This window comes from Lithobates pipiens, unplaced genomic scaffold, assembly GCF_037356315.1.
Source record: "Lithobates pipiens isolate NorthernLeopardFrog02 unplaced genomic scaffold, aLitPip1_a1.2 Scaffold_1, whole genome shotgun sequence".
In the NCBI taxonomy this organism is placed as follows: domain Eukaryota; kingdom Metazoa; phylum Chordata; class Amphibia; order Anura; family Ranidae; genus Lithobates; species Lithobates pipiens.
Genome location: NW_027507685.1, coordinates 219325807 through 219469142, shown reverse-complemented (window position 1 = coordinate 219469142; position 143336 = coordinate 219325807). Strand labels below are relative to the sequence as shown.

The window sequence follows — 143336 nt, the reverse complement described above, 5'->3', positions numbered from 1 at the left end:
GCTGGGTGGGCCCCACAAAGTGCCGTCCTTTGGGCCTACGGCTGGGTGGGTCAAAAAGGACGGCACTCTGTGGGGCCCACCCAGACGTAGACCCAAAAGGACGGCACTCTGGGGGGCCCACCCAGCCATAGGCCCAATAGGACGGCACTTTGTGGGGCCCAGGTAGCCGTAGGCCCCATGTACGGCACTCTGTGGGGCCCACCCATCCGGCTGAGTGGGCCCCACAGAGTGCTGTCCTTTTTGGCCTACGGCTGGGTGGGCCCCACAGAGTGCCATCCTTTTTTGGCCTACGGCTGGGTGGGCCCCAGAGTGCTGTCCTTTTTGGCCTACGGCTGGGTGGGCCTCACAGAGTGCCGTCCTTTTTTGGCCTACGGCTGGGTGGGCCCCATAGAGTGCCGTCCTTTGGGCCTACGGCTGGGTGGGCCCCACAGAGTGTCGTCCTTTGGGCCTAAGGCAGGGTGGGCCCCACAGAGTGCCGTCCTTTGGGCCTACAGCTGGGTGGGCCCCACAGAGTGCCATCCTTTTTTGGCCTACGGCTGGGTGGGCCCCAGAGTGCTGTCCTTTTTGGCCTACGGCTGGGTGGGCCTCACAGAGTGCCGTCCTTTTTTGGCCTACGGCTGGGTGGGCCCCATAGAGTGCCGTCCTTTGGGCCTACGGCTGGGTGGGCCCCACAGAGTGTCGTCCTTTGGGCCTAAGGCAGGGTGGGCCCCACAGAGTGCCGTCCTTTGGGCCTACAGCTGGGTGGGCCCCACAGAGTGCCGTCCATTTGGCCTACGGCTGGGTGGGCCCCACAGAGTGCCGTCCTTTGGGCCTATGGCTGGGTGGGCCCCACAGAGTGCCGTCCTTTGGGCCTATGGCTGGGTGGGCCCCACAGAGTGCCGTCCTTTTTTGGCCTACAGCTGGGTGGGCCCCATAGCACGTCGTCCTTTGGGCCTATGGTTGGGTGGGCCCCACAGAGTGCCGTCCTTTGGCCCTACAGCTGGGTGGGCCCCACAGAGTGCCGTCCTTTTTTGGCCTACGGCTGAGTGGGCCCCACAGAGTGCCGTCCTTTTTTGGCCTACGGCAGGGTGGGCCACACAGAGTGCCATCCATTTGGCCTACGGCTGGGTGGGCCCCACAAAGTGCCGTCCTTTGGGCCTACAGCTGGGTGGGCCAATAAGGACGGCACTCTGTGGGGCCCACCCAGCCGTAGGCCCAAAAGGACGGCACTCTGGGGGGCCCACCCAGCCGTAGGCCCAATAGGACGGAATTTTGTGGGGCACAGGTAGCCGTAGGCCCCATGTACGGCACTCTGTGGGGCCCACCCATCCGGCTGAGTGGGCCCCACAGAGTGCTGTCCTTTTTGGCCTACGGCTGGGTGGGCCCCACAGAGTGCCATCCTTTTTGGCCTACGGCTGGGTGGGTCCCACAGAGTGCCGTCCCTTTTTGGCTCATGGCTGGGTGGGCCCCACAGAGTGCCGTCCTTTTTTGGCCTACGGCTGGGTGGACCCCAGAGAGGGCCGTCCTTTTTTGGCCTACGGCTGGGTGGGCCCAACAGAGTGCCGTCCTTTTTTGGCCTAAGGCTGGGTGGGCCCCACAGAGTGCCGTCCTTTGGGCCTACAGCTGGTTGGGCCAAAAAGGACGGCACTCTGTGGGGCCCACCCAGCCGTAGGCCCAAATGGACGGCACTCTGTGGGGCCCACCCAGCCGTAGGCCCAATAGGACGGCACTATGTGGGGCCAAGGTAGCCGTAGGCCCCATGTACGGCACTCTGTGGGGCCCACCCATCCGGTTGGGTGAGCCCCACAGAGTGCCGTCCTTTTTGGCCTACGGCTGGGTGGGCCCCACAGAGTGCCATCCTTTTTTGGCCCAACCAGCTGTAGGCCCAAAGGACGGCACTCTGTGGGGCCCACCCAGCCGTAGGCCCAATAGGACGGCACTTTGTGGGGCCAAGGTAGCCGTAGGCCCCATGTACGGCACTCTGTGGGGCCCACCCATCCGGCTGGGTGGGCCCCACAAAGTGCCGTCCATTTGGCCTACGGCTGGGTGGGCCCCACAGAGTGCCGTCCTTTGGGCCTACGGCTGGATGGGCCCCACAGAGTGCCGTCCTTTGGGCCTACGGCTGGGTGGGCCCCACAGAGTGCCGTCCTTTGGGCCTACGGCTGGGTGGGCCCCACAGAGTGCCGTCCTTTTTTGGCCTACGGCTGGGTGGGCCCCATAGCGCGCCGTCCTTTGGGCCTATGGCTGGGTGGGCCTCACAGAGTGCCGTCCTTTGGGCCTACAGCTGGGTGGGCCCCACAGAGTGCCGTCCTTTTTTGGCCTACGGCTGGGTGGGCCCCACAGAGTGCCGTCCTTTGGGCCTACGGCTGGGTGGGCCCCACAGAGTGCCGTCCATTTGGTCTACGGCTGGGTGGGCTCCACAGAGTGCCGTCCTTTGGGCCTACAGCTGGTTGGGCCAAAAAGGACGGCACTCTGTGGGGCCCACCCAGCCGTAGGCCCAAATGGACGGCACTCTGTGGGGCCCACCCAGCCGTAGGCCCAATAGGATGGCACTCTGTGGGGCCCACCCAGCCGTAGGCCCCATGTACGGCACTCTGTGGGGCCCACCCATCCGGCTGGGTGGGCCCCACAAAGTGCCGTCCTATTGGGCCTACGGCTGGGTGGGCCCCATAGAGTGCTGTCCTTTGGGCCTACGGCTGGGTGGGCCCAACAGTGTGCCGTCCTTTGGGCCTACGGCTGGGTGGGCCCCACAGAGTGCCGTCCTTTGGGCCTACAGCTGGGTGGGCCCCACAGAGTGCCGTCCTTTTTTGGCCTACGGCTGGGTGGACCCCACAGAGGGAGGTCCTTTTTTGTCCTACGGCTGGGTGGGCCCCACAGAGTGCCGTCCTTTTTTGGCCTACGGCTGGGTGGGCCCCCCAGAGTGCCGTCCTTTTTTGGCCTACGGCTGGGTGGGCCCCCCAGAGTGCCGTCCTTTTTTGGCCTACGGCTGGGTGGGCCCCACAGAGTGCCGTCCTTTTTTGGCCTACGGCTGGGTGGGCCCCACAGAGTGCCGTCCTTTGGGCCTACAGCTGGGTGGGCCCCACAGAGTGCTGTCCTTTGGGCCTACAGCTGGGTGGGCCCCACAGAGTGCCGTCCTTTGGGCCTACAGCTGGGTGGGCCCCACAGAGTACCGTCCTTTGGGCCTACAGCTGGGTGGGCCCCACAGAGTGCCGTCCTTTGGGCCTACAGCTGGGTGGGCCCCACAGAGTGCCGTCCTTTGGGCCTACAGCTGGGTGGGCCCCACAGAGTGCCGTCCATTTGGCCTACGGCTGGGTGGGCCCCACAGAGTGGCGTCCATTTGGCCTACGGCTGGGTGGGCCAAAAAGGACGGCACTCTGTGGGGACCACCCAGCCGTAGGCCCAAAAGGACGGCACTCTGTTGGGCCCACCCAGCCGTAGGCCCAATAGGACGGCACTTTGTGGGGCCCAGGTAGCCGTAGGCCCCATGTACGGCACTCTGTGGGGCCCACCCATCCGGCTGGGTGGGCCCCACAGAGTGCTGTCCTTTTTGGCCTACGGCTGGGTGGGCCCCACAGAGTGCCATCCTTTTTTGGCCTACGGCTGGGTGGGCCCCACAGAGTGCCATCCTTTTTGGCCTACGGCTGGGTGGGCCCCACAGAGTGCCGTTCTTTTTTGGCCTACGGCTGGGTGGACCCCACAGAGTGCCATCCTTTTTGGCCTACGGCTGGGTGGGCCCCACAGAGTGCCATCCTTTTTTGGCCTACGGCTGGGTGGGCCCCAGAGTGCCGTCCTTTTTGGCCTACGGCTGGGTGGGCCTCACAGAGTGCCGTCCTTTTTGGCCTACGGCTGGGTGGGCCTCACAGAGTGCCATCCTTTTTTGGCCTACGGCTGGGTGAGCCCCATGGAGTGCCGTCCTTTGGGCCTACGGCTGCGTGGGCCCCACAGAGTGCCGTCCTTTGGGCCTACAGCTGGGTGGGCCCCACGGAGTGCCGTCTTTTTTTGGCCTACGGCTGGGTGGGCCCCACAGAGTGCCGTCCTTTGGGCCTACAGCTGGGTGGGCCCCACAGAGAGCCGTCCTTTGGGCCTACGGCTGGGTGGGCCCAAAAGGACGGCACTTTGTGGGGCCCACCCAGCCGTAGGCCCAAAAGGACGGCACTCTGTGGGGCAAACCCAGCCGTAGGCCCAATAGGACGGCACTCTATGGGGCCCACTCATCCGGCTGGGTGGGCCCCACAGAGTGCTGTCCTTTTTGGCCTACGGCTGGGTGGGCCCCACAGAGTGCCATCCTTTTTGGCCTACGGCTGGGTGGGCCCCAGAGTGCCGTGCTTTTTGGCCTACGGCTGGGTGGGCCCCACAGAGAGCCGTCCTTTTTTGGCCTACGGCTGGGTGGACCCCACAGAGGGAGGTCCTTTTTTGTCCTACGGCTGGGTGGGCCCCACAGAGTGCCGTCCTTTGGGCCTACGGCTGGGTGGGCCCCACAGAGTGCCGTCCTTTGGGCCTACGGCTGGGTGGGCCCACAGAGTGCCGTCCTTTGGGCCTACGGCTGGGTGGGCCCCACAGAGTGCCGTCCTTTGGGCCTACGGCTGGGTGGGCCCCACAGAGTGCCGTCCTTTGGGCCTACGGCTGGGTGGGCCCCACAGAGTGCCGTCCTTTGGGCCTACGGCTGGGTGGGCCCCACAGAGTGCCGTCCTTTGGGCCTACGGCTGGGTGGGCCCCACAGAGTGCCGTCCTTTCGGCCTACGGCTGGGTGGGCCCCACAGAGTGCCGTCCTTTCGGCCTACGGCTGGGTGGGCCCCACAGAGTGCCGTCCTTTGGGCCTATGGCTGGGTGGGCCCCACAGTGTGCCATCCTTTTTTGGCCTACGGCTGGGTGGGCCCCACAGAGTGCCATCCTTTGGGCCTACAGCTGGGTGGGCCCCACAGAGTGCCGTCCTTTGGGCCTACAGCTGGGTGGGCCCCACAGAGTGCCGTCCTTTGGGCCTACAGCTGGGTGGGCCCCACAGAGTGCCGTCCTTTGGGCCTACAGCTGGGTGGGCCCCACAGAGTGCCGTCCTTTGTGGGGCCCACCCAGCTGTAGGCCCAGAGTGACGTCCTTTGGGCCTACAGCTGGGTAGGCCCCACAGAGTACCGTCCTTTGGGCCTACAGCTGGGTGGGCCCCACAGAGTGACGTCCTTTGGGCCTACGGCTGGGTGGGCCAAAAGGACGGCACTCTGTGGGGCCCACCCAGCCATAGGCCCAAAAGGACGGCACTCTGTGGGGCCCACCCAGCCGTAGGCCCAATAGGACGGCACTTTGTGGGGCCCAGGTAGCCGTAGGCCCCATGTACGGCACTCTGTGGGGCCCACCCATCCGGCTGGGTGGGCCCCACAGAGTGCTGTCCTTTTTGGCCTACGGCTGGGTGGGCCCCACAGAGTGCCATCCATTTTTGGCCTACGGCTGGGTGGGCCCCAGAGTGCGGTCCTTTTTGGCCTACGGCTGGGTGGGCCCCACAGAGTGCAGTCCTTTCTTGGCCTACGGCTGGGTGGACCCCACAGAGGGACGTCCTTTTTTGGCCTACGGCGGGTACCCCAGAGTGCCGTCCTTTTTGGCCTACGGCTGGGTGGGTCCCACAGAGTGCCATCCTTTTTTGGCCTACGGTTGGGTGGGCCGAATAGAGTGCCGTCCTTTGGGTCTAAGGCTGGGTGGGCCCCACAGAGTGCCGTCCTTAGGGCCTACGGATGGGTGGGCCCCACAGAGTGCCGTCCTTTGGGCCTACGGATGGGTGGGCAACAGAGTGCCGTCCTTTGGGCCTATGGCTGGGTAGGCCCCACAGAGTGCCATCCTTTTTTGGCCTACGGCTGGGTGGACCCCACAGAGGGACGTCCTTTTTGGCCTACGGCTGGGTGGGCCCCACAGAGTGCCATCCTTTTTTGGCCTACGGCTGGGTGGGCCCCACAGAGTGCCATCCTTTTTGGCCTACGGCTGGGTGGGCCTCACAGAGTGCCGTCCTTTTTTGGCCTACGGCTGGGTGGGCCCCATAGGGTGCCGTCCTTTGCGCCTACGGCGGGGTGGGCCCCACAGAGTGCCGTCCTTTGGCCCAACAGCTGGGTGGGCCCCACAGAGTGCCGTCCTTTTTTGGCCTACGGCTGGGTGGGCCCCACAGAGTGCCGTCCTTTGGGCCTACGGCTGGGTGGGCCCCACAGAGTGCCGTCCATTTGGCCTACGGCTGGGTGGGCCCCACAGAGTGCCGTCCATTTGGCCTACGGCTGGGTGGGCCAAAAAGGACGGCACTCTGTGGGGACCGCCCAGCCGTAGGCCCAAAAGGACGGCACTCTGTTGGGCCCACCCAGCCGTAGGCCCAATAGGACGGCACTTTGTGGGGCCCAGGTCGCCGTAGGCCCCATGTACGGCACTCTGTGGGGCCCACCCATCCGGCTGGGTGGGCCCCACAGAGTGCTGTCCTTTTTGGCCTACGGCTGGGTGGGCCCCAGAGTGCCATCCTTTTTGGCCTACGGCTGGGTGGGCCCCACAGAGTGCCGTTCTTTTTTGGCCTACGGCTGGGTGGACCCCACAGAGGGACGTCCTTTTTGGCCTACGGCTGGGTGGGCCCCACAGAGTGCCATCCTTTTTTGGCCTACGGCTGGGTGGGCCCCAGAGTGCCGTCCTTTTTGGCCTACGGCTGGGTGGGCCTCACAGAGTGCCATCCTTTTTTGGCCTACGGCTGCGTGGGCCCCACAGAGTGCAGTCCTTTGGGCCTACAGCTGGGTGGGCCCCACGGAGTGCCGTCTTTTTTTGGCCTACGGCTGGGTGGGCCCCACAGAGTGCCGTCCTTTGGGCCTACAGCTGGGTGGGCCCCACAGAGTGCCGTCCTTTGGGCCTACGGCTGGGTGGGCCAAAAAGGACGGCACTTTGTGGGGCCCACCCAGCCGTAGGCCCAAAAGGACGGCACTCTGTGGGGCCCACCCAGCCGTAGGCCCAATAGGACGGCACTCTATGGGGCCCACTCATCCGGCTGGGTGGGCCCCACAGAGTGCTGTCCTTTTTGGCCTACGGCTGGGTGGGCCCCACAGAGTGCCATCCTTTTTGGCCTACGGCTGGGTGGGCCCCAGAGTGCCGTGCTTTTTGGCCTACGGCTGGGTGGGCCCCACAGAGTGCCGTCCTTTCGGCCTACGGCTGGGTGGGCCCCACAGAGTGCCGTCCTTTCGGCCTACGGCTGGGTGGGCCAAAAAGGACTGCACTTTGTGGGGCCCACCCAGCCGTAGGCCCAAAAGGACGGCACTCTGTGGGGCCCTCCCAGCCGTAGGCCCAATAGGACGGCACTTTGTGGGGCCCAGGTAGCCGTAGGCCCCATGTACGGCACTCTGTGGGGCCCACCCATCCGGCTGGGTGGGCCCCACAGAGTGCTGTCCTTTTTGGCCTACGGCTGGGTGGGCCCCACAGAGTGCAGTCCTTTCTTGGCCTACGGCTGGGTGGACCCCACAGAGGGACGTCCTTTTTTGGCCTACGGCTGGGTGGGCCCCACAGAGTGCCATCCTTTTTTGGCCTACGGCTGGTACCCCAGAGTGCCGTCCTTTTTGGCCTACGGCTGGGTGGGTCCCACAGAGTGCCATCCTTTTTTGGCCTACGGTTGGGTGGGCCGAATAGAGTGCCGTCCTTTGGGCCTAAGGCTGGGTGGGCCCCACAGAGTGCCGTCCTTTGGGCCTACGGATGGGTGGGCAACAGAGTGCGGTCCTTTGGGCCTATGGCTGGGTAGGCCCCACAGAGTGCCATCCTTTTTTGGCCTACGGCTGGGTGGACCCCACAGAGGGACGTCCTTTTTGGCCTACGGCTGGGTGGGCCCCACAGAGTGCCATCCTTTTTTGGCCTACGGCTGGGTGGGCCCCACAGAGTGCCATCCTTTTTGGCCTACGGCTGGGTGGGCCTCACAGAGTGCCGTCCTTTTTTGGCCTACGGCTGGGTGGGCCCCATAGGGTGCCGTCCTTTGTGCCTACGGCGGGGTGGGCCCCACAGAGTGCCGTCCTTTGGCCCAACAGCTGGGTGGGCCCCACAGAGTGCCGTCCTTTTTTGGCCTACGGCTGGGTGGGCCCCACAGAGTGCCGTCCATTTGGCCTACGGCTGGGTGGGTCCCACAGAGTGCCGTCCTTTTTTGGCCTACGGCTGGGTGGGCCCCATGGAGTGCCGTCCTTTGGGCCTACGGCTGGGTGGGCCCCACAGAGTGCCGTCCTTTGGGCCTACGGCTGGGTGGGCCCCACAGAGTGCCGTCCATTTGGCCTACGGCTGGGTGGGCCCCACAGAGTGCCGTCCATTTGGCCTACGGCTGGGTGGGCCCCACAGAGTGCCGTCCATTTGGCCTACGGCTGGGTGGGCCCCACAGAGTGCCGTCCTTTGGGCCTACGGCTGGGTGGGCCAAAAAGGACGGCACTCTGTGGGGCCCACCCAGCCGTAGGCCCAAAAGGACGGCACTTTGTGGGGCCCACCCAGCCGTAGGCCCCATGTACGGCACTCTGTGGGGCCCACCCATCCGGCTGGGTGGGCCCTACAGAGTGCTGTCCTTTTTGGCCTACGGGTGGGTGGGCCCCACAGAGCGCCGTCCTTAGGGCCTACGGCTGGGTGGGCCCCACAGAGTGCCGTCCTTTTTTGGCCTTACGGCTGGGTGGGCCCCACAGAGTGCCGTCCTTTTTTGGCCTTACGGCTGGGTGGGCCCCATAGCGCGCCGTCCTTTGGGCCTATGGCTGGGTGGGCCCCACAGAGTGCCGTCCTTTGGGCCTACAGCTGGATGGACCCCACAGAGTGCTGTCTTTTTTGGCCTACGGCTGGGTGGGCCTCACAGAGTGCCGTCCTTTTTTGGCCTGCGGCTGGGTGGGCCCCATAGAGTGCCGTACTTTGGGCCTACGGCTGGGAGGGCCCCACAGAGTGCCGTCCTTTGGGCCTACAGCTGGGTGGGCCCCACAGAGTGCCGTTCTTTTTTGGCCTACGGCTGGGTGAGCCCCACAGAGTGCCGTCCTATGGGCCTACAGCTGGGTGGGCCCCACAGAGTGCCGTCCATTGGGCCTACGGCTGGGTGGGCCCCACAGAGTGCCGTCCATTTGGCCTATGGCTGGGTGGGCCCCACAGAGTGCCATACTTTTTTTGGCCTACGGATGGGTGGGCCCCAGAGTGCTGTCCTTTTTGGCCTACGGCTGGGTAGGTCCCACAGAGTGCCGTCCCTTTTTGGCTTATGGCTGGGTGGGCCCCACAGAGTGCCGTCCTTTTTTGGCCTACGGCTGGGTGGACCCCACAGAGGGCCGTCCTTTTTTGGCCTACGGCTGGGTGGGCCCCACAGAGTGCCGTCCTGTTTTGGCCTAAGGCTGGGTGGACCCCACAGAGGGCCGTCCCATTTTGGCCTAAGGCTAGGTGGACCCCACAGAGGGCCGTCCTTTTTTGGCCTACGGCTGGGTGGGCCCCACAGAGTGCCGTCCTTTTTTGGCCTAAGGCTGGGTGGACCCCACAGAGGGCCGTCCTTTTTTGGCCTACGGCTGGGTGGGCCCCACAGAGTGCCGTCCTGTTTTGGCCTAAGGCTGGGTGGACCCCACAGAGGGCCGTCCTGTTTTGGCCTACGGCTGGGTGGGCCCCACAGAGTGCCGTCCTTTTTTGGCCTAAGGCTGGGTGGACCCCACAGAGGGCCGTCCTTTCGGCCTACGGCTGGGTGGACCCCACAGAGGGCCGTCCTGTTTTGGCCTAAGGCTGGGTGGACCCCACAGAGGGCCGTCCTGTTTTGGCCTACGGCTGGGTGGACCCCACAGAGGGTCGTCCTTTTTTGGCCTACGGCTGGGTGGGCCCCACAGAGTGCTGTCCTTTTTGGCCTACGGCTGGGTGGGCCCCACAGAGTGCTGTCCTTTTTGGCCTACGGCTGGGTGGGCCCCACAGAGTGCCATCCTTTTTTGGCCTACGGCTGGGTGGGCCCCACAGAGTGCCGCCCTTAGGACCTACGGATGGGTGGGCCCCACAGAGTGCCGTCCTTTGGGTCTACGGATGGGTGGGCCCAACAGAGTGCCGTACTTTGGGCCTACGGCTGCGTGGGCCCATCAGAGTGGCGTCCTTTGGGCCTATGGCTGGGTAGGCCCCACAGAGTGTTGTCCTTTTTGGCCTACGGCTGGGTGGGCCCCAAAGAGTGCCGTCCTTTTTGGCCTACAGCTGGGTGGGCCCCAAAGAGTGCCGTCCTTTTTGGCCTACAGCTGGGTGGGCCCCAAAGAGTGCCGTCCTTTTTGGCCTACGGCTGGGTGGGCCCCAAAGAGTGCCGTCCTTTTTGGCCTACGGCTGGGTGGGCCCCAAAGAGTGCCGTCCTTTTTGGCCTACAACTGGGTGGGCCAAAGAGTGCCGTCCTTTTTGGCCTACGGCTGGGTGGGTCCCACAGAGTGCCGTCCCTTTTTGGCTTATTGCTGGGTGGGCCCCACAGAGTCCCATCCTTTTTTGGCCTACGGCTGGGTGGGCACCACAGAGTGCCATCCTTTTTTGGCCTACGGCTGGGTGGGTCCCACAGAGTGCCGTCCCTTTTTGGCCTACGGCTGGGTGGACCCCACAGAGGGCCGTCCTTTTTTGGCCTACGGCTGGGTGGACCCCACAGAGGGCCGTCCTTTTTTGGCCTACGGCTGGGTGGACCCCACATAGTATCATCAAATCAGTGCAATAAGTTTCAAAAACCAAAAAATTATGTGACACGTAGCGCTTAATAGGTGAATGCTTAACCTTACCCTAACTAAAAAAAAAATACCAGTAACATTCACATGTATACCATTAAATATATATGTAATCGGTCTTAAACATATAAATAAATATAAATATATATATATAATCAGTACTAAATGTATAAAAATATATAAGAATAAATATTCCAATATCTCCCAGTTCAATTAAATCACATAAATATTCAAAATTAATAGAAATAAATAAAAATCATAAAGAAAAAAAAAAAAAATGTAAAATATATATATCAATCCAAATAAATAAAATCCAATAAGTGAAGTCCACGTGAAAAATAATAATATGTCCACAAAATTTTTAATTGCTTCTTCACCACACCAGGTGTGATCGTGAACACCCCCGTTGTGGGTGCACTCACCGGCTCATAAGCCTCACACTCACGTGTTCGGCAAGACAAGCTTTATATCCTCTAAATAGATGCCAACTGTATACCACCAAACGTGCCGTCCTTGTTTGGCCTATGGCTGGGTGGACCCCACAGAGGGCCGTCCTGTTTTGGCCTACGGCTGGGTGGGCCCCACAGAGGGCCGTCCTTTTTTGGCCTACGGCTGGGTGGGCCCCACAGAGGGCCGTCCTTTTTTGGCCTACGGCTGGGTGGGCCCCACAGAGGGCCGTCCTTTCGGCCTACGGCTGGGTGGGCCCCACAGAGTGCCGTCCTTTCGGCCTACGGCTGGGTGGGCCCCACAGAGTGCCGTCCTTTCGGCCTACGGCTGGGTGGGCCCCACAGAGTGCCGTCCTTTCGGCCTACGGCTGGGTGGGCCCCACAGAGTGCCGTCCTTTCGGCCTACGGCTGGGTGGGCCCCACAGAGTGCCGTCCTTTCGGCCTACAGCTGCATGGGCCCAACAGAGTGCCGTCCTTTGGGCCTACGGCTGGGTGGGCCCCAAAGAGTGCCATCATTTTTGGCCTACGGCTGAGTGGGCCCCAGAGTGCCGTCCTTTTTGGCCTACGGCTGGGTGGGCCCCACAGAGTGCCGTCCTTTTTTGGCCTACGACTGGGTGGGCCCCACATAGTATCATCAAATCAGTGCAATAAGTTTCAAAAACCAAAAAATTATGTGACACGTAGCGCTTAATAGGTGAATGCTTAACCTTACCCTAACAAAAAAAAAATTACCAGTAACATTCACATGTATACCATTAAATATATATGTAATCGGTCTTAAACATATAAATAAATATATATATATATATATATATATATATATAATCAGTACTAAATGTATAAAAATATATATATAAATAAATATTCCAATATCTCCCAGTTCAATTAAATCACATAAATATTCAAAATTAATAGAAATAAATAAAAATCATAAAGAAAAAAAAAAAATGTAAAATATATATATCAATCCAAATAAATAAAATCCAATAAGTGAAGTCCACGTGAAAAATAATAATATGTCCACAAAATTTTTAATTGCTTCTTCACCACACCAGGTGTGATTGTGAACACCCCCGTTGTGGGTGCACTCACCGGCTCATAAGCCTCACACTCACGTGTTCGGCAAGACAAGCTTTATATCCTCTAAATAGATGCCAACTGTATACCACCAAACGTGCCGTCCTTGTTTGGCCTATGGCTGGGTGGACCCCACAGAGTGCCGTCCTGTTTTGGCCTACGGCTGGGTGGACCCCACAGAGTGCCGTCCTGTTTTGGCCTAAGGCTGGGTGGACCCCACAGAGGGCCGTCCTGTTTTGGCCTAAGGCTGGGTGGACCCCACAGAGGGCCATCCTGTTTTGGCCTAAGGCTGGGTGGACCCCACAGAGGGCCGTCCTTTTTTGGCCTACGGCTGGGTGGGCCCCACAGAGTGCCGTCCTTTTTTGGCCTACGGCTGGGTGGGCCCCACAGAGTGCCGTCCTTTTTTGGCCTACGGCTGGGTGGGCCCCACAGAGTGCTGTCCTTTGTGGCCTACGGCTGGGTGGGCCCCACAGAGTGCCATCCTTTTTTGGCCTACGGCTGGGTGGGCCCCATAGAGTGCCTTCCTTTGGGCCTAAGGCTGGGTGGGCCCCACAGAGTGCCGTCCTTTGGGCCTACGGCTGGGTGGGCCCCACAGAGGCGTAATGGGGGTGTAATTTGACTTATGCCCATAGCATGTGTGAGCAATATATCATTTAGTGACAACTTTGTGCCAAAAAAAAAATTGTAATCTTCCTGCAACTTGTGGCAAAATATAAAATATTTCATGGAGTCAACATGCCTCTCAGTAAATAGCTTGGGGTGTCTACTTTCCAAAATGGGGTCATTTGGGGTGGTTTTGTGCTATTTTGGCATTTTATGGCCTTCGAAACTGTGATAGGTAGTGAGGAGTGAAATCAAAAATTTGCACCCTTAGAAACCCTTAAGGCAGCGATTGGTTTTCTGGGTGCCGTACGCAGCTAGACTCCCAAAAAGTCCCACATATGTGGTATCCCCGTACTCAGGAGAAGCAGCAGACTATATTTTGGGGTGCAATTCCACATATAACTATGGCATGTGTGAGCAATATATCATTTAGTGACAACTTTTTGTAAACTTTTTTTTTTGTGTCATTATTAGGGATGAGCCGAACACCCCCCGGTTCGGTTCGCACCAGAACTTTCGAACGGACCCCACGTTCGTTACGAACGTTAGAACCCCATTGAAGTCTATGGGACTCGAACGTTCGAAATGGAAAGTGCTAATTTTAACGGCTAATATGCAAGATATTGTCCTAAAAAGGGTTTGGGGACCTGACTCCTGCCTCAATGCGTGTGGCCCCCAGGCCCTATATACTCAGAACAGCAGTATACAGGCGGTGCAAACAAGACAGGGACTGTGTAGGTTTGTTGTGTTAAGTTGAATCTGTTTGTAATTTTCAACTGGTACATTTTTAAAGTGTAGCTCCAGTCAAAAAAACTATTTGTAAGCTTTTTGGAAAACATAGGGAAGGGTCATCACCCCTGTATAATTTGTTTTGTCGTCCATCTTTTTTCATCTCACTTGCTGCTGTCTCCTTGCGTTTGCAAGTAGGAGATGTTTGTAAGTTGGATGTTTGAAAGTAGGGGCCTGCCCTATATGCTCTGCAGAAATGGCAGAACAAGGTGTTGGTTTTGCCACAACATTGTAAGCCCTCAAAGTGACTCTTGGTGGGCGCTGGAGCGCCCTGCTGTGAACGATTATATCAAGAATTGTAATTACATGCCATTGTTGAACAGTGGTAGAAAAATTGACCTTTGGTGGTTGTGGTGCTGGTGCCACAACACTATAAGTCCTCACCGTTACTCTGGGTGGGCACAGGAAGGGGCCCTCCTGTGAAATATTATATCAAGAATTGTAATTACATGTCCCTGTTACACAGGGGCAGAAAAATTTGGCCTTAGGCACTGGTGCTGGTGCTGGTGCCACCACACTGCAACCTCTGCCATATACTCTAGTTTTATTGCAGGAATTAGCCCTGCTGCAAAGCATTGCATCAAAAATTGTAATAGGCAGTCTTGAAGGGATGTGGTATTTCAAAAAAAATTATTCGGTTACATCAGCTTCAGGTGCTTGGTAGCTGTGGGTGATCCAAGACTGATTCATCTTGATGAAGGTCAGTCGATCAACTGATTCGATGGACAGGCGCACCCTGTGATCGGTAACAAAGCCACCAGCAGCACTGAAGGTCCGTTCCGAAAGAACGCTGGATGCAGGACAGGCCAGTAGCTCAATTGCATACTGTGCAAGCTCTGGCCAGTGATCCATCCTCAAGACCCAGTAAGCCAGAGGATTTTCGGTGGGAAAGGTGTCCAAGTCTGACCTTGCCCCTAGGTATTCCTGCACCATGTAAATCAGACGCTGGCGATGGGTGCTGGAACCAATCATACCTTGGGGCTGCGGACTAAAAAATTGTCTTAAAGCATCAGTCAGATGGCCACCTTCTCCACCGCTCCTTCTGACCGATGCCTCAGCAACACGTTGTCCAGGACCAGGAGTTTGTAACCTCCCAGTCTCTGGGAACGCGTTGCACAGAGCTTTCTGCAAGGCCTCCCGGAGATGTCTCATTCTCTGCTCCCTCTGCGATGGCAAGATAAGGTCGGCAACCTTACCCTTGTACCGTGGATCAAGGAGAGTGGCCAGCCAGTAATGGTCCCTCTCCTTGATCCGAAGAATACGAGGATCCTTCCGCAGGCTTTGCAGGATCAGGGAGGCCATGCAGCGTAGGTTAGCTGAGGCATTCGGTCCGGAGTCCTCTGGGTCACTAAGGACAACATGATCCGCAGCTACCTCCTCCCAGCCACGTACAAGTCCACGTGTTTCTTGGGACTGTAAATCATCCCTATAAGACTGCTGCTGCTGCTGCTGAGTGCCAGCCTCCACCTCCATGCTGACACAATCATCCTCCTCCTCCTCTTCCTGTGTGATGGGTGGCACAGCAGGAACACTGTCTGGATAAAGGGGGCCTTGAGAGGCAAGGAAGTCCTCCTCTTCCTGCCTCTGTTCTGCCTCAAGTGCCCTGTCCATTATTCCACACAGCGTATGCTCCAAGAGGTGGACAAGAGGTACAGTGTCACTGATGCATGCACTGTCACTGCTCACCATCCTTGTGGCCTCCTCAAACGGTGACAGGACAGTGCATGCATCCCTGATCATGCCCCACTGGCGTGGTGAGAAAAAACCAAGCTCCCCTGACCCTGTCCTGGTGCCGTAGTCGCACAGGTACTCATTGATGGCCCTCTGCTGCGTGTGCAGCCGCTGCAGCATGGCCAATGTTGAGTTCCATCTGGTGGGCATGTCACATATAAGGCGGTTCTTGGACAGGTTCAACTCCTTTTGGAGCTCAGCCAGCCGAGCACAGGCATTAAATGATCGGCGGAAATGCACACAGACTTTCCTGGCCTGCTTCAGGACATCATGTAAGCCGGGGTACCTGCCCAAGAACCGCTGCACCACCAGGTTAAGGACGTGAGCTACACAGGGCACATGGGTCAGTTGTCCCTGTCGGAGGGCGGAGAGGAGGTTGGTGCCATTGTCGCAAACCACCATTCCTGGCTTAAGCTGGCGTGGCGTCAACCACCTCTCGGCCTGCCCCTGCAGAGCTGACAAAACATCCGCCCCAGTGTGGCTCCTGTCCCCCAAACAAACCGGCGCAAGCACGGCATGGCATCGTTTTGCCTGCGTACTTGCGTAGCCCCTGGAACGCCTACGGAGCTCCGCTGGTTCTGAGGACAGAGCACTGGAAGAGGCCATGGAGGAAGAAGAAGAGGAGGGGGTGGAGGAGAGAGGTGTGTCACAACCAATAGTAGCATTTTGGAGGCGTGGTGGCGGAACAACCTCCAACACTACTGCACCTTGTCCTGCATCCTTCCCAGCAGCCAGAAGAGTGACCCAATGGGCCGTGAAAGACAGGTAACGTCCCTGTCCATGCCTGCTGGACCATGAGTCAGCGGTAATATGCACCTTACCGCTGACCGCCCTGTCCAGCGAGGCAAGGACATTGCCTTCCACATGCCGGTAGAGAGCCGGAATCGCCTTCCGTGAGAAAAAGTGGCGTTTGGGGACCTGCCACTGAGGAACCGCACATTGTACAAACTCACGGAAGGGGGCCGAGTCTACCAACTGAAAAGGCAGCAGTTGAAGTGCTAGCAATTTAGCCAAGCTAGCATTCAACCGCTGGGCATGTGGATGGCTGGGAGTAAACTTCTTCCGCCGGTCCAGCAGCTGGGGCAGGGACATTTGCCTGCTATAATCGGACATGGGTGTACCACTAGCAGAGTTCCCGGAAGCACTTGGCTGCGACACACCTAATTCTACACCTTCATTCCTCTCAGAGCAGGTTTCAGAGAGGACTGAAGGTCTAGTGGGGTTGGAGATGCCATCTGATGAGGAGCAAGGAGAGGTCCGCTTTGTTCTTTGGTGTGGGTCTTTGAGGTACGCTTGCCAACGAGCTGCATGGCAGGTCAACATATGTCTGGTCAAGCATGTGGTGCCCAAGCGGCTGATGTTTTGGCCACGTGAGATACGCTTGAGACATATGTTGCAAATAGCAGCGGTGCGATCTGATGCACTCGTCTCAAAAAAGGCCCACACCAAAGAACTTTTAGAATAACGCGCAGAGGAAGCGCTCTGTGCAGGCGGATCTCTGCGGTGTGATTCAGTCGGTGTGCTGCCCCTAAGCTGGCCCCCGGAGGGCATCCTGCCTCGTTGGACATGTGCCGCCTCCGTCTCCTAGGCACCCACGTGGAGTCAGTGCCCTCATCATCCCCTCCCTCTTCATCACTGTAGCAAACCTGGCAGTATGCTGCAGCTTGTGGAACATGACTGCCAGATTGCTGTCCTTCTTGAGCATCCCCTCTCTCTGCGCTCACGCTACTGCCTTCCTCTAGCTGAGTGTCATCATCAGAGCCCACCAAACACTGGGCATCCTCCTGGAGCATGTACCCAACACTGTGCTCAAAAAGTTCAGGAGACTCCTCAGGGCGACGTGGTGGGTCTAGGGAAGGAGTCACTGATGATGACATTGAGAGGAGGGAAGACGATGCGTTGGCAGCTGCTTTGCTACTACCCATGTGACTGGGTGAGAGAGGATGAGGAGGATGAAGAGGGCTTGGTCATCCACTCTACCAAGTCGTTGGCATGTTGCGGTTCAACATGTCCAGCTGCAGAAAAGAAGGACAAGCATGTCCCATGGCCACGTGCTGATGACAATACACCGCGTCCACGACCAGCACTGTTGTCTCTAGACACAGAGCCTGCTTGCCCTCTTTTATCGGCTCGCGCCTGTCTGCCTCTCCTTGCTGGCCTTCCAGACATGGTAATGGCCTGAAGGGAGTTGGGTAAAACAGTAGTTGGGTAGTTTATATTGTGCTGGAGGCACACAACACCCACTAACTCCTGCAGATGCCTTTTTTATAGAACAGCAGAGATAAAGGGGTATATACAGATGTATACTGTGCTGTGCTGGAGGCACACACAACTTCCAATAACTCCTGCAGATGGCAATTGGGCTCAAATAGAGAACAGCTATGTAGGTGGATTATAGCGGTATGTACTGGGTACAGAGCACGCAGACAGCACCTCTCCTAACTCCCACCTCCTCTATCTCCTAACACTACTGACTGCAAACTCTATTATTAAAGATGGATCACTAGCTATATAGGTGAGGTGAATATAGTGGTGTATACTGCGGTCAGGGCACAGACAATAACCACTACACAAGAGCAAGATAGGAAATCAGCCAAAAACGATCGGTGTGTAACTGTGTTGAAGGTACACAGAACACCAACTGCTTCAGATGCCAACACACTACACGAGGCCGCCTCAATGGCGGCCTTATATAGTGTGGGGCGTGCACTACACAGCCTGAGCTATGATTGGCCACAGGCATCCTGCCTGTGGCCAATCATGGCTCTCCTCGCTGCTGGCGCTGCGATTGGCCAAGCATGCGGGGTCACAGTGCATGCTTGGCCAATCATGAGCCAGCAATGCACTGCGCCATCGCAGTGCATTGTGGGCCGTGCGCGCCACACGAATTTTGACGCGAACGGACCAAGAGTTCGGATTTCGCCGAACGGACAAACAGCCAATGTTCGAGTCGAACGAACGCCCGGCCCCAGCATTTGATCATACAGATTAACGGCGCCAATCTGGCTAGGAAGCCAGGATCGTTTTTTTTTTTTTTATTATTCTTCCCAGCCTAGAGGTGAGATATGGGGTCTTATTGACCCCATATTTCACTGTAAATAGGTCAGATCGTGCCATATTCCTATTACAAGGGAATAAATAAAAATTAACAATAATAAAAAAAAAAATTTTAAGCGCCCCTGTCCCCGTGAGCTCGCACACAGAAGCGAATGCATACGTAAGTCCCGCCCACATATGAAAACGGTGTTCAAACCACACATGTGAGGTATCGCCGCGAACGTTAGAGCGAGAGCAATAATTCTAGCCCTAGACCTCCTCTGTAACCCAAAACATGTAATCAGTAAAAAAAATTTAAAGCGTCACCTATGGGGATTTTTAAATACCAAAGTTTGTCGCCATTCCACGAGCGCGTGCAATTTTGAAGCATGACACGTTGGGTATCTATTTACTCGGCGTATCCTCCTCTTTCACACTATGCAAAAAAATTGGGCTAACTTTACTGTTTTTTTTTTTTTTTAGCATGAAACTGTTTTTTTCTGAAAAAAACGCATTCGAAAAATTGCTGCGCAAATACCGTGCGAGATAAAAAGTTGCAATGACCGCCATTGTATTCTCTAGGGTCTTTGCTAAAAAAACATATATAATGTTTGGGGGTTCTATGTAATTTTCTAGCAAAAAAATTAGGAATTTTACATGTAGGAGAGAAATGTCAGAATTGGCCTGGGTCTCAAGTGGTTAAAAAAAAAAAAAAAAAAAAAAAAGATTCCAGCGGTGGTAATCCACTGTTGCTATCCAGCGACGGATGATCATCTCTCCGGGGTCCAGCGATGGCTCATCTGATCCAGCAACGGGGGATCCCAGTCCAGCGCTGTCCATACATGCATCCATCTTCTGTCTCCACTACGGGGATCCCAGCACTGACGTTTCTTATATTGGGAAGGCGGGGCCTCCCGTCACCTGACCCCGACGGGGGTGGCAGCAGTGGTGAGGAGGGAGGGGAAATCAGTGGCAGTGTTGTCATTAAGGGATGGGTGAATGTGAGCAATGTATACAATACAAGTGTATACAATACATACATATAGAGAAATAGATCACACAGGCGCTTCAGCGCCCCTACCCTTTTGTTTGTGCGCGTATTGCAGACTTCCCTTCCTAGGTGATCAGAGTGCAGTCCTTTCTTGGCCTACGGCTGGGTGGACCCCACAGAGGGACGTCCTTTTTTGGCCTACGGCTGGGTGGGCCCCACAGAGTGCCATCCTTTTTTGGCCTACGGCGGGTACCCCAGAGTGCCGTCCTTTTTGGCCTACAGCTGGGTGGGTCCCACAGAGTGCCATCCTTTTTTGGCCTACGGTTGGGTGGGCCGAATAGAGTGCCGTCCTTTGGGTCTAAGGCTGGGTGGGCCCCACAGAGTGCCGTCCTTAGGGCCTACGGATGGGTGGGCCCCACAGAGTGCCGTCCTTTGGGCCTACGGCTGGGTGGGCCCCACAGAGTGCCGTCCTTTGGGCCTACGGCTGGGTGGGCCCCACAGAGTGCCGTCCATTTGGCCTACGGCTGGGTGGACCCCACAGAGTGCCGTCCATTTGGCCTACGGCTGGGTGGGCCAAAAAGGACGGCACTCTGTGGGGACCACCCAGCCGTAGGCCCAAAAGGACGGCACTCTGTTGGGCCCACCCAGCCGTAGGCCCAATAGGACGGCACTTTGTGGGGCCCAGGTCGCCGTAGGCCCCATGTACGGCACTCTGTGGGGCCCACCCATCCGGCTGGGTGGGCCCCACAGAGTGCTGTCCTTTTTGGCCTACGGCTGGGTGGGCCCCACAGAGTGCCATCCTTTTTTGGCCTACGGCTGGGTGGGCCCCACAGAGTGCCATCCTTTTTTGGCCAAGGCTGGGTGGGCCCCAGAGTGCCGTCCTTTAGCCCTACGGCTGGGTGGGCCCCACAGAGTGCCGTCCTTTGGCCCTACGGCTGGGTGGGCCCCATAGAGTGCCGTCGGTTGGGCCTACGGCTGGTTGGGCCCCACAGAGTGCCATCCTTTTTTGGCCTACGGCTGGGTGGGCCCCACAGTGTGCCATACTTTTTTGGCCTACGGCTGGGTGGGCCCCATAGCGCGCCGTCCTTTGGGCCTACGGCTGGGTGGGCCCCACAGAGTGCCGTCCTTTGGGCCTACGGCTGGGTGGGCCCCACAGAGTGCCGTCCTTTGGGCCTACGGCTGGGTGGGCCCCACAGAGTGCCATCCTTTTTTGGCCTACGGCTGGGTGGGCCCCAGAGTGCCGTCCCTTTTTGGCTTATGGCTGGGTGGGCCCCACAGAGTGCCGTCCTTTTTTGGCCTACGGCTGGGTGGACCCCACAGAGGGCCGTCCTTTTTTGGCCTACGGCTGGGTGGGCCCCACAGAGTGCCATCCTTTTTTGGCCTAAGGCTGGGTGGGCCCCACAGAGTGCCGTCCTTTGGGGCTACGGATGGGTGGGCCCAACAGAGTGCCGTCCTTTGGGCCTACGGCTGCGTGGGCCCAACAGAGTGCCGTCCTTTGGGCCTACGGCTGGGTGGGCCCCACAGAGTGCCGTCCATTTGGCCTACGGCTGGGTGGACCCCACAGAGTGCCGTCCATTTGGCCTACGGCTGGGTGGGCCAAAAAGGACGGCACTCTGTGGGGACCACCCAGCCGTAGGCCCAAAAGGACGGCACTCTGTTGGGCCCACCCAGCCGTAGGCCCAATAGGACGGCACTTTGTGGGGCCCAGGTCGCCGTAGGCCCCATGTACGGCACTCTGTGGGGCCCACCCATCCGGCTGGGTGGGCCCCACAGAGTGCTGTCCTTTTTGGCCTACGGCTGGGTGGGCCCCACAGAGTGCCATCCTTTTTTGGCCTACGGCTGGGTGGGCCCCACAGAGTGCCATCCTTTTTTGGCCAAGGCTGGGTGGGCCCCAGAGTGCCATCCTTTTTGGCCTACGGCTGGGTGGGCCTCACAGGGTGCCTTCCTCTTTTGGCCTGCGGCTGGGTGGGCCCCATAGAGTGCCGTCCTTTGGGCCTACGGCTGGGTGGGCCCCACAGAGTGCCGTCCTTTGTGCCTACGGCTGGGTGGGCCCCACAGAGTGCCGTCCTTTGTGCCTACGGCTGGGTGGGCCCCACAGAGTGCCGTCCTTTAGCCCTACGGCTGGGTGGGCCCCACAGAGTGCCGTCCTTTGGCCCTACGGCTGGGTGGGCCCCATAGAGTGCCGTCGGTTGGGCCTACGGCTGGGTGGGCCCCACAGTGTGCCATACTTTTTTGGCCTACGGCTGGGTGGGCCCCATAGCGCGCCGTCCTTTGGGCCTACGGCTGGGTGGGCCCCACAGAGTGCCGTCCTTTGGGCCTACGGCTGGTTGGGCCCCACAGAGTGCCGTCCTTTGGGCCTACGGCTGGTTGGGCCCCACAGAGTGCCATCCTTTTTTGGCCTACGGCTGGGTGGGCCCCAGAGTGCCGTCCCTTTTTGGCTTATGGCTGGGTGGGCCCCACAGAGTGCCGTCCTTTTTTGGCCTACGGCTGGGTGGACCCCACAGAGGGCCGTCCTTTTTTGGCCTACGGCTGGGTGGGCCCCACAGAGTGCCATCCTTTTTTGGCCTAAGGCTGGGTGGGCCCCACAGAGTGCCGTCCTTTGGGGCTACGGATGGGTGGGCCCAACAGAGTGCCGTCCTTTGGGCCTACGGCTGCGTGGGCCCAACAGAGTGCCGTCCTTTGGGCCTATGGCTGGGTAGGCCCCACAGAGTGCCGTCCTTTGGGCCTATGGCTGGGTAGGCCCCACAGAGTGCCGTCCTTTTTGGCCTACGGCTGGGTGAGCCCCAGAGTGCCGTCCTTTTTGGCCTACGGCTGGGTGGGCCCCACAGAGTGCCATCCTTTTTTGGCCTACGGCTGGGTGGGCCCCACAGAGTGCCGTCCTTTGGGCCTACGGCTGGGTGGGCCCCACAGAGTGCCGTCCTTTGGGCCTACGGCTGGGTGGGCCAAAAAGGACGGCACTCTGTGGGGCCCACCCAGCCGTAGGCCCAAAAGGACGGCACTCTGTGGGGCCCACCCGGCCGTAGGCCCAATAGGACGGCACTTTGTGGGGCCCAGGTAGCCGTAGGCCCCATATACGGCACTTTGTGGGGCCCACCCATCCGGCTGGGTGGGCCCCACAGAGTGCTGTCTTTTTGGCCTACGGCTGGGTGGGCCCCACAGAGTGCCATCCTTTTTTGGCCTACGGCTGGGTGGGCCCCAGAGCGCCATCCTTTTTGGCCTACGGCTGGGTGGGCCCCACAGAGTGCCGTCCTTTTTTGGCCTACGGCTGGGTGGACCCCACAGAGGGACGTCCTTTTTTGGCCTACGGCTGGGTGGGCCCCACAGAGTGCCATCCTTTTTTGGCCTACGGCTGGGTGGGCCTCACAGAGTGCCGTCCTTTTTGGCCTACGGCTGTGGGCCTCACAGAATGCCGTCCTTTTTTGGCCTACGGCTGGGTGGGCCCCATAGAGTGCCGTCCTTTAGGCCTACGGCTGGGTGGGCCCCACAGAGTGCCGTCCTTTGGGCCTACGGCTGGGTGGGCCCCACAGAGTGCCGTCCATTTGGCCTACGGCTGGGTGGGCCCCACAGAGTGCCGTCCATTTGGCCTACGGCTGGGTGGGCCCCACAGAGTGCCGTCCATTTGGCCTACGGCTGGGTGGGCCAAAAAGGACGGCACTTTGTGGGGCCCACCCAGCCGTAGGCCCAAAATGACGGCACTCTGTGGGGCCCACCCAGCCGTAGGCCCAATAGGACGGCACTTTGTGGGGCCCAGGTAGCCGTAGGCCCCATGTACGGCACTCTGTGGGGCCCACCAATCCGGCTGGGTGGGCCCCACAGAGTGCCATCCTTTTTTGGCCTACGGCTGGGTGGGCCCCAGAGTGCGGTCCTTTTTGGCCTACGGCTGGGTGGGCCCCACAGAGTGCAGTCCTTTCTTGGCCTACGGCTGGGTGGGCCCCACAGAGTGCCATCCTTTTTTGGCCTACGGTTGGGTGGGTCGAATAGAGTGCCGTCCTTTGGGCCTAAGGCTGGGTGGGCCCCACAGAGTGCCGTCCTTAGGGCCTACGGATGGGTGGGCCCCACAGAGTGCCGTCCTTAGGGCCTACGGATGGGTGGGCCCCACAGAGTGCCGTCCTTTGGGCCTACGGATGGGTGGGCAACAGAGTGCCGTCCTTTGGGCCTACGGATGGGTGGGCCCCACAGAGTGCCGTCCTTTGGGCCTACAGCTGGGTGGGCCCCACAGAGTGCCGTCCTTTGGGCCTACAGCTGGGTGGGCCCCACAGAGTGCCGTCCTTTGGGCCTACAGCTGGGTGGGCCCCACAGAGTGCCGTCCTTTGGGCCTACAGCTGGGTGGGCCCCACAGAGTGCCGTCCTTTGGGCCTACAGCTGGGTGGGCCCCACAGAGTGCCGTCCTTTGGGCCTACAGCTGGGTGGGCCCCACAGAGTGCCGTCCTTTGGGCCTACGGCTGGGTGGGCCAAAAAGGACGGCACTCTGTGGGGCCCACCCAGCCGTAGGCCCAAAAGGACGGCACTCTGTGGGGCCCACCCAGCCGTAGGCCCAATAGGACGGCACTCTATGGGGCCCACTCATCCGGCTGGGTGGGCCCCACAGAGTGCTGTCCCTTTTGGCCTACGGCTGGGTGGGCCCCACAGAGTGCCATCCTTTTTGTCCTACGGCTGGGTGGGCCCCACAGAGTGCCGTCCTTTTTTGGCCTACGGCTGGGTGGGCCCCCCAGAGTGCCGTCCTTTTTTGGCCTACGGCTGGGTGGGCCCCACAGAGTGCCGTCCTTTTTTGGCCTACGGCTGGGTGGGCCCCACAGAGTGCCGTCCTTTGGGCCTACAGCTGGGTGGGCCCCACAGAGTGCTGTCCTTTGGGCCTACAGCTGGGTGGGCCCCACAGAGTGCCGTCCTTTGGGCCTACAGCTGGGTGGGCCCCACAGAGTACCGTCCTTTGGGCCTACAGCTGGGTGGGCCCCACAGAGTGCCGTCCTTTGGGCCTACAGCTGGGTGGGCCCCACAGAGTGCCGTCCTTTGGGCCTACAGCTGGGTGGGCCCCACAGAGTGCCGTCCATTTGGCCTACGGCTGGGTGGGCCCCACAGAGTGCCGTCCATTTGGCCTACGGCTGGGTGGGCCAAAAAGGACGGCACTCTGTGGGGACCACCCAGCCGTAGGCCCAAAAGGACGGCACTCTGTTGGGCCCACCCAGCCGTAGGCCCAATAGGACGGCACTTTGTGGGGCCCAGGTAGCCGTAGGCCCCATGTACGGCACTCTGTGGGGCCCACCCATCCGGCTGGGTGGGCCCCACAGAGTGCTGTCCTTTTTGGCCTACGGCTGGGTGGGCCCCACAGAGTGCCATCCTTTTTTGGCCTACGGCTGGGTGGGCCCCACAGAGTGCCATCCTTTTTGGCCTACGGCTGGGTGGGCCCCACAGAGTGCCGTTCTTTTTTGGCCTACGGCTGGGTGGACCCCACAGAGTGCCATCCTTTTTGGCCTACGGCTGGGTGGGCCCCACAGAGTGCCGTTCTTTTTTGGCCTACGGCTGGGTGGGCCCCACAGAGTGCCATCCTTTTTTGGCCTACGGCTGGGTGGGCCCCAGAGTGCCGTCCTTTTTGGCCTACGGCTGGGTGGGCCTCACAGAGTGCTGTCCTTTTTGGCCTACGGCTGGGTGGGCCTCACAGAGTGCTGTCCTTTTTGGCTTACGGCTGGGTGAGCCCCATGGAGTGCCGTCCTTTGGGCCTACGGCTGCGTGGGCCCCACAGAGTGCCGTCCTTTGGGCCTACAGCTGGGTGGGCCCCACGGAGTGCCGTCTTTTTTTGGCCTACGGCTGGGTGGGCCCCACAGAGTGCCGTCCTTTGGGCCTACAGCTGGGTGGGCCCCACAGAGTGCCGTCCTTTGGGCCTACGGCTGGGTGGGCCAAAAAGGACGGCACTTTGTGGGGCCCACCCAGCCGTAGGCCCAAAGGACGGCACTCTGTGGGGCAAACCCAGCCGTAGGCCCAATAGGACGGCACTCTATGGGGCCCACTCATCCGGCTGGGTGGGCCCCACAGAGTGCTGTCCTTTTTGGCCTACGGCTGGGTGGGCCCCACAGAGTGCCATCCTTTTTGGCTTACGGCTGGGTGGGCCCCAGAGTGCCGTGCTTTTTGGCCTACGGCTGGGTGGGCCCCACAGAGTGCCGTCCTTTGGGCCTACGGCTGGGTGGGCCCCACAGAGTGCCGTCCTTTGGGCCTACAGCTGGGTGGGCCCCACAGAGTGCCGTCCTTTGGGCCTATGGCTGGGTGGGCCCCACAGTGTGCCATCCTTTTTTGGCCTACGGCTGGGTGGGCCCCACAGAGTGCCGTCCTTTGGGCCTACAGCTGGGTGGGCCCCACAGAGTGCCGTCCTTTGGGCCTACAGCTGGGTGGGCCCCACAGAGTGCCGTCCTTTGGGCCTACAGCTGGGTGGGCCCCACAGAGTGCCGTCCTTTGGGCCTACAGCTGGGTGGGCCCCACAGAGTGCCGTCCTTTGGGCCTACAGCTGGGTAGGCCCCACAGAGTACCGTCCTTTGGGCCTACAGCTGGGTGGGCCCCACAGAGTGCCGTCCTTTGGGCCTACGGCTGGGTGGGCCCCACAGAGTGCCGTCCTTTGGGCCTACGGCTGCGTGGGCCAAAGGACGGCACTCTGTGGGGCCCACCCAGCTGTAGGCCCAAAAGGACGGCACTCTGTGGGGCCCACCCAGCCATAGGCCCAAAAGGACGGCACTCTGTGGGGCCCACCCAGCCGTAGGCCCAATAGGACGGCACTTTGTGGGGCCCAGGTAGCCGTAGGCCCCATGTACGGCACTCTGTGGGGCCCACCCATCCGGCTGGGTGGGCCCCACAGAGTGCTGTCTTTTGGCCTACGGCTGGGTGGGCCCCATAGAGTGCCGTCCTTTGGGCCTACGGCTGGGTGGGCCCCACAGAGTGCCGTCCTTTTGGGCCTACAGCTGGGTGGGCCCCACAGAGTGCCGTCCTTTGGCCCACGCAGCCGTAGGCCCAAAGGACGGCACTCTGTGGGGCCCACCCAGCCGTAGGCCAAATGGACGGCACTCTGTGGGGCCCACCCAGCCGTAGGCCCAAATGACGGCACTCTGTGGGGCCCACCCAGCCATAGGCCCAAAGGACGGCGCGCTATGGGGCCCACCCAGCCGTAGGCCAAAAAAGGACGGCACTCTGTGGGGCCCACCCAGCCGTAGGCCCTAAGGACGGCACTCTGTGGGGCCCACCCACCCGTAGGCCAAAAAGGACAGCACTCTGTAGGGCCCACCCAGCCGGATGGGTGGGCCCCACAGAGTGCCGTACATGGGGCCTACGGCTACCTGGGCCCCACAAAGTGCCGTCCTATTGGGCCTACGGCTGGGTGGGCCCCACAGAGTGCCGTCCTTTTGGGCCTACAGCTGGGAGGGCCTCACAGAGTGCCGTCCTTTTTTGGCCTACGGCTGGGTGGGCCCCATAAAGTGCCGTCCATTTGGCCTACGGCAGGGTGGGCCCCACAGAGTGCCGTCCTTTGGGCCTACGGCTGGGTGGGCCAAAAAGGACGGCACTCTGTGGGGCCCACCCAGGCGCAGGCCCAAAAGGACGGCACTCTGTGGGGCCCACCCAGCCGTAGGCCCAATAGGACGGCACTTTGTGGGGCCCAGGTAGCCGTAGGCCCCATGTACGGCACTCTGTGGGGCCCACCCATCCGGCTGGGTGGGCCCCCCAGAGTGCCGTCCTTTTGGGCCTACGGCTGGATGGGCCCCACAGAGTGCCGTCCTTTTTGGCCCACCCAGCCGTAGGCCCAAAGGACGGCACTCTGGGGGGCCCACCCAGCCGTAGGCCCAATAGGACGGCACTTTGTGGGGCCCAGGTAGCCGTAGGCCCCATGTACGGCACTCTGTGGGGCCCACCCATCCAGCTGGGTGGGCCCCACAGAGTGCCATCCTTTTTTGGCCTACGGCTGGGTGGGCCCCATAGGGTGCCGTCCATTGGGCCTACGGCTGGGTGGGCCCCACAGAGTGCCGTCCGTTGGCCCTATGGCTGGGTGGGCCCAACAGAGTGCCGTCCTTTTTTGGCCTAAGGCTGGGTGGACCCCACAGAGGTCCGTCCTTTTTTGGCCTAAGGCTGGGTGGGCCCCACAGAGTGCCGTCCTTTGGGCCTACGGCTGGGTGGGCCCCACAGAGTGCCGTCCTTTGGGCCTACGGCTGGGTGGGCCCCACAGAGTGCCGCCCTTTTTTGGCCTATGGCTGGGTGGACCCCACAGAGTGCCGTCCTTTGGGCCTACTGCTGGGTGGACCCCACAGAGTGCCGTCCTTTGGGCCTACGGCTGGGTGGGCCCCACAGAGTGCCGTCCTTTGGGCCTACGGCTGGGTGGGCCCCACAGAGTGCCGTCCTTTGGGCCTACGGCTGGGTGGGCCCCACAGAGTGCCGTCCTTTGGGCCTACGGCTGGGTGGGCCCCACAGAGTGCCGTCCTTTGGGCCTACGGCTGGGTGGGCCCCACAGAGTGCCGTCCTTTGGGCCTACGGCTGGGTGGGCCCCACAGAGTGCCGTCCTTTGGGACTACGGCTGGGTGGGCCAAAAAGGACTGCACTTTGTGGGGCCCACCCAGCCGTAGGCCCAAAAGGACGGCACTCTGTGGGGCCCAGGTAGCCGTAGGCCCCATGTACGGCACTCTGTGGGGCCCACCCATCCGGCTGGGTGGGCCCCACAGAGTGCTGTCCTTTTTGGCCTACGGCTGGGTGGGCCCCACAGAGTGCCATCCATTTTTGGCCTACGGCTGGGTGGGCCCCAGAGTGCGGTCCTTTTTGGCCTACGGCTGGGTGGGCCCCACAGAGTGCAGTCCTTTCTTGGCCTACGGCTGGGTGGACCCCACAGATGGACGTCCTTTTTTGGCCTACGGCTGGGTGGGCCCCACAGAGTGCCATCCTTTTTTGGCCTACGGCTGGTACCCCAGAGTGCCGTCCTTTTTGGCCTACGGCTGGGTGGGTCCCACAGAGTGCCATCCTTTTTTGGCCTACGGTTGGGTGGGCCGAATAGAGTGCCGTCCTTTGGGTCTAAGGCTGGGTGGGCCCCACAGAGTGCCGTCCTTAGGGCCTACGGATGGGTGGGCCCCACAGAGTGCCGTCCTTTGGGCCTACGGATGGGTGGGCAACAGAGTGCCGTCCTTTGGGCCTATGGCTGGGTAGGCCCCACAGAGTGCCATCCTTTTTTGGCCTACGGCTGGGTGGACCCCACAGAGGGATGTCCTTTTTGGCCTACGGCTGGGTGGGCCCCACAGAGTGCCATCCTTTTTTGGCCTACGGCTGGGTGGGCACCACAGAGTGCCATCCTTTTTGGCCTACGGCTGGGTGGGCCTCACAGAGTGCCATCCTTTTTTGGCCTACGGCTGGGTGGGCCCCATAGGGTGCCGTCCTTTGCGCCTACGGCGGGGTGGGCCCCACAGAGTGCCGTCCTTTGGCCCAACAGCTGGGTGGGCCCCACAGAGTGCCGTCCTTTTTTGGCCTACGGCTGGGTGGGCCCCACAGAGTGCCGTCCTTTGGGCCTACGGCTGGGTGGGCCCCACAGAGTGCCGTCCATTTGGCCTACGGCTGGGTGGGCCAAAAAGGACGGCACTCTGTGGGGACCACCCAGCCGTAGGCCCAAAAGGACGGCACTTTGTGGGGCCCAGGTCGCCGTAGGCCCCATGTACGGCACTCTGTGGGGCCCACCCATCCGGCTGGGTGGGCCCCACAGAGTGCTGTCCTTTTTGGCCTACGGCTGGGTGGGCCCCACAGAGTGCCATCCTTTTTTGGCCTACGGCTGGGTGGGCCCCAGAGTGCCATCCTTTTTGGCCTACGGCTGGGTGGGCCCCACAGAGTGCCGTTCTTTTTTGGCCTACGGCTGGGTGGACCCCACAGAGGGACGTCCTTTTTGGCCTACGGCTGGGTGGGCCCCACAGAGTGCCATCCTTTTTTGGCCTACGGCTGGGTGGGCCCCAGAGTGCCGTCCTTTTTGGCCTATGGCTGGGTGGGCCTCACAGAGTGCCGTCCTTTTTGGCCTACGGTTGGGTGGGCCTCACAGAGTGCCATCCTTTTTTGGCCTACGGCTGGGTGAGCCCCATGGAGTGCCGTCCTTTGGGCCTACGGCTGCGTGGGCCCCACAGAGTGCCGTCCATTTGGCCTACGGCTGGGTGGGCCAAAAAGGACGGCACTCTGTGGGGACCACCCAGCCGTAGGCCCAAAAGGACGGCACTTTGTGGGGCCCAGGTCGCCGTAGGCCCCATGTACGGCACTCTGTGGGGCCCACCCATCCGGCTGGGTGGGCCCCACAGAGTGCTGTCCTTTTTGGCCTACGGCTGGGTGGGCCCCACAGAGTGCCATCCTTTTTTGGCCTACGGCTGGGTGGGCCCCAGAGTGCCATCCTTTTTGGCCTACGGCTGGGTGGGCCCCACAGAGTGCCGTTCTTTTTTGGCCTACGGCTGGGTGGACCCCACAGAGGGACGTCCTTTTTGGCCTACAGCTGGGTGGGCCCCACAGAGTGCCATCCTTTTTTGGCCTACGGCTGGGTGGGCCCCAGAGTGCCGTCCTTTTTGGCCTATGGCTGGGTGGGCCTCACAGAGTGCCGTCCTTTTTGGCCTACGGCTGGGTGGGCCTCACAGAGTGCCATCCTTTTTTGGCCTACGGCTGGGTGAGCCCCATGGAGTGCCGTCCTTTGGGCCTACGGCTGCGTGGGCCCCACAGAGTGCAGTCCTTTGGGCCTACAGCTGGGTGGGCCCCACGGAGTGCCGTCTTTTTTTGGCCTACGGCTGGGTGGGCCCCACAGAGTGCTGTCCTTTTTGGCCTACGGCTGGGTGGGCCCCACAGAGTGCCATCGTTTTTGGCCTACGGCTGGGTGGGCCCCAGAGTGCCATCCTTTTTGGCCTACGGCTGGGTGGGCCTCACAGAGTGCCGTCCTTTTTTGACCTACGGCTGGGTGGGCCCCATAGGGTGCCGTCCTTTGGCCCAACAGCTGGGTGGGCCCCACAGAGTGCCGTCCTTTTTTGGCCTACGGCTGGGTGGGCCCCACAGAGTGCCGTCCTTTGGGCCTACGGCTGGGTGGGCCCCACAGAGTGCCGTCCATTTGGCCTACGGCTGGGTGGACCCCACAGAGTGCCGTCCATTTGGCCTACGGCTGGGTGGGCCAAAAAGGACGGCACTCTGTGGGGACCACCCAGCCGTAGGCCCAAAAGAACGGCACTCTGTTGGGCCCACCCAGCCGTAGGCCCAATAGGACGGCACTTTGTGGGGCCCAGGTCGCTGTAGGCCCCATGTCCGGCACTCTGTGGGGCCCACCCAGCCGGATGAGTGGGCCCCATAGAGTGCCGTCCATTGGGCCTACGTCTGGGTGGGCCCCAAAGAGTGCCGTCCTTTTTTGGCCTACGGCTGGGTGGACCCCACAGAGGGACGTCCTTTTTTGGCCTACGGCTGGGTGGGCCTCACAGAGTGCCGTCCTTTTTTGGCCTACGGCTGGGTGGGCCCCATGGAGTGCCGTCCTTTGTGGGGCCCACCCAGCCGTAGGCCCAGAGTGCCGTCCTTTGGGCCTACGGCTGGGTGGGCCCCACAGAGTGCCGTCCATTTGGCCTACGGCTGGGTGGGCCCCACAGAGTGCCGTCCATTTGGCCTACGGCTGGGTGGGCCCCACAGAGTGCCGTCCATTTGGCCTACGGCTGGGTGGGCCCCACAGAGTGCCGTCCTTTGGGCCTACGGCTGGGTGGGCCCCACAGAGTGCCGTCCTTTGGGCCTACGGCTGGGTGGGCCCCACAGAGTGCCGTCCTTTGGGCCTACGGCTGGGTGGGCCAAAAAGGACGGCACTCTGTGGGGCCCACCCAGCCGTAGGCCCAAAAGGACGGCACTCTGTGGGGCCCACCCAGCCGTAGGCCCAAAAGGACGGCACTCTGTGGGGCCCACCCATCCGGCTGGGTGGGCCCTACAGAGTGCTGTCCTTTTTGGCCTACGGGTGGGTGGGCCCCACAGAGTGCCGTCCTTAGGGCCTACGGCTGGGTGGGCCCCACAGAGTGCCGTCCTTTTTTGGCCTTGCGGCTGGGTGGGCCCCACAGAGTGCCGTCCTTTTTTGGCCTACGGCTGGGTGGGCCCCATAGCGCGCCGTCCTTTGGGCCTATGGCTGGGTGGGCCCCACAGAGTGCCGTCCTTTTTTGGCCTACGGCTGGGTGGGCCCCACAGAGAGCCGTCCTTTTTTGGCCTACGGCTGGGTGGGCCCCACAGAGAGCCGTCCTTTGGGCCTACGGCTGGATGGGCCCCACAGAGTGTCGTCCTTTGGGCCTACGGCTGGGTGGGCCCCACAGAGTGCCGTCCATTTGGCCTACGGCTGGGTGGGCCCCACAGAGTGCCGTCCTTTGGGCCTACGGCTGGGTGGGCCAAAAAGGACGGCACTCTGTGGGGCCCACCCAGCCGTAGGCCCAAAAGGACGGCACTCTGTGGGGCCCACCCAGCCGTAGGCCCAATAGGATGGCACTTTGTGGGGCCCAGGTAGCCGTAGGCTCCATGTACGGCACTCTGTGGGGCCCACCCATCCGGCTGGGTGGGCCCCACAGAGTGCTGTCCTTTTTGGCCTACGGCTGGGTGGGCCCCATAGAGTGCCGTACTTTGGGCCTACGGCTGGGAGGGCCCCACAGAGTGCCGTACTTTGGGCCTACGGCTGGGAGGGCCCCACAGAGTGCCGTCCTTTGGGCCTACAGCTGGGTGGGCCCCACAGAGTGCCGTTCTTTTTTGGCCTACGGCTGGGTGAGCCCCACAGAGTGCCGTCCTATGGGCCTACAGCTGGGTGGGCCCCACAGAGTGCCGTCCATTGGGCCTACGGCTGGGTGGGCCCCACAGAGTGCCGTCCATTTGGCCTATGGCTGGGTGGGCCCCACAGAGTGCCGTCCTTTGGGCCTACGGCTGGGTGGGCCCCACAGAGTGCCATACTTTTTTTGGCCTACGGATGGGTGGGCCCCAGAGTGCCGTCCTTTTTGGCCTACGGCTGGGTGGGTCCCACAGAGTGCCGTCCCTTTTTGGCTTATGGCTGGGTGGGCCCCACAGAGGGCCGTCCTTTTTTGGCCTACGGCTGGGTGGGCCCCACAGAGTGCCGTCCTGTTTTGGCCTAAGGCTGGGTGGACCCCACAGAGGGCCGTCCCATTTTGGCCTAAGGCTAGGTGGACCCCACAGAGGGCCGTCCTTTTTTGGCCTACGGCTGGGTGGGCCCCACAGAGTGCCGTCCTTTTTTGGCCTAAGGCTGGGTGGACCCCACAGAGGGCCGTCCTTTTTTGGCCTACGGCTGGGTGGGCCCCACAGAGTGCCGTCCTGTTTTGGCCTAAGGCTGGGTGGACCCCACAGAGGGCCGTCCTTTTTTGGCCTAAGGCTGGGTTGGCCCCACAGAGTGCCGTCCTTTTTTGGCCTAAGGCTGGGTTGGCCCCACAGAGTGCCGTCCTTTCGGCCTACGGCTGGGTGGACCCCACAGAGGGCCGTCCTGTTTTGACCTAAGGCTGGGTGGACCCCACAGAGGGCCGTCCTGTTTTGGCCTACGGCTGGGTGGACCCCACAGAGGGTCGTCCTTTTTTGGCCTACGGCTGGGTGGGCCCCACAGAGTGCTGTCCTTTTTGGCCTACGGCTGGGTGGGCCCCACAGAGTGCCATCCTTTTTTGGCCTACGGCTGGGTGGGCCCCACAGAGTGCCGTCCTTTGGGTCTACGGATGGGTGGGCCCAACAGAGTGCCGTACTTTGGGCCTACGGCTGCGTGGGCCCATCAGAGTGGCGTCCTTTGGGCCTATGGCTGGGTAGGCCCCACAGAGTGTTGTCCTTTTTGGCCTGCGGCTGGGTGGGCCCCAAAGAGTGCCGTCCTTTTTGGCCTACGGCTGGGTGGGCCCCAAAGAGTGCCGTCCTTTTTGGCCTACAGCTGGGTGGGCCCCAAAGAGTGCCGTCCTTTTTGGCCTACGGCTGGGTGGGCCCCAAAGAGTGCCGTCCTTTTTGGCCTACAACTGGGTGGGCCAAAGAGTGCCGTCCTTTTTGGCCTACGGCTGGGTGGGTCCCACAGAGTGCCGTCCCTTTTTGGCTTATTGCTGGGTGGGCCCCACAGAGTCCCATCCTTTTTTGGCCTACGGCTGGGTGGGCACCACAGAGTGCCATCCTTTTTTGGCCTAAGGCTGGGTGGACCCCACAGAGTGCCGTCCTTTTTTGGCCTACGGCTGGGTGGGTCCCACAGAGTGCTGTCCCTTTTTGGCCTACAGCTGGGTGGACCCCACAGAGGGCCGTCCTTTTTTGGCCTACGACTGGGTGGACCCCACAGAGTGCCGTCCTTTTTTGGCCTACGACTGGGTGGGCCCCACATAGTATCATCAAATCAGTGCAATAAGTTTCAAAAACCAAAAAATTATGTGACACGTAGCGCTTAATAGGTGAATGCTTAACCTTACCCTAACTAAAAAAAAAATACCAGTAACATTCACATGTATACCATTAAATATATATGTAATCGGTCTTAAACATATAAATAAATAAATATATATATATATATAATCAGTACTAAATGTATAAAAATATATATAAATAAATATTCCAATATCTCCCAGTTCAATTAAATCACATAAATATTCAAAATTAATAGAAATAAATAAAAATCATAAAGAAAAAAAAAAAAATGTAAAATATATATATCAATCCAAATAAATAAAATCCAATAAGTGAAGTCCACGTGAAAAATAATAATATGTCCACAAAATTTTTAATTGCTTCTTCACCACACCAGGTGTGATCGTGAACACCCCCGTTGTGGGTGCACTCACCGGCTCATAAGCCTCACACTCACGTGTTCGGCAAGACAAGCTTTATATCCTCTAAATAGATGCCAACTGTATACCACCAAACGTGCCGTCCTTGTTTGGCCTATGGCTGGGTGGACCCCACAGAGTGCCGTCCTGTTTTGGCCTACGGCTGGGTGGACCCCACAGAGGGCCGTCCTGTTTTGGCCTAAGGCTGGGTGGGCCCCACAGAGTGCCGTCCTTTGGGCCTACGGCTGGGTGGGCCCCACAGAGGCGTAATGGGGGTGTAATTTGACTTATGCCCATAGCATGTGTGAGCAATATATCATTTAGTGACAACTTTGTGCCAAAAAAAAAAAAATTTGTAATCTTCCTGCAACTTGTGGCAAAATATAAAATATTTCATGGACTCAACATGCCTCTCAGTAAATAGCTTGGGGTGTCTACTTTCCAAAATGGGGTCATTTGGGGTGGTTTTGTGCTATTTTGGCATTTTATGGCCTTCGAAACTGTGATAGGTAGTGAGGAGTGAAATCAAAAATTTGCACCCTTAGAAACCCTTAAGGCAGCGATTGGTTTTCTGGGTGCCGTACGCAGCTAGACTCCCAAAAAGTCCCACATATGTGGTATCCCCGTACTCAGGAGAAGCAGCAGACTATATTTTGGGGTGCAATTCCACATATAACTATGGCATGTGTGAGCAATATATCATTTAGTGACAACTTTTTGTAAACTTTTTTTTTTTTGTGTCATTATTAGGGATGAGCCGAACACCCCCCGGTTCGGTTCGCACCAGAACTTTCGAACGGACCCCACGTTCGTTACGAACGTTAGAACCCCATTGAAGTCTATGGGACTCGAACGTTCGAAATGGAAAGTGCTAATTTTAACGGCTAATATGCAAGATATTGTCCTAAAAAGGGTTTGGGGACCTGACTCCTGCCTCAATGCGTGTGGCCCCCAGGCCCTATATACTCAGAACAGCAGTATACAGGCGGTGCAAACAAGACAGGGACTGTGTAGGTTTGTTGTGTTAAGTTGAATCTGTTTGTAATTTTCAACTGGTACATTTTTAAAGTGTAGCTCCAGTCAAAAAAACTATTTGTAAGCTTTTTGGAAAACATAGGGAAGGGTCATCACCCCTGTATAATTTGTTTTGTCGTCCATCTTTTTTCATCTCACTTGCTGCTGTCTCCTTGCGTTTGCAAGTAGGAGATGTTTGTAAGTTGGATGTTTGAAAGTAGGGGCCTGCCCTATATGCTCTGCAGAAATGGCAGAACAAGGTGTTGGTTTTGCCACAACATTGTAAGCCCTCAAAGTGACTCTTGGTGGGCGCTGGAGCGCCCTGCTGTGAACGATTATATCAAGAATTGTAATTACATGCCATTGTTGAACAGTGGTAGAAAAATTGACCTTTGGTGGTTGTGGTGCTGGTGCCACAACACTATAAGTCCTCACCGTTACTCTGGGTGGGCACAGGAAGGGGCCCTCCTGTGAAATATTATATCAAGAATTGTAATTACATGTCCCTGTTACACAGGGGCAGAAAAATTTGGCCTTAGGCACTGGTGCTGGTGCCACCACACTGCAACCTCTGCCATATACTCTAGTTTTATTGCAGGAATTAGCCCTGCTGCAAAGCATTGCATCAAAAATTGTAATAGGCAGTCTTGAAGGGATGTGGTATTTCAAAAAAAATTATTCGGTTACATCAGCTTCAGGTGCTTGGTAGCTGTGGGTGATCCAAGACTGATTCATCTTGATGAAGGTCAGTCGATCAACTGATTCGATGGACAGGCGCACCCTGTGATCGATAACAAAGCCACCAGCAGCACTGAAGGTCCGTTCCGAAAGAACGCTGGATGCAGGACAGGCCAGTAGCTCAATTGCATACTGTGCAAGCTCTGGCCAGTGATCCATCCTCAAGAGCCAGTAAGCCAGAGGATTTTCGGTGGGAAAGGTGTCCAAGTCTGACCTTGCCCCTAGGTATTCCTGCACCATGTAAATCAGACGCTGGCGATGGGTGCTGGAACCAATCATACCTTGGGGCTGCGGACTAAAAAATTGTCTTAAAGCATCAGTCAGACGGCCACCTTCTCCACCGCTCCTTCTGACCGATGCCTCAGCAACACGTTGTCCAGGACCAGGAGTTTGTAACCTCCCAGTCTCTGGGAACGCGTTGCACAGAGCTTTCTGCAAGGCCTCCCGGAGATGTCTCATTCTCTGCTCCCTCTGCGATGGCAAGATAAGGTCGGCAACCTTACCCTTGTACCGTGGATCAAGGAGAGTGGCCAGCCAGTAATGGTCCCTCTCCTTGATCCGAAGAATACGAGGATCCTTCCGCAGGCTTTGCAGGATCAGGGAGGCCATGCAGCGTAGGTTAGCTGAGGCATTCGGTCCGGAGTCCTCTGGGTCACTAAGGACAACATGATCCGCAGCTACCTCCTCCCAGCCACGTACAAGTCCACGTGTTTCTTGGGACTGTAAATCATCCCTATAAGACTGCTGCTGCTGAGTGCCAGCCTCCACCTCCATGCTGACACAATCATCCTCCTCCTCCTCCTCCTCTTCCTGTGTGATGGGTGGCACAGCAGGAACACTGTCTGGATAAAGGGGGCCTTGAGAGGCAAGGAAGTCCTCCTCTTCCTGCCTCTGTTCTGCCTCAAGTGCCCTGTCCATTATTCCACACAGCGTATGCTCCAAGAGGTGGACAAGAGGTACAGTGTCACTGATGCATGCACTGTCACTGCTCACCATCCTTGTGGCCTCCTCAAACGGTGACAGGACAGTGCATGCATCCCTGATCATGCCCCACTGGCGTGGTGAGAAAAAACCAAGCTCCCCTGACCCTGTCCTGGTGCCGTAGTCGCACAGGTACTCATTGATGGCCCTCTGCTGCGTGTGCAGCCGCTGCAGCATGGCCAATGTTGAGTTCCATCTGGTGGGCATGTCACATATAAGGCGGTTCTTGGACAGGTTCAACTCCTTTTGGAGCTCAGCCAGCCGAGCACAGGCATTAAATGATCGGCGGAAATGCACACAGACTTTCCTGGCCTGCTTCAGGACATCACGTAAGCCGGGGTACCTGCCCAAGAACCGCTGCACCACCAGGTTAAGGACGTGAGCTACACAGGGCACATGGGTCAGTTGTCCCTGTCGGAGGGCGGAGAGGAGGTTGGTGCCATTGTCGCAAACCACCATTCCTGGCTTAAGCTGGCGTGGCGTCAACCACCTCTCGGCCTGCCCCTGCAGAGCTGACAAAACATCCGCCCCAGTGTGGCTCCTGTCCCCCAAACAAACCGGCGCAAGCACGGCATGGCATCGTTTTGCCTGCGTACTTGCGTAGCCCCTGGAACGCCTACGGAGCTCCGCTGGTTCTGAGGACAGAGCACTGGAAGAGGCCATGGAGGAAGAAGAAGAGGAGGGGGTGGAGGAGAGAGGTGTGTCACAACCAATAGTAGCATTTTGGAGGCGTGGTGGCGGAACAACCTCCAACACTACTGCACCTTGTCCTGCATCCTTCCCAGCAGCCAGAAGAGTGACCCAATGGGCCGTGAAAGACAGGTAACGTCCCTGTCCATGCCTGCTGGACCATGAGTCAGCGGTAATATGCACCTTACCGCTGACCGCCCTGTCCAGCGAGGCAAGGACATTGCCTTCCACATGCCGGTAGAGAGCCGGAATCGCCTTCCGTGAGAAAAAGTGGCGTTTGGGGACCTGCCACTGAGGAACCGCACATTGTACAAACTCACGGAAGGGGGCCGAGTCTACCAACTGAAAAGGCAGCAGTTGAAGTGCTAGCAATTTAGCCAAGCTAGCATTCAACCGCTGGGCATGTGGATGGCTGGGAGTAAACTTCTTCCGCCGGTCCAGCAGCTGGGGCAGGGACATTTGCCTGCTATAATCGGACGTGGGTGTACCACTAGCAGAGTTCCCGGAAGCACTTGGCTGCGACACACCTAATTCTACACCTTCATTCCTCTCAGAGCAGGTTTCAGAGAGGACTGAAGGTCTAGTGGGGTTGGAGATGCCATCTGATGAGGAGCAAGGAGAGGTCCGCTTTGTTCTTTGGTGTGGGTCTTTGAGGTACGCTTGCCAACGAGCTGCATGGCAGGTCAACATATGTCTGGTCAAGCATGTGGTGCCCAAGCGGCTGATGTTTTGGCCACGTGAGATACGCTTGAGACATATGTTGCAAATAGCAGCGGTGCGATCTGATGCACTCGTCTCAAAAAAGGCCCACACCAAAGAACTTTTAGAATAACGCGCAGAGGAAGCGCTCTGTGCAGGCGGATCTCTGCGGTGTGCTGCCCCTAAGCTGGCCCCCGGGGGGCATCCTGCCTCGTTGGACATGTGCCGCCTCCTCCTCCTAGGCACCCACGTGGAGTCAGTGCCCTCATCATCCCCTCCCTCTTCATCAAACCTGGCAGTATGCTGCAGCTTGTGGAACATGACTGCCAGATTGCTGTCCTCCTTGAGCATCCCCTCTCTCTGCGCTCACGCTACTGCCTTCCTCTAGCTGAGTGTCATCATCAGAGCCCACCAAACACTGGGCATCCTCCTGGAGCATGTACCCAACACTGTGCTCAAAAAGTTCAGGAGACTCCTCAGGGCGACGTGGTGGGTCTAGGGAAGGAGTCACTGATGATGACATTGAGAGGAGGGAAGACGATGCGTTGGCAGCTGCTTTGCTACTACCCATGTGACTGGGTGAGAGAGGATGAGGAGGATGAAGAGGGCTTGGTCATCCACTCTACCAAGTCGTTGGCATGTTGCGGTTCAACATGTCCAGCTGCAGAAAAGAAGGACAAGCATGTCCCATGGCCACGTGCTGATGACAATACACCGCGTCCACGACCAGCACTGTTGTCTCTAGACACAGAGCCTGCTTGCCCTCTTTTATCGGCTCGCGCCTGTCTGCCTCTCCTTGCTGGCCTTCCAGACATGGTAATGGCCTGAAGGGAGTTGGGTAAAACAGTAGTTGGGTAGTTTATATTGTGCTGGAGGCACACAACACCCACTAACTCCTGCAGATGCCTTTTTTATAGAACAGCAGAGATAAAGGGGTATTATACAGATGTATACTGTGCTGTGCTGGAGGCACACACAACTTCCAATAACTCCTGCAGATGGCAATTGGGCTCAAATAGAGAACAGCTATGTAGGTGGATTATAGCGGTATGTACTGGGTACAGAGCACGCAGACAGCACCTCTCCTAACTCCCACCTCCTCTATCTCCTAACACTACTGACTGCAAACTCTATTAAAGATGGATCACTAGCTATATAGGTGAGGTGAATATAGTGGTGTATACTGCGGTCAGGGCACAGACAATAACCACTACACAAGAGCAAGATAGGAAATCAGCCAAAAACGATCGGTGTGTAACTGTGTTGAAGGTACACAGAACACCAACTGCTTCAGATGCCAACACACTACACGAGGCCGCCTCAATGGCGGCCTTATATAGTGTGGGGCGTGCACTACACAGCCTGAGCTATGATTGGCCACAGGCATCCTGCCTGTGGCCAATCATGGCTCTCCTCGCTGCTGGCGCTGCGATTGGCCAAGCATGCGGGGTCACAGTGCATGCTTGGCCAATCATGAGCCAGCAATGCACTGCGCCATCGCAGTGGATTGTGGGCCGTGCGCGCCACACGAATTTTGACGCGAACGGACCAAGAGTTCGGATTTCGCCGAACGGACAAACAGCCAATGTTCGAGTCGAACGAACGCCCGGCCCCAGCATTTGATCATAGAGATTTCCGGCGGACTAGATTGTCCCCGGAGTCTCTATGATTGTTCGGAGGCCGGGCGTGATGTTATGACGTCACGCCCGGCCTAGGTATTCAAATTAACGGCGCCAATCTGGCTAGGAAGCCAGGATCGTTTTTTTTTTTATTATTATTATTCTTCCCAGCCTAGAGGTGAGATATGGGGTCTTATTGACCCCATATTTCACTGTAAATAGGTCCGATCGTGCCATATTCCTATTACAAGGGAATAAATAAAAATTAACAATAATAAAAAAAAAAATTTTTAGCGCCCCTGTCCCCGTGAGCTCGCACACAGAAGCGAATGCATACATAAGTCCCGCCCACATATGAAAACGGTGTTCAAACCACACATGTGAGGTATCGCCGCGAACGTTAGAGCGAGAGCAATAATTCTAGCCCTAGACCTCCTCTGTAACCCAAAACATGTAATCAGTAAAAAAAATTTAAAGCGTCACCTATGGGGATTTTTAAATACCAAAGTTTGTCGCCATTCCACGAGCGCGTGCAATTTTGAAGCATGACATGTTGGGTATCTATTTACTCGGCGTATCCTCCTCTTTCACACTATGCAAAAAAATTGGACTAACTTTACTGTTTTTTTTTTTTTTTTAGCATGAAACTGTTTTTTTCTGAAAAAAACGCATTCGAAAAATTGCTGCGCAAATACCGTGCGAGATAAAAAGTTGCAATGACCGCCATTGTATTCTCTAGGGTCTTTGCTAAAAAAACATATATAATGTTTGGGGGTTCTATGTAATTTTCTAGCAAAAAAATTAGGAATTTTACATGTAGGAGAGAAATGTCAGAATTGGCCTGGGTCTCAAGTGGTTAAAAAAAAAAAAAAAAAAAAAAAAAAGGATTCCAGCGGTGGTAATCCACTGTTGCTATCCAGCGACGGATGATCATCTCTCCGGGGTCCAGCGATGGCTCATCTGATCCAGCAACGGGGGATCCCAGTCCAGCGCTGTCCATACATGCATCCATCTTCTGTCTCCACTACGGGGATCCCAGCACTGATGTTTCTTATATTGGGAAGGCGGGGCCTCCCGTCACCTGACCCCGACGGGGGTGGCAGCAGTGGTGAGGAGGGAGGGGAAATCAGTGGCAGTGTTGTCATTAAGGGATGGGTGAATGTGAGCAATGTATACAATACAAGTGTATACAATACATACATATAGAGAAATAGATCACACAGGCGCTTCAGCGCCCCTACCCTTTTGTTTGTGCGCGTATTGCAGACTTCCCTTCCTAGGTGATCAGGACTAACGGCCGGGGAGAACGGAGCTAGAAAAGAGAGATGCTCACCGTGCAAGAGCCCGGTACAGACCGGGCTCGCAGCGCGCTGCTCCTCTATTTATATCTCTACAGCCCGTGTGACGTCACGGCTAACGGTCAGCTGGTAGAAGCTGGTCACGTGTCTGTAGCTAATCCGCCACGTGACCACAGCTCATCAGGCACCTTGGATGTAGCTCATCAGTCACGTGCCCTATTTCATTGATTTACTTCCCGCTTTTATACCTATTTATTTTATAATCTAAATTTTGTGTTTTTTATTCCTAATTAATAAATATTAATAAAGTATTACTATTTAATATATATAATATTGTCTCAAGATTTTGTTGCCTCCGTCTACGATAAAATGTCTCCTCTAATGCAGACTGGACGGATCAGCTGTTGAAATCCCTGCAGTGTGTTTGAGCTGCTTCCCCCCCCCCCCTCCCCCGGAGTTACCATGGCGATGATGCTGGCTGAACGTGAGTGCAGGGTGATCTGTGTCCATTGGGTTGTGTGTGTGATGGATGAAGGGACTGCTCTGTATTGTAGATATTATGATGGAGAGAATGAGCTGTCCCTGTGCGGAGCGCTCTGATCTGTGTCCCTGGAAACATGGAGAGACTGCTTGTGTGTTCTTATATCTCATATTCTATCAGTTCTCTCACTATATATATATATATATATATATATATATATATATATATATATATATATATATACACATACACACACACATACACTCTGTTTTCCTATGAGGTCCCCCGCCTTATAGATATATATGTGTGGATATATTATAATATATACACACATAACACCATGGTGTCCCTCCCCCGGTATATATTATGTTTTTTTAACCACTTCAGCCCTGGAACGTTTTACCCCCCTTCCTGACCAGCGCACTTTGTACAATTTGGCACTGCGTCTATGTAAATGATAATTGCGTGGTCATGCAATGCTGTACCCAAAAACAATTTGCGTCCCTTTTCCCCAACAAATAGAGCTTCTTTTGATGGTAATTGATCACCTCTGCGGTTTTTATTTTTTGCGCTATAAACGTAAAAAAAACCCAAAGTTTGAAGAAAAAATTATATTTTCTAAATTTGTTCTAAAAAAATTCCAATGAACTCAATTTTAGTCATACATTTAGGCCAAAATGTATTCGGCCGCTTGTCTTTGGTAAAAAAAAAAAAAATGTCAATAAGCGTATATTTATTGGTTTGCGGTTATAGCGTCTACAAACTAAGGCCGATTTTCTGGAATTTACGCAGCTTTTAGTTTATGACGGCCTATCTCATTTCTTGAGGTGCTAAATTGGCAGGGCAGTAAAACCCCCCCCCATGACCCCATTTTGGAAAGTAGACACCCCAGGGAAAGTGCCGTCTTTTGGGCCTACAGCTGGGTGGGCCAGACAAAGTGCCGTCATTTTTTGGCCTACGGCTGGGTGGGCCATACAGAGTGCCGTCCTTTGGGCCTACGGCTGGGTGGGCCCCACAGAGTGCTGTCCTTTGGGCCTACGGCTGGGTGGGCCCCACAGAGTGCTGTCCTTTTTGGCCTACGGCTGGGTGGGCCCCACAGAGTGCCATCCATTTTTGGCCTAAGGCTGGGTGGACCCCACAGAGGGCCGTCCTTTTTTGGCCTACGGCTGGGTGGGCCCCACAGAGTGCAGTCCTTTCTTGGCCTACGGCTGGGTGGACCCCACAGAGGGACGTCCTTTTTTGGCCTACGGCTGGGTGGGCCCCACAGAGTGCCATCCTTTTTTGGCCTACGGCTGGTACCCCAGAGTGCCGTCCTTTTTGGCCTACGGCTGGGTGGGCCGAATAGAGTGCCGTCCTTTGGGTCTAAGGCTGGGTGGGCCCCACAGAGTGCCGTCCTTAGGGCCTACGGATGGGTGGGCCCCACAGAGTGCCGTCCTTTGGGCCTACGGATGGGTGGGCCCCACAGAGTGCCGTCCTTTGGGCCTACGGCTGGGTGGGCCCCACAGAGTGCCGTCCTTAGGGCCTACGGATGGGTGGGCCCCACAGAGTACCGTCCTTTGGGCCTACGGATGGGTGGGCAACAGAGTGCCGTCCTTTGGGCCTACGGCTGGGTGGGCCCCACAGAGTGCTGTCCTTTGGGCCTATGGCTGGGTGGGCCCCACAGAGTGCCGTCCTGTTTTGGCCTACGGCTGGGTGGGCCCCACAGAGTGCCGTCCTTTGGCCCTATGGCTGGATGGGCCCCACAGAGTGCCGTCCTTTTTTGGCCTACGGCTGGGTGGGCCCCATAGCACGTCGTCCTTTGAACCTATGGTTGGGTGGGCCCCACAGAGTGCCGTCCTTTGGGCCTACGGCTGAGTGGGCCCCACAGAGTGCCATCCTTTTTTGGCCTACGGCAGGGTGGGCCACACAGAGTGCCATCCATTTGGCCTACGGCTGGGTGGGCCCCACAAAGTGCCGTCCTTTGGGCCTACAGCTGGGTGGGCCAATAAGGACGGCACTCTGTGGGGCCCACCCAGCCGTAGGCCCAAAAGGACGGCACTCTGGGGGGCCCACCCAGCCGTAGGCCCAATAGGACGGCACTTTGTGGGGCCCAGGTAGCCGTAGGCCCCATGTACGGCACTCTGTGGGGCCCACCCATCCGGCTGAGTGGGCCCCACAGAGTGCTGTCCTTTTTGGCCTACGGCTGGGTGGGCCCCACAGAGTGCCATCCTTTTTTGGCCTACGGCTGGGTGGGCCCCAGAGTGCTGTCGTTTTTGGCCTACGGCTGGGTGGGCCTCACAGAGTGCCGTCCTTTTTTAGCCTACGGCTGGGTGGGCCCCATAGAGTGCCGTCCTTTGGGCCTACAGCTGGGTGGGCCTCACAGAGTGCCGTCCTTTTTTGGCCTACGGCTGGGTGGGCCCCACAGAGTGCCGTCCTTTGGGCCTACGGCTGGGTGGGCCCCACAGAGTGCCGTCCATTGGGCCTACGGCTCAGTGGGCCCAAGAGAGTGCCGTCCTTTGGGCCTACGGCTGGGTGGGCCAAAAAGGACGGCACTCTGTGGGGCCCACCCAGCCGTAGGCCCAATAGGACGGCACTTTGTGGGGCCCAGGTAGCCGTAGGCACCATGTACGGCACTCTGTGGGGCCCACCCATCCGGCTGGGTGGGCCCCACAGAGTGCTGTCCTTTTTGGCCTACGGCTGGGTGGGCCCCACAGAGTGCCATCCTTTTTTGGCCTACGGCTGGGTGGGCCCCAGAGTGCCGTCCTTTTTGGACTACGGTTGGGTGGGTCCCACAGAGTGCCGTCCCTTTTTGGCTCATGGCTGGGTGGGCCCCACAGAGTGCCGTCCTTTTTTGGCCTACGGCTGGGTGGACCCCACAGAGGGCCGTCCTTTTTTGGCCTACGGCTGGGTGGGCCCAACAGAGTGCCGTCCTTTTTTGGCCTAAGGCTGGGTGGGCCCCACAGAGTGCCGTCCTTTGGGCCTACAGCTGGTTGGGCCAAAAAGGACAGCACTCTGTGGGGCCCACCCAGCCGTAGGCCCAAATGGACGGCACTCTGTGGGGCCCACCCAGCCGTAGGCCCAATAGGACGGCACTTTGTGGGGCCAAGGTAGCCGTAGGCCCCATGTACGGCACTCTGTGGGGCCCACCCATCCGGTTGGGTGAGCCCCACAGAGTGCTGTCCTTTTTGGCCTACGGCTGGGTGGACCCCACAGAGGGCCGTCCTTTTTTGGGTTACGGCTGGGTGGGCCCAACAGAGTGCCGTCCTTTTTTGGCCTAAGCCTGGGTGGACCCCACAGAGGGCCGTCCTTTTTTGGGTTACAGCTGGGTGGGCCCAACAGAGTGCCGTCCTTTTTTGGCCTAAGGCTGGGTGGACCCCACAGAGGGCGGTCCTTTTTTGGCCTACGGCTGGGTGGGCCCCACAGAGTGCCATCCTTTTTTGGCCTAAGGCTGGGTGGGCCCCACAGAGTGCCGTCCTTTGGGGCTACGGATGGGTGGGCCCAACAGAGTGCCGTCCTTTGGGCCTATGGCTGGGTAGGCCCCACAGAGTGCCGTCCTTTTTGGCCTACGGCTGGGTGAGCCCCAGAGTGCTGTCCTTTTTGGCCTACGGCTGGGTGGGCCCCACAGAGTGCCATCCTTTTTTGGCCTACGGCTGGGTGGGCCCCACAGAGTGCCATCCTTTGGGCCTACAGCTGGGTGGGCCCCACAGAGTGCCGTCCTTTGGGCCTACGGCTGGGTGGGCCCCACAGAGTGCCGTCCTTTGGGCCTACGGCTGGGTGGGCCCCACAGAGTGCCGTCCTTTGGGCCTACGGCTGGGTGGGCCCCACAGAGTGCCGTCCATTTGGTCTACGGCTGGGTGGGCCAAAAAGGAAGGCACTCTGTGGGGCCCACCCAGCCGTAGGCCCAAAAGGACGGCACTCTGTGGGGCCCACCCAGCCGTAGGCCCAATAGGACGGCACTTTGTGGGGCCCAGGTAGCCGTAGGCCCCATATACGGCACTTTGTGGGGCCCACCCATCCGGCTGGGTGGGCCCCACAGAGTGCTGTCTTTTTGGCCTACGGCTGGGTGGGCCCCACAGAGTGCCATCCTTTTTTGGCCTACGGCTGGGTGGGCCCCAGAGCGCCATCCTTTTTGGCCTACGGCTGGGTGGGCCCCACAGAGTGCCGTCCTTTTTTGGCCTACGGCTGGGTGGACCCCACAGAGGGACGTCCTTTTTTGGCCTACGGCTGGGTGGGCCCCACAGAGTGCCATCCTTTTTTGGCCTACGGCTGGGTGGGCCTCACAGAGTGCCGTCCTTTTTGGCCTACGGCTGTGGGCCTCACAGAATGCCGTCCTTTTTTGGCCTACGGCTGGGTGGGCCCCATAGAGTGCCGTCCTTTAGGCCTACGGCTGGGTGGGCCCCACAGAGTGCCGTCCTTTGGGCCTACGGCTGGGTGGGCCCCACAGAGTGCCGTCCTTTGGGCCTACTGCTGGGTGGGCCCCACAGAGTGCCGTCCTTTTTTGGCGTACGGCTGGGTGGACCCCACTGAGTGTCGTCCTTTGGGCCTACGGCTGGGTGGGCCCCACAGAGTGCCGTCCATTTGGCCTACGGCTGGGTGGGCCCCACAGAGTGCCGTCCATTTGGCCTACGGCTGGGTGGGCCCCACAGAGTGCCGTCCATTTGGCCTACGGCTGGGTGGGCCCCACAGAGTGCCGTCCTTTGGGCCTACGGCTGGGTGGGCCAAAAAGGACGGCACTTTGTGGGGCCCACCCAGCCGTAGGCCCAAAATGACGGCACTTTGTGGGGCCCAGGTAGCCGTAGGCCCCATGTACGGCACTCTGTGGGGCCCACCAATCCGGCTGGGTGGGCCCCACAGAGTGCTGTCCTTTTTGGCCTACGGCTGGGTGGGCCCCAGAGTGCGGTCCTTTTTGGCCTACGGCTGGGTGGGCCCCACAGAGTGCAGTCCTTTCTTGGCCTACGGCTGGGTGGACCCCACAGAGGGACGTCCTTTTTTGGCCTACGGCTGGGTGGGCCCCACAGAGTGCCATCCTTTTTTGGCCTACGGCTGGTACCCCAGAGTGCCGTCCTTTTTGGCCTACGGCTGGGTGGGTCCCACAGAGTGCCATCCTTTTTTGGCCTACGGTTGGGTGGGCCGAATAGAGTGCCGTCCTTTGGGCCTAAGGCTGGGTGGGCCCCACAGAGTGCCGTCCTTAGGGCCTACGGATGGGTGGGCCCCACAGAGTGCCGTCCTTTGGGCCTACGGATGGGTGGGCAACAGAGTGCCGTCCTTTGGGCCTATGGCTGGGTAGGCCCCACAGAGTGCCATCCTTTTTTGGCCTACGGCTGGGTGGACCCCACAGAGGGACGTCCTTTTTGGCCTACGGCTGGGTGGGCCCCACAGAGTGCCATCCTTTTTTGGCCTACGGCTGGGTGGGCCCCACAGAGTGCCATCCTTTTTGGCCTACGGCTGGGTGGGCCTCACAGAGTGCCGTCCTTTTTTGGCCTACGGCTGGGTGGGCCCCATAGGGTGCCGTCCTTTGCGCCTACGGCGGGGTGGGCCCCACAGAGTGCCGTCCTTTGGCCCAACAGCTGGGTGGGCCCCACAGAGTGCCGTCCTTTTTTGGCCTACGGCTGGGTGGGCCCCACAGAGTGCCGTCCTTTGGGCCTACGGCTGGGTGGGCCCCACAGAGTGCCGTCCATTTGGCCTACGGCTGGGTGGACCCCACAGAGTGCCGTCCATTTGGCCTACGGCTGGGTGGGCCAAAAAGGACGGCACTCTGTGGGGACCACCCAGCCGTAGGCCCAAAAGGACGGCACTCTGTTGGGCCCACCCAGCCGTAGGCCCAATAGGACGGCACTTTGTGGGGCCCAGGTCGCCGTAGGCCCCATGTCCGGCACTCTGTGGGGCCCACCCAGCCGGATGAGTGGGCTCCATAGAGTGCCGTCCATTGGGCCTACGTCTGGGTGGGCCCCAAAGAGTGCCGTCCTTTTTTGGACTACGGCTGGGTGGACCCCACAGAGGGACGTCCTTTTTTGGCCTACGGCTGGGTGGGCCTCACAGAGTGCCGTCCTTTTTTGGCCTACGGCTGGGTGGGCCCCATGGAGTGCCGTCCTTTGGGCCTACGGCTGGGTGGGCCCCACAGAGTGCCGTCCTTTGGGCCTACGGCTGGGTGGGCCCCACAGAGTGCCGTCCTTTGGGCCTACGGCTGGGTGGGCCCCACAGAGTGCCGTCCATTTGGCCTACGGCTGGGTGGGCCCCACAGAGTGCCGTCCTTTGGGCCTACGGCTGGGTGGGCCAAAAAGGACGGCACTCTGTGGGGCCCACCCAGCCGTAGGCCCAAAAGGACGGCACTCTGTGGGGCCCACCCAGCCGTAGGCCCTATAGGACGGCACTTTGTGGGGCCCAGGTAGCCGTAGGCCCCATGTACGGCACTCTGTGGGGCCCACCCATCCGGCTGGGTGGGCCCTACAGAGTGCTGTCCTTTTTGGCCTACGGATGGGTGGGCCCCACAGAGTGCCGTCCTTAGGGCCTACGGCTGGGTGGGCCCCACAGAGTGCCGTCCTTAGGGCCTACGGCTGGGTGGGCCCCACAGAGTGCCGTCCTTAGGGCCTACGGCTGGGTGGGCCCCACAGAGTGCCGTCCTTTTTTGGCCTTACGGCTGGGTGGGCCCCACAGAGTGCCGTCCTTTTTTGGCCTACGGCTGGGTGGGCCCCATAGCGCGCCGTCCTTTGGGCCTATGGCTGGGTGGGCCCCACAGAGTGCCGTCCTTTGGGCCTACAGCTGGATGGACCCCACAGAGTGCCGTCCTTTGGGCCTACGGCTGGGTGGGCCCCACAGAGTGCCGTCCATTTGGCCTACGGCTGGGTGGGCCCCACAGAGTGCCGTCCTTTGGGCCTACGGCTGGGTGGGCCAAAAAGGACGGCACTCTGTGGGGCCCACCCAGCCGTAGGCCCAAAAGGACGGCACTCTGTGGGGCCCACCCAGCCGTAGGCCCAATAGGATGGCACTTTGTGGGGCCCAGGTAGCCGTAGGCTCCATGTACGGCACTCTGTGGGGCCCACCCATCCGGCTGGGTGGGCCCCACAGAGTGCTGTCCTTTTTGGCCTACGGCTGGGTGGGCCTCACAGAGTGCCGTCCTTTTTTGGCCTGCGGCTGGGTGGGCCCCATAGAGTGCCGTACTTTGGGCCTACGGCTGGGAGGGCCCCACAGAGTGCCGTCCTTTGGGCCTACAGCTGGGTGGGCCCCACAGAGTGCCGTTCTTTTTTGGCCTACGGCTGGGTGAGCCCCACAGAGTGCCGTCCTATGGGCCTACAGCTGGGTGGGCCCCACAGAGTGCCGTCCATTGGGCCTACGGCTGGGTGGGCCCCACAGAGTGCCGTCCATTTGGCCTATGGCTGGGTGGGCCCCACAGAGTGCCGTCCTTTGGGCCTACGGCTGGGTGGGCCCCACAGAGTGCCATACTTTTTTTGGCCTACGGATGGGTGGGCCCCAGAGTGCCGTCCTTTTTGGCCTACGGCTGGGTGGGTCCCACAGAGTGCCGTCCCTTTTTGGCTTATGGCTGGGTGGGCCCCACAGAGTGCCGTCCTTTTTTGGCCTACGGCTGGGTGGACCCCACAGAGGGCCGTCCTTTTTTGGCCTACGGCTGGGTGGGCCCCACAGAGTGCCGTCCTGTTTTGGCCTAAGGCTGGGTGGACCCCACAGAGGGCCGTCCCATTTTGGCCTAAGGCTAGGTGGACCCCACAGAGGGCCGTCCCATTTTGGCCTAAGGCTAGGTGGACCCCACAGAGGGCCGTCCCATTTTGGCCTAAGGCTAGGTGGACCCCACAGAGTGCCGTCCTTTTTTGGCCTAAGGCTGGGTGGACCCCACAGAGGGCCGTCCTTTTTTGGCCTAAGGCTGGGTTGGCCCCACAGAGTGCTGTCCTTTTTTGGCCTACGGCTGGGTGGACCCCACAGAGGGCCGTCCTGTTTTGGCCTAAGGCTGGGTGGACCCCACAGAGGGCCGTCCTGTTTTGGCCTACGGCTGGGTGGACCCCACAGAGGGTCGTCCTTTTTTGGCCTACGGCTGGGTGGGCCCCACAGAGTGCTGTCCTTTTTGGCCTACGGCTGGGTGGGCCCCACAGAGTGCCATCCTTTGGGCCTACAGCTGGGTGGGCCCCACAGAGTGCCGTCCTTTGGGCCTACGGCTGGGTGGGCCCCACAGAGTGCCGTCCTTTGGGCCTACGGCTGGGTGGGCCCCACAGAGTGCCGTCCTTTGGGCCTACGGCTGGGTGGGCCCCACAGAGTGCCGTCCTTTGGGCCTACGGCTGGGTGGGCCCCACAGAGTGCCGTCCATTTGGTCTACGGCTGGGTGGGCCAAAAAGGAAGGCACTCTGTGGGGCCCACCCAGCCGTAGGCCCAAAAGGACGGCACTCTGTGGGGCCCACCCAGCCGTAGGCCCAATAGGACGGCACTTTGTGGGGCCCAGGTAGCCGTAGGCCCCATATACGGCACTTTGTGGGGCCCACCCATCCGGCTGGGTGGGCCCCACAGAGTGCTGTCTTTTTGGCCTACGGCTGGGTGGGCCCCACAGAGTGCCATCCTTTTTTGGCCTACGGCTGGGTGGGCCCCAGAGCGCCATCCTTTTTGGCCTACGGCTGGGTGGGCCCCACAGAGTGCCGTCCTTTTTTGGCCTACGGCTGGGTGGACCCCACAGAGGGACGTCCTTTTTTGGCCTACGGCTGGGTGGGCCCCACAGAGTGCCATCCTTTTTTGGCCTACGGCTGGGTGGGCCTCACAGAGTGCCGTCCTTTTTGGCCTACGGCTGTGGGCCTCACAGAATGCCGTCCTTTTTTGGCCTACGGCTGGGTGGGCCCCATAGAGTGCCGTCCTTTAGGCCTACGGCTGGGTGGGCCCCACAGAGTGCCGTCCTTTGGGCCTACGGCTGGGTGGGCCCCACAGAGTGCCGTCCTTTGGGCCTACTGCTGGGTGGGCCCCACAGAGTGCCGTCCTTTTTTGGCGTACGGCTGGGTGGACCCCACTGAGTGTCGTCCTTTGGGCCTACGGCTGGGTGGGCCCCACAGAGTGCCGTCCATTTGGCCTACGGCTGGGTGGGCCCCACAGAGTGCCGTCCATTTGGCCTACGGCTGGGTGGGCCCCACAGAGTGCCGTCCATTTGGCCTACGGCTGGGTGGGCCCCACAGAGTGCCGTCCTTTGGGCCTACGGCTGGGTGGGCCAAAAAGGACGGCACTTTGTGGGGCCCACCCAGCCGTAGGCCCAAAATGACGGCACTTTGTGGGGCCCAGGTAGCCGTAGGCCCCATGTACGGCACTCTGTGGGGCCCACCAATCCGGCTGGGTGGGCCCCACAGAGTGCTGTCCTTTTTGGCCTACGGCTGGGTGGGCCCCAGAGTGCGGTCCTTTTTGGCCTACGGCTGGGTGGGCCCCACAGAGTGCAGTCCTTTCTTGGCCTACGGCTGGGTGGACCCCACAGAGGGACGTCCTTTTTTGGCCTACGGCTGGGTGGGCCCCACAGAGTGCCATCCTTTTTTGGCCTACGGCTGGTACCCCAGAGTGCCGTCCTTTTTGGCCTACGGCTGGGTGGGTCCCACAGAGTGCCATCCTTTTTTGGCCTACGGTTGGGTGGGCCGAATAGAGTGCCGTCCTTTGGGCCTAAGGCTGGGTGGGCCCCACAGAGTGCCGTCCTTAGGGCCTACGGATGGGTGGGCCCCACAGAGTGCCGTCCTTTGGGCCTACGGATGGGTGGGCAACAGAGTGCCGTCCTTTGGGCCTATGGCTGGGTAGGCCCCACAGAGTGCCATCCTTTTTTGGCCTACGGCTGGGTGGACCCCACAGAGGGACGTCCTTTTTGGCCTACGGCTGGGTGGGCCCCACAGAGTGCCATCCTTTTTTGGCCTACGGCTGGGTGGGCCCCACAGAGTGCCATCCTTTTTGGCCTACGGCTGGGTGGGCCTCACAGAGTGCCGTCCTTTTTTGGCCTACGGCTGGGTGGGCCCCATAGGGTGCCGTCCTTTGCGCCTACGGCGGGGTGGGCCCCACAGAGTGCCGTCCTTTGGCCCAACAGCTGGGTGGGCCCCACAGAGTGCCGTCCTTTTTTGGCCTACGGCTGGGTGGGCCCCACAGAGTGCCGTCCTTTGGGCCTACGGCTGGGTGGGCCCCACAGAGTGCCGTCCATTTGGCCTACGGCTGGGTGGACCCCACAGAGTGCCGTCCATTTGGCCTACGGCTGGGTGGGCCAAAAAGGACGGCACTCTGTGGGGACCACCCAGCCGTAGGCCCAAAAGGACGGCACTCTGTTGGGCCCACCCAGCCGTAGGCCCAATAGGACGGCACTTTGTGGGGCCCAGGTCGCCGTAGGCCCCATGTCCGGCACTCTGTGGGGCCCACCCAGCCGGATGAGTGGGCTCCATAGAGTGCCGTCCATTGGGCCTACGTCTGGGTGGGCCCCAAAGAGTGCCGTCCTTTTTTGGACTACGGCTGGGTGGACCCCACAGAGGGACGTCCTTTTTTGGCCTACGGCTGGGTGGGCCTCACAGAGTGCCGTCCTTTTTTGGCCTACGGCTGGGTGGGCCCCATGGAGTGCCGTCCTTTGGGCCTACGGCTGGGTGGGCCCCACAGAGTGCCGTCCTTTGGGCCTACGGCTGGGTGGGCCCCACAGAGTGCCGTCCTTTGGGCCTACGGCTGGGTGGGCCCCACAGAGTGCCGTCCATTTGGCCTACGGCTGGGTGGGCCCCACAGAGTGCCGTCCTTTGGGCCTACGGCTGGGTGGGCCAAAAAGGACGGCACTCTGTGGGGCCCACCCAGCCGTAGGCCCAAAAGGACGGCACTCTGTGGGGCCCACCCAGCCGTAGGCCCTATAGGACGGCACTTTGTGGGGCCCAGGTAGCCGTAGGCCCCATGTACGGCACTCTGTGGGGCCCACCCATCCGGCTGGGTGGGCCCTACAGAGTGCTGTCCTTTTTGGCCTACGGCTGGGTGGGCCCCACAGAGTGCCGTCCTTAGGGCCTACGGCTGGGTGGGCCCCACAGAGTGCCGTCCTTAGGGCCTACGGCTGGGTGGGCCCCACAGAGTGCCGTCCTTAGGGCCTACGGCTGGGTGGGCCCCACAGAGTGCCGTCCTTTTTTGGCCTTACGGCTGGGTGGGCCCCACAGAGTGCCGTCCTTTTTTGGCCTACGGCTGGGTGGGCCCCATAGCGCGCCGTCCTTTGGGCCTATGGCTGGGTGGGCCCCACAGAGTGCCGTCCTTTGGGCCTACAGCTGGATGGACCCCACAGAGTGCCGTCCTTTGGGCCTACGGCTGGGTGGGCCCCACAGAGTGCCGTCCATTTGGCCTACGGCTGGGTGGGCCCCACAGAGTGCCGTCCTTTGGGCCTACGGCTGGGTGGGCCAAAAAGGACGGCACTCTGTGGGGCCCACCCAGCCGTAGGCCCAAAAGGACGGCACTCTGTGGGGCCCACCCAGCCGTAGGCCCAATAGGATGGCACTTTGTGGGGCCCAGGTAGCCGTAGGCTCCATGTACGGCACTCTGTGGGGCCCACCCATCCGGCTGGGTGGGCCCCACAGAGTGCTGTCCTTTTTGGCCTACGGCTGGGTGGGCCTCACAGAGTGCCGTCCTTTTTTGGCCTGCGGCTGGGTGGGCCCCATAGAGTGCCGTACTTTGGGCCTACGGCTGGGAGGGCCCCACAGAGTGCCGTCCTTTGGGCCTACAGCTGGGTGGGCCCCACAGAGTGCCGTTCTTTTTTGGCCTACGGCTGGGTGAGCCCCACAGAGTGCCGTCCTATGGGCCTACAGCTGGGTGGGCCCCACAGAGTGCCGTCCATTGGGCCTACGGCTGGGTGGGCCCCACAGAGTGCCGTCCATTTGGCCTATGGCTGGGTGGGCCCCACAGAGTGCCGTCCTTTGGGCCTACGGCTGGGTGGGCCCCACAGAGTGCCATACTTTTTTTGGCCTACGGATGGGTGGGCCCCAGAGTGCCGTCCTTTTTGGCCTACGGCTGGGTGGGTCCCACAGAGTGCCGTCCCTTTTTGGCTTATGGCTGGGTGGGCCCCACAGAGTGCCGTCCTTTTTTGGCCTACGGCTGGGTGGACCCCACAGAGGGCCGTCCTTTTTTGGCCTACGGCTGGGTGGGCCCCACAGAGTGCCGTCCTGTTTTGGCCTAAGGCTGGGTGGACCCCACAGAGGGCCGTCCCATTTTGGCCTAAGGCTAGGTGGACCCCACAGAGGGCCGTCCCATTTTGGCCTAAGGCTAGGTGGACCCCACAGAGGGCCGTCCCATTTTGGCCTAAGGCTAGGTGGACCCCACAGAGTGCCGTCCTTTTTTGGCCTAAGGCTGGGTGGACCCCACAGAGGGCCGTCCTTTTTTGGCCTAAGGCTGGGTTGGCCCCACAGAGTGCTGTCCTTTTTTGGCCTACGGCTGGGTGGACCCCACAGAGGGCCGTCCTGTTTTGGCCTAAGGCTGGGTGGACCCCACAGAGGGCCGTCCTGTTTTGGCCTACGGCTGGGTGGACCCCACAGAGGGTCGTCCTTTTTTGGCCTACGGCTGGGTGGGCCCCACAGAGTGCTGTCCTTTTTGGCCTACGGATGGGTGGGCCCCACAGAGTGCCGTCCTTAGGGCCTACGGCTGGGTGGGCCCCACAGAGTGCCGTCCTTAGGGCCTACGGCTGGGTGGGCCCCACAGAGTGCCGTCCTTAGGGCCTACGGCTGGGTGGGCCCCACAGAGTGCCGTCCTTTTTTGGCCTTACGGCTGGGTGGGCCCCACAGAGTGCCGTCCTTTTTTGGCCTACGGCTGGGTGGGCCCCATAGCGCGCCGTCCTTTGGGCCTATGGCTGGGTGGGCCCCACAGAGTGCCGTCCTTTGGGCCTACAGCTGGATGGACCCCACAGAGTGCCGTCCTTTGGGCCTACGGCTGGGTGGGCCCCACAGAGTGCCGTCCATTTGGCCTACGGCTGGGTGGGCCCCACAGAGTGCCGTCCTTTGGGCCTACGGCTGGGTGGGCCAAAAAGGACGGCACTCTGTGGGGCCCACCCAGCCGTAGGCCCAAAAGGACGGCACTCTGTGGGGCCCACCCAGCCGTAGGCCCAATAGGATGGCACTTTGTGGGGCCCAGGTAGCCGTAGGCTCCATGTACGGCACTCTGTGGGGCCCACCCATCCGGCTGGGTGGGCCCCACAGAGTGCTGTCCTTTTTGGCCTACGGCTGGGTGGGCCTCACAGAGTGCCGTCCTTTTTTGGCCTGCGGCTGGGTGGGCCCCATAGAGTGCCGTACTTTGGGCCTACGGCTGGGAGGGCCCCACAGAGTGCCGTCCTTTGGGCCTACAGCTGGGTGGGCCCCACAGAGTGCCGTTCTTTTTTGGCCTACGGCTGGGTGAGCCCCACAGAGTGCCGTCCTATGGGCCTACAGCTGGGTGGGCCCCACAGAGTGCCGTCCATTGGGCCTACGGCTGGGTGGGCCCCACAGAGTGCCGTCCATTTGGCCTATGGCTGGGTGGGCCCCACAGAGTGCCGTCCTTTGGGCCTACGGCTGGGTGGGCCCCACAGAGTGCCATACTTTTTTTGGCCTACGGATGGGTGGGCCCCAGAGTGCCGTCCTTTTTGGCCTACGGCTGGGTGGGTCCCACAGAGTGCCGTCCCTTTTTGGCTTATGGCTGGGTGGGCCCCACAGAGTGCCGTCCTTTTTTGGCCTACGGCTGGGTGGACCCCACAGAGGGCCGTCCTTTTTTGGCCTACGGCTGGGTGGGCCCCACAGAGTGCCGTCCTGTTTTGGCCTAAGGCTGGGTGGACCCCACAGAGGGCCGTCCCATTTTGGCCTAAGGCTAGGTGGACCCCACAGAGGGCCGTCCCATTTTGGCCTAAGGCTAGGTGGACCCCACAGAGGGCCGTCCCATTTTGGCCTAAGGCTAGGTGGACCCCACAGAGTGCCGTCCTTTTTTGGCCTAAGGCTGGGTGGACCCCACAGAGGGCCGTCCTTTTTTGGCCTAAGGCTGGGTTGGCCCCACAGAGTGCTGTCCTTTTTTGGCCTACGGCTGGGTGGACCCCACAGAGGGCCGTCCTGTTTTGGCCTAAGGCTGGGTGGACCCCACAGAGGGCCGTCCTGTTTTGGCCTACGGCTGGGTGGACCCCACAGAGGGTCGTCCTTTTTTGGCCTACGGCTGGGTGGGCCCCACAGAGTGCTGTCCTTTTTGGCCTACGGCTGGGTGGGCCCCACAGAGTGCTGTCCTTTTTGGCCTACGGCTGGGTGGGCCCCACAGAGTGCCATCCTTTTTTGGCCTACGGCTGGGTGGGCCCCACAGAGTGCCGTCCTTTTTTGGCCTACGGCTGGGTGGGCCCCACAGAGTGCCGTCCTTTGAGTCTACGGATGGGTGGGCCCAACAGAGTGCCGTACTTTGGGCCTACGGCTGCGTGGGCCCATCAGAGTGGCGTCCTTTGGGCCTATGGCTGGGTAGGCCCCACAGAGTGTTGTCCTTTTTGGCCTACGGCTGGGTGGGCCCCAAAGAGTGCCGTCCTTTTTGGCCTACGGCTGGGTGGGCCCCAAAGAGTGCCGTCCTTTTTGGCCTACGGCTGGGTGGGCCCCAAAGAGTGCCATCCTTTTTGGCCTACAACTGGGTGGGCCAAAGAGTGCCGTCCTTTTTGGCCTACGGCTGGGTGGGTCCCACAGAGTGCCGTCCCTTTTTGGCTTATTGCTGGGTGGGTCCCACAGAGTGCCGTCCCTTTTTGGCTTATTGCTGGGTGGGCCCCACAGAGTCCCATCCTTTTTTGGCCTACGGCTGGGTGGGCACCACAGAGTGCCATCCTTTTTTGGCCTAAGGCTGGGTGGACCCCACAGAGTGCCGTCCTTTTTTGGCCTACGGCTGGGTGGGTCCCACAGAGTGCCGTCCCTTTTTGGCCTACGGCTGGGTGGACCCCACAGAGGGCCGTCCTTTTTTGGCCTACGGCTGGGTGGACCCCACAGAGTGCCGTCCTTTTTTGGCCTACGACTGGGTGGGCCCCACATAGTATCATCAAATCAGTGCAATAAGTTTCAAAAACCAAAAAATTATGTGACACGTAGCGCTTAATAGGTGAATGCTTAACCTTACCCTAACTAAAAAAAAAATACCAGTAACATTCACATGTATACCATTAAATATATATGTAATCGGTCTTAAACATATAAATATATATATATATATATATATATATATATATATATATATATATATATATATAAATCAGTACTAAATGTATAAAAATATATATATAAATAAATATTTCAATATCTCCCAGTTCAATTAAATCACATAAATATTCAAAATTAATAGAAATAAATAAAAATCATAAAGAAAAAAAAAAATGTAAAATATATATATCAATCCAAATAAATAAACTCCAATAAGTGAAGTCCACGTGAAAAATAATAATATGTCCACAAAATTTTTAATTGCTTCTTCACCACACCAGGTGTGATCGTGAACACCCCCGTTGTGGGTGCACTCACCGGCTCATAAGCCTCACACTCACGTGTTCGGCAAGACAAGCTTTATATCCTCTAAATAGATGCCAACTGTATACCACCAAACGTGCCGTCCTTGTTTGGCCTATGGCTGGGTGGACCCCACAGAGGGCCGTCCTGTTTTGGCCTACGGCTGGGTGGACCCCACAGAGGGCCGTCCTGTTTTGGCCTAAGGCTGGGTGGACCCCACAGAGGGCCGTCCTGCTTTGGCCTAAGGCTGGGTGGACCCCACAGAGGGCCGTCCTGTTTTGGCCTAAGGCTGGGTGGACCCCACAGAGGGCCGTCCTGTTTTGGCCTAAGGCTGGGTGGACCCCACAGAGGGCCGTCCTGTTTTGGCCTACGGCTGGGTGGGCCCCACAGAGGGCCGTCCTTTTTTTGGCCTACGGCTGGGTGGGCCCCACAGAGGGCCGTCCTTTTTTGGCCTACGGCTGGGTGGGCCCCACAGAGGGCCGTCCTTTCGGCCTACGGCTGGGTGGGCCCCACAGAGTGCCGTCCTTAGGGCCTACGGCTGCATGGGCCCAACAGAGTGCCGTCCTTTGGGCCTACGGCTGGGTGGGCCCCAAAGAGTGCCATCATTTTTGGCCTACGGCTGAGTGGGCCCCAGAGTGCCGTCCTTTTTGGCCTACGGCTGGGTGGGCCCCACAGAGGGCCGTCCTTTTTTGGCCTACGGCTGGGTGGGCCCCACAGAGGGCCGTCCTTTTTTGGCCTACGGCTGGGTGGGCCCCACAGAGTGCTGTCCTTTTTGGCCTACGGCTGGGTGGGCCCCACAGAGTGCCATCCTTTTTTGGCCTACGGCTGGGTGGGCCCCATAGAGTGCCTTCCTTTGGGCCTAAGGCTGGGTGGGCCCCACAGAGTGCCGTCCTTTGGGCCTACGGCTGGGTGGGCCCCACAGAGGCGTAATGGGGGTGTAATTTGACTTATGCCCATAGCATGTGTGAGCAATATATCATTTAGTGACAACTTTGTGCCAAAAAAAAAAAAAAAAAAATTTGTAATCTTCCTGCAACTTGTGGCAAAATATAAAATATTTCATGGACTCAACATGCCTCTCAGTAAATAGCTTGGGGTGTCTACTTTCCAAAATGGGGTCATTTGGGGTGGTTTTGTGCTATTTTGGCATTTTATGGCCTTCGAAACTGTGATAGGTAGTGAGGAGTGAAATCAAAAATTTGCACCCTTAGAAACCCTTAAGGCAGCGATTGGTTTTCTGGGTGCCGTACGCAGCTAGACTCCCAAAAAGTCCCACATATGTGGTATCCCCGTACTCAGGAGAAGCAGCAGACTATATTTTGGGGTGCAATTCCACATATAACTATGGCATGTGTGAGCAATATATCATTTAGTGACAACTTTTTGTAAACTTTTTTTTTTTTTTGTGTCATTATTAGGGATGAGCCGAACACCCCCCGGTTCGGTTCGCACCAGAACTTTCGAACGGACCCCACGTTCGTTACGAACGTTAGAACCCCATTGAAGTCTATGGGACTCGAACGTTCGAAATGGAAAGTGCTAATTTTAACGGCTAATATGCAAGATATTGTCCTAAAAAGGGTTTGGGGACCTGACTCCTGCCTCAATGCGTGTGGCCCCCAGGCCCTATATACTCAGAACAGCAGTATACAGGCGGTGCAAACAAGACAGGGACTGTGTAGGTTTGTTGTGTTAAGTTGAATCTGTTTGTAATTTTCAACTGGTACATTTTTAAAGTGTAGCTCCAGTCAAAAAAACTATTTGTAAGCTTTTTGGAAAACATAGGGAAGGGTCATCACCCCTGTATAATTTGTTTTGTCGTCCATCTTTTTTCATCTCACTTGCTGCTGTCTCCTTGCGTTTGCAAGTAGGAGATGTTTGTAAGTTGGATGTTTGAAAGTAGGGGCCTGCCCTATATGCTCTGCAGAAATGGCAGAACAAGGTGTTGGTTTTGCCACAACATTGTAAGCCCTCAAAGTGACTCTTGGTGGGCGCTGGAGCGCCCTGCTGTGAACGATTATATCAAGAATTGTAATTACATGCCATTGTTGAACAGTGGTAGAAAAATTGACCTTTGGTGGTTGTGGTGCTGGTGCCACAACACTATAAGTCCTCACCGTTACTCTGGGTGGGCACAGGAAGGGGCCCTCCTGTGAAATATTATATCAAGAATTGTAATTACATGTCCCTGTTACACAGGGGCAGAAAAATTTGGCCTTAGGCACTGGTGCTGGTGCCACCACACTGCAACCTCTGCCATATACTCTAGTTTTATTGCAGGAATTAGCCCTGCTGCAAAGCATTGCATCAAAAATTGTAATAGGCAGTCTTGAAGGGATGTGGTATTTCAAAAAAAATTATTCGGTTACATCAGCTTCAGGTGCTTGGTAGCTGTGGGTGATCCAAGACTGATTCATCTTGATGAAGGTCAGTCGATCAACTGATTCGATGGACAGGCGCACCCTGTGATCGGTAACAAAGCCACCAGCAGCACTGAAGGTCCGTTCCGAAAGAACGCTGGATGCAGGACAGGCCAGTAGCTCAATTGCATACTGTGCAAGCTCTGGCCAGTGATCCATCCTCAAGAGCCAGTAAGCCAGAGGATTTTCGGTGGGAAAGGTGTCCAAGTCTGACCTTGCCCCTAGGTATTCCTGCACCATGTAAATCAGACGCTGGCGATGGGTGCTGGAACCAATCATACCTTGGGGCTGCGGACTAAAAAATTGTCTTAAAGCATCAGTCAGACGGCCACCTTCTCCACCGCTCCTTCTGACCGATGCCTCAGCAACACGTTGTCCAGGACCAGGAGTTTGTAACCTCCCAGTCTCTGGGAACGCGTTGCACAGAGCTTTCTGCAAGGCCTCCCGGAGATGTCTCATTCTCTGCTCCCTCTGCGATGGCAAGATAAGGTCGGCAACCTTACCCTTGTACCGTGGATCAAGGAGAGTGGCCAGCCAGTAATGGTCCCTCTCCTTGATCCGAAGAATACGAGGATCCTTCCGCAGGCTTTGCAGGATCAGGGAGGCCATGCAGCGTAGGTTAGCTGAGGCATTCGGTCCGGAGTCCTCTGGGTCACTAAGGACAACATGATCCGCAGCTACCTCCTCCCAGCCACGTACAAGTCCACGTGTTTCTTGGGACTGTAAATCATCCCTATAAGACTGCTGCTACTGAGTGCCAGCCTCCACCTCCATGCTGACACAATCATCCTCCTCCTCCTCCTCCTCCTCCTCCTCTTCCTGTGTGATGGGTGGCACAGCAGGAACACTGTCTGGATAAAGGGGGCCTTGAGAGGCAAGGAAGTCCTCCTCTTCCTGCCTCTGTTCTGCCTCAAGTGCCCTGTCCATTATTCCACACAGCGTATGCTCCAAGAGGTGGACAAGAGGTACAGTGTCACTGATGCATGCACTGTCACTGCTCACCATCCTTGTGGCCTCCTCAAACGGTGACAGGACAGTGCATGCATCCCTGATCATGCCCCACTGGCGTGGTGAGAAAAAACCAAGCTCCCCTGACCCTGTCCTGGTGCCGTAGTCGCACAGGTACTCATTGATGGCCCTCTGCTGCGTGTGCAGCCGCTGCAGCATGGCCAATGTTGAGTTCCATCTGGTGGGCATGTCACATATAAGGCGGTTCTTGGACAGGTTCAACTCCTTTTGGAGCTCAGCCAGCCGAGCACAGGCATTAAATGATCGGCGGAAATGCACACAGACTTTCCTGGCCTGCTTCAGGACATCATGTAAGCCGGGGTACCTGCCCAAGAACCGCTGCACCACCAGGTTAAGGACGTGAGCTACACAGGGCACATGGGTCAGTTGTCCCTGTCGGAGGGCGGAGAGGAGGTTGGTGCCATTGTCGCAAACCACCATTCCTGGCTTAAGCTGGCGTGGCGTCAACCACCTCTCGGCCTGCCCCTGCAGAGCTGACAAAACATCCGCCCCAGTGTGGCTCCTGTCCCCCAAACAAACCGGCGCAAGCACGGCATGGCATCGTTTTGCCTGCGTACTTGCGTAGCCCCTGGAACGCCTACGGAGCTCCGCTGGTTCTGAGGACAGAGCACTGGAAGAGGCCATGGAGGAAGAAGAAGAGGAGGGGGTGGAGGAGAGAGGTGTGTCACAACCAATAGTAGCATTTTGGAGGCGTGGTGGCGGAACAACCTCCAACACTACTGCACCTTGTCCTGCATCCTTCCCAGCAGCCAGAAGAGTGACCCAATGGGCCGTGAAAGACAGGTAACGTCCCTGTCCATGCCTGCTGGACCATGAGTCAGCGGTAATATGCACCTTACCGCTGACCGCCCTGTCCAGCGAGGCAAGGACATTGCCTTCCACATGCCGGTAGAGAGCCGGAATCGCCTTCCGTGAGAAAAAGTGGCGTTTGGGGACCTGCCACTGAGGAACCGCACATTGTACAAACTCACGGAAGGGGGCCGAGTCTACCAACTGAAAAGGCAGCAGTTGAAGTGCTAGCAATTTAGCCAAGCTAGCATTCAACCGCTGGGCATGTGGATGGCTGGGAGTAAACTTCTTCCGCCGGTCCAGCAGCTGGGGCAGGGACATTTGCCTGCTATAATCGGACGTGGGTGTACCACTAGCAGAGTTCCCGGAAGCACTTGGCTGCGACACACCTAATTCTACACCTTCATTCCTCTCAGAGCAGGTTTCAGAGAGGACTGAAGGTCTAGTGGGGTTGGAGATGCCATCTGATGAGGAGCAAGGAGAGGTCCGCTTTGTTCTTTGGTGTGGGTCTTTGAGGTACGCTTGCCAACGAGCTGCATGGCAGGTCAACATATGTCTGGTCAAGCATGTGGTGCCCAAGCGGCTGATGTTTTGGCCACGTGAGATACGCTTGAGACATATGTTGCAAATAGCAGCGGTGCGATCTGATGCACTCGTCTCAAAAAAGGCCCACACCAAAGAACTTTTAGAATAACGCGCAGAGGAAGCGCTCTGTGCAGGCGGATCTCTGCGGTGTGATTCAGTCGGTGTGCTGCCCCTAAGCTGGCCCCCGGGGGGCATCCTGCCTCGTTGGACATGTGCCGCCTCCTCCTCCTAGGCACCCACGTGGAGTCAGTGCCCTCATCATCCCCTCCCTCTTCATCACTGTAGCAAACCTGGCAGTATGCTGCAGCTTGTGGAACATGACTGCCAGATTGCTGTCCTTCTTGAGCATCCCCTCTCTCTGCGCTCACGCTACTGCCTTCCTCTAGCTGAGTGTCATCATCAGAGCCCACCAAACACTGGGCATCCTCCTGGAGCATGTACCCAACACTGTGCTCAAAAAGTTCAGGAGACTCCTCAGGGCGACGTGGTGGGTCTAGGGAAGGAGTCACTGATGATGACATTGAGAGGAGGGAAGACGATGCGTTGGCAGCTGCTTTGCTACTACCCATGTGACTGGGTGAGAGAGGATGAGGAGGATGAAGAGGGCTTGGTCATCCACTCTACCAAGTCGTTGGCATGTTGCGGTTCAACATGTCCAGCTGCAGAAAAGAAGGACAAGCATGTCCCATGGCCACGTGCTGATGACAATACACCGCGTCCACGACCAGCACTGTTGTCTCTAGACACAGAGCCTGCTTGCCCTCTTTTATCGGCTCGCGCCTGTCTGCCTCTCCTTGCTGGCCTTCCAGACATGGTAATGGCCTGAAGGGAGTTGGGTAAAACAGTAGTTGGGTAGTTTATATTGTGCTGGAGGCACACAACACCCACTAACTCCTGCAGATGCCTTTTTTATAGAACAGCAGAGATAAAGGGGTATTATACAGATGTATACTGTGCTGGAGGCACACACAACTTCCAATAACTCCTGCAGATGGCAATTGGGCTCAAATAGAGAACAGCTATGTAGGTGGATTATAGCGGTATGTACTGGGTACAGAGCACGCAGACAGCACCTCTCCTAACTCCCACCTCCTCTATCTCCTAACACTACTGACTGCAAACTCTATTATTAAAGATGGATCACTAGCTATATAGGTGAGGTGAATATAGTGGTGTATACTGCGGTCAGGGCACAGACAATAACCACTACACAAGAGCAAGATAGGAAATCAGCCAAAAACGATCGGTGTGTAACTGTGTTGAAGGTACACAGAACACCAACTGCTTCAGATGCCAACACACTACACGAGGCCGCCTCAATGGCGGCCTTATATAGTGTGGGGCGTGCACTACACAGCCTGAGCTATGATTGGCCACAGGCATCCTGCCTGTGGCCAATCATGGCTCTCCTCGCTGCTGGCGCTGCGATTGGCCAAGCATGCGGGGTCACAGTGCATGCTTGGCCAATCATGAGCCAGCAATGCACTGCGCCATCGCAGTGGATTGTGGGCCGTGCGCGCCACACGAATTTTGACGCGAACGGACCAAGAGTTCGGATTTCGCCGAACGGACAAACAGCCAATGTTCGAGTCGAACGAACGCCCGGCCCCAGCATTTGATCATAGAGATTTCCGGCGGACTAGATTGTCCCCGGAGTCTCTATGATTGTTCGGAGGCCGGGCGCGATGTTATGACGTCACGCCCGGCCTAGGTATTCAAATTAACGGCGCCAATCTGGCTAGGAAGCCAGGATCGTTTTTTTTTTTTTTATTATTATTCTTCCCAGCCTAGAGGTGAGATATGGGGTCTTATTGACCCCATATTTCACTGTAAATAGGTCCGATCGTGCCATATTCCTATTACAAGGGAATAAATAAAAATTAACAATAATAAAAAAAAAAATTTTAAGCGCCCCTGTCCCCGTGAGCTCGCACACAGAAGCGAATGCATACATAAGTCCCGCCCACATATGAAAACGGTGTTCAAACCACACATGTGAGGTATCGCCGCGAACGTTAGAGCGAGAGCAATAATTCTAGCCCTAGACCTCCTCTGTAACCCAAAACATGTAATCAGTAAAAAAAATTTAAAGCGTCACCTATGGGGATTTTTAAATACCAAAGTTTGTCGCCATTCCACGAGCGCGTGCAATTTTGAAGCATGACATGTTGGGTATCTATTTACTCGGCGTATCCTCCTCTTTCACACTATGCAAAAAAATTGGGCTAACTTTACTGTTTTTTTTTTTTTAGCATGAAACTGTTTTTTTCTGAAAAAAACGCATTCGAAAAATTGCTGCGCAAATACCGTGCGAGATAAAAAGTTGCAATGACCGCCATTGTATTCTCTAGGGCCTTTGCTAAAAAAACATATATAATGTTTGGGGGTTCTATGTAATTTTCTAGCAAAAAAATTAGGAATTTTACATGTAGGAGAGAAATGTCAGAATTGGCCTGGGTCTCAAGTGGTTAAAAAAAATAAAATAAAAAAAAAAAGATTCCAGCGGTGGTAATCCACTGTTGCTATCCAGCGACGGATGATCATCTCTCCGGGGTCCAGCGATGGCTCATCTGATCCAGCAACGGGGGATCCCAGTCCAGCGCTGTCCATACATGCATCCATCTTCTGTCTCCACTACGGGGATCCCAGCACTGACGTTTCTTATATTGGGAAGGCGGGGCCTCCCGTCACCTGACCCCGACGGGGGTGGCAGCAGTGGTGAGGAGGGAGGGGAAATCAGTGGCAGTGTTGTCATTAAGGGATGGGTGAATGTGAGCACTGTATACAATACAAGTGTATACAATACATACATATAGAGAAATAGATCACACAGGCGCTTCAGCGCCCCTACCCTTTTGTTTGTGCGCGTATTGCAGACTTCCCTTCCTAGGTGATCAGGACTAACGGCCGGGGAGAACGGAGCTAGAAAAGAGAGATGTTCACCGTGCAAGAGCCCGGTACAGACCGGGCTCGCAGCGCGCTGCTCCTCTATTTATATCTCTACAGCCCGTGTGACGTCACGGCTAACGGTCAGCTGGTAGAAGCTGGTCACGTGTCTGTAGCTAATCCGCCACGTGACCACAGCTCATCAGGCACCTTGGATGTAGCTCATCAGTCACGTGCCCTATTTCATTGATTTACTTCCCGCTTTTATACCTATTTATTTTATAATCTAAATTTTGTGTTTTTTATTCCTAATTAATAAATATTAATAAAGTATTACTATTTAATATATATAATATTGTCTCAAGATTTTGTTGCCTCCGTCTACGATAAAATGTCTCCTCTAATGCAGACTGGACGGATCAGCTGTTGAAATCCCTGCAGTGTGTTTGAGCTGCTTCCCCCCCCCCCCTCCCCCGGAGTCACCATGGCGATGATGCTGGCTGAACGTGAGTGCGGGGTGATCTGTGTCCATTGGGTTGTGTGTGTGATGGATGAAGGGACTGCTCTGTATTGTAGATATTATGATGGAGAGAATGAGCTGTCCCTGTGCGGAGCGCTCTGATCTGTGTCCCTGGAAACATGGAGAGACTACTTGTGTGTTCTTATATCTCATATTCTATCAGTTCTCTCACACTATATATATATATATATATATATATATATATATATATATATATATATATATACACACACATACACACACTCTGTTTTCCTATGAGGTCCCCCGCCTTATAGATATATATGTGTGTATATATTATAATATATACACACATAACACCATGGTGTCCCTCCCCCGGTATATATTATGTTTTTTTTAACCACTTCAGCCCTGGAACGTTTTACCCCCCTTCCTGACCAGCGCACTTTGTACAATTTGGCACTGCGTCTATGTAAATGATAATTGCGTGGTCATGCAATGCTGTACCCAAAAACAATTTGCGTCCCTTTTCCCCAACAAATAGAGCTTCTTTTGATGGTAATTGATCACCTCTGCGGTTTTTATTTTTTGCGCTATAAACGTAAAAATACCCAAAAGTTTGAAGAAAAAATGATATTTTCTAAATTTGTTATAAAAAAATTCCAATGAACTCAATTTTAGTCATACATTTAGGCCAAAATGTATTCGGCCGCTTGTCTTTGGTAAAAAAAAAAAAAATGTCAATAAGCGTATATTTATTGGTTTGCGGTTATAGCGTCTACAAACTAAGGCCGATTTTCTGGAATTTACGCAGCTTTTAGTTTATGACGGCCTATCTCATTTCTTGAGGTGCTAAATTGGCAGGGCAGTACAACCCCCCCCCCCCCATGACCCCATTTTGGAAAGTAGACACCCCAGGGAAAGTGCCGTCTTTTGGGCGTACAGCTGGGTGGGCCAGACAAAGTGCCGTCATTTTTTGGCCTACGGCTGGGTGGGCCATACAGAGTGCCGTCCTTTGGGCCTACGGCTGGGTGGGCCCCACAGAGTGCTGTCCTTTGGGCCTACGGCTGGGTGGGCCCCACAGAGTGCTGTCCTTTGGGCCTATGGCTGGGTGGGCCCCACAGAGTGCCGTCCTGTTTTGGCCTAAGGCTGGGTGGACCCCACAGAGGGCCGTCCTTTTTTGGCCCACCCAGCCGTAGGCCAAAAAAGGATGGCCCTCTGTGGGGTCCACCCAGCCTTAGGCCAAAACAGGACGGCACTCTGTGGGGCCCACCCAGCGGTAGGCCAAAAAAGGACGGCCCTCTGTGGGGTCCACCCAGCCTTAGGCCAAAAAAGGATGGAACTCTGTGGGGCCCACCCAGCTGTAGGCCAAAAAAGGACGGCCCTCTGTGGGGTCCACCCAGCCTTAGGCCAAAACAGGACGGCACTCTGTGGGGCCCACCCAGCCGTAGGCCAAAAAAGGACGGCCCTCTGTGGGGTCCACCCAGCCTTAGGCCAAAACAGGACGGCACTCTATGGGGCCCACCCAGCCGGAGGCCCAAAGGACGGCACTCTATGGGGCCCACCCAGCCGTAGGCCCAAAGGATGGCACTCTGTGGGGCCCACCCAGCCGTATGCCAAAAAGGACAGCACTCTGTGGGGCCCACCCAGCCGGATGGGTGGGCCCCACAGAGTGCCGTATATGGGGCCTACGGCTACCAGGGCCCCACAAAGTGCCGTCCTATTGGGCCTACGGCTGGGTGGGTCCCACAGAGTGCCGTCCTTTTGGGCCTATGGCTGGGTGGGCCCCACAGAGTGCCGTCCTTTTTGGCCCACCCAGCCGTAGGCCCAAAGGACGGCACTCTGTGGGGCCCACCCAGCTGTAGGCCCAAAGGACGGCACTCTGTGGGGCCCACCCAGCCGTAGGCCAAAAAAGGACGGCACTCTGTGGGGCCCACCCAGCTGTAGGCCCAAAGGACGGCACTCTGTGGGGCCCACCCAGCCGTAGGCCAAAAAGGACGGCACACTTTTTAGGGCCCACCCAGCCGTAGGCCAAAAAGGACGGCACACTTTTTGGGGCCCACCCAGCCGTAGGCCAAAAAGGACGGCACTCTGTGGGGCCTACCCAGCCATAGGCCCAAAGGACGGCACTCTGTTGGGCCCACCCATCCGTAGGCCCAAAGGACGGCACTCTGTGGGACCCACCCATCCATAGGCCCTAAGGACGGCACTCTGTGGGGCCCACCCAGCCGTAGGCCGAAAGGACGGCACTCTGTGGGGCCCACCCAGCCTTAGGCCCAAAGGACGGCACTCTATGGGGCCCACCCACAGAGGGCCGTACATGGGGCCTACGGCTACCTGGGCCCCACAAAGTGCCGTCCTATTGGGCCTACGGCTGGGTGGGCCCCACAGAGTGCCGTCCTTTTGGGCATACGGCTGGGTGGGCCCCACAGAATGCCATCCTTTTTGGCCCACCCAGCCGTAGGCCCAAAGGACGGCACTCTGTGGGTCCCACCCAGCCGTAGGCCAAATGGACGGCACTCTGTGGGGCCCACCCAGCTGTAGGCCCAAAGGACGGCACTCTGTGGGGCCCACCCAGCCGTAAGCCAAAAAAGGACGGCACTCTGTGGGGCCCACCCAGCTGTAGGCCCAAAGGACGGCACTCTGTGGGGCCCACCCAGCCATAGGCCCAAAGGACGGCGCGCTATGGGGCCCACCCAGCCGTAGGCCAAAAAAGGACGGCACTCTGTGGGGCCCACCCAGCCGTAGGGCCAAAGGACGGCACTCTGTGGGGCCCACCCAGCCGTAGGCCCAAAGGACGGCACTCTGTGTTGCCCACCCAGCCGTAGGCCAAAAAAGGACGGCACTCCTTGGGGCCCACCCAGCCGTAGGCCAAAAAGGACGGCACTCTTTGGGGCCCACCCAGCCGTAGGCCAAAAAGGACGGCACTCTGTGGGGCCTACCCAGCCATAGGCCCAAAGGACGGCACTCTGTGGGGCCCACGCAGCCGTAGGCCCAAAGTACGGCACTCTGTTGGGCCCACCCATCCGTAGGCCCAAAGGACGGCACTCTGTGGGGCCCACCCAGCCGTAGGCCCAAAGGACGGCACTCTATGGGTCCCACCCAGCCGTAGGCCAAAAAAGGACGGCACTCTGTGAGGCCCACCCAGCCGTAGGCCAAAAAGGACGGCACTCTGGGGCCCACCCAGCCGTAGGCCAAAAAAGGATGGCACTCTGTGGGGCCCACCCAGCAGTAGGCCAAAAAAGGACGGCACTCTGTGGGGCCCACCCAGCCATAGGCCCAAAGGACGGCGCGCTATGGGGCCCACCCAGCCGTTGGCCAAAAAAGGACGGCACTCTGTGGGGCCCACCCAGCCGTAGGGCCAAAGGACGGCACTCTGTGGGGCCCACCCAGCCGTAGGCCCAAAGGACGGCACACTGTGGGGCCCACCCAGCCGTAGGCCCAAAGGACGACACTCTATGGGGCCCACCCAGCCGTAGGCCAAAAAAGGACGGCACTCTGGGGGGCCCACCCAGCCGTAGGCCAAAAAAGGATGGCACACTGTGGGGCCCACCCAGCCTTAGGCCCAAAGGATGGCACTCTATGGGGCCCACCCAGCCGTAGGCCCAAAGGATGGCACTCTGTGGGGCCCACCCAGCCGTATGCCAAAAAGGACAGCACTCTGTGGGGCCCACCCAGCCGGATGGGTGGGCCCCACAGAGTGCCGTACATGGGGCCTACGGCTACCAGGGCCCCACAAAGTGCCGTCCTATTGGGCCTACGGCTGGGTGGGCCCCACAGAGTGCCGTCCTTTTGGGCCTACGGCTGGGTGGGCCCCACAGAGTGCCGTCCTTTTTGGCCCACCCAGCCGTAGGCCCAAAGGACGGCACTCTGTGGGGCCCACCCAGCTGTAGGCCCAAAGGACGGCACTCTGTGGGGCCCACCTAGCCGTAGGCCAAAAAAGGACGGCACTCTGTGGGGCCCACCCAGCTGTAGTCCCAAAGGACGGCACTCTGTGGGGCCCACCCAGCCGTAGGCCAAAAAGGACGGCACACTTTTTAGGGCCCACCCAGCCGAAAGCCAAAAAGGACGGCACACTTTTTGGGGCCCACCCAGCCGTAGGCCAAAAAGGACGGCACTCTGTGGGGCCCACCCAGCCATAGGCCCAAAGGACGGCACTCTGTTGGGCCCACCCATCCGTAGGCCCAAAGGACGGCACTCTGTGGGGCCCACCCATCCATAGGCCCTAAGGACGGCACTCTGCGGGGCCCACCCAGCCGAAGGCCCAAAGGACGGCACTCTGTGGGGCCCACCCAGCCGTAGGCCCAAAGGACGGCACTCTATGGGGCCCACCCACAGAGTGCCGTACATTGGGCCTACGGCTACCTGGGCCCCACAAAGTGCCGTCCTATTGGGCCTACGGCTGGGTGGGCCCCACAGAGTGCCGTCCTTTTGGGCCTACGGCTGGGTGGGCCCCACAGAATGCCGTCCTTTTTGGCCCACCCAGCCGTAGGCCCAAAGGACGGCACTCTGTGGGTCCCACCCAGCCGTAGGCCAAATGGACGGCACTCTGTGGGGCCCACCCAGCTGTAGGCCCAAAGGACGGCACTCTGTGGGGCCCACCCAGCCGTAAGCCAAAAAAGGACGGCACTCTGTGGGGCCCACCCAGCTGTAGGCCCAAAGGACGGCACTCTGTGGGGCCCACCCAGCCATAGGCCCAAAGGACGGCGCGCTATGGGGCCCACCCAGCCGTAGGCCAAAAAAGGACGGCACTCTGTGGGGCCCACCCAGCCGTAGGGCCAAAGGACGGCACTCTGTGGGGCCCACCCAGCCGTAGGCCCAAAGGACGGCACTCTGTGGGGCCCACCCAGCCGTAGGCCCAAAGGACGGCACTCTGTGGGGCCCACCCAGCCGTAGGCCAAAAAAGGACGGCACCCTGTGAGGCCCACCCAGCCGTAGGCCAAAAAGGACGGCACTCTTTGGGGCCCACCCAGCCGTAGGCCAAAAAGGACGGCACTCTGTGGGGCCTACCCAGCCATAGGCCCAAAGGACGGCACTCTGTGGGGCCCACGCAGCCGTAGGCCCAAAGTACGGCACTCTGTTGGGCCCACCCATCCGTAGGCCCAAAGGACGGCACTCTGTGGGGCCCACCCATCCGTAGGCCCAAAGGACGGCACTCTGTGGGGCCCACCCATCCGTAGGCCCTAAGGACGGCCCTCTGTGGGGTCCACCCAGCCGTAGGCCAAAAAAGGACGGCACTCTGTGGGTCCCACCCAGCCGTAAGGCCCAAAGGACGGCACTCTGTGGGGCCCACCCAGCCGTATGCCCAATGGACGGCACCCTGTGTTGCCCACCCAGACGTAGGCCCAAAGGGCGGCACTCTCTGGGGCCAACCCAGCCGTAGGCCCAAAGGACGGGACCCTGTGGGGCCCAAGCAGCCATAGGCCAAAAAAGTGCCGTCCTATTGGGCCTACGGCTGGGTGGGCCCCACAGAGTGCCGTCCTTTTGGGCCTACGGCTGGGTGGGCCCCACAGAATGCCATCCTTTTTGGCCCACCCAGCCGTAGGCCCAAAGGACGGCACTCTGTGGGTCCCACCCAGCCGTAGGCCAAATGGACGGCACTCTGTGGGGCCCACCCAGCTGTAGGCCCAAAGGACGGCACTCTGTGGGGCCCACCCAGCCGTAAGCCAAAAAAGGACGGCACTCTGTGGGGCCCACCCAGCCGTAAGCCAAAAAAGGACGGCACTCTGTGGGGCCCACCCAGCTGTAGGCCCAAAGGACGGCACTCTGTGGGGCCCACCCAGTCGGAGACGCCTCGCCGCGGCTCGCTGTGTGAACCGGCCCTTATAGTATGTTTTACTTTTTCACACAGGGCCATGATGGTTTGGATTTTTTTTTCACCTTTAATAATAAAAACCTTCATTTACAAATTGCATTTTGTGTTTACTTGTGTTGTCCTTGACTATTGTTTAAATTGGTTTGATGTTCCGAAACACTTAAGTGTGACAAACATGCAAAGGAACAGGAAATTAGGAAGGGGGCAAACACTTTTTCACACCACTGTATATATATATATATACATACATACACTCTGTTTTCCTATGAGGTCCCCCACCCTTATAGATATATATGTGTGTATATATTATAATATATACACACATAACACCATGGTGTCCCTCCCCCCGGTATATATTATGTTTTTTTTAACCACTTCAGCCCTGGAACGTTTTACCCCCCTTCCTGACCAGCGCACTTTGTACAATTTGGCACTGCGTCTATGTAAATGATAATTGCGCGGTCATGCAATGCTGTACCCAAAAAAAATTGCATCCCTTTTCCCCAACAAATAGAGCTTCTTTTGATGGTAATTGATCACCTCTGCGGTTTTTATTTTTTGCGCTATAAACGTAAAAAGACCCAAAAGTTTGAAGAAAAAAATGATATTTTCTAATTTTGTTATAAAAAAAATTCCAATGAACTCAATTTTAGTCATACATTTAGGCCAAAATGTATTCGGCCGCTTGTCTTTGGTAAAAAAAAAAAATGTCAATAAGCGTATATTTATTGGTTTGCGGTTATAGCGTCTACAAACTAGGGCCGATTTTCTGTAATTTACGCAGCTTTTAGTTTATGACGGCCTATCTCATTTCTTGAGGTGCTAAATTGGCAGGGCAGTACAACCCCCCCCCCCCCCCCCATGACCCCATTTTGGAAAGTAGACACCCCAGGGAAATTGCTGAGAGGAATGTTGAACCCATTGAATATTTTATTTTTTTGGCCCAAGTGATTGAATAATGACAAACATTTTTTTACAAAAAGTTGTCTCTAAATGATATATTGCTCACACATGGCATTGTTATATGTGGAATTACCCCAAAATACATTCTGCGGCTTCTCCTGAGCAAAAAAAATAAAATAATAATTTGTCTTTCTCCATCAACTTGTGTCACAATATAAAATATTCCATGGACTCGACATGCCTCTCAGCAAATAGCTTGGGGTGTCTCCTTTTTAAAATAGGGTCATTTGGGGGGGGGGGGTTTGAACTGTCCTGGCATTTTATACACAACATTTAGACGCTCATGTCACACATCACCCACTCTTCTAACCACTTGAAGACAAAACCCTTTCTGACACTTTTTGTTTATATAAAAAAAAAAAATTTTTTTTTGCAAGAAATTTTTTTTTTAACCCCCAAACATAATTTTTTTTAACCACTTCCCACCCGGCCAATGTACATTTACGGCCGGGTGAGAGTTCTCTACTTCTGAGAGGACATTCAGGAACGTCCTTCAGAAGGAGGGGGATTGCATGCCAGCGTGCCCGCGCAGCGGTGCGATCCCGATGTGCTTGTGTCACCCGGACACGGCGCATCTCGGATCGGCAGGAGGGCTCTGTAATTGGCCCTCCTGATCACATTACGGTCGTGTCCTATCATGGCCGTCATGTGATGTAAACAAACAGCCGGTTGCTAGGCAATCGGCTCTCCTCTCCTCACATGGAAGTCGTCGCTGAGGAGAGGAGAGCAGATCACTGCAACCGGCTGGTGATCAGTGAGTATGAGCTGTTTTTACAGCTTTTTACTCACTGATCACTAGTCTAGTGTAATACACACATGTTCCCACACATGTCCCCAAATAATAAAAAGACATATCCCCAAATAAAAAAACACATGTCCCCCACATATGTCCCACTAAAATCATATGTTCCAATGATTATCTGCACACATATGTACGTGATCACCTGCACACATCTGTACATGATCATTTGCGTACATATGTCAGTGATCACACAAACCAATTATTATACACTTCACTGAATTTTTTTTACCAAAAACATGTAGCAGAATATATTTTGGCTTAAATTTATGACAAAATTTGGTTTTATTGGATTTCTTTTAAAATAGAAAAAAGAAAATATTGTTTTTTTTTCCAAATTTCTGCTTTTTTTGCGCTTATATGGCAAAAAAATTTAAAACGGAGTCATGAATAAATACCACCAAAATAAAGCTCTATTTGTGCGAACAAAATGATAAAAATTTCATTTGGGTACAGTGTAGCATGACCGCGCAATTGTCACTGAAAGCGCGAGAGCGATGAAAGCTGAACATTGGTCTGGGAAGGAAGGTGTTTAAGTGCCCTGTATTGAAGTGGTTAAAGCAAAGGCCCTACAGATTAAAATGGTGGGTGTTTTATTTATTTTTTTTCACAATATTTGCGCAGCGATTTTTCAAATGCATTTTTTGTGAAAAAACACACTTTTTTAAATATTTTGCCCAAATGTTTGAGGAAATAAAAAAGATGATCTTAGGCTGGGTACATGGATACCAAACACGACATGCTTTACAAAAAAAAATGTTTTAATCATTTTTATTGTTATCTCAGGGAATGTAAATATCCCCTACGATGGCAATAGGTAGTGACAGGTGCTTTATGGAGAGATATGGAGTCAATAAGTCGGGCCTCCGACTGTCATAGAGATGACTGGTGACCATCTGGTCACCAGAAATCTCTATGCTTGTCATCCGGCGGCAGACAATTCTTTCTCTTGGCCCCCGTTGGCACGGGAGAGCCCAGAGAAGCACCGAGCGGGAGGGGGGACGTCCCCTCCTGTTGCCTATAAGAATGATCAAGTGGTGGAACTGCCACTATGATTGTTCTTATCGTGCACAGAATCGCCAGCCAGAAAGATTGATATCTGAATGATGCCTGTAGCTATTGGCATCATTCAGATATCCCCCCCACAAACTAGAGGATGTAATTTTACTATGGCCAGTATTGAAGTGGTTAAGGAAGGATCCAGTCTGTCCTGAAGCTCTGTATAGCACATGAGCGCTCAGCAAAGCCAATTTAAATAAACAGACACTTTCTTGTACCAGCGTCTGACCTTACGGGCATTTAGGTACGGCGCCAACAACTGGTCATTGAGGTCCACCCCTCCCATATTTTGGTTATATTCGTGGACACAGAGGGGTTTCTCCTCAACACCAGTCGCCGTAGTAATTTGGACTGTCGTGTTTGCATGAAGGGAGGTAAGAACGAAAACATTCTTATTATCCGTCCTCTTCATAGCGAGCAAGTTATTACACCGCAAGCAGGCTCTCTCCCCCAGGCTAAGATGGGAATCTACAAGCCGCTGGGGAAAGCCCCGGCTATAAGGTCGCACAGTGCCACATGCTCCAATCTGCTGATCAAACAAATGACTAAACAGTGGCACGCTCGTGTAATAATTGTCCACGTACAAGTGGTACACCTTTCCGAATAAGTGTGACTCCAAGTCCCTCACAATCTTGCCAGCGCTTCCTATGTAATCAGAGCAGTTTGTTGGCTCTACGTGACTATCTTTGCCCTCGTAAACCATAAGACTACATGTATAGCCTGTGGCCCTGTCACAGAGCTTATACATCTTGACCCCATGTCTGGCTCGCATGCTGGGAGGGTACTGTTTAATGGGGAGGAAACAAGTCTGCAAAATGTTGGTTGAAGTGGTTTACGAGGGGCTGAATTTTATAGAGCCGATTGTATCCAGGGTCTCCACGAGGATGGCAGAGTTCCTCATTGAAATGCATGAACCGCAAGATCTGCTCGTATCGTGCCCTGGTCATGGAGGCAGAGAACACGGGCATATGGTGAATTGTATCAGTGGACCAATATTACCGCAACTCACTCTTTATGGTTATGCCCATGTTGAAAGATCTTAAATTCAGAAACTGCATATGGTTTCCAATCTCTGACAAGTGAGGACTGGGGAATAGTGGCAATGTGTTGACCAGCGTACAAATAGCTTTGGTCCACAATAGCTCTATAGAGATCTTCGGTGAAAAACCGCAAATAAAAATCAAGTGACATAAAATCCACTGTTTCCACCTGAATGCCGGGTTGGCCAGTGAATGGGGGAAGTACGGGTGCTGCAGAAGTGGTGGGTTCCCAATCAGGATTGGCGAAAAGCAGCAGGAAGGGCCCTATGGGCACGATGGGCCTGTGTTCGTCTTCTTGGTGGCAGCGGGGCACTACTTGTGCTTGCCACCTGACCAGCTTGAACTGCACTTATGGGACTTGCCACGTCAGCACGTGCTACTGCAGTGCTGGTTTGACTACGACTAGGGTGTACTAGGCCGCTGGTGCTTGCCAGTTCACCAGAACGATGAGTGGCGCTAGTACTGCTCTGCTCCATATGAGGGACCTGCGGTTCTTGCACATCAACAACAGAAGAAGTTCGGGGTCTGGTACGCCTGACCTTGGCAGGGACCACAACTCCGTCGTCAGAGCTATCTGTCATGGAGCCGCTGTCCTCTACAGGATCGTATTCTGAGCCTGAATCTGACAGATAAGTGACCTCTTCTTCACTATCTGTCATGCTTAGAAACGTGTAGGCCGCTTCACTAGTGTACCTTCGATTTGCCATTTTGGGCTCTAAATTTAGTGGTACACTAGTGAGACTCACGGATAAAAAAAGCTCCTAGGCTGTCAGCGACTGTATCAAAACGCTACCAAAAAAAACTGTTAGCAATCGCAGGGATCAGGCCTGACTCTGCGAATGCTGCAGTTATGCGTTTAGTGTTTTGTAAGTGACAGTGATCGATCGTAAACTTGGGTGGGCTGGGCAGAGGGGCTAAATGCAGGTGCTAGCAGGTATTTGGGTTGATCCCACTAACACTGTGTTTTTGGGAACCCTAAACTGCTGGGGACGCTAGTATAGATCTGATCAGATATCGATCTGTTCAGATACTATACCACTAAGGGAGGTGTATGCTTCATGCGTGGGTGTTAGCGGTACTGGCACTAACCTGACGCTGCCTGGGGCGACGCAGACCCTATCTGACCCTAAAACCTAACTTGTATCACCCGCCGGGTGATCAGGGGGTTAAAACTTTATTAGGTAATAAACGGTGGGTGCCCTGAAACTATAAAAAAACAATCTAACTGACCAGCGTCACCTGTAACAGTTATACGATGATCACTGGTGAAAGGGTTAACTAGGGGGTAATCAGGGGGTTAAAACCTTTATTAGGAAGTATATGGGGGTCCCTGACGCTATAAAAAGCTGCAGAAACCTAAATACCTACCTGCCTAACTAGCGTCACCTGTGAAACTAATACAGCGATCAGAAAAAACGATTGCTTAGTGATCATGGGGTTAAACCTTTTATTAGGGGGGGTTCCTAGACCTAAAGGGGGCTAAATCTAACTGCCCTAACAGTTATTATAGTCACAATGCACCCATGCAGTAAACAATAAAAAAGAAACTGATATTGGTGACAGGGGTTGCAGGGGGGTAATCAGGGGTGACAGGGGGTGCAGGGGTGTGAAATGTGTGCCTGGAGTGTTCTACTGTATGCGTAGTGTTGTGCAACTCGTTTTGGACGTCTTCTGTCCACGGGAGCCGGTGTTGTAAAAATTTCTGAGACTCATGCAGAAACCAAACCGCGTCACTTCCGGTGCGGCTCCGTCACTGAAACAGATGACGGCGGGGCTTTACTGCGCATGCGCGATTTCATGGCCCTTGATCGCGCATGCGCGGGAGCTAGCCACGGTCAAGAAATGTGCTCGCGGGCGGAGGCGGAGAGATGGTTTAACGACAGAAACAGCCCCGCCCACCCCACTAACAAGCTGCGAATTGCGCATGCGCAAATCTCATGTCCAGGGTCCAGAAAAATTATGGACTCGAGGGGGCGGGCGAAGGCGGAAAGTTGGTGGGAGGGGGAGATAGAGCTGAGCTTGGAGAGGGGGGCGGGCCCCGTGCATAGCACTGAGTCCAAGTACAGTACATTGTTCTGCCAATAAATACGCTGGCACTGTGCCCAGCAAACGCCTCACTGCGCTCATCAAACGCCGCTTCATTGCGCCCAACAAACGCCCAGCAAACACCCCACTGTGCCCGTCAAAGGCTGCCACACTGTGCCCGTCAAAGGCTGCCACACTGTGCCCGTCAAAGGCTGCCTCACTGTGCCCGTCAAAGGCTGCCTCACTGTGCATGTCAAACGCAACCACTGTGCCCATAAATTGCCGCCACTGTGCCATCAAACGCAGATACTGTACCCATCAATTTCTGCCAGATTGTCAGGCCTTAGCTGTGCTCCCTGGGCATATGCTGATCACCCATCCGTGCTGCTGGAGGGAGCCCAGACGACCATAAATGAGGGACCTGGATGTCATAGTAAGTGAAACCATCCCATATCCCAGGGACCCCCTTCTCTCCTGGGGACAGGGCCCCCCTTCTCTCCTGGGGAAAGGTACCCCCTTCTCCCCTGGGGACAGGAACCCCCTTCTCCCCTGGGGACAGGAACCCCTTTCACTCTTGGGGACAGGAACCCCCTTCTCCCCTGGGGACAGGAACCCCCTTCTCCCCTGGGGACAGGGACCCCCTTTTCCCCTGGGGACAGGGACCCCCTTCTCCCCTGGGGACAGGGACCCCCTTCTCCCCTGGGGACAGGAACCCCCCTCTCCCCTGGGGACAGGAACCCCCTTCTCTCTTGGAACAGGGACCCCCTTCTCCCCTGGAGACAGGGACCCCCTTCTTACTCTGGCAAAGGGATCCTGTCTCACCTGGGGGCAGGAACTCCATCTCCCCTGGGATTGGGGACTTCATCTCACCTAGGGACCCCATCTGCCCTGGGGATCAGGATCCTGTGTGTGCCAACCTTACTGCCCTGCCTGCCATGTGTCCTGTGTGAGGGCCCTCCTGTGACAGCTCTTATAAGGCCTTCATCTCACTGTGTGATCCCCCTACATGACTGATACCTCTGTGGGCACCCCTTACACAGGGAACCCCTCTGTTTGCTCCCCCTACATGTCTGCATACTCTGACCACCACCTGTACCATTTCCACATCCTCTGACTGCCTCCTGTATCCTGTGCACATGTCTGCAGGCTTCAACCACCTCCTGTATCCTGTTTGCAGCTTCTAACAGTCTCTTGTATCCTGTCTGCAATCTCTGACTATCTCTTGTCTTTTAACGTGTCTGCCGTCTCTTAGGGGGGACCACTGTGCCCATCAATTGCCGCCACTGTGCCATCAAACGCAGATACTGTACCCATCAATTGCTGCCAGATTGTCAGGCCTTAGCTGTGCTCCCTGGGCATATGCTGATCACCCATCCGTGCTGCTGGAGGGACCTGCATGTCATAGTAAGTGAAACCATCCCATATCCCACTCCATCTTCCCCGAGAACAGGGACCCCCCCCCCCCTCTGAGGATATGGACCCCCTCCCCCCAAGACAGAGACCCTCTTCTCCCCCCTGGGGAAAGGAACCCTCTTCTCCCCTGGGGACAGGGACCGCCTTCTCTCCTGGGGACAGGGACCGCCTTCTCTCCTGGGGACAGGGACCGCCTTCTCTCCTGGGGACAGGGACCGCCTTCTCTCCTGGGGAAAGGTACCCCCTTCTCTCCTGGGGAAAGGTACCCCCTTCTCTCCTGGGGAAGGGTACCCCCTTCTCTCTTGGGGAAGGGTACCCTCTTCTCTCTTGGGGACAGGAACCCCCTTCTCCCCTGGGGACTGGAACCCCCTTCACTCTTGGGGACAGGAACCCCCTTCTCTCCTGGGGACAGGGACACCCTTCTCTCCTGGGGACAGGGACACCCTTCTCTCCTGTGGACAGGGAACCCCTTCTCTCCTGGAGACAGGGAACCCCTTCTCTCCTGGAGACAGGGAACCCCTTCTCTCCTGGGGATAGGGACCCCCTTCTCTCCTGGGGACAGGGGCCCCCTTCTCCCCTGGGGACAGGAGCCCCCTACTCCCCTGGGGACAGGAACCCCCTTCTCTCTTGGAACAGGGACCCCCTTCTCCCCTGGAGACAGGGACCCCCTTCTCACTCTGGGAAAGGGATCCTATCTCACCTGGGGGCAGGAACTCCATCTCCCCTGGGAACCAGGACTTCATCTCACCTAGGGACCCCATCTGCCCTGAGGATCAGTATCCTGTGTGTGCCAACCTTACTGCCCTGCCTGCCATGTGTCATGTGTGGGGGCCCTCCTGTGACAGCTCTTATAAGGCCTTCATCCCACTGTGTGATCCCCCTACATGACTGATCCCTCTGTGTGCACCCCTTACACAGGGAACCCCTCTGTTTGCTCCCCCTACATGTTTGCATACTCTAACCACCACCTGTACCATTTCCACATCCTCTGACTGCCTCCTGTATCCTGTGCACATGTTCCGACGACCTCTTGTACCATGTCTGCAGCCTTCAACCACCTCCTGTATCCTGTTCGCAGCCTCTAACAGTCTCTTGTGTCCTGTCTGCAATCTCTGACTATCTCTTGTCTTTTAACGTGTCTGCCGTCTCTTAGGGGGAGTCTGGAGAGGAATCAAGAGTGAGAGCACCGCCGGGATTGGGATTACGGGAGGAGTCAGATGTGTATGGACTGTGGAGAAGAGACTATAGACTAAAAACCAGAACCACCAACCTGGAGCCGTCTAACTGAGCCCTGCACGCTGCACCAGAGAGGAGGTCAGTGACAGAGCCACCAGGCCAGTCTGGGGGGGGGGTGTCACTGATGTAAGGGGGGAGTGAATGCAATTATGTAAGAGGGCACTGATATAAAGGTTTCCCATCATCTCAGTAACACCCCCGCCCCCCCCCCCTAAGTGTATTCTCTCTGCGGAAGGTGGTCTCTGGTCACCTCTCCCTCCCCCATCACATTTCCCGGCATGCCCCTTTACATCAGTGTCCGCAGGATTCTTCCCCTTACAGTGCAAGGGAACTCAGATGTAAAGGAAAATGCTACAGAGCATGATCTAAGGATGAACTCTGATGAAAGGTTTGCTCTGGTCACCAGAGACCATTCTATATCAGAGTCCACTGCATTCCCATTTACATCAGAGTTCCCACTTACATCAGGGTCTTCAGCATTGCCCTTTACATCAGAGTTCCCCTTTACATCAGGGTTCGCAGAGTTCCCCCTGTAAGATTAGAAGGGATGGAGGCCCAGAGACATGTCCAGAGTACACAGAGGATACATGGGTTAGATTAGAAGGGATGGAGGCCCAGAAACATGTCCAGAGTACACAGAGGATACATAGGATTGATTAGAAGGGGTGGAGGCCTCCTCTGTTGTCCCTGGACATCCATCCCATCTAATCTAACCCATGTATCCTCTGGCTCACTGTGCCCAGCAAACGCCTCACTGTGCCCAACAAACGCCTCACTGCGCCCGTCAAACGCAGCCACTGCGCCCGTCAAACGCCGCCTCACTGTGCCCATCGAATGCTGCCTCACTGCGCCCATCAAACACCGCCTCACTGCACCCATCAAACACCGCCTCATTGCGCCCATCAAACGCCGCCTCACTGTGCCCATCAAATGCTGCCTCACTGCGCCCATCAAACACCGCCTCACTGCGCCCATCAAACACCGCCTCACTGCGCCCATCAAACGCCGCCTCGCTGCGCCCAACAAATGCCCAGCAAACACCCCACTGTGCCCGTCAAAGGCTGCCTCACTGTGCCTGTCAAATGCAACCACTGTGCCCATAAATTGCCGCCACTGTGCCATCAAACGCAGATAATGTACCCATCAATTGCTGCCAGATTGTCAGGCCTTAGCTGTGGTCCCTGGGCATATGCTGATCACCCATCCGTGCTACTGGAGGGAGCCCAGACGACCATAAATGAGGGACCTGCATGTCATAGTAAGTGAAACCATCCCATATCCCACTCCATCTTCCCCGAGTACAGGGACCCCCCCCCCCCCTCTGAGGACATGGACCCCCTCCTCCCAAGACAGAGACCCTCTTCTCCCCCCTGGGGAAAGGAACCTTCTTCTCTCCTGGGGACAGTGATCCCCTTCTCTCCTGGGGACAGTGACCCCCTTCTCTCCTGGGGACAGGTACCCCCTTCTCTCCTGGGGAAAGGTACCCCCTTCTCTCCTGGGGAAGGGTACCCCCTTCTCCCCTGGGGACTGGAACCCCCTTCTCCCCTGGGGACTGGAACCCCCTTCTCCCCTGGGGACTGGAACCCCCTTCTCTCTTGGGGACAGGAACCCCCTTCTCTCCTGGGGACAGGGACACCCTTCTCTCCTGTAGACAGGGACCCCCTTCTCCCCTGGGGACAGGGACCCCCTTCTCCCCTGGGGACAGGGACCCCCTTCTCTCTTGGGGACAGGAACCCCCTTTTCCCCTGGGGACAGGGACCCCCTTCTCACTCTCCTGGGGACATGGACTCCCTTCTCACTCTCCTGGGGACAGGGACCCCCTTCTCACTCTTCTGGGGACAGGGAACCCTTCTCACTCTCCTGGGGACAGGAGCCCCCTTCTCTCCTGGGGACAGGAATCCCCTTCTCCCCTGGGGACAGGGACCCCCTTACCCCCTCTCTGAGGACATGGACCGCCTCCCCCCAAGACAGAGACCCTCTTCTCCTCCCTGGGGACAGGAACCCTCTTCTCCCCTGGGGACAGGGACCCCCTTCTCTCCTGGGGAAAGGTACCCCCTTCTCTCCTGGGGAAAGGTACCCCCTTCTTTCCTGGGGACAGGAACCCCCTTCTTTCCTGGGGACAGGAACCCCCTTCTCTCTTGGGGACAGTAACCCCCTTCTCTCCTGGGGACAGGAACCCCCTTCCCTCTTGGAACAGGGACCGTCATTTTAGGGTCCACCAGTGTGACAGGTGTCGTGATTGACGTTGAATCTACAACAGGGGACATTTTTTTGTTTTTATAAAGAAATTGTTGAAAACTGTGTGTATATTTTTATTTCTTTTTGACACTTTTTTGTTGAATGGGTTGGGGCACCCAGATCCCACTCCCCCCATACTCATTCACATGGGGGGAGTGGGATCTGGGGGCCACCCTGGTTAAAGAGGACTTTCAGATTCCGATAAGCCCCCTGCCCGCAGACCCCCACAACCACAGCCCAAGGTTGTGGGGAAGAGGCTCTTGTTCCCGTCAACACGCACAAGTGTTGACGGGAACAACACTTGTGCTTGCTATGGGGACACTCGGCAGGGGCCACATACATGCACCGCTGTGTTTGTGCTGAGAGCGCGCTGCACAGCACTCTTTCAGCACAGAAACCAAGCTCTCATCAAGAGCTCTGGGTCTCATATTAACCCCCCTGACAGTATTCCCGAGTGTGGCTCGTGTGGATTTTCAGCACCAAATGCGGTAACCCCGAATCACACCCGGGATTGCATCGCTGGATCCAGGTACAGCTTACTTACCTTGTCCCCAGAATCCTGCAATGTCTCCCTGCACTGTGTGCGAGCCCTCCTGAGCTTGATCTATCATGGAGTCGGCTCCGCTCCCTGCGAGTGGTGCAATGCACAGGGAAGAACGGCGCCAAATTCAAAAAGTAAAACACACAATACATATACAGTACACTGTAATCTTACAGATTACATTACTGTATCAATTTATTTCACATCCCCTTTGTCCCTAGTGGTCTGTCCAGTGCCCTGCATGCAGTTTTATATTATAAATACTGTTTCTGCCTGAAAACTGGAGATTGTCCATAGCAACCAAAATCGTTCCTTACACCAAAAGTGGTTTTAGACCAGCTATAAAACAGCGATAATAAATTAGAATCACTTGCAGAGTTGAGCGATAGTGATTTGTGGGGAAATCCGTTGTCAAACACTGAAAGTAATGACCGCGACAATTCTGCAACTGAGCCAATTTCAGTGTGATTTGATTACATTATTGAAGAATTTTTATTATTATATTATTATTTGTTATTATTTATAATTATTTATTATATTATAATTTATGATTTTTTTTTTTCAAACTTTATCATACCCTGGATGTCTACTAGACTTGTTTGGACAGATATAAGTGAGTTATTCCTAAGAATTAGAGGCCTACAGTATAAAACACCAAATTTCCATGCAAAATAATTGTACTGCTTTCAGCATCAATAATCATGAAATAATCATACTGCCAGGGAGGTTAATGATCAGGAACCAGGCCTCCCGATCTCTAATTGGCTATCACAGTGATCATTTAATGTACAGCCCACCCATGTGTCGTTTCTCCTTTTGAATGGAGAAAAAGATACATCCATTCATCTTTTTAGTTTTCTGTAGGGGTGGCAGTCTGACCACGATCGTAAGAGTGGCCTTCTTCTGTTTGTCCACCAATGTAACGGGCATTCTTTCCACTGAATTGATTTTAACACGGATTCCACAAGAAAATTATTTCAAGTGTTCCTCTGGGGTAAAAAGGTTGATAAAGGCTGGTTTACACAATTTTGCACATACTGTATCCCATATATTATATATATCTATATATTACTATATCTCTAAAATAGCTCCATAAAACCATCTTACTTCAAGATGTTTAGTTTAAAAAAAAAAACACTCACACCAAAAAATAAAACAAAAGTTCTACTGTAGGTGTTTATACAGAATATTTTATTAAAATCTCCACCACAAGACACGAGTGTCTGTAGAATGCATGGAAGGATAGATACAGTCTCCAGCTGTCCTCAAAGACACTTCCTTAAAAACAAAAAAAGATTAAGGATAAGCATTTTACGCCTGTCTGTTCACGCAAATGAACTTTAATGGCATCCCAGTCTTAGTCCGTGGGGCTCAATATTGAGAGTTGGTCCACCCTTTGCCACTATATCAGCTTCAACACTTGCATGCATGTAAAGGCGGGCATCCCAATACTTTTGACAATATAGTGTATGTTCATCCCATGCATTACATTAATGGATTGCACTTCTTATATGTTGTAATTTATATGGATTTTTGGCACTAAAACTGGAGAGTGCAAAATCTGCTGCAGCGGTGCAGCTTTCAGGTTATATTGCCAAAGCTTATTTGTACAAGCTGTAGTTAGAAGCTGATTAGCAACCATGAACAGCTGCACCGGATTTTGTACTCTCCAGTTTTAATAATTCAACCCCATAGATTTAGATATTTTTATGTATAGATTAATAATATTTTTTTCTAAGTCACAGACATAATTTGTTGGTATTAACCTCTTATTACGTTATATGTTTAATAGTAGGCCATTTTTTATTTTTTCTATTTTTAGCACAGAGAAACTATTTTTCCTCAGAGTACCCCTCTTCTGCTCCATGCATTGCCGCTCAGTCCGATGTCTGTTCTCCCCAGCCAGATGGGGCACCTAAAAAAAAAAAAAAAAAAACTACTGATGCCAGTGGGGGAACTACAGGGCTCACAAAGGTCATACCTGTGACCACACCCTGAAGTTCCACAGCAGGACTCGGAGGGAAGGGCCCTGGCTGGGGTTCAGGGGGGGCCCTTCATGGTTTCTTGCATCGGGGGCCCTGAAGGTTCTAGTTACACCACTGATTTGTATTAAAGCCTGTTATAATATAAATCATACTTACTGACTATTCATTTACAAACACCACTCTGGCAGACATACAAGAGGCAAAGTTTTTGAATTTTACAATTTCTTTATCCTGGAGATGGCCAGTTCTTGCTGTAAAAATGTAAAATACAAATCTATTACTAAAGAACAGCATATACAGAAGGTACCATTTTTTTATGACTGAGAACATGGAGCGATTGCCTGCGGCTAGGGACATATGAGCAGCCCTGGATGCAAACCTTAACTGATAGAGTGCCTTGAAAAAGTATTCACACCCCTTGAAATTTTCCACATTTTGTCATGTTACAACCAAAAACGTAAACAAATTTTATTGGGATTTTACGTTATAGAAACACAAAATGGCACATAATTGTGAAGTGGAAGGGAAATAAATATGTGAAAAGTGCGGCGTGCATTTGTATTCAGCCCCCCTGAGTCAATACTTTGTAGAACCACCTTTTGCTGCAATTACAGCTTGAAGTCTATTTGGGGATGTCTCTACTGGCTTTGCACATCTATAGAGTGACATTTTTGCCCATTCTTCTTTGTAAATTAGCTCAAGCTCTGTCAGAACGGTCTCATCTGACCAGAACACCTTCTTCTACATGTTTGCTGTCTCTCCCACATGGCTTCTTGCAAACTGCAAATGGGACTTCTTATGGCTTTCTTTCAACATCATCTTTCTTCTTGTCACTCTTCCATAGGCCAGATTTGTGGAGTGCATGACTAATGGTTGTCCTGTAGACAGATTCTCCCACCTATGGAACTTGAAGCTCCTCCAGAGTTACCATGGACCTCTTGGCTGCTTCTCTGATTAATACTCTCCTTGCCCGGCCTGTCAGTTTAGGTGGGCTCCCTTGTCTTAATAGGTTTGAGGGTTGTGCCATACTATTTCCATTTTCGGATGATAGATTGAACAGTACTCAGTGAGATGTTCAAAGCTCAGGATATTTTTTAAGACCTAATCCTGCTTTAAGCTTCTCCACAGCTTTATCTCTGACCTGTCTGGTGTGCTTCTTTGCCTTCATGATGCTTTTTTTTTTCACTAAGGTTCTCTAACAAACCTCTGAGGACTTCACAGAACAACTATATTTATAGTGAGATTAAATTACACACAGGTGGTCTCCATTTACTAATTGGGTGACTTCTGAAAGCAATTGGTTCCACTTTTAGTTAAAGCGGAGGTCAGGTCCACCCTAAAATGGACCTCCGCTCATCGCAATCCCCCCCCCCTCCGGCGCCACAATTGGCACCTTTCAGGGGGGAGGGGGGTGCAGTTACCTGGATAATCCAGGTAACTGCACCCACTTCCGGGATAGCTGTCTGCGGAAAGGGGCGTAGATTACGCCCCTTTCCGCAAGTGCTCGCCCCTTTGCGCAAGTGCCCCGCTGCCTGCTGGGAAACACACAGATCCCAGAGGCAGCGGGGACCGTCCTGATTGCGCTGCCCGACTCGCGCATGCGCAGTAGGGAACCGGGAAATGAAGCCGAAAGGCTCCATTTCCTGATTCCCATACCCAAGATGGCGGCGGCAGCACCCGAGTGTCGATCTAGAGATTGGCTTCGGGTGCCGACATCGCGGGCGCGCTGGACAGGTAAGTGTCACTATTTTAAAAGTCAGCAGCTGCAGTATTTGTAGCTGCTGACTTTAAAAAAAAAAAAAAAACGCGGAGTCCCGGTGGACTCCCGATTTAAGTGTATCAGAGTAAAGGGGGTGAATACAAATGCACACCACACTTTTCAGATATTTATTTGTAAAAAAAATTGAAAACCATTTTTCATTTTCCTTCCACTTTGTGTTGGTCACATAAAATTCCAATAAAATACATTTACGTTTTTGGTTGTAACATGACAAAATGTGGAATATATCAAGAGGTATGAATACTTTTTCAAGGCACTGTATGTGTCGACCAACATTGGGCCTGGATGGCCGGGTGAATATGACCTAAGAAGGTAACTTATTGGACATTTCCTTTCACTTCCTATTGTCTCCAGGACAGTAATTGAAGAGAAGTCTCTGGAACTAGACTAATATGTTTCAGCTCTTCTCTACAATAGAAAAAAATATTGGGCTTTATATACACATTAAAGCTGGCCATACACCAGTAGAATTTAATAAAAAAAAAAAAATAATGTTTTTCAGAATGTTCATTTGATTTTCTAATGGTTAGTGGGGACAAATTGATGATTATTTTTAATGATAGAAATAAGAAAATAGGAAAGGATAGTGAATTTTTCTTATTTCTTATGTGAACAACTACAATTCTAATCATGAATATCATTTCTGTTCTGCAAAAATTGTGAATATTGTGATGTACATGTTCTGGGCACAAAAGAAACATGTTTGTCCTTTCAAGTAGCAGGTGTGAACATAATTTTAATAGGTTACAGCAATTTTGGAGGGAACAAAAAGGCAAAAAAAAAAAACTAACAAAAAAAACACAGCATATACAATTGCTACACAAGCCATATTGTCATAGAATTTTATTAAAAATGACTTTTCCTTTTCAATCTACAGCTGCTGTAAGTGTACAGAAATTCCACAGACTTGTCATTTCCTGCTTGTGTGATTGACTCTCTTATTTTCCCCCGAGGTCTGCAGGTCAGATTTTAGGCATCGTCTGCAGTAGGAATTTTTTATTTTGGTGAGATGACCCCTAATGGTTAAATACTTAAAAAACGTATGCCGTCTCTGTAGATTTTCTTATTAGAAAACTGTAAGTGTATCAGATGATTAATAAGGAAAAGTCACTCCCTTTCACTTTGCACATGGACATAACTAAACATCTTTTTTTTTTCCTTGATAAAATAGAGATACTCTTTAACCACATGCGGCCCGGCTGTCATTTTGCTGTAGGCTCTCCCGTTCTGACTGGATGTCATATGATGTCCTTCAGAACAAGCAGCTCACTCCCAGGGGCACATAGCACTAAGGTCGGTAGTGCAGTGTGTCGCTTCAACACACCGCATCTCCGATCACAATAAAGAGCCTATGATGTAGGCCAGTGATGGCGAACCTTGGCACCCCAGATGTTTTGGAACTACATTTCCCATGATGCACCTGCACTCTGATGTGTAGATGAGCATCATGAGAAATGTAGTTTCAAAACATCTGGAGTGCCAAGGTTCGCCATCACTGATGTAGGCTCTTTACCATGTGATCAGCTGTGTCCAATCACAGCTGATCACAGCATAACTAGAAAGTGCCGGTTATCAGCATTCGTTTCACGCTGACACATGAGTAGAGGAGGGCTGCATTGATAATCAGTGCAGTGATTATCAGTGAAGCCCCATCAGCGATGCCCACCAGTGATGCCCACCAGTTATGCCAAACAGTGCCCGTCAGTGATGCCTATCAGTGCACATCAGTGTCACCTATCAGTGCCCATAAAGGCTGCCCATCAGTGCTGCATATTAGTGCCTCCTCATCAGTTCCCGTCAATGTCACCTTATCAGGGCCTTCTCATCAGTGCCAATCAGTGCCATTAGTGAAAGAGAAAAATTACATATTTACAACATATTATAGCAGAAACGAAGAAAAACTTAATTTTTTTCAAAATTGTCTTTTTTCATTTGTTTAGGAAAAAAAAAAAAAACCCAGTGGTTATTAAATACCACCAAAAGAAAGCTCCATCTGTCTCAAATAAATATGGTAGAAATGTTGTCTGAGTACATGACCGTGAAATTGTTATTCAAAGTGTGACAGCGCCGAAAGCTGGAAGAGGGTGAAAGTGCCTGGTATTGAGGTGATTAAGAGCTCTAGAATAAAATTATGGTAATTGACAAAATCTGCTGGTTTACCATAGATCAAAATATTTTCCACTTCTTACTTGAAAGTAAAGGCCCATACATACGATCAGACTTTTTGACAACAAACATGCAAATTAGCTGTTTTGGAGCAACATCCGACCGTGTGTATGCTCCATCGGACAAACTTTTTTTGGTTTTCATCGGACTTTTGTTGGCTGTGCGAACAGACAAACTTTCTGGCAACAAAAGTCCGATGGAGCAAAGTCTGATCGCGTGTACAGAAAACCATAGGACTTTTGTACAAAGTACAAATAGGCATGCTCAGAACCAATGCAAAAGATCAGACAACAATACAGAAGTTGACCAAAGGTGGCGGTAAAGAGCAGAAAAACCATGTGGTTTGGTGAAAGTTGGCTGAAAAAGTCCTGCTGTGTGTATGCAATACAAGTTCAGGGCCGACGCCCTGTGTACAAAAATCCAAGGGAAAGTTTGTACAAAGTCCTATCGTGTGTATGAGGCTTTAGACTAGTCACTTACATAACAGCATCAGTAAGGGGAGATGTTTAATTTCTCCTGCAGTCCAGACAAGCAGAGAATCCTCAGATGATTCATAGAAGACCATAGCTTGGTCCCCAAAATCAACTGTTAAAAAAAATATTGAGAGAGCTTAAAAGCGAAGTCTGATCAAAACTGAGACAATATTCAAATGGGTACATCAACAACCTGTACTTAAAAAGGAACGAAGAGCGCCAATATTACTGTATGCCTGGATTGTTAATGTCTGTAGACACCTTTATGTTATGGAATGCAGATGGGGCTTATTAGAGTACAAAGAAACCTATGCACATCACTTTTGACCCCAGTGGTATACAGAAAGCCTCCAGATTGCTATGTTGTAGCAACATTCTTTTTAAGTAATTTATACATTTGTATTTTTTATTTTATTTTTTATTTTAGAAAATCACTGTACCTGCAATTTGAAATTGAAGTGACATTTTATTAACCTAAACATATAAAAATGATGTAGTTATTTTAAAATATATTTTTGTACCTTTAAAATGGACCAAAAGCTAATCTCCAGCCTTGCCTTCAGTCTTGCACACAGTTGTTTCCAACCTTATTGACGAGCTAACACAGTGGTCTCCAAACTGCTTGCCTCTGTCCAGTCTTGGGACACTATTCCTCCAACTGACACCAATTATTAAGGCCCATACACACTATCAGACTTTTTGACAACAAACATGCAAAATAGCTGTTTTGGAGCAACATCCGACCGTGTGTACGCTCCATCGGACAAACTTTTTTGGTTTTCATCTGACTTTTGTTGGCTGTGCGAACGGACAAACTTTCTGGCAACAAAAGTCCGATGGAGCAAAGTCTGATCGTGTGTACAGAAAACCATAGGACTTTTGTACAAAGTACAAACAGGCATGCTCAGAACCAATGCAAAAGATCAGACAACAATACAGAAGTTGACCAAAGATGGCAGTAAAGAGCAGAAAAACCACATGATTTGGTGAAAGTTGTCTGAAAAAGTCCTGCGGTGTGTATGCAATACAAGTTCAGGGCCCACGCCCTTTGTACAAAAATCCAAGGGAAAGTTTGTACAAAGTCCTATCGTGTGTATGAGGCTTAAGGCACATTTCCTCCCACTAAAGGCCCGTACACACGGTCGGACTTTTTGACAACAAACATGCAAATTAGCTGTTTTGGAGCAACATCCGACCGTGTGTATGCTCCATTGGACAAACTTTTTTGGTTTTCATCGGACTTTTGTTGGCTGTGCGAACGGACAAACTTTCTGGCAACAAAAGTCCGATGGAGCAAAGTCCGACCGTGTGTATGCAAAAGCATCGGACTTTTGTACAAACAAACACGCATGCTCAGCACCAATGCAAACGATCGAACTACAATACAGAAGTTGACCAAAGGTGGCGCTGGAGTCATTGAACGTCCCTCTTTTGAAGTGGCGTCAGTACGTTGTGACGTCACTACGTTCGTGTTTGTTGTCAAAAAGTCCGATCGTGTGTATGCAATACAAACTTGTGGACCACGCCCTTTGTACAAAAGTCCACGGGAAAGTTTGTACAAAGTCCGATCGTGTGTATGGGGCTTTATACCAACAATGGGGCACTATTAAGCCCCATACACACGATAGGACTGTACAAACTTTCCCTTGGATTTTTGTACAAAGGGCGTCGGCCCTGAACTTGTATTGCATACACACGGCAGGACTTTTTCAGCCAACTTTCACCAAATCATGTGGTTTTTCTGCTCTTTACAGCCACCTTTGGTCAACTTCTGTATTGTTGTCTGATCTTTTGCATTGGTTCTGAGCATGCCTGTTTGTACTTTGTACAAAAGTCCTATGGTTTTCTGTACACACGATCAGACTTTGCTCCATCGGACTTTTGTTGCCAGAAAGTTTGTCTGTTCGCACAGCCAACAAAAGTCCGATGAAAACCCAAAAAGTTTGTCCGATGGAGCGTACACACGGTCGGATGTTGCTCCAAAACAGCTAATTTGCATGTTTGTTGTCAAAAAGTCAGATCGTGTGCATGGGCCTTAACAAAGAAATGTAGCAGCGCTAAAAATAAAAAAATCATAATTTTTCTTCGAACACTTTTTTGAGCACTTGATTTACGAACTTGGTTTAAATATAGAGGGAAAAGTCCCATTATACCTTTTCATTCAAATACTTTTCATTTACTTGATTTACCTATATGATTGTGTTTTTGTACTAATTTTTATACACATATTTTTGCATATAGAGTTTTCTCCATTTATTTACATTGCTCTATATAATATGTAGGTATATGTCTAATATTCATCACTAGTGTCATTCATTTCATTTTTTATTTTTAGCGTCGCTACATTTCTTTGTAATTTAATATTTGTGTGTATCCCACTTTTAGCAGCTGCTTGTTATTTAGTTTGTTATTCGATTTTTGGTTTAGCACGGTATTCCACTTTTTCATTCAATGGGGCACTATTCCTCCCATTGATACCAACCATGGGGCACTATTCCTCTCATTGATACCAACCATGGGGCACTATTCCTCCCATTGATACCAACCATGGGGCACTATTCCTCTCATTGATACCAACCATGGGGCACTATTCCTCCCATTGATACCAACATGGGGCACTATGCCTACCATTAATACCAACCATGGGGCACTATTCCTTCCACTGACTCCTTCAATGGGACATTATTCCTCCCACTGACACAGTCAATGGCGCACTATTCCTCCCATTGATACCAACTATGGGGAACTATTCCTTCCACTGACACCAACCATGGGGCACTATTCCTCCCATTAATACCAACCATGGGGCACTATTCTTTCTGCTAAAACCAACAATGGGGCATTACTCACACTGGCCACAGTCCGGCCCCCTTAAAACCTGAAGGACAGTAAACTGGCCCTTTGTTTAAAAAGTTTGGTGACCCCCTGGTCTAAAGGACAACCGGCATCCTAAAGCCCTTTTTTCTCAGATACTTCAATCATCACACCTGGTCTGCATGCAAATACAACCTACTTAGCAATGCCCATCCCCTCAAACTGATATTCAACCATCGAGGCATTTGGATATATACATAACTCCTTCCAAGAGTCATTGCTTGCATTAGGCAAAGTGCACAAAGGCAGGGATCTGTGATGTTTAATGATTAAATCTCTTCATATTTGTTTGACATACGTTGCCCTTCCAGTGCTCCTTGCTACAAAGACTAGTTATAGGTTGGGGCAGTGGCCACTTTTTTGCTATGTGATGTTTGCAGCATCCTGCTGTGGTGTAGGTCACTTTGCCACCCCCACGTACCAGCCCTGATCTGCCTGCATTGCATAGAGAAGCACAAAGATCCAGAGGTCATGTCAATAAGATATGAACAAAAATAGAAAGGTTTTATTTAAAACTTGAACTGGTATAAGGCCCTGTTCACACCTGAGTGATTTTCTGCTTGAAGCTTCTAACTCTAAAACGCTCGACAACCCAAATCCCATTTATTTCAATGGCCCCTATCCACATATGAGCATTTTGTCGCCTGAAACAAAACGCCTGTAGCTCAAAAAAGTACATGAGCTTCTTTTTTTGGCAGATTACAAGCGTTTTTGGCCCCATAGGCTTCAATAGAAATGCCTGACTTGAGTGTTTTTTATGAGCGTTTCGCTGCTCATTTTCTGCTTAAACAGCAGCTCGCCACCCCTAATTTCTTCTCCTTCCCCTAATGCTTAACAAAAACACCTGATGCTGTAATACGCTTCTAAAAAGCTGCAAAAACGCTTAAAAAACACCCAAAAAACACCAGTAAATCGCACCGCTCAAGTGTGAATGGAGCCTTAATGAGGGAGGAACCAGGCAAGGCACAATATAAGCAAATTTAACTTCAGTGTTAAGTATAGAAAGCACTGCTTTAGGGTAAATAAAAACAGAAACTTATAGAATGAAAAAAAAAAAAAAACACAGAACACATTTCTATTTTGTTATATTACTTACGTATGCCATAGTTGAACCTATACATTGATTTTCGCCCTGTGATCACATTTTTCCTGTAGAGGATTGTACGTTATAATATTTAGTTGATAAAGAACATAAATTTCAGGCTCAATTTACAAAAGTATAAAATACTGGGGTGGATTTACTAAAGGCAAGTAGACAGTTGCTCCAGTGCTTAGTAAATGAGGTATAACTTCACTTTGGAAAGAATACCCAATCACATGCAAGGAAAATTAAAAAAACAGCATTTATGGTTGCACATGATTGGATGATGGAAGTCAGCAGAGCCTCAGCTCATTTACTAAGCTCAGAAGCAACTGCACTTTTAAAGTGCACAGTCTATTTGCCGTTAGTAAATCCACCCAGCTGTGTTCTTTCTCGTGCTTTATTGGCCTTTTTATGATCAAATATACGGTAAGAGTTTAATAGTTTCAATTCAGCAAAGCCATAACAACACAAATCAGATGAAAAAACTGTGCACATTCTATAACGTTGATCTTATAGGTATTTTGCACCTAAGGCCCCATTCCACTATAGCCAACTCAGACATCGCATGTGATTCGCACCTGCACTGCTGTGCCGTTCACATGCAATGTCTGTACAATGCGAGTTCAGCCATACAGTTATGGCTGAACTCACATTGGGTGTACATAGCACTGGAATCACATTGGAATCGGATCGCATGGGTGTTCACACCCATGCGATCTGATTCCTGTTTGAATCCACGGTTCGCACTGCGATCTGTGAACCTCTCTGGGGGTGTCATTAACATTGTATTGACAACCGCAGCGGCTCGCAGAGGGCAGTGTGAGCTGCCTGTGGGAGAGATGCGATGCGGGAACTGGTTCCCGCATCGATATATTGCGAACCCAAGCTGAAGCTTGAAGCTCCAAAATGCTGGAGGGGAAAAAAAAAACGATTATTCTATATGGAATTGGTTCACAACCCCACTTCAAGTTGCCTGAAGCTCAAAAAAAGTTCTGGAGCTTTTTTTTGCGCATTTTTATTCCCATAGAAATGAATGGAAACACACTATCATTTTTTTTAAGGGTTAGGGGTTAAGGTTAACTAATTATTTATTATTACTTAGTATTCATTTATTGAAGTCATTTATTATTTATTTATGAATATGTTTTATATTTTGTGTATTTATTTTACATTTATTTATTAATTTATTATTATTAATTGTATTTATTTATTTATTAGTAGTAGTATTAACACCCTAACAAAAATAATAACCCTAACCCCCTTTTTAGTTCATAACCCCTAATCCTAACCCTAACCCCAACTCCTAATCCTTACCTTAACTCTTAAAATTGTAATAAATGAATAATGATAATAAAAAAATAAAAAAATAAAAGCTAATGGAAAAGCTAAAAAATCTGAAATGTCTAGCAACAAATTATACAACAGATAATAGTTTTCTCTATTGGCTAATAAAAAAAAGACCAAAGTTCAAAGACGCTGTATATAAATGTGAAAAAATAATGCATAAAAACTGCTGAAAAATGCTCAAAGTGTAGATGCAGCATAAGAATCTACTGACATTTTTTTTTTGTTTTTTTTTACCTGTCTTTTCTCTCCCTAAAGTGGAACTTCACTTAAAATAGAAAGTGGCGAGTTACTTCTTGTCTAGGCGAGAAGAGCAGAAGTTGACCCCCCCAGCCAACAAACTCCTGGGACAGAGGCCCCAAGAGACTGCGGAACCAGTGTGAAAATGCAGCGCATCTTGAATCTGCACAGTGGGGAGCCAGCTGTAAAACAACCGGAAGTCGCATCCAGATTCCCATAGTCATGATGGCAGTGCCAGGGACCTGAAGATTGGCAAGGAACCAACCCGAGCGCTAGATCCCTGGGCTGGTCAGTGTCCGTTTAGTAAAAGTCAGCAGCTACAGTATTTTTAGGGTCCGTTCACACAGGGGCAACTTGGGATCCGACTTCAAGTCGCCCCAAGTGGCCTCAGGTCGGACAACATTTAAAAACCAATGTAAGTGAATGAGAGCTGTCTTAATGCACACTACTGAAGTCGCTCCGACTTCAAATGAAGTCCCTGTACTACTTGAATCCGACTTGTAGGCGACCGGTACCCATTGATTTCAATGGAGGTCGCCTCCAAGTCGGATTTCTGTTTATACGGAGGCGACTTTGACAGAATTATTAGCTCTGAAGGGGGAATTCCACGCCAAATTTCTGAAAAAAATTTGGCGTGGGTTCCCCCTCCGAGAGCATACCAGGCCCTTAGGTCTGGTATGGATTCCAAGGGGAAGCCCCGACGCCGAAAAAACGGCGTGGGGGTCCCCCCAGATCCACACCAGACCCTTATCCGAGCACGCTACCCGGCCGGCCAGGAAAGGGGGTGGGGACGAGCGGGCGGCCCCCCCCTCCTGAGCCGTACCAGGCCGCGTGCCCTCAACATGGGGGGGTGCCTTGGGGGAGGGGGGGCGTGCGGCCCCCCCACCCCAAAGCACCTTGTCCCCATGTCGATGAGGACAAGGGCCTCTTCCCGACAACCCTGGCCGTTGGTTGTCGGGGTCTGCGGGCGGGGGGCTTATCGGAATCCGGGAGCCCCCTTTAATAAGGGGGCCCCCGGATACCAGCCCCCCACCCTATGTGAATGAGTATGGGGTACAATGTACCCCTACCCATTCACCTGTGAAAAAAAGTACAAAAAAAACACAACACAGGGAAAAAATATTTTATTGCACAGCTCCGGGGGTCTTCCGTCTTCGGGGGTCTTCTCACCGGACTCCTCCGCTATCTTCTTGTAGCTCTTTTGCTAGCGGAGGAGTCCGGCTTTCTTCCTCGCCGCCGGCCTCTTCTCCCGACTTCGGGGGTCTTGTCCCCCTCTTCGGTTCTGCTGCCGGGCCACCGCGCCTTCTTATAGCTCTTTTACAGGCGGTGGCCCGGTCTTCTGTCGCCGCCGCCTTCCGTTCTTCTCCTTCTTCTTCTCCTGGAGATGTTGACTCGACGAGCTCTCCGGCCGCAATGCCAGGGACGCGCTGCGCTGCCACTTATATAGGGACAATGGGGCGGTGTCACATGGGTTGATGTCACATGGGTTGGTCACATGGGTTGATGTCACATGGTGACCCCACCCCCTTACCATGTGACATCAACACATGTGACCAACCCATGTGACATCAACCCATGTGACACCGCCCCATTGTCCCTATATAAGTGGCAGCGCAGCGCGTCCCTGGCATTGCGGCCGGAGAGCTCGTCGAGTCAACATCTCCAGGAGAAGAAGAAGGAGAAGAACAGAAGGCGGCGGCTGCGACGGCGGCGACAGAAGACCGGGCCACCGCCTGTAAAAGAGCTATAAGAAGGCGCGGTGGCCCGGCAGAAGAACCGAAGAGGGGGACAAGACCCCCGAAGTCGGGAGAAGAGGCCGGCGGCGAGGAAGAAAGCCGGACTCCTCCGCTAGCAAAAGAGCTACAAGAAGATAGCGGAGGAGTCCGGCGAGAAGACCCCCGAAGACGGAAGACCCCCGGAGCTGTGCAATAAAATATTTTTTCCCTGTGTTGTGTTTTTTTGTACTTTTTTTCACAGGTGAATGGGTAGGGGTACATTGTACCCCATACTCATTCACATAGGATGGGGGGCCGGTATCCGGGGGCCCCCTTATTAAAGGGGGCTCCCGGATTCCGATAAGCCCCCCGCCCGCAGACCCCGACAACCAACGGCCAGGGTTGTCGGGAAGAGGCCCTTGTCCTCATCGACATGGGGACAAGGTGCTTTGGGGTGGGGGGGCCGCACGCCCCCCCTCCCCCAAGGCACCCCCCCATGTTGAGGGGGCACGCGGCCTGGTACGACTCAGGAGGGGGGGCGCCCGCTCGTCCCCACCCCCTTTCCTGGCCGGCCGGGTAGCGTGCTCGGATAAGGGTCTGGTGTGGATCTGGGTGGACCCCCACGCCGTTTTTTCTGAGTCGGGGCTTCCCCTTGGAATCCATACCAGACCTAAGGGCCTGGTATGCTCTCGGAGGGGGAACCCACGCCAAATTTTTTTCAGAAATTTGGCGTGGAGTTGCCCCTTGAGCTCATTCTCTGCTTGGCCACGGCAAAAGTCGCCTGGCCTGGGGCGACTTGTAAGTCGTCCCAAGTCAGGTTGAAGTCATCACAAGTCGTCTTGAAGTCGTCCCAAGTCGCGCTGTGATCTTAACTCAAGTCGTGTCCAAGTTGCCTCACTCAAGTCGCCTACAAGTCGTGTTGCCCCTGTGTGAACGGACCCTTAGATACTGACTTTTAATTTTTTTTACAAACGACTGGAATTCTTATTTATTCATAAATACTTACCTTAATTTTCTCTCTTTTGCTCTGTTAAATATATCATTGCAAGTGTTTTGTTATATCTGTTTAATAACTGCAAAAAAAATTTAATGATCCAATGGTCTCCAGACTATGGCCCGGGGGCCAGATGTGACCCTTGGGGCACTATTTTCATCCACTGATACCAAACAATGGGGCCTAATTCCCCCCGCTAACACCAATGAAGGAGCAGAATTCCTTCCAATGACACCAACAATGGGGCCTAATGGCACCAATGATAGGGCACAATTGTTATTATTATTATACAGGATTTATGCTAACACTTTTTGCAGCGCTTTACAATGCAAAAGCGAGACAATACAGTTATAATACAATAAAATACAAGAGGATCAAGAGAGCCCTGTTTAGATTACAATCTAATAGGGTGGGGCAGGTGGTACAAAAGGTTGTAACTGTGGGGAATGAGCTGTTAGAAGTGATAAAAGATTAGTTGGAGGCATGATAGGCTTCCCTGAAGAGATGTGATTTCAGGGATCGCCTGAAGGTAGCAAGAGTAGGGGATAGCTGATCAGGTTGAGGTAGCAAGTTACAGAGGATGGGAGAGGCTCTGGAGATGAGCATGTGAGGAGGAGATGAGGGATCTTTAGAGTAGGAGGTCTTGGGAGCAGTGGAGAGGTGTCAGGGCTGGCTCAGCCCTTCTTTTTCTGAGCTGGCCACTCAGCTGTCAGCTAATTGCCAGCTCTCATCTCTCTCCACAGTTAACCAGCTGTTTTGGATATTCTCGTCAGTCATGCCTACTTAAAGATCTCAAGCTAACTTCATTCCTGCCTTCGCCTTGGTCACATCACAAGAAACCATCTCCTGCATTCCTGTTTAAAGACTGGCTTTGCCAACATCCCTTCTGGCTCCTTATCCTGCTTGCTGTTCCTCTACTTGGATCCCTGACTTCTGGCCTGGGTGATTACCCGATCCGGTTACTGACTCTGGCTATGCTTTGACTAAACTTACTCTATTTACCTTTTTATTTTTATTAATAAACAAGTATGATTTTTCTGTACTTCTGGTACCAGTCTGGTTCATGGTTTCTGACAAGAGGACGATTTGGGTGATATTTGGAGACAAGATTGGTGATGTAGCTCGGGGCAAACTTGTGAATGACTTTGTATGTTGGTTAGTATTTTGAATTTAATTCACTGGGTGATTGGTAGCCAGTGTAGTGATCGGAGGAGAGGGTTGGCAGACGCTGAATGGTGGGTAAGGTAGATAGGTCTGGCGGAAGCATTCATGATAGATTGAAGAGGGGATAGCCTATGGAGAGGCAGTCCAATGAGAAGGGAGTTGGAATAGTCAAGGTGAGAGATAACAAGGGAGTGAATGAGGAGCTTGGTGGTTTCATTTGTTAAAAAGGGGAGAATTTTAGAGATGTTACGGAGGTGAATTCTACAAAGTTTTAACAATGATTGGATTTGAGGCTGAAAGGACAAGTCAGAGTCTAGAATTACACCGAGTACCCTGGCATGAGGGGAGGGACTGATGGTTACACTGTTGATTTTGATGGAAAAGTCATGGATTTAGTTTAAGGAAGTGGTGTGACGTCCATGCTGATATGTCAGTTAGTAAGTTAGTAATGTGAGAGGAGACTGAAGGAGTGAGGTGAGGAGTAGACAGATAGATTTGGGTGCCATCGGCATATAAGTGGTATTGGAGGCCGTGGGCGGTTATCAAGTGGCCAAAGGAGGAGGTGTAGATAGGGAAGAGAAGGGGTCCAAGAACAGAGCCTTGGGGGACCCTCACAGAAAGGGTCAATGGAGAGGAGGAGACAGAGTTGTAGGTAACACTGAAGGAGCGCTGTGATAGGTAGGCAGAGAACCAGGATAGAGCAGAACCTTGGAGGTCAAGGGAATGGAGTTTATTGAGAAGGAGCGGGTGGTCAATAGTATCAAAGGCCACAGAGAGGTCCAGTAGTAGGAGTATGCAGTAATGGGTGTTGGTTTTAGCAGTTAGTGAGTTTTAGTAAGGCAGTTTCCGTGGAGTGCTGTGAGCAAAAGCCAGACTGTAAGGGGTCAAGAAGGTTATTTTTACTGAGGCAGGAGCTAAGACGATTGTAGACTAAGTTTAGAGGTGAATGGGAGCAATGAGATGGGTCCTAAGTTATTCAGGTTGGGGGGGTCCAGTGAGGCTTTTTTAGTATGGGAGTGATGCGCATGTTTTAGAGGAGAGAGGAAGGTGCCACTAGAGAGAGGGAGTGATTGAATATGTGCATGAGAGAGCATAGGATAGAAGAAGAGGGTGACCGTAGTAGTTGTGAGGGGACAGGATCCAGGGTACAATTGGTTAATTGGGCATCTGAGAAAAGTTTTGTAACCTCTTCAGTAGTAACTAGTTCAAAAGAGGAGAGTGTTGAATGTGCTGGTAAGCAAGGTATGTGGGTTGGGGAAGAGGTACGCACAGTGGATGTGTCCTCAGGAATTGCATCAATCTTGTCTTTGAAGTGATTGGCAATCTCATGGGCAATGAGTGAGTTAGTGGGTAGAGGGGGTGGGGAACGAAGCAGAGATTTAAAGGTTGAGAAGAACCAACGGGGACTGGATGACAAGGTATTAATAAGAGAAACAAAGTAGGCTTGTTTGGCAGCATGGAGGCAGAAATTGTATTTTAGAAGGGCAGATTTATATAGGGTGAAGTCCTGCAGGCATTTGGTTTTACGCCACAGTCATTCAACAGCACGGTAATGACACCAACAATGGGGCACAATTTCTCCCACTGACACAGATGACGGGGCATTGTTTATTCCCACTGATGTTGGGACCAATTCTACTACCAATGGCCACAGTCCGCCCCCCCTTAAGTCTGACTGGCCCTTTGTTTAGAAAGTTTGGAGACCCCTGATCTAGTCAGAAATGCAGAGTTGTCCTGTGCACAGAGTAATTAGTCCTCCCTGTTCTCATCTTAGGGCTACAGAACAATTAGCCTTTTTGTTGTGGAGAAAAGGGGGTGGAAGTCGAGTAGCTTGGCAAAAGACAACTAGGCAGGGCTGTCACCACTCAATCCACAAAAATGCTGTGTGTTGTCAGCCCAAAACAAACAGGAAACTTGGAAAATGTGCATGTACTGCAGATGTATACTACACATGTTGTTTTTCTTTATTTTTGCCTTGAAATGCACTTTAAACTACCTCTTAAGTCAGGCTAGCAGGACGTTTGGGTCAAATATATATTTTTTTATATATGTACAGTATTACTGCTAGTTAAATGACAATATTAAGTGATAATATGCTAAGGTGGGGTTATTTATATAATAACACATTTTCTTGTTAGAATGTGCCTTGTTTAGAAAGATTAAGCTATTAGAACATGGGTGCTCAACCTGTGGCCCTCCAGCTGTTGCGGAACTACAAAACCCATCATGCCTCTGCCTTTGGGAGTCATGCTTGTAACGGTCAGCCTTGCAATTCCTCATGGGACTTGTAGTTCTGCAACAGCTGCAGGGCCACAGGTTGAGCACCCATGTATTAGAACAATACTCGGAATCAAGGACGAGCCATAAGCACTCGGTCTTGTAAAATTTGCGTTCGTAATGGAGATATCACATCGGCTCCCCATACCTCTTGTACGTCACTACGTTTGTAATTGTTGGCCTACATTTGTGTGACCGTTGTTTATGCAAGACAAGTTGAAGCCAACACCCTTCAAACAAAATTCCACGGTTTTGTTATCGGAAAGTCCGATCGTGTGTACAAGGCTTAAAACATCAAGACCTACAGCCAGGGCAGGACTTAGGGTGGTGGGGGCCCCTGGGCTTGAGTCACTTTCGGGCCCTACCTTCTATACATTACCGTATTTATCAGTGTATAACACACACCGGCGTATAACACGCACCCCAAGTTTAGGAGGGAATTTTAAGGAAAAAAGCTTTTAGGAGGGAAATGTAAGTGAAAAAACTTACATTTAAATGCCCATCAATGCAGCCTTATCAGTGTCCAACTGCAGCCTTGTCAGTGTCATTGCAGCCTTGTCAGTGTAGCCTTGTCATTTGCAGCCTTTTTATTGCAGTCTTGAATTTTAAAAATGGTGCCCAGGGGCGTAACTATAGGGGGTGCAGCAGTTGCGACCGCAACCGGGCCCTGTGATGCAGGGGGCCCATGCAGCCCCCTCTACATATGGCTGCTCTTTAGTTGTGCATTCCCCGCATGACCTGTGTCCTCAGCCGGCTCCTCAGAGTACCCCTCTCCTGCTCCATGCATTGCCACTCAGTCCGATGTCTGTTCTCCCCAGCCAGAGTCCCTCCCACCCCGAGTCCGGCCCACTCTGCACTGCAAACTTTTCCCGGGTAAACAAACTTTAAGCACACAGATGCAGTGCAGCCCTATGAGAGCCGGCTCCCCGGAGAACACTGCAGGCTTGTCTGCCAGCCCCTCTCCTCCCCCGTCATACACAGATGATGAAAGGTCTTTCTGGGAGATAAGCTGATCGCCCGTGCAGCACACTGGATGGAGCCCAGGCCAACATGGATGAGTGCATGGCCTACAGCTTGGTCATGGTGAGTGAGAGGACCCCATCCCCCACACACCATTACATACCCCCTCCATCTCCCCCTGGGGACAGGGACCCCTTCTCACGTGGGGACAGGGACCCCCACTTCCCCTGGGGACAGGGACCCCTTCTCACCTGGGGGCAGTAACTTCATCTGCCCTGGAGAAAAGGACCTCATCTCTTCTGGGGACGGGGACCCCATCCTGCCTAGGGACAGTCCCCCAATGGGGCACCTAAAAATAAATAAAAATAAAAATACTGATACCAGTGGTGGAACTGCAGGGCTCACAAAGGTCATACCTGTGACCACGCCCTGGAGTTCGACCGCCGGACTCGGAGGGAAGGGCCCTGGCTGGGGTTCAGGGGGGCCCTTCATGGTTTCTTGCATTGGGGCCCTGAAGGTTCTAGTTACGCCACTGATGGTGCCGCCGAGATACAGAGTCCTGTGTATCTCGGGGGCTCTCCGGTCCTCCCGGTGGCCCTCGGCGGCTCTCGGGTCCTCTCGACAGCTCTCAGGTCCTCTCGCAGTCCCGAGCGGAGCCGAGAGTAGCTGAGAGTTCTCGGCTCGGCTCACAGTCACACCCAGTCCCTGTGTTATATCCATCATAGGGTGGGACTGTGAGCGTAGCCGAGCTGAGTACACTTGGCTATGTATCTCGGCGGGGCCCCGTATTGGGTGGGGCCCATGGGCTTGAGTCAAGCCCAATGGTAAGTCCTGCCCTGCCTACAGCTTATGCACAGACATGCATGGTGTTTGAAGCAAACCATTCACAGTGAGCAGAAGCTGTTGTTTTCCTCATTCAGGTCTGAATAAGGTGCCTATTGAGGAGAGCAGTAAAGAATGTGTGGGGTGGTGAAAAAAAAAAAAGAAAAGTTTTTTGAGAAAGAATCATTTATAAAAATATAAGGCTTTCAACAGTTAAACAGTCATTTTATGGTAGGAAACAATTCCACACCTAAGCAATATTTTGAGGTATCTGAGTCTCTTTAGGGACTCTCTAGTGGTCTGACACGTCCCCTGCATTATCACAACTCCTAATCTCAGGTCATCGATGTTCTCACTCCCTGCTGATTGGATAGAAGTAGTTGTGACTGGGCATGAGCCTTGTTGGACTGTTGGAGATAGACCGCTGCATTCCCACAGATCTCAGCATTCCTTATTTTTATTTTACTACCAGGCAAAGAGAGTTTGGGGTAGTGCTGGAGAGCTTGTAATTAAAATTATAAAACCAAAAAGAGGCTATTAATGCGCCCTCACTATTTTTTTAGGATTATTTAGGATTTAAACAATTAAATGGCAGTAATATAGACACATCTTACCCTTCTCCCAGTGATACTGTCACTCTGTCCCCATCCACCATAAAGTGAATCTCTGTTGAAATGTCAATATCATGTTTTAGAACAACTGAGGCACCAGCAACCATCTTCCATTTACCTTCCAACTGAAAAGTAGAAGTAATACATATTTAAAATATTAACATATATACACCATATTACTACAATTATTGGGGCGCCTACCCTTACATTCAAATTAACTTTAATGGTGTCCCAGTCTTAGTCCATAGGGTTCAATATTGAGTTGGCCCACCCTTTGCAGCTATAGCAGCTTCAACTCTTCTGTCCACAAGGTTTAGGAGTGTGTCTATGGGAATGAGTGACCATTCTTCCAGAAGTGCTGCGAGTTCAGGCACTGATGTTGTGCGAGAAGGCCTGGCTCACATTCTCCACTCTAATTAATTCCAAAGCTGCTCTATCGGGTTGAGTCAAGTTCCCCCACCCCAAACTCGCTCATCCATGTCTTTATGGACCTTGAATTTGAGCACTGGTGCACAGTCATGTTGGAACAGGAAGGGGCCATCCCCAAACTGTTCCCACAAAGTTGGGAGCATGAAATTGTCCAAAATGTCTTGGTATGCTGACGCCTTAAGAGTTCCCTTCAGGGGGGGCGTGGCCTGGTGATGTGCTAGAGCAGACGTGTGCTCTGTGAGCTCCGAGGCCGACACCGAGAAATATACATAAAATCATCCAAAAACTCATATTTTTCCTACCTGAGTGATGGGCCGGCGGACGGGCAAGTCTCTGCCCAAGAAAGGAGCCTCGACGGGGTCGATTAAGCGATTCCTTTCCGTGGAACCGGACGAGGTGGAAGAGCAGGACGACCTAGGCCGCAAGCCGCGGAGTAGAGTGGATTCCGCATCCCGCGATGGGCCGGACCGGAGGTCGCGCTCGCCCGAGTCCTCGGCGGGCTCGGGGGCCGAGGGTGAGTCACATCCTTCCGCCGGAGCGGCGCCGAGAGTGAGCGATCTCCCTACCACCTCCGATCTCGCCGCCATGCTTCTGAACCTCGAGCGGGTCATCAGGAAGGAGGTCTCCGCAGTTCGTTCGGATCTCTCACAAGTATTGGTTCGTGTTGAAGAGTCGGAGCAACGTCTCGATCGCCACGCGAACGCTATTCGATCCCTCCAGGCGACTACACGTCAACTTGCCATTTCGCATCGTACGACCGTTTACAAGATCGAAGATCAAGAGAATCGTAACAGACGTAATAACGTTCGGATTCGGGGACTTCCCGAAGCGACTGGAGACGACGATCTGTTACCATCCGTTCGGGGCATTTTTAATAGCCTTCTGGGACGAGCACCTGACGCCCCTTTGAAGATTGACCGGGTGCACAGGGCACTCCGCCCACGCAATCTTGCTACAGACGTCCCACGGGACATTATTTGCCGGGTCCACCATTATCCTGAAAAGGAACTGATTATGCAGAAAGCTAAGGGAGCTAATCCGTTTGATTTTCATGGGGCGATGCTATCCTTTTTCCCAGATCTAGCTAAAGAAACCTTGGATCGACGCAGGGCCTTAAGGCCCCTCACGGAACTGCTCCGGGCGGCGTCCATTAAATATAGGTGGGGCTTCCCTGCGGCCTTGATCGCATCTAGAGATGGCAAAACCGCAATACTTCGATTTCCGGAGGAGCTGTCCAAATTCTGCACGGATATGTCCGTTCCTACCCCAGAACTACCTGGATGGCATGAAGGCATCCCGCCCCTGCCCGCTGGGACCGACCAGGGCTGGCAGAGAGTGAGCCGTGCCCGCCGTACTTCTGCACCTGATTGCCGCCCTTGAAAGGGCATCCTGCCCACCAACTTGTTCAGCTTGGTTACCTGTTCAGGACGTCTATTTGCATCTGTGGGGCATACCGCCTGAATGTTTCCTTTACTAAGTTTGTGCGAGGAAGCTGACCGCCTCTGGCGACAACGTGTTTTTGCAGGTCAGGGCTGAGCACCCCTAGGGGGCCCTCAGTCTGGATATGAACATCGCTGCACTTTTGCCCTTTGTCTTTTTATTGGCGTGACATTTCTTCATCTTCCTCGCTGTGCCTCTGGAGCGTATCTGACTCATGGTTCCCCTCTCCCCCCCCCCATTGGGTACCCTACCGCCTCAGTTTTATACCAATATTGTTCTGTACAGGCGCTTTAGGTTTTGGATGATGTTATTCATAGATTTTGTCGCCTGGGTGTCGGCACCGGACCGCGGGGCGCTGCCTTGGCCCTTTATGGTGTGGTTTGCGCCCGGCTGCCTGCGTCCCGCCTCCCCCTTTTTGAGCGGGGGCTGCCCGGCGCGGGGCCTCGGCGTCCGTTCCCCCGTTGGGGTGGCGGGCGTGGGGGCCCTGTGGCGGTCACGCAGCCCGCTCTTGCACGGCATAGTAATGCGTGCACTAATGGCTGTTTCTCGACAGCACCTTTTTTGGTTCAATTTGTTTTTCCCACTAAGGTGGGGCCTTGTATTTTTTTGTTGCCTTTCTCTCTCCTGTCCTCTTCTCTTTCACCTTTTCTGTCTACTGCCTCCACCTCCTCTGTTCCCCTCCCCCCTCTCTGGCGGCAGACCGCCTTGGTATTGTATTGATAATGTTGTGGTGATCGCGGTTCCTCCTCCTGAGACCCCATGGCTACTGTGAACATTGTATCTTTTAATGTACGGGGCCTATACGCCCCAGGGAAGAGACACAATTTATATAGGGAACTGGACCGTTTGCGGGGGGACGTGGTCTTCCTCCAGGAGACCCACCTCACGCAGACGACTCGAGTTAGGTTACACTCACCACAGTACCCTACGTGGTACTACAGCCTCTCGGACATCTCTAAAGCCAAGGGTGTGGCCATCGGGCTTCGTAGGGGAACCGCGTTCACGTTTGAGGAAATGTTGTGTGATCCTGCGGGACGTTTTCTGTTTCTGCGGGGCACCTTGGGCAGCATGCAGTGTACTTTGGCCACCTTATACTCCCCTAACAAAAACCAGGTGCGTTTCTTGGCTTCCACACTTAGCTCCCTGCGGAACTTTGCACGTGGATGCATTCTCCTAGCGGGCGATTTTAATGTTCCCTTGGAGCCTACTCTGGACACCTCTAGGGGTGGTTCCTCGCTTTCCGGCAGGGGAATAAGGTATATACGTTCTCGACTCCATGACCTACAATTGATGGATGTCTGGAGAATTGCTCACCCACGGGAAAGGGACTTTACCTACTTTTCCCCGGTGCACCAAACCTACTCTAGAATAGATTTATGCTTCATTGACCACCAACATCTTCCGCTCGTAGTGAAGTCAAGCATTGACTCCTCCCCCATTTCGGACCATGCTCCGATATCCTTAACCATTAGCGTGGCGTCCATACCCCTGAAGGCCACTAATTGGAAATTGAACGAGGACCTTATAGCCGAAGAAGCGGATAAAAAGGTGATGGGTGATAGTTTGGAGTTTTATTTTAAGACTAATGTCAGTCCTGAAGTTTCACCGGGAGTGCTTTGGGAGGCCCACAAGGTGTATATTAGGGGAAAGTTCATAGAATTGGGTTCTAGGAAAAAGAGGGAGCGCTTAACTCAACAGGCCAACTTGTTGCGGGACATTACTGACTTAGAACGCCGACATAAGCTGAACCAGACTCCAGCCCTTTTCCACGCCTTAACGGAAAAACGGGAGACCCTGAAGTCTCTCCTTCATTTAGACCACAAACGTAGCGCGCGGTTGGTAGCTCACCGTTTTTATGAGTGGGGCGATAGGCCCAGTAGACTGCTGGCTAATTCGGTGCGACAGCGGAAGAAGGCAGCGTTTATTGCCAAAGTTAAGAACCCCTCGGGAGACTTGGTGTTCGAGACACCCCGTATAGCCAAGACATTCCGGGACTTTTACCAGCGCCTGTATAGGGTGCACCAGGGGGACCATGATAGAGAGGCTCGGAGACGCCTTATTGGGGACTATCTGGCCCACGCCGCTCTCCCGAAACTCTCCGAGGAGGTTTTGGCTTCCATGGAGGGGGAGTTGACGACTGCGGAGCTTCTGGGCGCCATGAAAGCTATGGCGCGCGGTAAGGCACCGGGTCCAGACGGCCTCACGGTCTCGTATTATAGAGCGTACGCTGACATACTGATGCCGTACTTGACCAGATATGCTAACGTGACCTCGGACGGCGGGGACCTTCGCCCGGAGACCACTCATGCACATATCACGGTATTACCCAAGGAGGGCAAGGACCCTAGTGACTGCGCGAGCTACCGCCCTATCTCGCTCTTGAATATAGATGCGAAGATTTATGCTAAAGCTATAGCGAATAGGCTGCTCCCCCTGGTGCCACAATGGATTTCACGGGATCAGACAGGATTCATCCCCGGGAGGGAAGCGCGGGATAACTCTCTCCGCACACTCTCCTTGATGGCATATGTGCGGCGGACTGCCCAGCCCACCCTGTTACTCTCCACGGATGCTGAGAAGGCGTTTGACAGGGTGGACTGGGACTTCCTTATGGCTACGCTGGCGCACCTGGGCATAGGCCCCACTCTGCGCTCCCAAATAGCGGCGTTGTACCACTGCCCCACAGCTCAGATACGGATTAACGGAACCCTTAGTGACCCCTTCACCCTATACAACGGCACTCGTCAGGGGTGCCCGCTCTCGCCGATTTTATTCGCGATATCCCTAGAACCATTTTTATCCCTTGTTAGACAAAATCCGAATATACGTGGCGTTACCATTGGTACGACGGAACACAAATACGCGGCTTACGCGGACGATATTTTGTTCTACGTGCAACAGCCTCTGATCACCCTTCCAAATCTTATGTCCGAGTTTTCGGCCTACGGCGCGGTGTCAAACTTTAAAATCAATATGTCCAAATCGGAAATGTTAAACATCTCTGTACCCGCCAAACAGGTATCCCACCTGAAAAAGAACTATCCCTTTAACTGGCAGCTGAGCTCCATGAAATATTTGGGCATTTACCTAACGCCCTCATTATCGTCCCTTTTCCGCGCTAACTTTCTGCCTTTACTCAACACTCTTAGATCCGATATCCAAAAGTGGTCCCAGCTACGACATTCTTGGCTGGGAAGAATAGGCCTGGTTAAGATGAACTTGCTGCCCAGGGTGCTCTTCATGTTGCAGATGGTCCCGTTTGGAATACCGGTGGGGTTTTTTACAATTTTGACATCTATGGTATACCGGTACATATGGAATAGGAGAAGGCCCAGGCTGAATAGAACACTCCTCATCCGCCCTAAGTGTAGCGGGGGTTTAGCTGTACCAGATTTCAAACTCTACTATAGGGCCGTTGTGCTGACCAGACTCTCTGACTTAAAGTATTGCAAGGGCACGAAACTCTGGGTAAATGTGGAAACAGACCTTTGTGGAGCTGAACCTTCCACGCTGATGTGGATACCGAGGAAGTTCCGAACCCTTTTGCCTACCACGTCCCCACTTACACACTCCTCCTTGATGGTATGGGACTCTATCTGTAAGAGAAATGGCTGGCTGCATAACTCCCCCCTGATGCCCTTGGTGGGTCACAACTTTTTCCCACCGGGTAACATGGACCCTCAGATTCACCCGTGGCGGCTGGGCACTAACACCTATCTCCATCAGTTCACCGGCCCATCCGGGGTGCTACCTCTTGCTTCCATCATGGGTGACTCCTCCATTTCCTACATGGATCGCTGGAAACATCATCAACTGTTGAACTTTGTTCGCATGCTCCCAAAACCCCTGCGCACCCTGGCGGAGCTTACACCTGTGGAAACCGCATTTGCTGAACCTGACCCGATTGAGCGGCCAGTTTCGTACTTCTATCAGGCCTTGCTGTCCCTCACCTCTACGGGTACCCCCTCCTTTCTACGGTACTGGGAAAGGGAACTACAAATGGAGCTGTCTCCGTCCCAGCAGTCACAAATCCTAACACTGGCTCATGCCTCCTCGGGATCCTCTAAGACATCAGAAATGGCGTATAAACTTTTGACCAGATGGCACTACACACCGGTTGTTTTACATAGGTTCTCTCCCCAGTCCTCCCCGCTCTGTTGGCGGGAGTGCGGGGAGGTAGCCACTCATGCCCATATATGGTGGTACTGCCCGAGGATCCGCCCATTCTGGCTGGCGATCATATACACAATTAAAGAAATCCAGGGATGGGAGGTACCTAATGACCCGTGGTATGTCCTGTTCCATTGCACGGGAAGGCCGACAGGCTCCTACAAGAGGTCGATTACACCACATCTCTTAAACGCTGCTAAAACCCTCATTCCTCAGTTTTGGAAGCTGAAGACGATCCCTACCCTCCGGCGTTGGTTGCTCACTGTGGATACCACATATTACATGGAGGATATGACCCTTTCCCTCCGGGGTAAATCTGAGTTGTCAACAAAGATCTGGGCCTGTTGGGTTGCCTTCAAATATTCCTCGAGTTATGCAGCCATAATGTCTCAACCAGAGTGAAGTGAACATGACGCTTGTTTTTACTACATCTACTGTTATTTTGCAATAGGTTGTCTGACGGCGGTCTGCCTCCTCCCCGCCCCCCCCCCCCCCCTCTCCCTTCTTTTTCTTTATCTCTCTCTTTCTGTTTATTTTCCTTTTCCTTTACTCCCCTTCTAATTCTGTCTACTATATTTCCTCTTTTATGATAGAAGAGGTGGGTGTATATTTATGTGCCCATGTAACTAACGTTATAATGTTGTAGATCTTGCTATTGGTTTCTATACTGATTGTTATGCTCTGTACACGCTTCTCTTCTTTAATAAACATTAATTAAAAAAAAAAAAAAAAAAATTAAAAAAAAAAAAAAAAAAGAGTTCCCTTCATTGGAACTAAAGAGGCCAAGCCCAACCTCTGAAATACAATCCCACACCATAATCCCCCCTCCATCAAATGATATGGACCGGTGCACAAAGCAAGGTCTATAAACACATGGATGACTGTAAGACAGGCCTTCTAATCCAACATCAGTGCCTGATCTCACAAATGCGCTTCTGGAAGAATGGTCAAACATTCCCATAGACACTCCTAAACCTTGTGGACAGCCTTCCCAGAAGAGTTGAAGCTGTTTTAGCTGCAAAGGGTGGGCCAACTCAATATTGAACCCTACAGACCAAAACTGGGATGCTATTAAAATTCACATGTGTAAAGGCAGGTGTCCCAATACTTTTTGTAATATAGTGTATGCATATATAAAATATAAAAAATGAGTCAAACATTAATTAGATGTAAAGATGAAGGTGTTTTTTGATTAAGCCTTTTTGTTGCGGTTTGTGTCCCATTAAGGAGACTTACCTTCACTACTTGTTATGGAGACAAAGCAGAAAGTTGAGACAAAATCTCCTCAAAGTCAAGGGAAAATGCCCTCTTAGACAGTCACTGAAACATGATTGCCTCATTTAAATTGTATGATGGATGAAACTGTAAAATTCTGGATTATCACCACTTTCTACGTGAAAATGGTCAACAGGTCAAATAGAGAAGATTGATTCCAACGGGAAAATAGACAGCTATATAAACCAATAAAAACCTGTCATGGAGATAACTTTTCTCTACTTTATCCCAAACCAAAACATTTGGCTACAGATACACTATTGCTTTTATTAAATACAAACAGGAGTCTATTTATATAAAAATAAAAAAAATTCTGTATGTTAACTAATATGTTTATTTCCTATGATCAACAATTACATTAACAATGACATTTTTAAGTAGTTACAGTAACTGTTTGTTTTTCTTTTGGGATAAAGGTTTTACACAAGTGAATAAAAGCTGAACATTGTAAGCACCCCTGTCAGTGGTAATAGCTTTGCTTCAACCATCTAACTGTCACTTTTGTTGGACAGTAGTGTTGGGCGAGCAGTTTGCAATGGGCATTCGGCCTGAACATTCGGCGAACACCCGAACTTGCGGGGGATGTTCGCTTGCTGAGCGCCCCACAAAGAACTGCATGCTACACCGTGCATTCTAAGCGCTGATTGGGCAAAGCTTTGCCCAATCAGGGCATAGTGAATAGTTGGTTGTTACGGATCGGGATGGGAAGCTGCTGCGTCTTTAACATCAGATGAGTCATCAGCTGTCAATGGGCTTGATAACTAAATGCAAAAAAAAAAACACACATTGTCGGCAATTGAAATTTTTTTTAAAAAAATGGCGTAGGAGCCCCCCCTCCCAATCCATACCAGGCCCTTTCGGTCTGGTGTGGATTTTAAGGGGAACCCATGCTAAAATTGAAAAAATAAATAAAAACAGCGTGGGATTCCCCCCCAAAATCCATACCAGACCCTTATCCGAGCATGCAGCCTGGCAGGTCAGGAAAAGGGGGAACAAGCAAGCACCCCCCCTTCATGAACTATACCAGGCCACATACCCTCAACATGGGGGGGGGGGTTTGGGGCAGGGGGGGCTCTGCCAGATCCTGCTACCCCTTCGTGAATGAGTATGGGGTACATTGTACCCCTACTCATTCACCCAAAAAGTGTCAAAATGAAATAAAGACAATTCCTTTATTAAAAAAAAACAAAAAAACAATGTTCCCTAATGTAGATCCTTCACATTCATGATGCCCACCACCACTGCCAGACCCGAAAGAAAAAAAAGAAAGCTCAACCAGCAATGAAGGCTGACTTTACAGGCAGACTAAAGGGACTCCCCAGGCACTATATTTAACCCCCCTGGCGGTATTCCTGAGTCTGGCTCGGGTGGAATTTTTATACCAAAAGCGGTAACCCCCGAGCCAGACTCGGGAGCGCAGCGCTGAATGCAGGAGGACGCTTACTTACCTTCTCCCCTGGATCCAGCGATGTCCCCCAGCTGTACGAGCGGCTCGTCCTCCGCTTGATTCATCACGGAGCCGATCTCCGTTCCCTGCGAGCGTTGCGACGCACGGGGACGGAGATCGGCACCAAATTCAAAAAGTGAAACACACACACATTACATACAGTATAATGTAATCTAAGGCCGCGTACACACGCGCGGACTGTTCGCCCAACTTTGTCCGTCAAACAGTTTCGGCAAACAGTCCGCTCAAAATTAGCATGGACGGACATGGCCACACACGACGGACGAACAGTTTGCTGAAACCGTGCGCGATGACGTGAACGGCACGTACGACGGGACGAAAAATACGACGTCCTATACACTGCATTATAACTTTCGGCGTGTAAATCCTTTCTGAGCATGCGCGGAACTTAGTTTGACGAACAAGCCTACACACGAGCGGACTGTTCGCTGAAACAAGGTTTCAGCGGACAGTTTTTCGGAAATTCCGTAAAACCTTGTTCGTCAAACTGTCCGCTGAAACTGTCCGCTGAAAGCCCACACACGAGCGGACTGTCCGCCCAAACACTGTTCAGCGGACAAAGTTGGGCGAACAGTCCGCCCGTGTGTACGCGGCCTTACAGATTACATTGCTGTATGTAATTATTTCACATCCCCTTTGTCCCTAGTGGTCTGCCCAGTGTCCTGCATGCAGTTTTATAATATAAAAACTGTTCTTTATGCCTGGAAACTGGAGATTGTCCATAGCAACCAAAACTGTCCCTTTACATCAAAAATGGTTTTAGACCAGCTAGAAAACAACGATAATAAATTGGAATCACTCGCAGAATTGAGGGATAGCGATTTGTGGGGAGATCCGTCATCAAATACTGAAAAGTAATGACAGTGACAATTCTGCAACTGAGCAAATTTCTGTGTTTTTGATTTGATTACATTATTGAATACTTTTTATTATTGTTATATTATTTGGTACAATTATTTATAATTATTTATAGTTATTTATTATATTATAATTTATGATTTCATTTTTCAAACTTTATCATGCCCGGGATGTCTGCTAGACTCTGGTTTGAACAGATTTAAGTGAGTTATTCCTAAGAATTACAGGACTACAATATAAAACGCCAAATTTTCATGCAAAATAATTGTACTGCTTTTAGCACCTAAAATCCGAAATAATCGTACCACCAGGGAGGTTAAATAAATTTTTAATTTTTATCGTTGAATTTTAAGCATCATTAAAATCACTGCTCCTGTAAAAACATTTTTGCATTGATACATGTCCCCTAGGGCAGTACCCGGCCCTTATACCCTTTTTTTGGCCAATAACTTGCATATAATCCTTCAAAATGGGGACTTTTGATTTTTCAAGGTCAGGTCCCATAGACTTTAACCTCCCTGGCGGTACGATTATTTCGGATTTTAGGTGCTAAAAGCGGTACCATTATTTTGCATGAAAATTTGGCGTTTTATATTGTAGTCCTGTAATTCTTAGGAATAACTCACTTAAATCTGTTCAAACCAGAGTCTAGCAGACATCCCGGGTATGATAAAGTTTGAAAAATGAAATCATAAATTATAATATAATAAATAATTATAAATAATTGTACCAAATAATAATATAACAATAATAAAAATTATTCAATAATGTAATCAAATCAAAAACACTGAAATTTGCTCAGTTGCAGAATTGTCACTGTCATTACTTTTCAGTATTTGATGACGGATCTCCCCACAAATCGCTATCGCTCAATTCTGCGAGTGATTCTAATTTATTATCGCTGTTTTCTAGCTGGTCTAAAATCATTTTTGATGTACAGTGACAGTTTTGGTTGCTATGGGCAATCTCCAGTTTCCAGGCATAAAGAACAGTTTTTATTATATAAAACTGCATGCAGGACACTGGGCAGACCACTAGGGACAACGGGGATGTGAAATATTTACATACAGCAATGTAATCTGTAAGATTACATTATACTGTATGTATACTGTGTGTTTCACTTTTTGAATTTGGCGCCGATCTCCGTGCCCGTGCGTCGCAACGCTCGCAGGGCACAGAGATCGGCGATGTAATGTATCGAGCGAGACACGGCTCGCTCGTACAGCGGGGAGACAACGCTGGATCCGAGGGAGAAGGTAAGTAAACCTCCTCCTGGATCCAGCGATGCAGTCCCGAGTCTGGCTCGGGGATACCGCTTTTGGTATGAAAAATCCACCCCGAGTCAGACTCGGGAATACCGTCAGGGGGGTTAATAGAGTTTGCAGCTCGGAACTTTTGACATGTTCGGGAGTTCTGGTGCAAACCGAACCTATTGGACCTATTGTCCTATTGGACAGTTTGGTCTGTTAACTACTTGCTGAGCTGCCACAGTACATTTACTGCAGCGGGCGGCTCGTACAGGCACTGTAATGTACCAGCACATTGGGGTTTTCTTCCAGGTCTGCTCGCAAATGCCTGAGTACACCCAGAAACCCGAGTTGTCATTCATCACCTGAATTCTCAGTTCAAGATTTTGCAAGCATGGTAAATAAGAAATGAACTGTTTCTGAGAACCACAAACTGAAAACACTATTTCATTTTTTTTATTTTTTTGGAAGTGCAGTCGCTCTAAATCTGATGCCACGTACACACGATCGGAATTTCAGCCAGCAAAAAAGACAGATGAGAGCTTTTCATCGGAAAATGTGGCCATGTATATGCTTCATCAGAATTTAGCTGCCCGAATTCCCGCCAGCAAAAATGTGAGAGCATGTTCTCAATTTTTACAACGGAAAAACTTTCTATCGCAAATTCCAATCGTGTGTATGCAATTCAGACACGCAAAAGCTCACGCATGCTCAGATTCAAATACGAGATGGAAGCTATTGGCTACTGGGTATTGAACTTCCTTTTTCTAGTCCCGTCGTACGCGTTATACGTCACCGCATTCTTGACGGTCGGAATTTGGTTTGACCGTGTGTATGCAAGACAGCTTGAGCGAAATCCTGTCGGAATTCCGTCAGGAAAACCATCAGAGCTTTTTCCGACTAAAATTCCGATTGTGTGTACGCAGCATAAGGGATAGATCTGAAATAAGTGAAAGCTCTGCTGATTTTATCATCCAATCATGTGCAAGCTAAAATGCTGTTTTTTATTTTCCTTACCTGTCCGCCTCGGGTTCTACAGCGACTTTACTTCCAAGTGCACTTTCAGTGCAAAGTGGATTTTCCTTTAGTAAATAACTCCCAATGTGTTTACACCTGCAGATATGGTGTCCGGCTGAGTGCCTTTCCCTGCATGGCTGTCTATAGAGGTCTCAGAGTCTGCCAATTAACATTGCAACTACTAAAGGGTGTCCTGGAGGTCACTATTGGGCTTCTAGAGGCCCGAGACATTGCTACACAAGTAAATAAGTTATACCTTCCTACCTATTTACTAGTGTAGCAGCATAAGGATTAAAAATAGTTAAAGCGATTGTAAACCCTGAGGAATTTTTTAATTTTTTTTATCACCTGCAAAGGAAAAGGCATAATGAGCTAGTATGAACCGCATACTAGCTCATTATGAAATACTTACCTTAGAATGAGGCCCCGACATCTCAACCGATCCACACCGAGGGAGCTGACATGTTCCCTCAGCGTTTCTTCTGGGTATCGCGGCTCCGGCACTGTGAGTGGCCGGAGCCGCGATATCGTCACTCCCACGCACGCGTGCGGGATATTACTTCCCGGCAGGGTCCGGCGTCTGCCGGGCTCTCAGCCAAGAATCCCCTGTGCGAGGGGAATATCTCCTAAACCATACAGGTTTAGGAGATATATTTTTTACCTACAAGTAAGCCTTATGCCGCGTACACACGAGCGGACTGTATGGCGTACTTAGTTCGTCATACAATCCGACGGACAGTCCGTCGTACTTTCCACTGAACGGACTTGACCACACACGGATGCACAAACAGTCCGTCGAAAGCTTGCGCGATGACGTGTACAGCACGTACGACGGGACTAGAAATAGGAAGTCCAAGACACAGCAAAGCACCCTTCCGCCGTGTAAATCCTTTCTGAGCATGCGCCATTCTTAGTCCGTCGAACTAGGAAACTGACGACCATACTGTCCGCTGAAACCAAAGTACGACGGACAGAATTTCGAAAAAACCGAAATACTTAGTACGCCGGACTGCACGCTGAAAAAGTCCGCTGAAGCCCACACACGAGCGGATTGTCCGCTGAAATGTGTTTCGACGGACTAAGTACGCCATACAGTCCGCTCGTGTGTACGCGGCATTATTATAGGCTTTCCTGTAGGTAAAAGTCAAAAAATGACTTTACAACCACTTTAATGTTGGTTGGGAAATTTTAGTTCTGCTCTAAAGTGTTTATTTTTTCATACATTTAGAGATGCCAGTGTCAGCTTGGCAATAACTAGAAACTCAAGTAATTTTATGTCATTAATCATATTATTTGTACCAGTAAAATAATCTTACCTTTTCCAAATCAAAATCTTTTATTTCATGTGGTATATCTATACAAGACGGTTCTACAAAGTCAAATATTTTTAGAAGTTAGAAAATAGAAGAATATAGTAATTTTTTTAATATTGTATAAAATGGCTGTACCTTAAATATATGGCGATGAAGAAGGGCTCACTACAGATAGTTTAAGACCTGGTTCACACCTATGCAGTTTTTAGTGCAGATTGCAGAAATATACTACAGTCCATTTAACATGGTTTTCTATGGTACACATTCACATCTATGCGTTTTTCAGTCATTGTGTTTTATGGAAAGGGTCAGGGACTTTTTCACTCTAGCAGATTGCTCTTTACGTGTAATAAATTTCAATGGCCCTGCACCAAATATGCAAGTGTTACCTTTTTGATGCGTTTTACATGTGTTCAGTCACTGCGTCCTTAACTACCGATGAGTTATCAGCAGGGTTCCCCTCTGACAGCTGAATGTAAAAAAAAAAGAATTGCTGGGGAAGAAAAAATAGGGGAAAAAATGATGTGGGGCCCCCTACCCAATTCAATACCAGGCCATTTAGGTCTGGGATAGATTTTGAAGGGAACCCCATGCCATTTTTTTTTAATCCATACCAGCCTGGTAGGCCAGGAAAGGGGAGGGCAGTGAGCCCCAAAGCATCTTGTCCCCATATTGATGGGAAAAAGGGCCTCTTCCCCACAATCTTGGCCAGTGGTTGTGGGGGTCTGTAGGTGTGGGGGGTTCGGAATCTGGCATCCCCTTTAACAAGGGGGAGTCCCAGATCCGGCCCCACCATGCAAATGAGTATATAGTACCCCTACTCATTCGTCCCAAAAAAAAGGTGTAGGGTAAAAAAAATACAGTAGGCAGTTCTTTGACAATTCATTTATTAAAAAAACAAAAACAATGTCCCCCAAAGTAAATCCATTGTCAGTCATGATGCCTGCCGCCACCGTCCACCCAAAAAAGAAAAAAAAAAGGAGCCCTTTGCACTGTCTGCCAGTTCTGCTACATGTCAGTTCTTAAATAACTAAGGGGCAGGGTCACCCGGTGATGTAGTCGGATGACCACACCCCCTCGTTATGTCATCGGCCAGGGGCATGCCAGATATATTATTTAGTGTTACTGCTGCTACATGTTTCACTTTCGGCTGCAGCTGGAGATTCGCTTAGGTGAACACCTATAAGTTCAGCTGCTCATTGAACCGTATAAACAACAGATGAATCTCCATACACTTTGTACACAGTTCAGAGGTCTCCCTTATTATATTTTCTCTTCTGGTCAAATGTTTTTAGCCTATGGTGTTGGGCCATTTTCTTTTTTGGTTTAATGATCTTTAATTTGGAAGAAAAGCCTAATTATAACTATTCTTACAAAATGTCCCCTCCCACCTCCTCCTACCTATCCTGACTTACATATTAAAAAAAAATGTGTGTGCTTACTGATTTTTAATAGACTTATTCAAGATTCACATAATCCCACATCTCTGGTTCCCCTGTGTCAGCAAACGCCTGCTACGAGGGGGGGGGGGGGAAGGGGGGGAGCTAGCTCCAGCAATGGCTGGCCCACGAGAGCTTATGGGTGATATCATGGCTCCTGGAAATTTACAGCCGTTGCACTTACACTCAGCTACAGGATGATGGGCCCAGACTGGAGCAGCTTAAAAATAGGTAAGTACACAGATCTTTTTTATATACGGGTTGGGTAGAATAGGTAGTTAGAGGGGGAAGAGAACATTTTTAAGAATAGTTATACTTCCACTTTGACTCTTCTTTTCCAGTGGTCTCCAAACTGTGGTTTAGGGGCCGGATGTGGTCCTTTGCTTGCCTTTATCTGACTTTTGGGGCACTATTGTTACTCCTGACTCCAATAATGGGGCATAATTCCTCCCACCGACACCAACGATGGGGCGCTATTCCTCCCACTTATACTAATGGTAGGGCACTATTCCTCCAACTAACACCGCTGATGGGTCACTATTCCCTTTACTGACACCAACGACGGGACACTATTCCTCCAACTGACACCAAGGATTGGGCAGATTGAAAATGAGTAAACACACACATCTTTTTTTATACAGATTCGGAAGGGGGGGAGTGGACATTTTGTAATGTATATTGTATACTTAAGGTTTTCTTGTACTTTGACTCTTCTATTCCAGTGGTCTCCAAACTGTGGCTCAGGGACCAGATGTGGTCCTTTGTAGGGATGCACCGAAATTTCGGCTGCCGAAACATATCGGCCGAAAATGCCCTTTTCGGCAATTTGCCGTGACAAGGGGGAGGGGCTGTGTGTGACGGCACGTGGCCGGGAACACACAGCTATTGAACTGAAAGCTGTGATGTTCCCAGCGCTGTGATCAAACAGGCGACAGAGGTGGCTCTCCTCTTCTCTCTTCTCTTCACAGGTTAGCTGCAATGAGGGGACACTGGCTGCTATGCGGTGACACTGGCTGCTATGAGTGGACACTGGCTGCCATGAGAGGAAACTGGCTGCCATGAGGGGACACTGGCTGCTATGAGGGGACACTGGCTGCAATAAGGGGACACTGGCTGCAACGGGGGACACTGGCTGCAACGGGGGACACTGGCTGGCTGCATTGTATAAATTGTATCATGTGTCATGTATCATGTGTGCAATTTCTGACCATCTCTTGTACCACGTCCTCTGCCTCTGACCATCTCCTGTACCACGTCCCCAGTCTCTGACCATCTCCTGTACCACGTCCCCAGTCTCTGACCATCTCCTGTACCACGTCCCCAGTCTCTGACCATCTCCTGTACCACGTCCCCAGTTTCTGACCATCTCCTATACCACGTTCCCAGTCTCCTGACCATCTCCTGTACCACGTCCCCAGTCTCTGACCATCTCCTGTACCACGTCCCCAGTTTCTGACCATCTCCTGTACCACGTCCCCAGTCTCCTGACCATCTCCTGTACCACGTCCCCAGTCTCTGACCATCTCCTGCACCACGTCCCCAGTCTCTGACCATCTCCTGCACCACGTCCCCAGTCTCTGACCATCTCCTGCACCACGTCCCCAGTCGCTGACCATCTCCTGTACCACGTCCCCAGTCTCTGACCATCTCCTGTACTACGTCCCCAGTCTCTGACCATCTCCTATACCACGTCCCCAGTCTCTGACCATCTCCTATACCAAGTCCCCAGTCTCTGGCCATCTCCTGTACCACGTCCCCAGTCTCTGACCATCTCCTGTACCATGTCCCCAGTCTCTGACCATCTCCTGTACCATGTCCCCAGTCTCTGACCATCTCCTGTACCATGTCCCCAGTCTCTGACCATCTCCTGTACCATGTCCCCAGTCTCTGACCATCTCCTGTACCATGTTCCCAGTCTCTGACCATCTCCTGTACCATGTCCCCAGTCTCTGACCATCTCCTGTACCATGTCCCCTGTCTCTGACCATCTCCTGTACCATGTCCGCAGTCTCTGATCCTCTCCTGTACCATGTTCCCTGTCTCTGACTATCTCCTGTACCATGTCCCCTGTCTCTGACCATCTCCTGTACCATGTCCCCAGTCTCTGACCATTTCCTGTACCATGTCCCCAGTCTCTGACCATCTCCTGTATAAAAACATTTTTTTTAAAATATGTTTCGGTATCAGTGCTGTTTCGTTATCGGTTTCGGTTTTCGGCCTAGTGTATTTTTCATTTTCGGTATCGGTTTCGGCACCAAAAAACCCATTCGGTGCACCCCTAGTCCTTTGCTTGCCTTTATCTGATCTTTGGGGCACTATTCCTCCTCCATACTCCAACAATGGGGCATGATTCCTTCTACCGACACCAGTGATGGGGCACTTTTCCTCCCACCAACACCAATGATGGGGCACTATTCCTCCTACCAACACCAATGATGGGGAACTATTCCTCCCACCAACACCAATGATGGGGCACTATTCCTTCCACCAGAAAACCAAAGATAGGGCATAGTTTACTCCCACTGATGCCAGGACATTTTCCACTCACACTGGCCACTATTTGGTCCCCCTAAAGTCTGAAGAACAGTAAACTGGTTCTTTGGTTAGAAAGTTTGGAGACCACCGCTCTAGTCGAATCTTGTTTTTTTTTTTTTCTTTAGGATCAAATCTTAGGGAATATTACAATTTACAGGGAGAAAGGCAACACATAGAAACTGGAATTTCATGCATATTACAAACATTACGTGTATTATTTGTGACTTTTACACAAACCCTGAACCATTCGCAGGGTAACCCATAATATGTTTCCTCTGCAAAAAAAAAGCCTTGCTCTTTAAATTTTAAGTTTTTTTTTCTTTTAATAGTAACTTCCTTTGTGACAACATAAACTTGTTTCTTATCCCAAGCTTATATTCTAATGCTTACCAGAATCTCTCCTGATGACAATGTGCTGGTAATTGTGACAATTGGAATATTTGATAATCTTCCTAAAATCATCAATGGAGGGCCGGTTAGAGCGACCTGTCATATATACAAAGTGACCAATGAGAATTAGCATTCAGCAGAGAAAGTATGGACATATTCTACATCTACAAGCAGTGCAACATCACCCCCAACAGGCCAGAGGCAAAAGTACTATGCAGTATGATCATACTGCCTATAAATCTTCTGTAGCAAGCTGCAATGAATTCATTAATTTGTAAAGCAGTTAAACTGTTTTTTTTTTTTTTTTTTTTGCTTTATACTCTGAATATATGAGTGAACATATGAGTCAAATTATTTAACATTTACCATTGCCTGGACGTGATTGCAACTATACACTTGAATAAAAACATTATTAGATTAAAGCAGGACTATACTCACCTATACTCTATTGATCGGACCAATGACATCTTTGGGTTTTTGATCTTTGCCCATTTTGACTAGCCAGGCCGAGGTAAAGTCGATCCCACACATGTGCGAGAGAGATCATTCATCTCAGCAGATGCAAAAAAGTACACTGAGCTGTGCATGTGCAAACAAGCAAAACATGCTTTAATGCAGAGGATAAATAGAGTTTCTCTTCTGCATTAAAAAACAGTCTGTTCACAAACTTTTTTAAAGTAAAGTCTCACTTTAAAAAAAAAGTAGAATACCAATAGAAGTCAATCATGTATCCTATGTTGTTGTGTTCAAAGGATAGGAAGGTACAAACAACACTGATACTATCCAGGTTCTTAAAGCGGACCTTCACGTAAGCACTTCCAGCCCGTAGGACATCATAAAATGTCCTTGACTTTGAGTGGAGATATCTGAAAGATGCCTGCAGCTGCAGGCATCATTCTGATATTGTTTTTTTCAGTAGGCAATTCCCTGCAAATTAAAAGCCCTCATAGCAGCTGTTTAGCCGCTTGATTGCTTTTACAGGTGGCAGCGGTGCTTCTCCTGACTTGCCCGTTTGAATGGCGAGCCGCAGAATGAAAATGCTGGTGGAGGCGGTTTACTATAGAGCTGACTGTGGACCAGATGGTCCCTGGCCATCTCTATGACACTCAGAGGCCAGAAGTGACTTCATGACGTCACTTCTGGTGGCGAGAGATGTAAAAACTGAAAATTTTTGTAGCATTTTGTCCGACTGATTTTGTCCGAAACTGTTGCATACACACGGTTGGACAAAGTTGTCAGAAAATCCGACGTGATTACGTTATTTCGTTACGATGGGACTACGTTCACGCTAGTAGCCAATAGCTTTGGTGTAGGGATTTGATCAGAGCATGCATGGCACTTTGTCCGATCGGAATTCTCTACACATGATCGGAGTATGTCCGATCGGAGCATTTTGTCGGAAAATTTTACCAACAAGTTGGAAAACTTGGTCCGTCGGATACTCCGACGGAAACAGTCCGATGTAGACCACACACAGTCGGAATATCTGACAAAACGGTCCGATCGGACACATTCCGTCGGAATCTCCGACCGTGTGTACAAGGGCTAAGATAATTTTTTTTTATCGCAGGCTTTCCAGCCTAGAGGAGAGAGCTGGGGACTTATAGACCCCATATCTCTCTGTAAAGAGGATCTGTCATGTGCTATTCCTATTACAATAGATATTTACATTCCTTGTGTAATAGAAACTTGTAAGTTCTGTATATAATTGTATTCTATTTTATATTTTTTGCACAATGCCCTCACTGTGCACACGGCACTAAAAATGTTTTCAGTATATGTTTTGCATTCTTTCGAGTCCTGATTAGAATTAGTCTGCCTATGTTACGCCCCTTGTTACCACAAACATACAATTCTAATTTTAATGTGATACCTACGTAATCATGTGTATAAAAACTTTCAAATGCATCATAATAAAGCAGAATGGTTATTTGGAAAGAGGCTGAGCGTATCTTTTGTTCCCTTCTGTAGTAGTTATAATTAATTTGGAACCACTAATCAATATAAGGATAGGAGTTGCCTATCTACAAAATATCTAAGTCACTTGTAATAGGAATAAAAATGATAAAACATTTTTTAAATGGGAAGTGTAAAAATAAAAAAAATAATAAAACAATTAAAAACAATAAAAATCAAAGAACCCCTCGTGCTCACAGACAGAAGTGAAGACATATGTAGATTGTGTCCACCTATGTAAACAGAAATATGGACAGCCTTCCCAGAAGAGTTGAAGCTGTTATAGCTGCAAAGGGTGTGCCAACTCAATATTAAACCCTTCGGACTAAGACTGGGATGCCATTAAAGTTCATGTGTGAAGCCAGGCATCCCAATATTTTTAGTAATATGGTGTATATCCTTTTTAATTCAATTACCACAGGAAGACATATTACAATACCCTCTAGAACCCTTGAAATAGTTCTCTGGTCTCGAGGAACCCCTGCTAAAAATTTGAAATCTACAACTCGTGATATATTAGTGTGATGGTCAGTGGGAAGAATGGTCCTTACACTTGTGGTCATTGGGAATAATTACCTCCTTACAGATAGCTAAAAATATTAATGGTGTGAGTGGGAACTTATCTCAAAGGCAGAAATTGCCCAATGCTGAAAGAAACTCCTGGCAACCTCTGGAGGAACCCTGGTTGAGAATCTCTGCTCTAGAAGGTGTTAGAATTAACAATGAGCATTGAACCAACAGGAGCCCTTCGGGGGGAGGGGGGGTTTAGGGTGGCGAAACAGATGGTAAATTGCCTATTCAAAGAACTGCAGTTAATGTCCATCTAGTCCTTTTGGAGAATAAAAAAAATCATAAATACTGATGTCTTATCAAATATGATGTCCTCGGTGGCAAGATGGCGACCTGAGCGGACGTGTGTAGAGGGAGCTCCGCGCCGCATTGGTTCAATTATCCGCCTAGAGAGACTTTTAATCACCCTTATATTCCCGGACGGGTGCCACTTTGTCCCGGGAATGCGAAGAGGCAACCCTGGATCGCAGAGGAAGCGGCAGCAGAACCTGAAGACCCCACCGGCTGACCTGGTCGCACGTGCATGCTCCTCCAACATGGCGTCCCAGACTGATACCCCGGAGGCGACGGAGGCGACGGCTGCGCTGGGGAGTGAGCAATTCACGGCTCTTATGCAGGCCATTGCGGGGTGTCAGACCACGTTGACTGCCAAGATCGACCACATGCAGCTGGAGATGGGTCTAATTCGCAGGGACATGGATAAATATAGAGAGCGCCTGACTGAAGCTGAACGACGTGTGGGAGACACGGAGGATACCGTACATAGGCATGGTGAATCTATCCGGACTCTGCAGGTGAAGATGAAGGTGCTGGAGTCCCGTGCGGAAGACCAAAAGAACAGGAACCGGAGGAATAATCTCCGCCTGGTGGGCCTCCCGGAGGGGGCAGAGGGCCGCGACCCGGCTACTTTTGCTGAACAACTCCTGCATACCCTTCTACCCCAGACAACCTTCTCCCCGCAATTTGCGGTCGAACGGGCGCATAGGATGCCGTCGGTGAAGGGACCACCTGGGACGCCGCCGAGGACCTTTATCTTCAGGCTTCTGAACTTTCGTGATCGGGATCTTGTGCTACGGGAGGCGAGGAAGATCGAGGAGCTGCGGTATGAGAACGTTTGGATTATGATCTTCCCGGACTACTCAACCGAGACCCAGCGCCTTCGTCGTACGTTCGACCATGTGAAGGGACAACTTCGTGCAAGAGGCCTGAAATACAATATGTTGTTCCCGGCTAAGCTGCGAGTCGTGGACGGAGAGTCCTCGAAATTCTTCACTGCTCCGGAGGATGTGTCCCGCTGGCTGGAGTCGCTGCCCCGGGATCGCTAGCCCATTTCTTTTCTCCCCTGAGGTCAGTGTTGTCCCTGTCCGCCTGTGTGCTCCTGCCACCAGCTCTACGCCCTGACTTTCTAGGCCTACTTCTCCTTGTGTGTCCCCGGTGGCTGCCCGCTCAGTGGGCCCCTTGGTTTCCCCTTCCCCCCCCTTCCCTCGGTCACCGGCTGTGGCGGGGCTGTACGGGACGCTGAGCTATGGCGGGTTGCTGCCTCTGCAACACATCGGCCCTGGGCTGCATCATGCTGGAGACACGGCTGCCTGTCTCTGGACGGGTGCAGGGCAGCTATCTGACTTCTCCTGGCTTTGCACCTTGGTGGGGCACGTCTTTGCTCCTTGTCCCCCGTATGACTTCTTCTCCTGAGGCTGGTGGAGCTGGGACCGGCGGGTGGGACACAAGTTGTGAGACTGGGTGACTGTTGTTGGTGGATGGCAACCGCACCTGTTCTCCTCAGTGTACGGGACTGCTACGCTCTACTAATGCAGACAATTTTTCTTCTTTTTCTCTTTTTGGTACTTTTTATTTTTTATTTCATTTTATGTGGTGCGGTGTGGGGCTCCCTGGCTCCCGCGTTCCCCCCCCATTTGGTTCTCTTTCCCGGTGGGGGTTGGGTCCTTGGGGTGCTGTCTGTGCCATATTCCCCCCCCCCCCAGGAGACATTCCTAATTAAGACTCTTGGTTGGTTTGGGTATGCAAACACCCTCTGCTATGTTTGGCGGGGTGTGGGGAGGGAGGGGTTGGGTGTTTAAGTTTTTGTTCTGTTTTGTTTTTAGCTTGCAGAGTTATTCTGTAGTTTTATTATATGCCAGACAGTTAAGAGGTCACGAATACATGTGGTTAATATGCCTGGGGGTTGCCTTGGGGCTCCGCCCCTACTGTAGCAACTGGGCGGGAACTGGTATTGTCTTGGGTGGGGGGTCGCCTCCCTGGGGCCTGCCTAATTTACTATTCCCTGTGAGTTATCTCATTTTATGTAGGTTATGGCCCAGTTAAAAGTTCTCTCGTGGAACGTTAGGGGGCTTAATTGCAAAATTAAACGCTCCCTTGTATTTGAGTTCCTTAAAAAGTATAGCCCCCATATTTGTATCTTACAGGAAACGCACTTGGTGGGCAGCAAAATTCTTAGTCTCAAACGTCCGTGGGTGGGGAGACACTTCCATGCGACCCACACGGCGTACTCCCGGGGGGTCAGCATTTTGGTACATAAACACCTTAATTTTGAATTGCTGGATGTTAAGCTGGACCCCGGGGGTCGCTATGTCATACTGCACACTCTTATTGACACGGTGGAGATGGTGGTGGTGGGCTTGTACCTGCCCCCCCCGGCGGACCTGTCCCTGCTCTATAGTATGGTCCCCATCCTGGCTCAATACACCACGGATAATATCCTATTGGCGGGGGACTTTAACATTGCCCCGAATCCATCCTTGGATAGAGCTGCCCCGGGTTCCTCCAGCGAGTCTCACTTATCTAAATGGGCGGGTGTGTTTGGCCTGGAGGATGTGTGGCGATGGAAGCACCCCTCGGAGCGCTCCTATACTTGCCACTCTCTCCCCCATAATTCACTGTCACGCATTGATCTTGCCTATGCTAGTGCTGCCCTGCTTCCTAGGATTGGGGGGGTCACCACTCTCCCTAGGGGTATCTCGGACCACTCCCCCCTGCTTTGTAGTATACAAACATCTACCGCCACCTCAGATAGAATCTGGCGTCTCTCCAGGTTTTGGGTTAAGCACCCCACTATAGATTTTGAAATGGCTGCGCTGATACAACAGTATTGGCGGTTGAATGTGGGTACAGCCTCGATGGGCACCGTGTGGGACGCTTTCAAAGCATACGTACGGGGGTGTTACCTCTCGGCTATTGCGAGAGAACGCAGGAATGACCGGGTTACCCTTGAGGAGGCCGAGGCCAGAGCCCTGTCCTTGGAGTCCAGGTTTGCCACTACGGCCAATCCGGTTACGGGACAGGACATGAAGGTGGCTTACAGGGAGGTAATGCTCCTGAGGGTTGCTAAGGTGCACAAGAGGCAACTGGCTCAGACACAAATAATTTTTGAGCAGGGGGAAAAGACTGGGAGACTGCTGGCCTGGTTGGCCCGGGAACAGTCCCCCCTCTCCACTATACCTAGGATACAGTCTGATAATGGGACCGTTATCACAGACCCAGTTGGCATTAATAAGTGCTTTCAGGACTTTTACACTAGGCTGTACTCCTCGAGGGTTGGCTACTCTACTGAACAGCTGCACAATTTCTTAGATGGAGTACAGTTTCCAACCTTGTCCCCTGAGGCGCAGCGGGCCCTAGATAGCCCCATTACAATGGGGGAGGTACGGCGGGCGCTGGGCTCTCTTCAGTCGGGCAAGACCCCCGGTACGGATGGGCTTCCACCTGAATTTTTTAAGCAATATGTAGATGATTTGGCGCCCAGACTTTATGACATGTTTACAAAGACGTTGACTGACGGTGAGCTTCCCCACTCTATGGATCAAGCTATTATTGTGGTCATACCTAAGCCGGGGAAGGACCCCCAGCTCTGCTCCTCCTATAGGCCTATCTCCCTTCTTAATTCCGACGCAAAGGTTTTGACTAAAATCCTCACCAGGCGTCTCAATGAGGTGATACTTACCCTAATCCATGAGGATCAGTCGGGCTTTATGCCTGGAAAGGGGACGGACATTAATCTTCGGAGACTGTATGCGGTCTTGTCCTCGGGGGTCGGGGACGTTGACAAAGCGGTGGTGGCCTCCCTTGATGCGGAAAAGGCCTTTGATTCCGTGGAGTGGATCTATCTTTGGGAGGTCCTCCGTAGGTTTGGCTTTGGTCCCGTCTACGTGGATTCAGGCTGTGTACAGATCTCCGACTGCTAGGGTGCGTACGGAGACGGTCCTCTCTCCACCCTTCCCCTTGCGGCGGGGGACGAGACAGGGCTGCCCTCTGTCGCCAGGGCTGTTCGCCTTGGCGATAGAACCTATGGCTATCCTCCTCAGATCCGAGACCCGGGTGAGGGGAATAGACATGGGTCCCCAGCAGGAGAAGGTGTCGCTCTATGCAGACGACACTCTGTTGTTTCTTAGAGACGATGGTTCCTCCCTGAAACGGGCCCTTGAAGTTATTGACGGATTTGGGAGGTACTCAGGGGTCTGTATAAACTGGGGCAAGTCAGTATTATTTCCTCTTCACTCAGCGGTGGGCCCCGGAGAGTTGGATGGACAGCTCAAGCGGGTCTCCCGGTTTAAATATCTAGGAGTGGAGATTGATGGGGATCTTGGGAACTTCGTTGCACTTAACCTCGCCCCAGTGGTGACTCGGGTTACCCAGCAGTGTGCGGTGTGGAGATCTTGCCCCTTTCCCCGGTGGGTAGAGTCAATTTAATTAAAATGTCCATCCTACCCCGTCTCCTCTATCTCTTTAGACAGACCCCCGTCACCATACCTATGTCCTTCTTTAGGAGACTGGACAGTGTGATGGTGTCCTTTATTTGGAATGGGAGAGCACCTAGGATAGCGAAAACTACGTTACAGCTACCGGTCACGTTGGGGGGTCTTGCCCTCCCATGTTTTCTTAAATATTATTGGGCGGCGGTTCTAGTGACAGTCAAGTGGTGGTTAACCCGGGAAAGGGTGAATCCGGCGTCGGTGGTGGAGGCAGCGTTATTGGGGTCGGGCGAGACACTTCGGAATCTAATATTTACTGGGCCGAGAGCTAATCCGGGGGTGACGACACCTATGAGGACGACTGTTCAGGTATGGGACACGGTGACCGGGAAATTTGAGGAACCTGACACGTGGTCCCCGGAGACACCGTTATGGGGTAACCCGAGACTCCCCCACTTTCACTCGATCCCGGACCCAGTGGTATGGACAAGGCATGGGATTGCCACTCTGGGGGATATAGTGTCCCAGGGGCAACTCATTACGTTTGATGCTCTGAAGGCCCTTAGGGGCCTTCCGAACCAGATGTTTTTTAGGTACTTGCAGGTGCGCCACGCATACAGATCCCAATTTCCCCAACCGATCACCCTACAGATGTCGGCTTTGGAATCAGAGCTTCGTTCCCCAGAGCAACGTAAAACACTATCGACCATCTACAATATGCTGACTCTATTAGACACCTCTAAGGTCTCTCAGCTGTATGAGACTTGGAGACGGGACATAGCGGACCTGACGGGGGAGGAGTGGGAGGAGGGGCTTCGGCAAAACCTGACCTTGGCTATTTCCTCGAGGGATAGATTTGGCCAGCTCAAGTTCCTTCATCGGGCCTACTTTTCCCCGCTAAAGTTGGCCAAAATGTATCCGGACAGATCGCCGGCATGCCCCAGATGCGGAGTGGGGGAGGCAGACTTCTTCCACACGGTTTGGTCATGTCCGCCGATCAGGGAGTTCTGGTTGGAGGTCCTGGATGACATCAATTCTGTAGGGCAACTGAATGTACCCTGCAGTCCAGCCCCCCTCCTCCTGGGTATCTGCTCCTTCCTTGAGGCTCCCCAGCGGAAAAAGCTATTTGTCTTCTACACCTGTATGTATGCTAGGAAGGCTATTCTCTTGAAATGGAATCAGGCTCAACCCCCCTCCAGGCAGCTCTGGCTGCAACTTATTAATAATGCGTTGCCTTTATATAAATTAACTTATATGGGGAGGAATTGCCCAGGGAAGTTTGACAGAATATGGGCGGACTGGGTAGAGGCTAAACAACTGACTATTGGATAGCCGGGTGCTCTCCTCCGGATTGATGGGGCCTGCTGTGGACTTGGGGCTGCTGGGTGGTGGTCGTGGGGGGCGGGGGGGCGGGGGGGACGTGGTGGGTCTGTGCCCCTTTCCCCCCCCTCCCCTTCTCCCCCTCCTCTAGGGGTGCATTTTATTCAAGTGCTATATTTGTACGCTAGATGCGGGCGGGTGGCAAGGGCTGAGAGGGGGCTTTGCCCCACAACAATACCCCGATTGTCTATGTATGTATTTGATTAAGAACAGGGTTATTGATTGTGCAACATTGTCTGGCTAAACTGTAATGATTCTGGATTGTACTTCTTGTGTGTTTTTTTATGGTTAAATAAACTTTATGTTAAAAAAAAAAATATGATGTCCTCAGAGGTAAAAAATAATTGTAGGCCTCATATTTCCACATCAGCATAGAGTACAGAAGGGTTAAAACCTCTGATAGGTAATTTTTTTTTTGCTGCCTGTTGGGGAGATTTCCTTTCACTTCCCATCCCAGGGACACAACAAGAATTGAGACAGAATCCCTGCAAAGTGAGGGTCATTCTTCTACTTGACAGTTGTCATTGGAACAGTTGATTCAGTTGGAAGATTTACATTCACAATTTGTTCTGGTGAACTTCAAAATGTTGAATTTCCCATCATTTTCTGTGTTGGTAGTATAGTAACCGGGATAAATAAAGAAGGTGAATCCCCAATGGGGAAACAGGCATTAACATAAACCTGACATCAATACTTAATAAGATCTATCTGATGAGTAAGGCTGAATGTGTGCTAAGATAGAGAAAAGTACACATTTCACTTACAGTAGAAGAAATGAATATCCGCTGGATTTTGAAAGCTATACAAAGCGCAGTCATCGGATATAGACCGAAAGGCTGGTTTACTGCCAAAACGCTCAGCTGTAAGGGTATAAATAGAGTGGACAGGTTGGCAGGTGTCACCAAAAACATTTGTGTAATAAAATTATTTTGGGTGCATTTGTTTTCAACAATGATAACGTGGACATCAGGATTTGGCACTGAAAAGAAATGTGAATTTCACACTCATGCCACCCAAACATTCACCTTTCCCTAATGCTGAACATACAAATTGGGTAATTTGTTGAATTCAAATTTTCAACTACTTTCAACCAGCTTTTAGTCACTACGGTGCTGGAATAGATGGAAGCTGCTTTTCACCAACACTCTCAATAATTCTAAGATAACTTTAAAGCCTAAAGCCTAATGCCGTGTACACCCTTCCGCCGTGTAAATCCTTTCTGGGCATGCGCCATTCTTAGTCCGTCGAACTAGCCTACTGACGAGCGGATTGTCCGCTGAAACCAAAGTACGACGGACAGAATTTCGAAAAATCCGAAATTCTTAGTACGCCGAACTGCACGCTGAAAAAGTCCGCTGAAGCCCACACACGAGCGGACTGTCCGCTGAAATGTGTTTCGACGGACTAAGTACACCATACAGTCCGCTCGTGTGTATGCGGCATTATACACACTACTCATTTTTTCTTCACTCAATCCAGCAGGGCTTAACGAAAATTAAAACTACAGCTCAGGAAGAACCGCTATACTAACTATGCAATGTTAGTACCGTGATCTCCTCTGCTGTGCCATTGTGTTCAAAAAGGGGGGCGCCCCCCACCAGAACACTCCGGTCAGCGCCCTCAGGCATTGACTGAGAGCACTGATGAGGAGCCGATCAGCAGGCCTTTTTCAGTCATGCTTCATAGGGCCCTTTTAACATAGGGGTGTACTCACTTTTGTTGCCAGCGGTTTAGACATTAATGGCTGTGTGTTGAGTTATTTTGAGGGGACAGCAAATTTACACTGTTATACAAGCTGTACACTCACTACTTTACATTGTAGCAAAGTGTCATTTCTTCAGTGCTGTCACATGAAAAGATAATATATAAAATATTTACAAAAATGTGAGGGGTGCACTCACTTTTGTGAGATACTGTATACCCTTGCCACTCAGGCACTTCTCTCCTACATGTAAAAATCATAATTTTTTTTTGCTAGAAAATTTCTCAGATCCCCCAAACATTATATATATATATATATATATATATATATATATATATATATATATATATATATAAGAGGGCCAGTATGGTGGCCCGTAATTATGGGAGGAGCCCGGAGGGTATATAATCAGACCACCCACAACGGTCTGTGTCGGTTCCAGTGCAAGGTACCCACCCACCCATTTCCCTTCTTAGAGTACTTCACTTAAAACACGTTTCTCTACAAAAACATCCATTTACTTTCTTAAGGTATGCGGCCTTCTCTTGGCATATCGCCCAGCAGAGCAGGGCTCACCGCCCAGCTCACCAGGGCTTACCTTACAGCAGACCAAGGGCACAATTCAGGTCTATTTTATGTTGTTAGTCTTGTGACGTGTTTATGTGTTCTTTCATATCTCTTACAGCGGAGGGCTCCAACCATAAATATATATATATATATATATATATATATATATATATATATATATATATATATATATATATATATATATATATATATATATATATATAATTATGTGTATATCTTTTTTTATTTTTTATTTTTTTATTTTTTTTTAATTTTTTTTAGCAGACACCCTAGAGAATAAAATGGTGGTCCTCACAACTTTATATGTCACACGGTATTTGTGCAGCAATTTTTCAAACACTTTTTTTGGAAATAAACTGTTTCATGAATAAAAAAAAAAAATGTTAGCCTGATTTTTTTTTTTGTATAATGGAAAAGATGATGTTACCCCGGGTAAATAGATACCTAACATGTCACACTTTAAAATTGCACACACTTGTGGAATGGCGCCAAACTTCAGTGCTTAAAAATATCCATAGGTAATGCTGTAAAATTTTTATAGGTTACATGTTTAGTGTTACAGAGGAGGTCTAGTAGCGTATGTAACCTGTGTGTATCTGGCTCTGATACTAGCCAGTGCCTCACCAGCCACTGACCTCACCTCCCTGGTGTCCGCCCAACTTGTACTGTTTCACACATGGATTGAGGTCAGAGGCCTATCCTTCCCTTCCCATCCTCCTGCCTATGCATACTTAACCCCATCTCTCCCAGGAGTGCTCACACACTGAGCCCAAGCAACTGCTTCCAGTACTCTGCAGCCAGGTCTGCAACAGTAAATACTTCTCTCATCACCTCTTCCAGGCATTGGCTGTATACAAGCACTTCTCCTTTACATACTCACATGGAGGCTAGATCTTGCAATAGCTTTCTTTACTTGTTCAAAGCAATAGTTAAAGCGGAGTTCTGGCCGAATGATTTTTAAGATAAAAATACCCCTAGAATACTCATGCCTCGTGCAATGTAACAAAGGTATGCTGTAAACTATGCTGAGTTTTCTATCTTTGCAGCATTGTTTTCTTACTTTGTGAAGTTTCTGCACAGTGCAGCCATCTCCAGTGTGGGCATCTGAAGCCACAGTGTCCTTCTTCCTGGATTCAGTGCATGCTGGCTACCCAGCATGCACCTGCCGATCTCATGCATGTGCAGTGCGGTGCAATTTTGGTCAGCTTGGCATGGCACAGCCATACCAAGCTCACCAAGATTTTTCCATAGACACCAATGTTAAATGTTACTGGAGCCATGGAATGCCAAGCTGGCCAAGAATTTCCATAGACACCATGCCAAGCTGACCAAGATCTCCTAGGAGCTAATGCAAAACTGTAAATTATGTCTGCAGCCACAGCCGCGACCCCCCAGAGGAGGAAGTGAAATTAGATATAGGCATAAATCAGGTAAGTGAACATAAAAAAAAAAATAAGTTGCCAATTCATTTTAGGGATGTACATTAGTGCTGCATTGTGAGGCTTGAAAAACGTGGGTGGATCTCCCCTTTAATACAACATTCCATAATTTTAATTAAAGTGGATGTCCCCTTTAATACAACATTCCATAATTTTAATTAAAGTGGATGTAAACCCAATTCATGAAATTTGAGCTGGGCACATCTATCTGCAGCGTTTTTTATCTCTCTTCAAAGAGCTAAGTCCCGTAGCTGTCTCTTCCTAGCTCTGTCATCAGTCTGATAATTTTTCACGCATTCTGGGAGAGGGGAGATAGAAGTGTGTGTGTCGAAGAAGGTTGCTATGAATAGATTAGTAGCCAGCTAAACAATTCACAGACACACTCTGCATGTGCGGGGAGGGGCTGTGTGCCTTTCCTCCAATCAGCTTTCTCACAGTGTCTCACATTGATCTCCTCCTACAGGGTTACCAGGAAGTGAAAAATCTAACAGAACAGAAAAGCTGAAGACAGCAGATATACATATAAGACTTATGTAGAGAGATTTGTTTCATCTCTGTGTATCATCTGAGGTTGTTCACTTCACTGGGTACATGGAGGGTTTACATCCACTTTAAATCTTTTTGCTTAAACCTTCCATCTGTCAACTCACTCCTCTAGTCACCTCTCCGTGGAGGTGAGAACCAAGGAAAGCACCAAGTTCTGTCCATAATCCCCTTCATGAGCTTCAGTCCACTTACATGTGAAGATCGCCTTTTCACCTAGAGGTCTTTTGTATTGGACCCCTCAGCAGCCCTTCCTGCAGATTGCAGAGATCAAGAGCACCGCAGCAGGCCTGTCCTCTCCTTTGCTCTTCTGGTTGGCAGACCCAGAGCCTTGCTCCATCCACCTTATAAAGGGACTTAGAAAATTCTCCAAAATAGGAAGAACAGACCTTAAAGGAGTCTGACTTAAAGCGGAATTCCACCCATATAAAAGTCAGCAGCTACAAAAAGTGTAGCTGCTGACTTTTAATAATCGCACACTCACCTGACCCATGGTCCAGCGATTTGGGCAAACAAAGCTCTGCTACTTTCCCCCTCCTCTCTGCGGTGCTGGCATTCTTACTGTGGGCGCCCAGTTGTAGCTTCACAGCTGGGAATGCACTGTGCATGCGTGAGTCACTGTAAGAGTCCAGGGCATACTAAGCATGCACCAATGGCGCGTTGACGCAAGAGGAAATCCATGCCAACTGAGCATACGCCAAAGACGCCTCAGTGCGCCAACCCGCACCTACACAGAAGACCTGATGGAAAAAGGCACGAAAATGTCCAGGAGGCACACAGGAAGTGACCTCAAACTTGATGGAAAAAAGCGGGAAAATGCCCAGGAGGCGCACAGGAAGTGACCTCAACCTGATGGAAAAAGGCAGGAAAATGCCCAGGAGGTGCACAGGAAGTGACCTAAAACTTCCCTATATAAGCCCAGCCCAGACACTGCCAAATGTCTGGATTATCTTCAGTCCCCCCTTGTTCCTGTATTAGTGTGTGATCTGTCTGAACTTGTTGTGACCTGGAAACCTATTTGGCTACTCTTGTTTGCTGCTTGCCATTGACATCAGATTTGTACATTGACCATTCTACTTCTTTGCCCCTTTTGTACTCAGCTGCCAAATTGTAGCTGACCCAAGCTTGGATCTTGACCATTCTTCTTCTGATTAACCCTTTCATACTTCATTGCAAAACTGGACTTCACCTCGACCCAGATCTTGGACTAAGGCTTGCACGGTGCTCCGCACCCCTGGCACCCATGCCACTTGGTGTCCACCAAGTCTCTGTCTCCATCTCCAGAGGCTTCAAAGACCTGAGGTGCAAGGGAGGCCACCCCACTACTTTGGTCTCACCTCAGGTACGTGGCCCTCGTGACAGCCACACTGCGCGCTGTGATTGGCCGGGAAATCTTCTGGGACCTGTGATGTGTCCCAGAAGATTGCACGGAGGGAGGGGAGAGAGGTGAACTTCCCTCCGGAGCCGTGGGACCCGGGAGGAAATAGGAGCTGGATGCCTCTGAAAAGATAGGGTATCCGCTCCCCCCCCCCTAAAAAAAAATGACATGCCAAATGTGGCATGTCAGGGGATCACCTTCTTCCATTTTTGGGTGGAACTCCGCTTTAAGAGCTAAAAGGGTCCTGAACTAAGCTCCACTTGCCTACAACATAAATTACCAAAATATGGCAATGGTTAATGTACATTATAATAATTTATGTAGTTTTGACTACAGTACATTACATGTGTAAGTCAGATATCCATCTTTTACTGCCAAATCCTCAATTTCAAATCTGCGTGCCCTTCCAGCCCTGAAAGAGAACAAAGAGTTAAGCAGACACCATAAAACAACAGTACTTTCAATACTAACACAACTTAAAATATAATGTTTACCTGATTGATAGATGAGTCAGATGAGGCACTCTATCTTTTAGATAAACTTCCATGAAGGCATGCTCCAGTCCAACATCAGAGATAATAGTCATATTATTCTCATGAGCCATGGCCATTAGACTCCATTTACCTACAGACTAAAATGAGTACTTTTAGAACCATATCCTTACATGAAGGAGCCCTTACCTGTTCCTACATGCTTATTCTGTGCTAAAACACATCTTATTGCTTTTCTGTTCTTACATTTCTGAGAAAATCCCAAAATACAAGAAGATCTGTAAATTCAACAATTTTGCCAATTTATTCACTTGCATGTTCATTTCTAATTTCAGTAAATTACACTCTGGCTCACAGTAGGAGTCCGTTGCCTCACCATTTCAGGTCCGATTTCAGCACGAATTCTGGGCTGAATTCAGACCTGAAACGGACCAAAAGACGCACAGGACTCCTGTGCAATTCGAACCGGAGCCGCTCTGGAGATGTGTAAACCGTTTCCATAGAGAGCCGGTCACAATCTCCTGACATGCGAATTGGATGCGTGTTACCCACATCCAATTCGTAACAGTGTGAACCCAGCCTTTAACTTTAGATTGCATTTCACATACAAGATTTTTCATGTAGATTTATATACAGTTAATACATTCTCGTTGGGCCTAAAAAATTTGATTCACTTTCCATTTAGCTAAAGGTAAGATTACCCAATAATGTAATTTTAAAACACTTTATTTTCTTATTATAGTTTATTATATTTGTTTATTATAGTTTTGTCTGTGAAGAACTCCAAGGAACCCCAAAACCAAGTAAAAAACACAGCTTAACCTTCTTGTTATAAAATTTGCAAGCCCTATGCAGGGTCATTTTTTTTTAAAGGCATTCTTTCTGTGACCCCTCTCTACACCAGAACACAATCAAAGTTAGACAAACCCTTTACCAGAGACCTTCATTTGAGCTTAAAGAACTTTTTAACTTTACCATTAATGGCTTATGTACACTGGGCGGTTGAAAACATTTTTTGAACGCTGGAAACTTGACAGCTGATAACGACGGTGAAAAACATCCATTTTACAGCTTTTACATACTGAGTTTATGCGAGGTTGGCAGCAGTTATGAGCATTTGAGGTTAGAAGCATTTTTTAATGAGAACACCAGGAGACCCTCCCAAATGCCCGCAAATGCTTATAAACGCAAACGTGCACGTTTACTGCGGTTACAATCATTTGGCGTTTGCAATTCCCGTAAACTACACAGTTTACAGTAATCTACATAGTCGTTAGCACACTGAAATAATGTAGTTTGTAAAGAGCACATTGTAAACCTACTGACCCCCTGTCTTGCATCCTGCTGACTCCTTTACACTGCTCTACTGACTGCCCTTGTAATACCTCTTCTCTGTCCTGCTGACCCCTGTACACTGCCCTGCAGACCCTTTGCCTCTGCCATTCCTGTGTACCACACTCATTAAGCCCCTCCCACTGTTAAGAGTTTGGCCGCACCCATATTTTGCAGCAGTGCTCATAGCAAATTACTTCCTCCCTCAAGTATCCCTCATTTCAAAGTTCAAAAGTTAGGAGGTATGCACCTCTGTGATATGAGGTACAAACGGTTAAGGGGAACATTACTCCAAATATTGATATGGTTAGTATTAGGGTTGAGCGGACATCTGGATGGGTGTTTTTGCAATAGCAGAATACACCCAGAGTATGTACATGGTGTATGTCACAGTAACATATGCAGGGCTGGTGCACTGAGCTTGCAGATAAAAGTTATATTTTCTCTGGCACTGGGCTCATGGTAGTGTAAAAAGACTGTGCACTGCAACCCAACCAGGTAAATCTATGTAGATCGCTGAGTTATTAGAATAGATTTCTGAATCTGGACTCCTAGATAATTCTCTCTCCCTCAAAAGCACCAACAGGAACCTTGCCCTACACTGTCTATCTTTTCTCTCAGTGCAGTGTAAAATCGCTGACTAATTAGAATAGATTTCAGAATCAGGACTCCTATCATGTAATTCTCTCCCTCACAGCAGCCACGAACCTGTCCCTACACTGTCTAAAGCAGAGTGACGTGCTGTGCTGTGTGCCTCTAGCTTAAATAGAGGCTGGGTCACATGCTGCACTGGCCAATCACAGCCATGCCATTAGTAGGCATGGCTGTGATGGCTTCTAAGGGCACACCAGTTAAACGAATGCTGATTGGCTGCTGTAGGACTTTTTAAAATACGCCATTACGTTGCCGAACACCGGACCCGAACCCGAACATACAGTCAATTGTTCGGGTTCGGGACCCAAAAACCCATAAGTTCGGGTTCACTCAACACTAGTTAGAATGTATCTAAGGGAGGGTCTGCTGAACCTTCATGTAAACACTCCCACACCCCTCAGACTCCTTTATTGGTCATGCCCTTTTTGTTAAAAACCCTTCTCAGTTTCCAGAAAAGATGGTTGCATCTGCAGCTCTTAAGTGCTCTCCATTTCCATTGGAACTAAGCAAACATGCTAAAGGCCTGTACACACTATACGAAAATCGGAAGTAAAATTTTGTAGGACCAGCTGTCTGCCAATTTTCAAATCTTTGGTACGGTGCTTTCGACAGCCGATTCAGATTTTTCATCCAACAAAAGCTGGATGTGCAGACTATAAAATTTTTGTCGGATGTGAACTCAGCGTCCAATTTTCATTTAATTAGCACAGTTTTTGTAAGAAAGAAATCGTAAGAGCATGACTACGCATGCTCAGAAACTTTTGACATAGCATGCAACAAAAATCGGACGTTCAGTCACCTGAAAATCTAAGCGTGTGTACGAGGCTTAAGAGTCATTTTGAGGGCTAATGACTCTGATATATTAGAACTGAATTTATGCTACATTTAACCTCCCTGGCGGTGATCCTGAGTCTGGCTCGGGCTGGAATTTCAGTACCATAAGCGGTAACCCCAAGCCAGACTCGGGATGGCAACGCTGCATACAGGGAGACTTACTTACCTTGTCCCCTGGATCCATCTATGTCCTCCGCGCTGTGTGATCGAGCTGTCCTCCGCTTGATTCACACAGTGCCCGAATGCCGCCGAACTCCGTTCCCTGCGACGTTACGGCGCACGGGAGCGGAGATCGGCGCCAAATTCAAAAAAGTAAAAACACACAAAACACACGCAGTACTGTAATCTTACAGATTACAGTACTGTATAAAAAAATTACACACCCCCTTTGTCCCTAATGGTCTGTGCAGTGCCCTGTATGCAGTTTTATATTATAAATACTGTTTTTTCTGCCTGGAATTTGGAGATTGCCCATAGCAAAAACTGTCCCTTTATGTCAAAAGTGATTTTAGACCAACTAGAAAACAGCGATAATAAATTAGAATCACTTGCAGAATTGAGCGATAGCGATTTGTGGGGAAATTCATCATCAAACACTAAATCTAATGACAGCGACAATTCTGCAAATGAGCAAATTTAAGTGTTTTTGGATTTGATTAAATTATTGAATAATTTTTATTATTATATTTTATATTATAAATATTATCATACCCGGGATGTCTGCTAGACTTTGGTCTAAACAGATTTAAGAGAGTTATTCTTAAGAATTGCAGGCCTACAATATAAAACGCCAAATTTTCATGCAAAATAATTGTACCGCTTTCAGCACCTAAAATCAGAACTAATCATACAGCCAGGGAGGCTAACTGGACTCTGTTGATAACAGACCAGGAAGACCCTTGTTAAGAACCTTTAACTTTTAGGTTGGCCATACCATTTCTTATGCACTTTTCCTTTAGATTTACCAAAACCATATAATATGAGGTTAAATCTAAACACTTTAAATTTGTATGCAAACAGGCAGGCCCTTGCACTATATAGTAAAATGTAAATATAAAGGAAATTGAACAATAAAAGTGTATAATGTATGGCCAGCCTTACTCCCATTTATTTTTCTGTTATTTACTTTGTGTCAGGAAACTGCTGTGACATGTAGGACGCACACATGTGCACATGCGCATAGTATTGTCCATAGCATTGTGCACAGGCGCTCACATATTCATAGAAATGTGCATGCGCATGTGTGCAACAATGCAGTTACTCACAAAACCAGTTTACAGTGTCCATTGGAGCCAGATGGCCATATAAAAGATGCTCAGATTCATGCTCAGTGCTGATTGGTCTCCAGGGCTTTTGCCCTGCTTGTATTCTCTATGATATCTGTTGCTGAACTGGCTTGTTATTAACCTACCTGTGGATCCTGTTTATGCTTCTGATCATCCGCTCCTGACCTCGGCTTACACCTGACCTTGCTTCTGTCTGGTGCTTCGGTACCTAATCACCAGCTTGGCTATCCTTCTGACTACGCTTCTGTCTCCTTGCTTCAGGTTACATCTGAGTGCCTGCACTGGCTGCCCCTCTTCCCAGCTCCAGTGGACATGGTGTGCTTCCGTCCCAAGCCTGCTGGGAGCTCTGATACCTTTAACTTTGGCTGATCTATCCTGTATTGTCTTGGTTCCTGACCTGATGCTCTCCCTGACCCACGAAGTCTACAACTACAGCCACAAGTTCTGCAATCAACACCTGCAGGAAGGCACTCGTATTCTTTCTGCCCCTTGGCACCATTTGCTCCACTCTCAGTGGGGCCTGGGCTTGAGATACAAGAGAGGCCAACCTCATCAATTCAATTCCTACCAGGTACATGACACTTTGTAATAAATTTTTCTGTTAATATTTTGGGTGCATCTTGTATTTCATTAAATTATATTTTAAAACCATTAAGCCTTATCTCTAAATGCTCTAAATCAGATCTTAAATAATTCTTGCTCTTTGCAGAAGAATACTATTATTATTATTTATGTAGCGCCGGCTCCTGAAGAGAATGCGCTATGTGTTTTTCAAATTTAAGGTTACACCTGACCTATAGTTTGGTTAGGGTACAATTGTCTAAATTTGGACTCCAGCATCAGTCTGACTGGACTGTGAGATGTTCAGCCTGACCACAGGGGGCACTGTCTCTTCTGGCAGGCATGAAACTATGGTCTGGTTGGGTGCTTAACCACTTCCCGACCAGCGCACGACGATGTACGTCGACAGAATGGCACGGGCAGGCATATTGGCGTACAGGTACGTCCAATATTCAATGCTGCCCTGCCATGGTCGGGACCCCCGTGAGTCCTGTCGCGGGACCCGCGGACTCGATCGCCGCGGGCATCCCCGCGATCGTCTCATGGAGCAACCGAATGGAGGAAATGCCGTGTAAACAGCATTTCTCCATTCTGCCTAGCAACTAGTGACGCTGATCTCTGCTCCATGTGATTGGAGCAGAGATCAGTGTTCACTAAATGAAAGCCCAACCCCCCCACAGTTAGTAACACACCCCTAGGAACACTTAACCCCTACACTTCCACCCACTGGTTAACCCCTTCACTGCCAGTGTCATTTACACAGGAATCACTGCATTTATATAGCAGTGATTACTGTATAAATGACAATGGTCCCAAAAATGTGTCAAAAATGTCCGATGGGTCCCCCACAATGTCGCAGTCATAATAAAAATCGCTGATCATCGCCATTACTAGTAAAAAAAAAATAATAAAAAATTATTAATAAAAATGCTATAAAACTATCCCTATTTTGTAAACGCTATAACTTTTGCGCAAACCAATCAATAATCGCTTATTGCGATTTTTTTTACCAAAAATATGTAGAAGAATACGTATCGGCCTAAACTGAGGGAAAAAAATGTTTTTTTATATATTTTTGGGGGATATTTATTATAACAAAATGTAAAAAATAATGAGTTTTTTTCAAAATTGTCGCTCTATTTTTGTTTATAGCGCAAAAAATAAAAACCGCAGGGGTGATCAAATACCACCAAAAGAAAGCTCTATTTGTGGGAAAAAAAGGACGTCAATTTTGTTTGGGAGCCATGTCGCATGACCGCGCAATTGTCAGTTAAAGTGACGCAGTGCCGAATCGCAAAAAGTGGTCTGGTCTTTGACCAGCAAAATGGTCCGGTCTGCAAGTGGTTAAGTTACTCTCTCTCGGAGCCCGCCCAGTGGGAGTGGCGCTCTTGCTGTGCTTTCTGGGAGAGGGTATTTAAGGTGCAGATGTCACGTGGTTCGGGTGACTCCCAGTGACTTCATGCTATCCAGGGGAGGACTCTTCAGAAGAAGGCCACGTACGGGTTGGTTTCTTAGCAAGAGCCTGGAGGAGCTGAAGTACCCAAGAGAATCTGATCTCGTGGATATCGCCAAGCTGGCTGAAAGATCCAGGTATCACACGAGTGTTCTACAAGTTTAGTTTTCCTACGTGTTCTACAACAATGTCTGTGGCAGAGACTTGTTCCTGAGTAAGCACCTTGTTGGCTGCTAGGCCTTGTGAGAGAGGGACTGTCCAACGTGAGTGAACATCCAGTTGCGAATGGCTATTCTCTGGATGCAGTCAAAGTAAGCAAGCTCTTCAATATTGACTTTGACACTAAGCCCTTGTACACACGGTCGGAGAATCCGTCGGAATGTGTCCTATCGGACCGTGTTGTCGGATAATCCGACTGTGTTTGGTATGCATCGGACTGTTTCCATCGGACCAAATTTTCCAACATGTTGGAAATATTTCTTGACCATCTGGTCCGATAGGACATACTCCGATCATGTGTAGAGAATTTCGATCGGACAAAGTGCCACGCATGCTCAGATCAAATTCTTACATCAAAGCTATTGGCTACTAGCCTGAACGTAGTCCCATCATAACGAAATTACGTCATCACGTTCTGAAAGATCGGATTTTTCGACAACTTTGTCCGACCGTGTGTATGCAACAGTTTCGGACAGAATCCGATGGACAAAATCAGACGGATTTGGTTGGCGAAATGTCCGACCGTGTGTACAAGGGCTTAGAGTACTTGAACTTCCTTTCCAACCCTCTAATCCCATTTTATGATACTGTTCATGGTTTACGTTTTTTTTGCAAATAAAATCCATTTAAGTGGATCTGCCGTCAGTCTCTCAAGTTACTTGGCCATCTACCACGGGACACCCCTAAACGTGAAGTGAGGGGAAAGAAGATAACGGTAAGCCCAATCTAACCAGCAGCTCCTTCGGGGGTTACATTTATGATTTATATAGTGCCAACAGTTTGCACAGCATTTTACAATATAATGGGAGACAGCACAGCAACAATAGATTTCAATACAAGAGAGTTAGGAGGGCTCTGCACCTGGGCACTTACATTCAAATATTTTAACATCTGTTTGGTGTGGCAACACATATTGCAGACAATTTTTAAATGTCATCAGATACCTGCGAATGGTGCATGTTTTCATTAATTACTTAATTAATTACGTGGTGTCAACTATTATTTGTTATGTAAAGGGTTATGCAAAGTTATCTGACCCCAATGTTGACCGCTCTCAGTCTGCTGGCACTTAGATTGTTGTCCCATGAGCTGGAAAATCTCTGTGCAGGGTGAGGCTGAGACTGCCATCATCACACTGTCCATGTAATGTGGCCAGTAGGAGCAACCTTCACTGTAGATGCCACTGACAGATGATATCAATTCTAGATGACCAGGCCTTATAGTAAGAGACTAATATACAGGCCCCCTACAGGAATAATAGCTTGTTGCAGTCAAACCTACCATCATAGGCTACTTTTCTCCTCTATTACAGATTCTCACTGTTGTTTTGAGCAATATTCAACCTGCGTATAGCTTTGGCATAGACTGGATTAATCAGTGATATGTAGCCACGACAAGACTGGAATGATGACACTATAAAATGGTGATTCCTTTCTACCCACTTTAGTTTACTAGCTTTTGTCCCCCGTCACTTACCTGTTCTACAGTTAGAGGACCTTTTATGAAGGTGCTGCAGTCTGAACCATAGCCCAAGCAAATAGACAGGCAGGACATTAAAACACAGAGGGCAATCATCCTCATGGCTGTATGTGAGGTGTTGAAGAAATTGAATCCAAATATCATTTTTTTTTTTACGTAGGCTAAAAGTTACAGTGGTGCAAGCGTCCAATGACTAGATGTGTGTAATCAACAGACAGAAAGTGACATGTCTAGATCAAATATTGATCCAGTGTTGCAACCTCTGGATTGTTAACTCTTTGGAAAAAACATGGGCGGATTTGTATGCAAAGTGAAAAAAGTGTAGTACTTACCTTGCTTTATGTACATACATCAAGTTGCTTTCCTTAAAGCCCAACACCAGGCAAATA

General features: G+C 52.2%; 1 protein-coding gene and 1 long non-coding RNA gene across 4 annotated transcripts; one reads left to right on the top strand and one right to left on the bottom strand.

Moving 5' to 3' along the window:
- Positions 1-64299: 64299 nt before the first annotated feature.
- On the top strand, positions 64300-98003 carry LOC143983365 (uncharacterized). Of its 2 annotated transcripts, none has more exons than XR_013274598.1 (4): positions 64300-65205; positions 79445-79605; positions 94271-94540; positions 97705-98003. It is a non-coding gene; the product is annotated as an uncharacterized LOC143983365 (long non-coding RNA). The 2 variants fall into 2 exon arrangements; XR_013274599.1 differs by lacking the exon at positions 64300-65205 and adding an exon at positions 76866-78282.
- Positions 83475-143124, bottom strand: LOC143983352 (uncharacterized). 2 transcript variants are annotated; one of them, XM_077482928.1, is made up of 11 exons: positions 142945-143123; positions 135133-135269; positions 134983-135050; positions 129753-129848; positions 120377-120472; positions 116016-116068; positions 102799-102920; positions 92681-92733; positions 88718-88822; positions 84448-84542; positions 83475-83584 (listed from the first exon to the last, which is right to left on the bottom strand). In XM_077482928.1, the coding sequence occupies exons 1-10, from the start codon at positions 143089-143091 to the stop codon at positions 84451-84453; spliced, it is 969 nt and encodes a 322-aa protein (XP_077339054.1). In that variant the 5' UTR covers positions 143092-143123; the 3' UTR covers positions 83475-83584; positions 84448-84450. The 2 variants fall into 2 exon arrangements, with proteins under 2 accessions (XP_077339054.1, XP_077339063.1); XM_077482937.1 differs by lacking the exon at positions 88718-88822 and having other exon boundaries at positions 142945-143124.
- Positions 143125-143336: the final 212 nt, after the last annotated feature.

What these genes read in the sequence shown, in the direction of transcription:
- LOC143983352 (XM_077482928.1), bottom strand. Translation starts at nt 143,091, where the DNA reads ATGATATTTGGATTCAATTTCTTCAACACCTCACATACAGCCATGAGG. An exon ending in CTGACTCATCTATCAATCAG is followed by an intron (nt 135,051 to 135,132) that starts GTAAACATTATA and finishes GTTCTCTTTCAG; the next exon opens with GGCTGGAAGGGCACGCAGAT. An exon ending in AAGATTTTGATTTGGAAAAG is followed by an intron (nt 102,921 to 116,015) that starts GTAAGATTATTT and finishes TCTACTTTTCAG; the next exon opens with TTGGAAGGTAAATGGAAGAT.